We start from the raw sequence: 144,179 nt of genomic DNA, 5'->3' as shown, positions 1-144,179 counted from the left end.
CCTAGTGTGAGGAGAAGCAGCTTGGAGACACCGGTAACGTTATGGAGCGAGCTAACACCCGTGCAGCGTCCCCATATGAGGAGGAGTTTCTCTGGAGGTTGCAGCAACACTTGTTCCAACAGGATGGGCCTGTATCAGAAGAAGCCATACTGGACTGGAGAGATGCCACTAGAAAGGAAATGTGGTATGAGGCCTTAGAGGATGTGCAGTGGAGGCGGAGAGAGAACCTCCCCAGCGAAGAACAGCGGTTCCAGGTATACGTTGCCCTGCGGTTACCTTTCCTAGGAGAACAACCCCTGCATGAGTGGGTGACGGAGCTGTGGAACCTGATTTGGAAGGAGTTGTGGCTGGATGAAGCTTACCGGGCACTAAAGTGGTACGCCACCAGCTATGACCACTGGATGGCTGGCGACAATATGCCGGAAGGTGAGGACTATAGTGGCCCGGGCTTGCTGTGGAAGGCCTTTGAGGACAGGGACTTTGGATGTCCAGCCGAGTTTCGGCGCTGGGAAATCCAGGACACCAGGGAAGCCCTACTGGGTCTCCCCAAAGCGGATGACTTGGGGTCAGACCTGATTCATCTGGTCGGAATGGAGTGGGAACTGGAGCAGGACTACCAACGCCTGCTCTGCTCCTTTCCACCCCAATCTACCCTGCAAGCAGAGCCGGAGTCCTGGGTGGCAGATCAAGACCCACAACCCTTGAGTTGGAGAGACAATACAGACTGGTGGTACTGTGAAGACCCACCAATGGCAGGTGGAGATGGGACCGTGGTCTCTCTACCGGCCCTACAGGGAGGCTATGCAGCCGGCCCAGGTCCCCAGCTACAGCAGGAGTTACAGGGAGCTGAAGGTGTCGTCCTTCCTTCCAAGCAGCAGTGTACCTCCCAGGGAGAGGAGACAACTAATCCTTCTCCCCAACCACAGGGAGACAACAGCCCTGACCCCAATGGTACAGATGGGACCGCGCTCTCTGCACCAGACCTACAGGGATGCTGGACGGCCGGTCCAGATCCCCAACCTGCCCCGCAGGAATACCAGGAGGAGGAGGTAGGCGATCCCTCCTCTCTACAGCAGACCCCCAACCAGGTCCTGGGGGTAGTATTCGCCAACCCCAACCCAGCAGAAGAGCTGGCAACAGGGCAGAGTGTTACCGACCTCTGCCCAGCACCCGCAAAAGCTACAGTCTTCACTTGTACACCCCAGGGAGACAACAGACCTAATCCCAATGGTGCAGATGGGACCGCAGTCTCTGCACCAGACCTACAGGGATGCTGGACGGCCGGTCCAGATCCCCAACCTGCCACGCAGGAATACCAGGAGGAGGAGGTAGGCGATCCCTCCTCTCTACAGCAGACCCCCAAAGAGGTTCTGGGGGTAGAATTTGCCACCCCCAACCCAGCAGAAGAGCTGGCAACAGGGCAGAGTGCTACCAACCTCTGCCCAGCACCCGTAAAAAGGTACAGTCTTCATTTGTACACCCCAGGGATGCTGGACAGTCGGCCCAGATCCCCAACAGCCTGACAAAGTGAGCCCCACCACCCTGTCAGCGGCTGAAAGGACTCCCAGGAGAAGGGCCAGTCCACGCTTATCCCCAGCAGTGGGTATGTTCTGCGAGAGAGGCAGAGGTTGGCTGGGTGAGTAACACTGTTTTTCTGACAATTTGTTTGGGGTACTGGGTGGGTGCAGACATTGGGAAGGCCTATGGAACACAGCCTACCTTAGAGAGGTTGGAAAGTTCTTCTCTCAGCCTACTAGGCTCCTCTTATGTCTAAATCACCCTGTGTCCAGGGTGCCCAAGAAGCCCAGTCTGGCCTACCCAAACCAGACTTTCACAGGCTGATCGGCTATGAGAGCTCCATGCGCCTTGCCAAGACAAACTTACAAACTATGTGGAACTTTGTCAAGGAAGCTGCCATGATGGATGGACTCTTTGGGACTTGTTACCCTACTAACTCCGGCACAGACCGATTGGAGGTCTGGTACCTGGATTAGTCTACCTTTGGGGGGGAAGATATGTGACGGTATTCACCACCACTGGAATTTAAAGACAGATAAGTAATGGTTTGGATTGTTTCATATTTGCCAGCAATATCTCCATATAGGATTATTAAGATTTATTCCCATTTGCCATGAAATCTGTAATTCCTAAATGCTGTGTATATTACATATCTTTCAATGTCAGCAAGGTTTTCCTTTTGTTTGTGTATTGGGAATGTGGATTGCCTTGTCTCATTGTAAGTGCTAATGACCTCCCATTGTTCTGTGTCTGGCTATTGTGTACATTGATTGTCCCCTGGGGGCTTCTGTCTCCTTGCACATGGCAGTCCTTCTGGTCAAGCTATCTGACCAATCACTGCTGACTCATTTTCAATTCCTCATTTGCATGGCTAAGGAGGACCAGAAGGGGAACTGCAGGTACTTTACAATTGACCAAAAGGAAAGCGGTTGTTGGGGGCGGGATGTTCCAAATTCTGTATATATAAGTCTTGTTCAATAAAGTTGTTGAGAGTTCCTTCACCTCAATCTAGAGTCCTGTCTCCTATTGGGGGAATCTGCTGCAGGGATTGCTATGGTCTTCCATACTCCCTTAGAGAATCACTAAGCTCTTGTAAGAGCTTGTGTAGAGCTTGTTCTGCTGCACTCTCTGGGGAAAGAGGTTCACCCACAGGAACCTGGAGCCTTGTCGTAGGTCCAGGGTGGGTAGGAGATGCCAAGACCCTAACCAAGCTGCGGCGGTTCGTGGAGTCTGAAGTGCTTACGGTGTCTGGTGGAGTTCTTGGAGCCCTCGGGAAGCACTAGGAGCATTTGTCAATGGAGGTACCCGGTCAGGGGTGCCCTGTTCCGTTACATAAAGTATCCAGGAGGAAATGGCACAGTACAAGTAAACCCCAGGATGGTATATATACACCCGCAGGGTGTATACTGGGTAAAAACAAAGGAGCGCCAAGCGAACAAGTTCCACTTGCTACTTCCGCCCAATGGTCACGTGATCCACGTGCATTCCAAAAATGACGCGTTTCGTCATCATGTGATGTCTTCAGATATTGGAATGTTTACATTTCAATATCTGAAGACGTCTCACGTTGATGACGAAACGCGTCATTTTGGAACGCTCATAGATCACGTGACCATTGGGCGGAAGTAGCAAGTTGAACGCAGGCTGGCTGTTCGCTCGGCGCTCCCTTGTTTTTACCCAGTATACACCCTGGGGGTGTATATATCCCTTCCCGCGGTTTTCTTGTACTGTGCCATTTCCTCTGGATTCTTTTTTAATGGAATTTTTAAGGATTGTAATAAACCCTTTACAATGGAGTTCACTATGAGGATCTCGTATTCCTTTCCCTTGTACATTCATACCTGCTGAGTTCTCTGGAGCATAAGGAAGAAGGAGAGGAGTCACAAGCGGATCCAGGAATAACGGACATATTCCCTGGTGGAGGAAACCACCCAAGTCTGGTTGATCCCCTTTGTCGTAAGACAAGAGATGATCCACGGTATCTGGTGAGTTTTCCTATATCCGCTTCCGCTGAGCACTTGTGGTGAACCTGGCCTCCACTCCTTGCATGAGATAGCAGTTCAGCCTTCTTTCCTGGGACTCATACTATTTGATTATCCTTGCTGTAAATTCAAATTCTTTTGGACTTGATAAGAGTCATTCGACTACCTCACCGATAGGGAGCCGACAGCAGTCGCCACTACGGCATATATCAGTCCTCAGGCTGCTCAAGACATCTGGTGGTCCCCATTTTCCATCTTAGAGACCCACATTCATATCATTATCTATTTTCTAAATTGGGTCCCTATCCTTGTTAAACCGGTCCTGGTTCTGAGGAAGCCTGGTCCGATCTGCAATATCCCCATGGTTTAGGTGGACCCACACCAACCTTGGGGATTACTTGGAAGAGGTGCCTGTCTGGCGGGCTGACAGGGTCAACTGGACTAACATTTGCCAAAAGTAGACTGTGTTATAATGATATAAGTATACAACATCACTATGATGGTTCCTGAAGAAGCTATTTCTTATTCAATTGCGAAACGCGTTGAAATATATAGGATGTCCTTGTATTATGACGTCTAAAGTCTGTAACTTATGTTTAACAGTTAGTTTGATGTTTTTATCAAAGCTTTAATAAAAAATTTTTGAATTTTATTTTCTTGTGTGCCCATTCAAGTCAACCCATGCCCTTTAACCACTTGCCGACCGCCGCACGACTATCTACGGCGGCGGTCAGCCCCTCACAGGCAAAGTGACGTAGGTCTACGTCGCTCGCCTGTGAGGGTTTAGGGAGCGAGCGCGCGCCGCCGGAGGCGCGCTCCCGCTCCCGCGTGGTCACGGACCCCCCCGCGCGTGTGACCGGCGGACCCGATCGCCGCCGGCCACTCTGCGATCGGCGGGGGAGAGGGAGAAAGTCAGGCAGCTTGTGTAAACAAGCTGCCTGTCATTCTCCTCTCTGTATGAGAGCTGATCACATGGATCTACTATGTAGATCCATTGATCACTCTGCATACAGTTGAAGCCACAGCCAATCACAGTTAGAATCACGCCCCTAGGGACACACACAGCCCCTCCCTCTCAAATAAAGTTAACCCCTTCACTACCAGTGTATTTTTACAGTAACAGTGCATATATATAGCACTGATTACTGTAGAAATGTCACTGGTAACCCCAAAAGTGTCAAAAATGTCAGTCAAGGGTCCGATCTTTCCGCCGCAATGTCGCAGTACCGCAAAAAAAATCGCAGATCGCCGCCATTACGCGTTAAAAAAAAACAACAAAAATGAAAAAAATCTTTCCCTTTGTTAGTAAACGCAATAACTTTTGCGCAAACCAATCAAAATACGCTTTTTGCGATTTTTTTTACCAAACATAGGTAGCATAAAACAAATTGGCCGAAAATATTAAAAAATTTTGATTTTTACATTTTTTTTTTGGGGGAATTTCATATAAAAAAAAAGGGAAAAATATTGCTATTTTTGCAAAATTTACGCTCTTTTTTTGTTTATAGCGCGTGATCAAAAAATCGCACAGGTGATCAAATACCGCCAAAAGAAAGCTCTGTTTGTGGGAAAAAAAGGACGCCAAATTCGTTTAGGTACAGCGTCGCACGACCGCGCAATTGTCCGTTAAAGTCACGCAGTGCCGAATCGCAAAATACCCTCTGGTCGTTTAGCAGCCAAATCCTCCGGGGCTTAAGTGGTTAAAGTCCGATAATATCAGACCCACTGTGGTTATTTGGTCCATATCTACATTTACACAGTGAGGCCCGTTTCTTTTTTCTTTGTTCACATACCCATACACGGATGTGGGCAATAGGGTTTCCTTTAAGGTTACTTGCAGGCTTCTAAATGTCAATATTCTCATGGGTGATTGTGTAGGCAGGGCCCCAGTGCACTGTATTGCCAGGGGGCCTATAATGCTATCAAGATGGCACTGCTGTGATCGCACTGATGGCAGAAAGGATCTTGTCAGCTTGCGCTGCTGCAGTGTTTCTCTCTCCACTCCAATACAGCGTGTGAGTAGAGTAGAGGAGAGAGAGAGAGAGAGAGAGAGAGAGAGAGAGAGAGAGACCACAACAGCACGAGCTGATTTGGCAACACTCTGTATGTATGTTAAACTGTCTGACAGCACTGGTTATAAAAGCAGACCAAGCAACGTATTTGATAACACAGATTACAAAAGTAGACCAAGCAACATATTTGATAACACAGATCACAAGACTGCAGACACTAATAAATGAGCTCCTCCTGTATCAGAATTAAGCATAAACAATGTTTAACCTGGATTAGAAACAGAGCTTGCTTTTCCCTTATAGTTAATTTTTAATGAAGAGGACAGAGATGTGTAAAAGATTGATAAAAAAAAGTCCGAAATTTCGAAAGCTGTTGCATAAGTTAAAGGGAAAACAACACAAATTAATCTCTAAAAATGTAAAAACATAAAGTGGAACTTCACTCTTCCAATCAACTTTGATTATTTTTAATCCTCATACTGCTAGCATTAGTAAATAGATCGGAAAGTAGGTCATATTCACTTGTTTTAAACTTTTTTAAACCCCTGACATTTTTGACACTTTTGGGGGGACCAATGACATTACTACAGTAATCAGTGCTAAAAATATGCACGGTTACTGTAATAATCACATTGGCAGGGAAGGGGCTAACCTAGTTGGTGTTCAAAGGGTTAAATGTGAGCCATGGGGAGTGTTTATTAACTGTGGGGGGAGGGGGCTTGTGAAATGACCATAGAGACCGGTGATCCTTTATAGATCATTTCAGAGAGAAGAACAGTCAGCTGTGTTTACAACAACTGACAGTTCTTCCCTTTTAGCTGGGAGCGATGGCCGCTGGCCCTGTGCATCGGTATCCCCGCTGCCTAGTGGGGGCGGAAACGCACCGCCGCCGGCAAACGCTCGCCCCCCCAGCACCAAGCACGCGACCGATGTAGGGCTACGTCAGTTCGTGCAGGAGGGCCAGCCTGCCGTAGTAAATGTGCGGCGGGTGGACTGGAATGTGTTAACATTTGGAAGTCACTTGGACTCCATCGCCTGGGCCACTTGGTTACAAACTCCTGGTTATACACATTTGTATCGTTACAAGTACAATATCAGATTCCACAGTCAGTTTTATATATATATATATATATATATATATATATATAGTAAACCCCCCGCTCCATCGCGGTTCAGTTTTTGTGGTCCCGGTATATTGCGTTTTTTTTTTGTAATGTTATTTTACTATATAAATCATTAAAAATGAAATATTTTTGTGTTTTCCATAGCTCTTGCTATGACTCTCAGTAGCTTTTTGTGTTTAAATGAGTTTCTATTGTTTTAAAAGTGTGTTTAACCACCTCCCACCTGGGCCATTGTACATATACGGCCGGGTGGGAGTCTCGTCCTTCTGATCGGACGTTCCGGAACGTCCTTCAGAAGGAGATAGATTGCGCCGCCGCGGGCACGCGCAGCGGCGCAATCTCGATGTGCCTGTGTCCCTAGGACACAGAGCGACAAGATGCAGGCAGGAAGGCCCTGTGATTGGCCCTCCTGATCACATGACGGCTGTGTCCAATCACAGCCGTCATGTAATGTCAATACAGCCGTTGTAATGGCTTCGATCTCTTCTCCTCCTGACAGATCCTGTCAGTGAGGAGAAGAGCAGAGGATCGGTGCTGCAGTCGGGGGGATCAGTGAGTATTTCTAAGTACTCACTGATCACAGGGGGGGTCTGTGCTGGTAATCAGATGATTGATTACCAGTGCAGCCCTGGGGGGAGGGGGTGTCACTAGAGCCACCAGGGATGCCCACCCATGACCACCAGGGATGCCCACAATGGCCACCAGGGATGGCAAACAGGGCTCAGAGAGCCTGCCAGTGGTGCCCCCTATCAGTGCTGCCCACCAATGCCATCTATCAGTGCTGCCCACCAGTGCCCGTTATTGCCATCTATCAGTGCCGCCCACCAGTGCCCATTATTGCCCACCAGTGCTGCCTATCAGTGCCCATCAGTGCCCCCATCAGTGCTGATCAGTGTCCATCAGTGCCGCCAATCAGTCCCCATCAGTGCTGCCTATCAGTGCCCATCAGCACTGCCTATCAGTGCCCACCAATGCTGCATATCAGTGCTATCTATCAGTGCCACATATCAGTGCCCATCAGTGCTGCATATCAGTGCTACCTATCAGTGCCCATCAGTGCTGCATATCAGTGCCACCCCATCAGTGCCACCCCATCAGTGTCTCCTCATCAGTGCCTGTCAGTGTGGTTTCATCAGTGTTCATCAGTGCAGGAAAAAACGTATCTATTTACAAAATTTTATAACCTAAACAAAAAAACATTTTTTTTTTTTCAAACTTTTCGGTCTTTTTTACCAAAAAAGAAAAAACCTGGCGGTGATCAAATACCACCAAAAGAAAGCTCTATTTGTGGGGAAAAAATGACATAAATTTGGTTTTGGTACAGTGCTGCATGGCCGCGCAATTGTCATTCAAAATGCAACAGCGCTAAAAGCTGGAAATTGGTCTGGGAAGGAAGGGGGTTTAAGTGCCCAGTATTGAGGTGGTTAAAGACCTTAAAATGCTTTCACACGTACAGTGACAGTAAAATAAACATGCCTACAATGCATTTTAATAGGGTTTTTCTATTTCGCGGATTTTCACTTTTCGCGGCTGGGTCCGGAACGTAACCCCTGCAATGGAGGGGGGTTTACTGTACATACATATACACATATATACACACACACACACGCTGATACACACAAATAAAGCATTTATTTCGAACTGTACTAGGGGTCAAACAGACTTACAAACGCAAACATTTTTTAACATATTGTATATGTTCTTCAGACCCTCAGGCTCCTGGCCTGATCTTGAAGGCCTCATGTACACTGCTGCTGATAAACAGACGTTTAGGAGCAGTTGGGTGTTTTTGTCAGGAGCCCCTGAACTTTCCTCTGTTCTCCTATTGTCAAGGTCTTACCTTGCCCCCCTGTTGGCAGCCATCTTGGACATGTGCAGACTGCTGCCTCTCATAAACTCTGATTGCATCATCACTTGCCTGCTGCCTGGGTTTTGCACAGTGATGATGCTGCACACCTGACTATATCTATCAGGGCTGCCGCTAGAAATCCCAGGGCCCCATACAGCCTACTTGACAGGACCCCCCCCCCCACACTTCCGGCGAAAATCTTAAAATTATATTATCACCCCCCAATCTCTCTTCCTAGCACAAATCTCTCCCAATCACCCCTCCCAGCACAACCCCCCAAATCCCTGCACAAATTCACAACCCCATCCCCTCAGCACAAATTCCCCCCTCCTAGCACAAATCCCCCAGCTCCGCCCCTAGCACAAACTTTCCCCCAATCCCCCCCTTCTGGCTCAAATCCCCCAAACCCTCCTACAAGCACATACCCCCCCCCCAAATCCCCATTACACTTTCTAGCAAAGAGCTGCCAATCCCTCAAACATCCCAAGCATAAATTATTTTCCCATTATCATTTCTGTAAGCCCCCCAAACCGACAGGGAGAAACCAAGCCAGGAGGGGGTGCACTGTGTTGTGCTTTCCACTCCTGTCTGAACAACACACAGCATAAGAGACAGTATCGCTCTTACATTGCATCGGACTGTACACACACACACAGTTTGATTACTGCCCCTACCCACATTTCCTGCTGTCGGGAGATGAGCAGCCTCTGAAGGAGGTAGGGGGTGGTAATCAAACTGTGTGTGTACAGTGCGATGCAATGTAAGAGCAATCCTGTCTCTTATGCTGCATGGACGAGTGTTGTTCAGACAGGAGGGGAGAGCCCACAGAGCACCACCCAGCGCACCTCCTCCCAGGCCTTACCTCTCCACGACTCCACCACTTCTCTAGACTGCCGTCCCGTGTCCCAGCTCTGAGTGTGGGCGGGGACAAACAGCTGAAAACCGGTGAGAGGAAGAGGCAGACAGTGCATCGCTCTGTCATTGATCCCTCTCCACACCAATCCTCCTGCTCCCCAGGCCCCCCTGTGTGCCCGGGCCCCATACAGGAGTACTGCCTGTACCCCCCTGATGGCGGCCCTGATATCTATCACCTGATGGGTTGCAGTCCTTGCCCTTGTGTTTGTGCTCCAAGGTGCAACTCTGCTAGCAGTCTTCTGCTCTCTGTGTTCCTCCATGTATGACCTGGCTGGGCTGACGACTCTCCTGGCTCTCGACCCCGCTTCGGCAGACAAACCGGCATCAGCAGACTACCCGCTTCTGTACTCGACCCCAGCTTGGATGACTACCCGTTTCTGGACTTGACCCCGGCTTGTTCCTGCTCTCACTTCCTCACTCTTGCTGTGCGTTTATAGTTGTTTGCTCCAATAAACTGCTTTATTTTACCTGCATCCCCATGTGGTCTGGTTTCCTGGCACCCTGACACTTATTTGTCCATGTACAATAAAAAATTTTATAGTCGTTTCGAGGCAGTTGCGTTTAGAGACATTTTCTTAAAAGCAAAAAAGTGCATTCAGTACGGAAGTTTATAGCCATTTGAAATGTCAAAAGCTTCTACAGCTTGCAAACGTGTCTAAAGTGGGGAGGGAGGGGAGAGAGAGAGAGTGAGGGAGAGAATCTGTTATCTGGTTAGTGGTCAAACGGATGGTCGTTTACTAGCTATCAAGTTCCTGCATTCAGAAGAGGTTTGCAATCGTCCAGTGTACACGAGGCCTAAAATTTACGCCCATTTGACCTCTGCTCCAAGTTCTCTGCTCCCAACTTGCACTTCACTTGCTGGAACCTGAGGATTGGTTGGATATTTGGCAGTCCATTAAATCATCCTCTGTAGACATATTAGTGTTAGAAACCTATTACAAGGTATCTAGTCCCAGCTACAATTGTTTCAGAGGCTGTACATATTTGGGCACTCATATGCATATATGGTGGACGTGCTCTACAGTTTCTTCCTACTGGACTGAAGTATTTGGCATAGTTTCTGTTTTATTTTGGATCCCCCTCTCACCCGATCCCACCACGGCATTATTTAATAAACGCCCTCAAGACCTGATGTTCATACAATTTAAAATGCTTTTTTATGTGACTACAGCCTCCAAGCAGACTTGGAAAAAGCCCACATTATGTATCTTGAACTAAACCCAGAATTACCCAATTCATGATATACAGCAAAATCGAAGCTATACTGCTTGACCGTGTACCGAAGCACCTTAAAATCTGGCAACCTTGGCTTTACCATTATTTACCATCCAAGTTTGGCCATTTGCTGTTGGAACCCTAGTTACTTTCTGCGGCATGGTTAGGTTCACCCTTGGCCAATAGGGTAGTATGCATTGCCTTCCCAATGAGAGACTCCATTCCAATAACCTCATCCCTTCTTGCTCCCTTCTTTAACTTTCTTTTCTCCCTCTTTAATTTTCATCCTTACTTCTCTATCGTTGCTGTTATTCCTACTAAAGGCTTATTACTAATTGAATGGGCAGTTTAGGAGCTTTTAGGTGTATTGCTCTCCCCACATGCCTGGGATATTGCATATGTCTCATTGGTTATAATGAGGTCCATGCATTCATCTTGTTTTTTTCCATCAATGGATTCATTTTGTTTTGTTCCATCAATGGTTGTTTATATAATATAACTTGCAAAATGTGTCTTCTTATAGCAATGGAGTGTATTGTATTAATATTATGTACATGCTTCCATTTAGGCCAGTACACCGATGTGTTACCTTTAATAAAACTTTTGAATGAGAACAAATATAGGCTTATACCTGCTGATACGCTGTTATCTCTATTATTGACTCCCATTTTTCTACAATCTCTCCCACCTAACTTTCCTAAACAAATAGGCTTACTTTTTTTAAAATGTATTTTACATTTCTCACTCATTACTCAAAAAATATCATCTATTATCACTGTAAAATACTGATTACAGGAAAAGTCACAACCTCCATGATTCCTGTACATTCACTCTTTCCACAGCTACCTTACAGCACCACCATGTGGTAAAATACACATACTGCTCAACAGAAAAGCCAACCTGGAAGGATACCCAGAGTTTTACTAATGTATACCTGTCGTAATGAAAACTTAGAAGCTGCCATTGGTGACTATTTCAAAACTGAGCGAATGATTCTTAACAAGTATGAAGATCAGAAGTGTGTTAAATCTGAAGTCATTATTGACACTCTTGTTTTGAAGCAAGAAATGGAAACCCAGCATTTTCCGTGGAATAGGTCAGCAGTGGCCCTCTGTTTCGTGACATGACTATCAATCATGACAAATTTCCTTGAAAATAAAAAACAGTACAGTAAAATCAACATGCCTGGACCTCGCCAGACATATACAGGCTCATCTCAGAAAATTAGAATATCATAAAAAAGTTGATGTATTTCAGTAATTCAATTCAAAAAGTGAAACTCATATTTTACATAGATGCATTACACACAGAGTGATATATTTCAAGCATTTCTTACTGTAAATTTTGATGATTATTGCTTACAGCTAGTGATAACCCAAAGTTCAGTATCTGAGAAAATTAGAATATTACATAAGACCAATAAAAAAAAAAAATTTTTTAATACAGAAATGTTGACTTACTGTCCATGTACAGTATAGTATGCACTCAATACTTGGTCGGGGATCCTTTTGCAAGAATTACTGCATCAATGCAGAGTGGCATGGAGGCAATTAGCCTGTGGAATCCCAGGTTTGCTTTGATAGCGGCCCTTAGCTCCTCTGCATTGTTGGGTCTAGTGTCTCTCATTTTCCTCTTGACAATACCCCACAGATTCTCTATGGGGATTGGGTCAGGCGAGTTTGCTGGCCAATCAAGCACAGTGATACCATGATCATTAAACCAGGTATTGGGACTGTGACGAGACCAATCTCGCCACTGGGCATTGGAGAAGCCTGGTTGCTCGCCTCTTGCAATGTGACTATGGACCCTCTCATCAGCCCATGCTAAACGTAAACCCCATGGCGATTTGACTGTGTTTGTGGCATCTGAGCGCTGTTTGGATATGTTGAGCGCTCAGATCCAGGCTATCTGGGGATGGGTTGAATGTGGGGGTTCTGTTCAGTAGACTGGGAGTTATGCATTTTTGTGTCTTTTTGTGTTTCGTTAACCATGTGGCTAATGGAGTCTTGCCTCTATCCTGGAAGCTAAACCTTATTCCTGTAAACTGTAAGGCACAGGAAGTGCACTCCTAATATGGTCATTCCAGGAAGTTCAATGAGGAGACGGACTGTCTGAGGTGGCTCTCCATTCACCTATTGTCGGGTGTGCTAATGAACTTGCCTGCTGTCTGGCTATTGTGTACATTGATTACCGCTTGGGGGCTTCTGTCCCCTTGCACATGGCAGTCCTTCTGGTCAAGCTATCTGACCAATCACTGCTGACTCATTTTCAAGCCCTCATTTGCATGGCTGGAGAGGGCCTTATGGGGAACTGCAGGTACTGTGCAATTGACCAATGGGAAAGCGGTTGTTGGGGGAAGGATGTTCCAAATTCTGTATAAAAGTGTGCTGTGTTCTTCCAATAAATGTTGTTCCTGTTTTACCCTCAACTCTGAGCTTTGTCTCGTTATTGGGGGGATTTATTGTATGCTGTTCCAGTTTGACTGCTAGGAGTGTAAACCCTTCATATGGTTTTTCCTATTCAGCTGTATGCAGCATTCATAAGGTTCCAGCTACACTGTTTGCATCATTCCTTGGTTTCCAGTTCGGGAGTTTGGTGTCCTGCAAGTAGCTGTGCCTGTAGCTCTGGAAGGGGAAGATCTCCTAAATGGTTTTAACCCTTTTGTGTCTGGGGTGCCGTTACAGGGATTTTGATAGCATGGGCAGGGGCCAAGTCCTGCTGGAAAATAAAATCAGCATCTCCATAAAGCTGGTCAGCAGAGGGAAGCATGAAGTGCTATAGAATTTCCTGGTAGAGTGTAGGGTTGGGCGAATGGATCGGCCCAAGCATAAGTTCGGGCTGTTTGCGGAATACCCGAATTGACTACAATGCACTGCGCTGTCGAACAGTGCATTGGAAGACCTGATTGGCTGAAGCAATAAAAGCTTTGCCCAATCAGGGCACATAGCACTATCAGAGCCATAGATAGATAGTCAGAGATTGAACAGGGTTCTGTTCAGTGCTACTAGAGAGTTAGTGTGTTATAGTGTGCCATTGTGATTCTACTGTTCAGTGTGAATCTAGTGATAGTTCAGTGTGAGTGTAGTGTGACCATCCATTTTTAAATTAGTGTGAATCTAGTGATAGTTCAGTGTGAGTGTAGGGTGTCCATTCATTTTTACTTTAGCATCAGTTTATTTTGTAAGGGCGGGTTTACTGCAGTATATTTCAGTGCATTAGTGCACATTTAGCGCAGGATATTTCAGTGTATTACTGCACGTTTAACTCAGTATATTTCAGTGCACCAAACACCTCTTTCCATTGATTAAAGTGCATCCACGTACACATTTCCACATCTTTATTACATTTTGTTAATAAGCTTCCCCCCCCTCCCAATCACCTCTGTAAAGTCAACAAGGAGAGGCAGATGTTTCCATGGCACTGTGAGGGGTCCAGCAGCGTATGTGTCCACAGGCAAAGGCGGATACAGTCAGTCCTCGGCAGGGCATAATTTCCTCTGTTTAGTGATTTTGCCCGTGCTAGTTAGCTACAGCATGCAGGAGGTGGTGGACTGGCTTACTAAACTATCCTCAGTCACCCAAGCAGAGACTAGTGCCCAGTCCACTGCAGCTGCCAGAGTGGCTTATTCTGCCTCTTTGTCCACAGCTACTCCTCTCCTAGCCCCCAGCATCAGGCATGGAGGAGTCAGCTGAGTTATTTGAACACAGCATCAGCCACTTTCTCCTTGACGATGCACAGCCATTACTTGATTCATCAACAGTACCTCTATAGGGTTACGGTGTGAAGGCACCACCAACACCCAAAGCCTACTTTTAAAAACACCTTTTACTTCTATCCAAAGTCTGTGAAAGACACCAGAATTTATCCAAAAAATCTCAAATCTTTTTCCCCGTGAACTACATTGTGGCCTCATCGTACTGACTGGCTCCCCAAACCTTTTTTCCAAAATAAAGAAAGCTTGCAGGGAAAATTTCCATTTTTTTGGGCTTTATAACTGTCATTATTGCTGCAGCAGCTTCTATACACGGTACAGGTGTGCCACTTTACAGGCAGACTAAGGGGACCCCAGGCACTATATTGAAATAAATCTTTCATTTTTATTGTTATTTCTCATTTTTATGCTTTTACCACAAGCATCAGTAAATCACTGCTCATTTAAAAATTATGTTTTTACAAACTTTTTTTTTCATTAATACATGTCCCCCATGGCAGTACCCGGACCCCCATCCCTGTTGTATGCCCAGTTACTTGCATATAAGCCTTCAAAGTGGGAACTTTTGATTTTCCCTGGTCGGGTCCCATAGACTTCAATAGGGTTCATTATATGGTTCTGAATGTTTGCAATGTTTCGAAAGTTCTGCTGCGAACCGAACAGGGGGTCCTTAGGCCCATCCCTGGTAGTGGGCTGCACTGACTTTGGACTTGAAAAACCACAGTGGACCAACACCAGCAGATGACCTGGCTCCCCAAATCATCACTGACTGCGATAACTTCACATTGGACCTCATACAACTTGGATTCGGTGCCTCTCCACTCTTCCTCCAGATTCTGGGACCTTGATTTTCAAATGAAATGCAAAATGCTGGCACCTGTCCACTGACTCTCCACTGTAGTGGTCCCCTTCCTGGGCAGACCCCCGGCAAGCTTCTCGGTACTCATGGACACTTTTTTTCCCAAGGTTGCTCTTTCCGTTTTTGTTGAATAAAGCCATTTTAAGTTGATTAAACTGTTTCACAGCTGCCTTTTTACCCCTCGGATCCCAAATGTCCTGGATTAAAGCTACACAGGCTGTGAAGGTTTGACAAAGCAATGGAGGTGATTTAACAATTAGCAGTGGCTCATGCACAGGCAGTGGCTGCTCTGCAAGAGGCAAACTGCTTAATGATGGAACAGATAGCAGGTTTACAGAAGGCACTGACCCAGCAGGCTGAAATGGGGAAAGGTGACCTGGTTTGAAGAATGACCTGCGGAGGGCCTTGCAGTGGACTTTGCAAAAGATAACTGCCACAGATAACGTGGAAGCTTATATGGCAGTGTTTGAACGGATTGCAACAAGGGAAGGTCTGCCAAAAAAAGACTGGGTAGGTGTGCTGCTCCTTTTCTGACTGCAGATCCTCATCAGGCATATTGTGATTTAGACTCGGAGTCAGCATGGGATTATAAACTGCTAAAGGCAGAAATGCTAGCCAGGCTGGGAGTGACTGTTGCTTCAAGGGCAAGAAGAGTTCATGGCTGGCGCTTTGACAGAGCTAAGCCTGGCTGTGCACAGCTGTATCATCTGATGCATATGTTCCAGGATTGGCTGAATCCAAAGGAGAAGAGTGTCTGACACTCCAGCCAGGAGCACCCAAACATCAAATCCTCCTGAGGGTCAGCATGGGGAAAAGGAACCCCGTGAGGTTCGCTGTTGGTCCTGCCACCAACTTGATCATGTGGCAGCCCAGTGTCCAAGGCGGGAGGAGCCAAGGGAATGCGACATGGCTCTATGTATGCTTTTGCTGCTGGTCCTATAAACAATCTAAGTCCACTTGAGTATGTGGTGCAGGTTAATGGACAAGAGGTTGTAGCACTTCTTTACTCGGGGGTGGGCGTACCCTGCTCTGATCGGACAGGGTGCCGGGAAAGCCGATACCTGGGAAAAAGATTGCAGAGGTCTCTGTACATGGAGTTGTCAAAGAATATCCAAAGGCCCATGTAGCCCTGTCCACATCAGTAGGAACTGCTACCTTAAGAGTTGGAGTGATCCCAGGATTGACCCATGACTTGCTAATTGGGCGAGACTGCCCAATATTTTTGGACTTACTTATTCAAAAGTTCAAAGGTTCAGGGGCCTCCCCCCAAAAAGGAGAGTCCCCCATATGAAGTGAATAATACTGTGTAGCAGGATGTGAATAGGGATGAAATGTATCATAGGTGTGAACCTGTAGAAGCTGACCAAGGTCCCCTGGAGGTGTTTGCGGGATTAGAGATGGAGAGTTCTCCCTCTGAGCTAAACTTGTCATATCTTTGGGGCTCCCAAGAGCATTTCCTTGGTGCTCAGAGGAACGACTCCACTTTGATTCCCACCAGGGAACAGGTTACACTGTTGAGTGGTGAGCCACAGCATCCTGGGAAAGATGTGCGGTCCTCCCAGTTTTCTGCGAATCATTACGGTACAGAGTAACCAAGAAGGGTAAAGTGATTAAAAATTGGCACCAACCATTGGTAAGGGCCCAGAGTTGAGTGCACAACCGATCTACCAGGGCCTGAGAGTCTAAACATGGGAATTGGGTGCTTGTGGTGGCAGGGACCCTCTGAAATAGTCAAGAAGGTTGGTATTGTTTCTGTGCCAATGAAGGGGAGAACTGTGCTGGTGACTTTATCCATGTCTTTAGATGCAAACGGGACTTCTTATGGCTTTCTTTTAACAATGGATTTCTTCTTGCCACTTGTAACGGAACCGCAACCCACACTGTACTTGTGGACTTCCGTCAGTATACGGCTTCCTCCCAGTCGTGAACATAGATATCAGATTTTCCAGCCGGCCCTATACAAATCTAGCCGACAACTTAGATTGTATAAGTTTTGGAACCTTCTCAAATAAGAACTGTTTATTCAAACACAGGCACAAAGAGATATATACTGTGAGACAACCCCCCTTAGCAGCCAATCCACATACACATATACCTCCCATAATAGGTTGCTCTTACGGCAGACAAACAATAGAACAATGGGATACAGGCACTTACCAATAACAAACCCCACCCCACCTCACTATCTAGCAAGGGTCTATGAGAGACTCCAACACCAACAATATTCAGGCAAGCAATCTGAAAAGTAAAATTGTTTATCTTTATATATTTCTTAAAGGGTATTGTGCAGAAATATTATTGTCCCTAGTAAAAGAGGTCCTTCATTATTTCAACACAAACCACACATATAGAACCCAGGATAACTGGGGTAACAGGAAATGAGGTGTGGTTGTACAGCGAGCCTGATTAGTGCAGACCCGACTGGGGTTCTTGGTTACTCTGTGCCCCTAATAGACACAGGGTGACTTACACATAAGAGGGGCCGGGGAAGCTGGACAAGGAATTTCCCGACCTCTCTAAAGTAATCTGGGTTCCACGAGCCCCCCACCCAAAGGGACTCCTGTCATACCACTCTTCTATAAAGGCCAGATTTGGGGAGTGCACGTATAATAGTTGTCCTGTGGACAGATTCTCCCACCTGAGCTGTGAATCTCTATAGCTCCTCCAGAGTTACCATGGGCCCCTTGGCTGCTTCTCTTCTGTTAATGGTTTCCATGCTCGGCCTGTCAGTTTAGGAGGACAGCTATGTCTTGGTAGGTTTGCAGTTGTGCCATACCCTTTCCATATATATCGATAATGAATGGAACAGTGCTCTGTGAGATGTTCAAAGCTTGGGATATTGTTTTATAACCTAACCCTGCTTTAAACGTCTCCACAACTTTTTTCCTGACCTGTCTGGCATGTTCCATGGCCTTCATTATGCCGTTTGTTCACCAAGGTTCTCTAACAAACCTCGGAGGGCTTCACAGAACAGCTGTATTTATACACACAGGTAGACTCAATTTACTAATTAGGTGACTTCTGAGGGCAATTGTTTCCACTAGACTTTATTTAGGGGTATCAGAGGAAAGGGGGCTAAATACAAATGCACAAAACACTTTTCAGCTATTCATTTGTAAAAAGAATTTAAAAACCATTTATCATTTTCCTTCCACTTCACAATTATGTGCCACTTTGTGTTGGTCTATCACATACAAACCCAATAAAATACATTTACTTTTTGATTGTAACATGACATAATATGGAAAATTCAAAGGCGTATGGCCCAGGTGTATGATTACTTTTTTTTCAAGGCACTATATAGTGCTATAGAAGTAAGCATGTTGTGTTTTTTATCTGCTGCATTAGGTTTCCTTGGCAGATCACTGCGTCTATGATCCTCAAAGTTGCTTGGGTCTTTGTGCTTCTTCAAAAGAGCTTGAACGGTGCATCTTGAAACCCTAGTCTTGAAAACTTTGCCTGGGAGAGATCTTGCTGATGCATATAACCCTGTGGTGTATTTTGGTTTTGTGCTGCCCTAGGCAAGACTAAAATTGGGCGCCCCCCCCTCCATGTAAATTTGCCCCACTCCTTCCTTTTTCAATGGATGTGACTCCCTCCAAAATTTAAGGACTACAAGTCCCAGCATGAACCCCTGAGATCTCACGAGAGGGGGGGTGAGAGGGGATGGGAGAGAGAGGGGGGTGGGTGAGGGGGGATGAGAGAAAGAGGGGGGATGAGAGAAAGGGGGTGAGAGACAGAGAGAGAGAGAGAGGGGGGGGTGTGAGAGAGGAGGGATGAGAGAGAGGGGGATGATAGAGAGAGAGGTTGGGATGAGAGAGAGAGGGGAGATGAGAGAGAGCGGGTGAGAGAGAGAGGGGTGAGAGAGAGCGAGAGAGGGGGTGAGAAAGAGAGGAGGCGGTGTGAGAGAGGCAGCTCTAGCAACCAGTGGCCAATAGAGTCTCAGCTGGAGAGGGGGGGGGGCAGATTTTTTGCTGCCCCCCCCTGCAAAGTGCTGCCCTAGGCCTGGGCCTTGTCGGCCTAAGCCAAAATACAGCACTGATATAACCACCTTGTGTCTTGTTGCTGTGCTCATCTTGCCATGGTGTATGATCTTGTGACCTGAAACGGTCTTCAAGAATCTCACCTTAAAAAGAGTTTGGGCTCTTTCACACGGGCGGTCCGATCAGATCCGCCTGTCAGTTTTTTAGGCGGATCTGATCGGATCCTCCATGCAGCTCTATGGGGCGTGTCCGCTGACACCCGCTGCCATCCGCATCCGATCCTGTGCTGAAATCTGGACGGATGGAAACCCTATTTTTCCATCCGTTCAGTAATCGGAGCGGAGCGGATCTGATGAGAGCGGACAAGTGGTCCGCTCTCCTCCGATCCCCCATAGAGGGCAGCGGGTGCTGAGACACCTCCCTCTCCGCTCTGCAAGCGGAGACGGAGCTGTCATCCACCCGGCTCAGCGGGGATCGCGGATCGATCCCCGCTGAGCAACACGGATCCGCCTGCGGAGGCGGACCGTGTGAAAGTTTTAAGCTTCCTACACATCTGCTTTAGTTTTTGACTATCAAAAAGGACAGATCCTGCACATGCTGATATACAACAAGTACAAAGAGGAGTACTTCACCAGCCCATGGCGCTGTCCATGTGTTCACCTCCTTTGTTTGTATGTTTTATAGCTGAAATGTCCTGGTTGCTGCTGCTCCTCTCTCACTCCACTGGGGGGGGGGGGGGGGGGCGGATCAAAACAATTCAAATCTGTAAAGAAAAGCGCATGCAACCTCGGGCAATAACGCTTTAATAAAGGACAACAACACAGTACATTGGAATTGCACTCACACTTTTCCTTTAAGACAATCGCTTTACAGCATTCCAACAGGAGCTACTCGCTCCTCCCGTCCCTCCAGATGGTGACTCTGCGGTCTCCTCATTCGCGGCTGCCGCCGCTGTTTCCCCGCTCTCCTTCACTTCCTGTGTTGCCTGGTCACCGGATGCCGGTTCTAGCGCGCCTGCACACTATACCAACGTAATCTACGGCGCCTCAGGAGAGCCTCAGCCAAAGCCGGAGCCACAAGTTGTACGGAGCTGCGAGGTGGGAGATTCAAGACACGGGTGCACTGCCTCTGCTGTTACTACGGACAACGCGTTTCGGAGGCGGAGCCTCCTTCCTCAGGTCCCACCTTGCTTCCTGCTAACGCCCCTCCCTATATACCCGGGATACCATCGGCCCTAATTATTTAATTGTGTATTCTTAAAGGGGCCAGTAACCAATAATCCTTATCCACCTTGGCTGGGACGGGAGAAGCAAGGGGCTATCCACTTTTAAAAAACATATATTTAAAAAACATACATTAAAGATACAGTTTAAGATACAATTTAAAATACAATTTAAAATTAGTTTTTGACTGTGTTTCTACTTACTGGAATTGATGACCATTAGCACCTGCCTGGTATGTTTGGTTAATCATACACCTGACTCCTAATCTTACAAAATCCAAGCGTACAAGTTGATGCTGGTTTGAAGCCAAAGGGTGGTCACAACAAATTTTAATTTTACTTAGAATTTTCTTCTGTTCACTCACTTTGCATTTTATAAATTGATAAAAATAAATAATTAAAATCTATATTTTTGAAAGCATTCTTACTTTACAGCATTTCTTTAAACCTTCCTAAAACTTTAGCACAGTATTGTATGTAAATGTACACAAACCCCTAATAAAACAAATGATAAAAATCACCACTATACTTGCCCACTTGCCTACAGGGCACTTTCACCACCTTCCTGTCCAGGCCAATTTTCAGCTTTCAGTGCCATCGCATTTTGAATAACACGGTCATGCAACACTGTACCCTAATTAAATTTCTCAACTTTTTTTTGAGACAGATAGACCTTTTTTTTGGTGGTATTTAATCACCACTGGGTTTTTTTATTTTTTGCTAAAAGTTTGAAAAAAAAAAAATTTTGTAAGTAAGCAATTTTTCTTCTTCATTGACTTCTTCACTGATGGGCACTGATGAGGCTGCACGGATGGGGCTGCATGAATACAGGGCACTGATGATCAGTGTCCCAATTATCAGTGTAAATGTCCCCTGTCAAAGGAAAGCCGGTTATCGACTTTCCATTCCTTTCCTCACACACTGACAGTGCTGAGGAAAGGAAATGCCGATAACCAGCATTTGTTTACATGTGATGAGCTGTCTTGACACAGCTGATAACATAATAAAGGGTCACTGTGATTGGCCCTTTACCTTGATCTGTGAAGAGCTGTGTCCGAAGAACACATCAATCCCATAGCGTGCCGAATGCGTGCCGGGGGTTCTGGAATGATGTCAGTATATGCCCTCTTATAACTGGACAACCACGCTGTAGCCATCTTTCAGCTATAGTGTGGTCGGAAAGTGGTTAATAACCCCAAAGAATATAAAATAAAGCCTATAATACCTCATACAGTTTGTTTATTAAACATTTTGTATCACTATTGGATTTGTTTTTGTAGGTCAGCACAGGACACCATTGTAATTTTATCTTTATCTGTGCTTTGACACATTGGGATCGATTCACTAAGAGTAAGTGCCGGTTCACACTATTGCGATGCGGGAACACTGCGAATATACTGCGTGTGCCTGCATCGCATCCGCAGCACAGGCAGTTCACACTGCCATATGCGATACTCTGGGAGTGTCAATTCAATGTTAACGACACCCCCAGATCAGATCGCATATCGCAGTGCGATCTGAAAATTCGCACAGGAATCGGATCGCACTGGTGTGAACCACCATGCGATCCGATTTTGCTGCGGATCAAAAAAAGGGTCCTGTGCGTGTTCACTGCGATTGCGGTGCAAATTCAGCCATACATACTGTATGGCTGAACTCACCCCGCACAGACATCACATGTGATTTTAGGAACAGTGCGCTCCAAATCTTATGCGATGTCTGTGATCGCATTAGTGTGAACCGGCCCTAAGGCTTCATGTACATGGGACATTTGAAAACCTCTCCTGAACGCTGGAACTTGACAGCTGGTAACCGACGGTTAAAAACGTCGGTTTTCCCACATTTACATGCCGCGTTTATGCACGTTTAGCTGCGTTTGCGTTTAGAAGCGTTTTTACATTGTAAAATGGGCAGAAATGTATCCCCATTGAAAACACCTATAAATGAAACACCTTAAAAAAAAAGGGTTACCACGATTGGACACGTTTTCACTCTGTTACAAGCATTTAGCACTTCAAATTCCAATAAACTTCCATCTGAACGTATTTTTTTGCTTTAAAAAAAAAAAAAAAATGCCACTAAACTCAACTGCCTCTAAAGGACTATAAATGTCTCAGTGTACATGGACAGATAAGATAACAGAGGGTAATTCAGGGGCTGCTGAAAAAAATGCCCAACTGCTCCTAAACCTCCGTTTATCAGCAGCAGTTTACATGAGGCCTTAAATTACGGCAAATAAAATGCGGTAAAATATCACAAGCTGTAAATCAGATGTGAACGTTCAATTCACCAAGAATTACTGTTAAATACCAAATACAGTATTGGATTGATTTAGCGGTAATTACTGCATTATTTTTACATGACTGTTTTTTGACAATGCTGGTTGCTAAGGAGCGGCCGGGAAGCTGGCCGCCACGTCCTTAACAACCAATGACTCATCAGCTGTCAACTGGCTTCCCTGCTAACAGCTGATTGAAAAAAAAAAAGCAGACAATTAAAAAGTATGAAAAAAACATTGTGTCCATACCAGACCCTTATTTGGGCATGCAGCCTGGCAGGTCAGGAAAGGGAGAGGGGGGGAGCAAGCCCCCCTGGGCAGGTCAGGAAAGGGGGGGAGCAAGCCCCCAACCCCAGGCTGTTTTTCAACAAATACCGCATTTAATACTGCCAGCAAAACCCTGGTGGCAATTTTATCGCATGCTTTTTTACCCTCTGGTCCATTTGTGAATTGGACTTGAGAGCTTTTTATGCAATATTTACCGGCACAATTTCTTTTCGGTAAAACCACATAATCTTTTTTTTTTTTTTTTTGTGAATTGAACCCAATTTACCTTATGCGATAATTTATGCAAATTAATAACATGATACCCTTATCGCATGCGGTAAAGCTTAGTGAATGGCGCCTATGTTATTAGGATCACTATAAAAGGCCACATACACACTGTATTCTTTAGATGCCTTTTCTCAATACAGGAGATAAGCAAAAGAAAAAAGGTGGTAAAAGCCATGTTTTTGCATGCACATTTCTGTGTGTTTATGTGTTTGCCATTAATGCATTCTATTGTCCAAAATAATAATTTATTCTTGCTGTCAGAATGGGGAAGTTATGTTTTTTTTCTTTCTCAAAACTCTTGTAAACGCCTATGTGTATATGGATGCATAGGTTAATATGGAGGGCGTTTTTGAGCTCAAGTGTGCATGAGGCCTAAATGTTTTTTACTGTGAGGTATAAATATTACTGCGCTGTACTATATGACATATTAATTTATTTTATATTCAAAGTCAAAATAATATAAGAACATCCCTAGTCTAGGTTTTTGGTATCCAGCCTTCCAGCCATACTGTATACTAGATACAGAATGTGTACTATAAAACAGTTATGAGCTGTGCTGTCTCTTCTGGCCAGCAGATGGCCCTACAGTACACTTTTCCAGTGAGTTTCTGACATTACATGAGTTAATCCTATTCATGGATAATGTATGTTTGGCATTATTAACACAAATTTATGTAAGCAGTTCCCGAAAAACCTTTTATGTGCCCTAGACCTCATAATCTGATCGCTGTATATCTCTCATATATTTTTACTTAAATTCCCCATGTAAAACAGACAAATATATTAGACAGAATATATCTCCAGACATTTTATTTGACAACATAACACCTGAGAAGAGGGTGTTATATTAGATGTGACATGTAATATTGCACAAAATAAACAGAATCTTGTAGATTTTTATTCTGCCCTAAAATAAACTTTATATTGCCTGCCACATCTAATAAAATACAATTGTTAGGCCACAATTACTCTGATTGGCATGTTCAGCCACTACGTCCTCTATTTGCCTTTAAGTATTCCAGAAAACGCTAAGGTGAACCAACTGCTTTGAAAGGTTTAGTAAAATATATATAAAAAGTAATTTTGTCAAATTGTCAGGCATTATGATACCAGCCTAGCAAACGCAGCACCCTAGAATGCAAAGAACTACTTACAGGTTCATGAGTAGGAGACACCTTTGGTCATCACTGGATTAGCTGTCTTTATAGACCTAATGGAAACTCTGTTAAAGCAACCACATAGGCTGCCATTACTAAGCTCTCCCTTTAAAGATTGCACTTATGCCCAATGATCCCATGGTTTCATTACATTTGCATTACTGACACAGACCAATTAGGATCTGCAGATCAGATGTTCTGACATCACCTGCTGCATGCATGTTCCTGGTAAGTGATAAAAGTATTGAAAAATGGGGGGGGGGGGGGTGTTGGTGTGAACCACCAACAGACCTGCGCTAATGAATGTGATAATTATATTAATGAATTAAGAAGGATTCATGCGTTTTGTGAAATTGCTTTCAACCCTGTGAGCTGCAACATAAACGTGGTGCACGTGGATAAATGCAAAATATATAAAGGTACGGCGCTCAACAAGAAATGAATCAAATTATGTAAATTATATAAACCACAACGTGCTTAATAGTGAACAGTTTAGTAAAATTAAATATGTCAAACTCCAGTGCTCATTCAAAAGGGAGTGACAATAAATCAATTAAATATATCAAGTCTCTAGTGCTCAAAACATCAAACAGATAATCCAAATATCAGAAGCTGATAGGAAATCTTAAACTTGATAGGAGTGTGTATTCCTTTAAGCCTCCACCTTCACTCGTTCACCCAGTGCAAGCAAATCTTACTGCTTACCAGAAATATGGGACCCCTTGATTATAGGGGGTCACATAAGCGTAATCCTTTCAGCATATACTCAGACCAGATCGTATAAATCTCACACTGATATATATCCACATATAAATTGGCACTTGATGTAGAATACACTTTCTTAGCAGGAAGAGTGTGTGGCCAAACCTTGGTTTTAATCAGGACTGTGACATAAGTGGAGAAAGAAAGAGGCTCTCATGGTGCAGTACCTCATATTAAATCGTTTAATAGATTTAAAAAAGCACTTACTATATCCATATAAAAGAAAAGCCTTTAGCTGTAGGAATCGTGGTGACAAGGGATGGGAACGCCGCTTCCGCGTTCCACCTGCTTTCCACCTTGACTGGACGTTCCTCTGTGGTTACGATCTCACGTTCCCCACGTACGTTTCATCAGTCCATGCTGACGTCATCAGGGGGTCATGTCATGATAAAAGTATTGAAGCCACAGGCAGCCAGATAACTCACAATGACTTCTCTCTTAGAACAGGTGTATGTAAATTATATCTCAAGTAATAAAAGGTGAAAAAAGTACCATAGGATCAGGGTGTTGGTTAGTATTTTGGCCAGCACAGGTAAGGGGTACCAACTCACCAGTAATGGTGGAACCCTTCTGTTCAACTCCCGAACACAAAGACTAGAATACAAAATGGTTGGGAAGGAACCCACAGGAGTTCTGGAGGGGAGAAGAGGAATGAGGAAAACCGTGGTTTAACCTTAAAAAGGTAAGTTTTATTAAATATCAAAAATGAAAAAGGCAGAATAAAATAGAGCAAACTACATACAATGGGTTAAAAAACAGGGCAACGTTGCCGCTAAAAACACACACACCCGGGCTTACAGTCAAACCACATGTGCAATGTCTACAGCTTGAGTACAGTTTAGGTACAGTTAAATACAAGGTACCTGGGGATGAGGTTGCAGTAAGTGTCAGGGAACTTCAGTGATGTCAGCCGACCCACAGCTATACAATACACTGTTGACATCTGAAATGTGTCCTGAAACTGCATACAGGTTGCCCCACTAAACCTTGCATTTAAAAAAAAAAAATGAGTTATCACTCTCGCAGATTTGCCACAAAGCTGGGAGAGTAAGAGAATTTATTTTTGTCAATTATACAACATTGTCCACAAAGCAAATCATATGCTAGCTACAGTATGTGATCAGTACCCATTTAATGGAAGGAAGAGAAATCCCAATTGCCCCACACCAACACAACCCGACGGTCGGCATATTAAGAGCAGCCTCATCCTAGTTCTTTCCAGGCCATGCCTCAATGTGTTTTGCCCTGCCCATGGGGCTTAACAGGGGAGAACTGGGCCAGGGGGCAGGGGGGCAATTGCCCCCTGGGCCACTCTGATGCCCCGTAAAAAGGCTGCACCACTTCTGCCACAGACATGCCTAAAGGATTCCTGGTGAAGAGAAGTAAAAAACCCCTTCCACTGACCTACTGAGTGCGGGTTGAAGACAAGGACAGAGCGCAGCCCCCCCAGCTTGGATGGTGTAAACTGTGTCTGAGCAGAGGCCGGTTCCATACCCCACTGGAGACTCTTCTGCCCCGGCCAGCCCCAACCGAGCTGTCCCACATCCCCCTGTTGGACAGATCGTGAACACGGATTCAGCCGGTAAGTAGAGAGTATCTGGAGCAGAGCTTCCGCTTGGAATGGGGGTCAGGAGGAGGATTGGGAGAGTGGGAGGAGGGGTGAGGGAAAGTGGGAGGGGGGCCGAGTCGCTGCTCCATGGGCCTCTGGTTTCCACTTGCCCACCTGGGCCGAAAGTTGCCAGTCTGCCCCTGGGGCTTAAGTATGTTTGTGGATCTGTTGGAAGATCCAAATGTGGTCTCCAGAAGCAATAAGTATTTTTCACTTAGAGAGGGTTATTAAAATTGCAGTTGGGTTTTTTTCAGGGGTGAGATTGAATGCAAATACTACTTTTTGGAGGTCCTCCTTAAAGAAGAGCAATATATTCTTTATTTTACAGGTCTATCCCTTATGGAACAAACTACGTGTAGTACTTTGTCACGTTTCCAAGTCCTTTGTAGCCTTAGTTATGAGGTTCGACTTTCTTTTTTTTTAAAGAACAGGTCCCCCAGCCCTGCCACACCTGGATCCTCTATGAGCACAGGTATAATCATCAGCTGGGCTGCCCAGATGGGCTGGGAACTTCTCCTGGCTGCGAACTTCTCTTCCTGGACAAGAACAAGACTGCTCCAGACCCCAGACTATTTATGTGCTCTGCAATCATATACTGGGCACACCTCTCCGAGGATTGGCTGAGACCCATAAATATTCAGGCTACTCTTTTGAATGCTCCACTCCTATAGTGTGTAGTTTACTTCGAAAACTTGCTGCGCTTCCAATGTTTGGTTTAGCTGCTAGAAGCCTAGCCACTTTGCCTTACAAGAATTGATTTAAAATCTTTAATAGAAATTCTAGTACAATTAGAATTTTGTGCTGGAAGTTGGCACATCAGTTCATCTGTGTACTAGTACTGCCTAAGAAACATTGATACAGACTTAGGCAGGCCATAGATGACGGAAAGAAATTTGCATGATTTCCCCATCAATGGAGACGATATTGATGCAGGAATCCCTCCTGTCGGGGAAGCCACCCCCCACCGGGAAAAGAGTGATTATTGCTAGCGGCTATAGCAGCTGCTTGCGATAATCGCAAACAAATCTGGCAAGCTGGTTGTACCCAAGTTAATTAATCGATCAACTTGGTACATTCAGTCTGCCCACTAATGATTCGAACTGTGTATGGACAGCCGTAGCAATGGCTAATTCTCAGATTGTTATAACAATGACCACAGCAGCTCATGCAGCTGCTATGGGGCCCTAGGGTGGGAAGAGCCCTATTAGGGAGGAAGTTGAGATTGTATTCAACACAGCCGTAAATGTGGTATATATGCTGCAGATAGCGAGTGCCAAAGAGGTGGGCTGCTTAAAAGATAAGATTCATCTCTTTTATTACTGGTATGATGGTATCTAATTTTTAACTGAGGAATTCTTCACAGAAGGAATCTTCAGGACCGTGTCACTAGTCACAGATCTCCCTTTTGCAGGTCAAGCTTTGGACTACGGAGAATTTTTTTGTGGTCTTCGTAGCATAGATTTATTGTCCCCTGAACTTCTGGTCATCCCATCCAGGGGATACCTTCCAATCGAGACGTACTGTATGTTACATTGACAACTGTCTAAGATTTGTATTTCCCTCACTTGGCAGAGTTTTCTTAATTTGTTTCATCTCTAGAACAGGAAGTGCAGGGAAATCTCTCCAGCAGGACACAGATAGCAATGAATAACCTGACAGGTGTTGTACACCATCCAAAATAACAATTGGCTATACACAAACTTAAAGCAGTTGTAAACCTCAGACATTAAATATGATCAAAGCATATCCCTCTATAATGTGTACTTGCCTCAGTTAACAGCACTTTTTTCACTTTTGTCTGCTGCTTTGTTCCTCTGCTATCAGCATAAATCACTTCTACAAAAATGGTGACAGGGGAGGGGTTTCCAGCTAATTTACAGCCTCAGCTCTGTTCCTGTATGCTGTGTACAGGGGGGTGTCTCCCTTCCCTCCAATCCCCTCTCAGACCTCTCCTCACTGAGCTCTGCAGAGTGTAACTTCAGCTATCCGACCCCTTCTTTCTAAACCTATCAGACATTACAAACTGTATGGCTGAATTTGCACCGCACAGAGATCGCATGTAATTTTAGGAGCAGTGCACTCCGAATTACATGCAATCTCTGTGATCGCAGAAATGTGAACCGCCACTTAAATATTGTGTTTCTGCCTATTGGGTTGCATCTCCCACTGCCCATGTATGTAGCAGGTTTTCTGCCTGGATGCTAGAATAAAACCTACATAGAATGTCAGTACAAATCTACCTGAGCTTCGCTATGGAGACCTTTAAATTTTAATGGACTTCAAGGACTTCTAGGATGTCCATCTATGCAAGGACCTATATCAAAACTGCCATCAGGTTTCTGGTACAGGTTATAAACAGTCAAGCAACTCAGATGGCACAGGCAGTCTAACATCACACATTCATTTATTCTCCCATTTTAGGCCCCTTTCACACGGACGATCTGATCCGCCTGATCAGATGCTCCATGTATCCCTAAGGGGCAGCGGGTGTCAGTGGAGACCTCTCCGCTGACACCCGCTGCTATCCGATCCAATCCTGTCCGTGAAATACGGACGCATGGAAACCCTATTTTCTATCCGTCTGGAGGATCAGATGGGATGGGATCGGATGAGAATGGACAGGCGGTCTGTTCTCATCCAATCTCCCCATAGAGGACAGCGGGGATGTGACAGCTCCGTCTCTGCATACAGAGCGGAGACAGAGCTGTCATCTGCCTGCGCATCGAGGATCGGTGGATCGATCCCCTGCTGAGCAGAACGGACTCCGTCGGGCGGTGCGCCGGTGTGAAAGAGGCCTTAGAATTATTGTTTTGTTTGATGTTTGTTATTATTTTATTATTAATATGAGGAATGATTACATTAATAGCACCCATTTGTATATTAAAGAGTAAAGGAATTGCTGATATATCTAATTTATTGCCATTAGATGACAATTATAAATCCGACGTGTTGATGTCAGCAAGTCTATGATAAGAGTGCCAATTTTTTGTTTATCTATTTTTGCTGACTTCTCTTCTTACAATCATGGGACTCTGTATTGGTTTGACAAGCGTACAATAAACACAGGACATTCCCATGTTATAAAAAAAAATGCTAGTAATAAACAACCCATAATAATTAGACATTGTTGCATGCGGCTTGTGTGGTTGTCATTTCTCAGGATGCTAGTGTTCAAGAAAAGAAATCAAACCCCCAAATTTTAAAGAGAAAATTGTTCAATTTCAAAGAACAAAAGTCAAATACCAGAATATATTGTACAGTACACACACACACACACACACAATGAGCTAAAGCAACAAACACCAGTCAATGTGATGTAATACACAACTTTATAGAAAGATTGATAGGCAAATTATTTAGAACAGGAGCAGATGATTTTTCAAAAAAAAAAAAAAAAGAAAAGCACAAAACTGATAATTTAAAATGAGTGTAAAGGGTTACTGAAGAAAAAGCAGCTACAGCATAGCCGGGGTTTAGGCGAAGGTGCAACACAGCTCATGAGCGCGAAACACGTCACCTTTACTGTCCCCTGCACCGTATGTGATGTCTTTTGCATGACGGATCAATAAAGGTGAAGTGTTGCAGAGAATTCTGGATTCCTTTGTTTGTGATTGTAAACGATGACCTTGTAAAACAACCCATTCAGTTTAAAATAGAAATGAAAGGCAAAACATTTGTGTATAGATATAAAAAAAAAAAAAAAAATCATTATAAATACATTTTTTTCTGGGACTGGCAGGAACACCAGGGATTTCACACAAAGGAAGCAATACAAAGAGAACAGGATACTTTCATTCAAGTACATGGCACAGCAGACACATATCAGGATAATGAAAAGTTGGATTTACAAACCTCCCTAAGCTAGTACTCAAAGTGTACATCTATGTTTTAGACACCCGTGTACATGTAAAGCTGGCCATACACTGTGATCAACCTTTCCTGCTGATCTGGTTGAAATACATTTTTCCACCTGAAATCGTTCTTTTAGGAGACCAAGTGCTGATAACCAGCAAAAGCAGGGGTGGCCAGATCTGTGTAGCTTAACAAGGGAGACTGGACCCAAACTAAGCACAATAATGATGTGAATAACACAGAGAAACCATCCAACATGACAATTGGTAAACAAGTAATAGTGAAACCCTTGTGTAGCTTTACAAGGGAGACTGGACCCAAACTTAGCACACAAAACACACAAACACCTCCAGTGCATAGAGTTCTGCCTTAAAGTCTCATTGTGCAGTGGACCATCAATAGTATTGAAACATCCTTCAGGTAGGTTTCGTCAGCGCAGCCCACCTCGGATTGTGAAATCTACTAGACGGCTGAAAAAGACCACCCAGGAGGGCGCAAACATCTAGTGAATTGCCAAAGATTTATTGTATAAAAAAGACACAAATAATATACCAAGGTGCTAAACCTTATTGGCCAGTAGTGATAGAAGTAGTCCCAATAGTTCTGCTGCTGTACAAATCCACTTGAGGGTAGAAGATGTCATAAGATAACACACGACACAGCGCAAGGACCTCGAGAGTATATATGGCGTCCTAATAAGTAAACCAGTAATATCGCTCCTCCAAGGAGCTTGCGTTCTCAAGGTCCTTGACTGTATTTTGTGTGTTTTCTTATTGTATAAAAGACATAGAGCCAAATTAATGTTCAAAAGGTAAAATATGTACAGGCATTGTCTAACACCAATTCACAATACTTTACAGTACCATACATCAGCCTGTGTGCCCACATCACTGTGGTAGATCAGACTGATGGCAACCAGAGCCTGAGAGTGGTGACACAGGTGCGCACTGCATGGACTGCGGAAATCCGATCCATCTTACCCTTGCTGCAAAGAGACTAAAGTTTTTATTCACTCTCTCCTCCTTCACTTCTCATCACCAGAGCCATCTGTACAAAGGCAAGGGGCCCCTTTTCTGCAGCGAAAGTCTACAGCAGCACCACAGTGACTGGTGAGAGCTCACTGTCCACCATTTTTACACCAATAGCAGGGCCTATCCTGGAAGTAAGACCGTTAAGTGGACCAGAGCTACTTAGGGGCCCTAACTATAGCCTGCAGAACATAATAAAGCTCTGTCCACTACAAAGCCATTCTATTGGCCCCTATCCATTATTCATTTAAAGGGTGCCTCCAACCAGTTAGCCTAGGCCTAGCACAGTCACCATTTATGCACTTTGGTAGTATAGTCTCCTGAACACAGTCAGTATACAGTAAGTGTCTCAGTTTCAATAAAGAGTCATTCCTTTGGTTCTTATCCCAACATCTTGTCTGTGTACAATGCTTGGGGTAAAAAGGCCTGGTATTAGCTCTTGGTCTGCTGGAACGTTTGGAGGGCAGGAGGCACTGTTTGGCCAAAGGAAGCACACAAGCGGGGTGCCAAAGCGGTTCAGTCATAACATGCTTTCATGATAGTATGGCATGAGGATAAGTGTTTGCATGTATTTACCAGCATGACTAGGGATGGGCAAACAGTTTGGGCCGAACATTGGCTGTTCACCCATTTGACGAACACCTGAATTATCGGGGATGGTCAACCCCCCAATTTGTTTAGCCCACTAAATAACCACAATGCATTACGCCACAGCAAAGTGCATTGGAAGCCCTGATTGGCTGAAATAATGAAAGCTTTGCCCAATCAGGGCACAGAGCACGGTCAGAGCCATAATTGGAGAAAGTAAAGATGACCCTATCCAATCATGGCTCATTGCTCTTAGTCCTGCTCCACACTATAAAAGTATTCTTTCAATAGGGGAAATTTTTAGTGGGATATCGGTGTGGAGAGAGAGAACAGGCCTCTGTTCAGTGCTACTAGTGAGTTAGTGTGCTATAGTTTGCTTATTCTGATTCTGTGGTCAGTGCAGAATATTTAGTGTGAATCTAGTGATAATTTAGTCAGTGTAAGTGTAGTGACCATTCATTTTTACTTTAGTGTCACTTTAGTGTGAATCTAGTGATAGTTCAGTCAGTGTGAGTGTAGTTTTTACATTAGTGCCAGTTTATTTTGTCATGACAGGTTGACTGCAGTATAGTTAAATGCACGTTTAACACAGTATATTTCAGTGAATTACTGCACATTTAATGCAGTATATTTCAGTGCGTTACGTGCCATTTAACGCAGTATATTTCAGCGCATTATGTACCATTTAACGCAATACATTTCAGTGCATTAGTGCACGTTTAAGGTAGTACATTTCTGTGCATTAGTACACATTTAATGCAGTAGATTTCTGTGCATTAGTGCACGTTTAATGCAGCATATTTCAGTATGTTAGTGCACATTTAACACAGTATATTTCTGTGTGTTACTGCACATTTAAGCAGTGTGTCAGTGCAGTTTTACTGCAGTAAATTGTAGAGTGTCAGTGGAGTGTGTCTGTGTACTCAGTACTCAAGTTAAAGAGCACAAAATCCCACTTTCCATCGATTAAAGTGCATCCACACACACATTTCGACATCTTTAATAGATTTTGTTAATAACCCCCCCCCCCCCCCCAATCATGTCTGGGAGGCCAACAAGGAGAGGCAGACATTCCCATGACACTGTGAGGGGGCCAGTAGCGTATGTGTCCACAGGTAAAGGTGGACGTGGTCAATCCTCAGGCAGGGCATAATTTCCTCTGTTTAATGATGTTGCCAGTGCTATCCAGCCACAGCCAAGTAGTAGTGGTGGACTGGCTTACTAAACCCTCCTCATCCTCTGTCACCCAAGCAGGACTAGTGCGCAATCCACTGCAGCTACCAGAGTGGCTTATTCTGCCTCCTTGTCCACAGCTATTCCTGCCATAGCCCCAGCAGGAGTCAGCTGAGTTATTTAAACACTGCATCAGCCACTTGCTCCTTGACGATGCACAGCCATTACTTGATCTTGGTTCTGAGGTTGAGCCTACAGAGAGGGGGAGAACACTGGTGCACAAATTGGCAGTCATGTTATCCCAGCCACAGCCTATTGCCACGTTGTCTCCAGTGGTAATGAGGATAGAGCCTTTTTTAGCACATGTGCAACCAATCACACTGTTGCAGCTTGCAAACTTTGTCTCAAGCACATCAAGTGTGACAAAAACACCAGCCATTTGGGTACCACATGTTTGACAAGGCATTTAACCTCCCACCACTCAGCCCGTTGGCAAGAGCACCTGAAAGCCACACAAAAAGGGACACAATTCTCCTCCTTACCCACCTCAGTCTACCCCAGCTATGCCTCATGACCTCTCAGAACCACAAGTACCCCCTAAACGTTTAATTCAATGGGTCAGGCTAAAAGGTGCCATACAGTGCTTCAGTTGGTGTGTCTAGGGGACAGGGGTCACCCAGCAAGAGAGATTCTTGCAGCTCTGCAAGGGCAGGCCCAGAGGTGCTTCACGCCATGCCAGCTGGAGCCAGGAATAGTGGTGTGCAATAATGGCACAAGCCTCCTGTCCGCCCTTAGACAGGAAAAGTTCTCACATGTGCCATGCCTGGCACATGTCCTCAATTTGGTGGTGGAGCACAGGTACCCAGAGTTGGAAGATCTGCTGAAGCAGGCCAGAAGAGTCTGTAGCCATTTCAGGCAGTCATACACAGCCAGTGCTCGGTTGGCTGAAATTCAGCGGGAATTACACCTGCTCATAAACCGCGTAATTTGTGACATGCCCACCAGGTGGAACTCGACTTTGGCAATGCTGCAGCAGCTGCACATGCAGCAGAGGGCCATCAACGAGTGCCTGTGTGAGTATGGCTCAACTAAAGGCTCAGGTCGGCTCTGTTTTTTTTCCCCACACTAATGGCTGCTGATAAAGGATGCATGCACTGTACTGTCCCCATTTGAGGAGGCCACAAGGATGATGAGCCATGACAATGCATGCATCAGTGACACAATCCCTGCTGTGTTCCTGCTGAAGCAGACTCTGTGTGGCATTATGGACAGGGTACTCGAGGCAGAGCAGCGGGAGGAAGAGGAGGACTTCCTTTCCTCAAAAGGCCTGCTTTATGCAGACACCATTCTTCCTACACCACAGAACACACAAGAAGAGAGGGAGGAGGATTCTGGCAGTATTGGAGGCATTGAAGCAGAGGAAGACACACTTCAAACTTTAAGAGATGGTTTTCCATCCCCAAAACCCTTGGGAGTAGTACGTGGCTGGGAGGAGGCAGTTTCAAATACTGTAATCCTCAGTGACCCCGAGGCGTCTGCCTTTCATGCCTCCACAAACTTGCAGTGCATGGGCTCTCTACTGCTTCAAAACCATGCGAAAGGACCCAAGAATACGTGGCATCAAGGAGAAAGATCACAATTGGTTGGCAACCCTCCTTGACCACCGTTACAAGGGGAAAGTCTCAGAACTCCTCCTGTCCCCACAGAGGGTGCAAAAGATGAAATCTTGAGGACAATTTCAAGAGGAATTTATCTAATGCTTTTCCTGATTCTGGTAGGTTACAGTGTTGTGGAAAATATAGCTTTGAGGCTTCTGTTGGTCAAGAAAGGAGCGGTGGAGAAGGGGGCTGGCTAAGCTATGCATTTCACAATTTTTTTAGTTCTCGCTGCCCAGGGCTTTCAACTTCCACATCCTATCGGCAGTGTCTGCATCATATGGTGGATGATTATCTAGGGGCGAAAACAGAGATGGAGAGTTTTCCAGTTGACTTTGACTATCCACTGGCTTACTGGGTCATGAGAATAGACCACTGGTCAGAACTTGCCCAGTATGCAACTGAGCTGCTGGGCTGCCCTGCATTCAGCGTGCTTTCCAAACGGGCATACAGTGCTGCTGGAGGTTTTGTTACTGATAATAGAACGCGTCTATCCACAAACACCGTGGACCGCCTGACATTTATCAAAATGAATTAGTCCTGGATTACCAGCAGCTATGAAGCCCCTGATGCCGATATCACCGATTAAGTGTTTTTGACATGTGGAATCTTTGCAAGACTTATAAGCTGCCTAGTGTTGTGGGTGTTGATTTAATTTGTAAGAATGTTTCAGGTGTAGGTTTCATGGGCACCTCTGACACCCAAAGACCAATTTTTACGCACCTGTTACTTCTATCCAAAGTCTGCGGAAGAGACACTAGAATTTATCCAAAAAACTCTCTAATCTTGGTTTCTGGCTCCCCAAGCCATTGTTTACAAAATAAAAAAAGCTTGCAGGAAAAAACTGTATGCAAGTGTACCTAGTGTGCTGTTCTACTCATAGTTATTTTGTACATTGCATTATCAATCTTCCTTTCACCGTGTTGTTTCTATGCATTGTTGTACTGCTGCCATCTGCTGGCCAGAATTTGCATGCTGCACGCCTTGTTCTTGTTAAGTAAAGTTTTTTGACATCATGGGCGTGTTTTTTCAGACTGTGTGTCTCATCACATCCAGCAGCCATGTGCAGTTCCTTATGGCTGTGTGACTGAAAGCTCCACACTTTTGGACTTGTGAAAAGGCATCAGTTTTTGACCAGCAGTTAGCCTCAGGATAGACACCAACAGGACAGTATTGATACCACTACTACAGAACAGTATTGTTATCACCTTCTATTGCTGTATCTGGATTGAATAAACCCATGTTTGATTTCATCTTCATGCCTAAGTCTGGATTCATCTAACCTGAGCATCTGCCGGTCCGGTCTGCCCCACTGCTTGGATACTAAGGTAGAAAGTCACACAGCTATTATCAGTTATACCTTCATTCGCCTTCATGTGGGGACAGAACAGTCAGTCAAAAACTGCCTTAATGTCCACACCCCGGCCACAGATTCCCTCAGAGTCAAGTACCACACTCAGGAATCTCCCTTGCCACAGGTCCACATGCAGCAAATCTGCCCGGCTACAGTGCATGTTCCACAAGTCTCAGAAGAATTGTTAACGCATGCGGGGTCCCTCTCCAACCAAACCCCGCAAATCACTCAAAACACCTGAGGAACCTTGCCAGAGTGCCCCAGCGCAGTCGCACTGCAATTTTAAGCCCCCAATTCAAAAGTTAATTTTCTTAAAGAGACAGCGCACCTTAAATCAAAATGGCCGAAAGGACCTCGCACAGTTCCCCAGTGATGAAACAAAGCTAATGCCGCCTGATACTGATCATTATGAAGAACAGGAAGCAGAACCCACAATTCCAGCAGACCAAGTTGTGCGACCAGTCAGGGAAAACTATCAAACCACAAAAGACGAGCTATGCGATAACCTGGAAGAGCTATGGGAATGAGTTTCCTCCCTCATGTCAGGACTTAAATCCTCTGGTGATGTCACAAGCTTACAAGTCGCCATCAGGCGGCTGAACACAGCTCATGAAAGATACAAGAGACTGTCCATAAGGTATATAACCTTTCTAAAAGATGCTAATAATGATGAAGCCCTTTCAGAACTGAGCAAGGCAGAATCAATAGACAGACAAAGACACCATGGTGCGTGCTAAAGATAAAGCGGAACTCCGTATCTCCCATTTGCAAGAAAACTAGATCACACAGATCAAATTCATCTAAACATTCCTCTCGGTCATACAGATCATCGTGCTCAAGAAGCTCAACCCTAAGAAACAGATTACTAGAGGCCCGCATAAATGCAGAGCAATCCAAAGCGAGACGTTCCTTCACTGAAAAAGAAGCTCTTGCAAGAGCAGAAGCAGAGGCTAAAAGAGCAGAGGCAGATGCCAAGAGGGTAGAAGCAGAGGCGGAGGCCAAGAAGGCTGAAGCAGAGGCAGATGCCAAGAGGGTAGAAGCAGAAGCGGAGGCTCGAATAAAGATTCTTGAATCAGAGATGGAAGAGGAAATTGCATTAGCTAAAGTAAGACTACTTGAGCAAGCATTGAGCCAAGGTCTTGATCCAGTCTGCTCGCCACCACGGGGAGATAGAAGAACCAGCCGATCGCACCAGCGACTATGTACTGGAACAGTTATCTGCACCACCCCCAGTATGCAGTACCGTCCAAGCTGACAACACCGAAACCTCCAAACCAACTCTACCTACAGTGCCAGTGCCACTCACAGCTTCCGAGCAACCTGATGGCATTCACCCAGATATGCCCTCTCAAGGACAGCTATTACAGCAAAAGGGCTATCAGGTGTTTCCTGGCCTACCCCCACAGCTCAAGCAGCAGTCATCACAATCTACTGAGGCTAAATCACAGCTCAACCCTGCAGCAACATCATTCTACCCGGAAGCATCTCATCCTTTCACGATGCGCAGCCTACAAGCCACGGCGGCATCACAAGTTGTCATGGCAACAAGCAGTGAGAAATCCGATATGTCTGAGTTTGCCAGGTTTATGGTGAGCAGAGAGCTAATTAATACAAGTCTCTCAAAATTTGATGACCGTGCAGAGAGCTACAGAGCTTGGAAGGCAACCTTCAAGGCCGCCATTGCCAACCTCAACTTAACAGCAGAGCAGGAGCTCGACCTCCTAATCAAATGGCTGGGCCCAGGCTCCACAAATCTTTTCAAGAGCCTCAGAACTGTATGTGGGACAAGCAGATGCAGGTCTCACTGCCGCCTGGCAGAGACTCGATCATACGTTTGGCAGTGCAGAAGCAATAGAGAAAGCCCTATTCAAGAGACTGCAGAACGTCCCAAAGATCAATCTTAAGGATGTCCATAAGCTTCAGGATTTGAGCGACCTACTCATGGAACTAGAGCTTGCCAAAAAGAGCCCCTCGTCTGACCAGGCTGTGCTACCTGGATACAGCTCATGGAGTGAACCCAATTGTCGTGAAACTACCATACAGTCTGAAAGAAAAGTGGGCAGCATCAGTCTCAAGGTACAAAAGGGTGCATGACGTCACCTTTCCCCCATTTATTCATTTCTGCAGATTCATTGATGAACAGTCCCAGATGAGGAATGACCCCAGCCTAGATTTCCTGGAGTTCAACACTACAGCTTCAGTGACACCATCATCAAGGTATGAAAGTGTCAATATCATAAACACAGAGACTTTAAGAGCAGCGTGAGTGTTAGAAAGACTAACCTACCATCTTCTGCAGCACCCACGGGTAAACAGTACAATACCTCGTCAGGAGACAAGTCCTTCAATCGTGAATGTCCCATTCATAAAAAAACACACTCACTGAACAAATGCAGGGGTTTTAGATCCAAAACCATACAGGAGCACAGGAAAGTCCTCACCGAGCTTCGGGTATGTTTCAGATGCTGCGCTTCATTGGAGCACATGGCTAAGGACTGTAAATCCATCATCAAGTGTTAGGAGTGTCATAGTGAAAGACATGCCTCAGCTATGCACCCAGTTCCACTCCCCAGAGACTCCCCAGCCGCCGTCACCATCAGTCCTGCTCCAAGTCATGGCGAGTAGCCCCAGCACCATGCTAACACAGCCGCCGCGGTTTCCTGCTCATATTTGGAAGCATTTGGCGAGGGCAGGAGTGAGAAATGTTGTGTCCGAATATGCCTAATCAAGGTCTATCCAGAGGGACTACCAGAAAAGGCAGTAAAAAAGTATGCCATCATCTAGGACCAAAGCAACCGGTCCCTAGCAGGACCTAAATTCTTCGAAGCCTTTGGGATAAAGGGACCATCAGAACCCTACATCTTAAACACCTGCTCAGGCCGCATAGCGACTAGCGGCAGGAGGGCACAAGGATTCATTGCTTCTCCCATCAGTGGGAATACAGAAATACCCCTACCAACGCTGATTGAATGCAATCAAATACCCTACCTCAGAAGCTGCATTTCACCAACCGCAGCTAAGGCACCTAGCCAACGTTATCCCACCTATGGACAACAGTGCTGAGATTCTACTCCTGCTTGGCAGAGACAATCTAAGGGTGCACAAGGTGCGTCAACAATGTAATGGTCCTGACTACGTGCCATATGCCCAGAGGCCTGACTTGGGATGGGTAGTCATAGGAAATGTATGCTTGGATCAACCAAGAATTGACTCCTTCAAAACGTACGTGTGTGGAGATGGACGCACAACTTGCATTAAGCCGTGTCCTCATCACTATGAAGTGAAGGAGAAGTCTCCAGACCTCATACAACCACCTGACATTTCTTCCCTCTTTGCTGACAACTTGGGAAGATCAGTCTTTCACACAACCAAGGATGACGATAAAGTAGCCTTATCAGTAGAGGACAGAGAGTTCATCAAGATAATGGACAGTGAGTTCTTTAAAGATGAAACCGATCACTGGGGTTCTCCATTCCCCTTCCGAACCACCAGGGTAAGGCTCCCAGACAATCGGGAGCAAGCGCTATCCAGATTTAACTCTCTTCGGCGTACCATGAACAGCAAGCCTGAGACGAGAGAACACATTGTCGCCTTTATGGATAAAATATTCCTTATCAATCCAGCAGATCACGCCACCAGGCCTATGTCTATAGGTTCTTTTACTAACTCTGATTGGCTTACAGGTCCAGAGTTTCTGCTAGGACGGGCAGACAAATGTGTACAAGAAGTTTTCAGCATCCAGGATCCGGATAATGATCCAGAAATCCGCAATGAAGTTAGTGCATTAGTCACTGAAACAAGACAGACCTCCAGCCTTGACTGTCATCACTTTGAACATTTCTCCAGTTGCATGAGACTCGTCAGAACCATTGCAAGGTTAGTGCACATTGCTAGATGTTATCACAATACTCAGGTAGATAAAGATTGTCATGGTTGGCATGTCTGCCATAAACCCTTCTCTGCTGAGGACGTTTTTCATAGCGAGTCTCTCATAATACGTCATGTCCAGCAGGGAGAATTTAATGTAGAATGGAAGTGCTTGAACAATAGACAGCAGATTCCTATAAAAAGTCCTCTTGCTAACTTAAATCCAATTATGGACAGTTTCGGCCTGCTCAGAGTTGGTGGTCGTTTGAATCGAGCCCACCTAGGAGTTGTGGAACAAAATCCTGTCATTCTTCCCAGCAAATATCATATCACCACGTTGCTGATCCGACACTACCACAAAAAGGCTGAACACCAGGGCAGACAAATCACTGAGGACAAGTTAAGGTCTGCAGGTCTTTGGATTATAGGTATGAAGAAACGTGTAGCCCAACTACTGCATGACTGTGTGCACTGTCGTAAAGCGAGAGGAAAACAGCTACACCAACAAATGGCCGACTTGCCTGCGGATAGACTATGTACAGAACCGCCCTTCACCTACACTGGCCTGGACATCTTTGGACCATGGATGGTGTCCACACGTAGAATCCGTGGCGGTCATGCAAACAGTAAACGTTGGGCTGTGCTATTTACTTGCATGAGTGTGCGAGCCGTTCACATAGGAGGTGATAGAATCTATGGACACATCCAGCCTCATTAATGCCTTAAGACGGTTCTTCGCAATCAAAGGACCAGTGAAACAGTTGAGGTCAGACCAAGGAAGTAACTTCATTGGGGTCTGTAGAGAACTGAACATCGACATTGTAGCGGAGTAGCAGTACGATCCACGATATCTCCACTGGTAGTCAGGCACAGCATACAATAATCCTGGTAGCGTGTAATATTAACAACCCTATAATAACCAGCAGACACATGGCTTGAAGGTCAACACTAGACTGCCTTGTTTATTGAAAAACACAGGGATTTACACTCAGCCAAAACCCCTCCCTCTTCGAGACATTCCACACACAAAACTGAACATCCCATAATACCTTACTCTGCCAGACAAACAATAGGACAATATCCAGTGGCTGTGTTTGCCACACGGGGTCTACACAGAGGGGCAGCAGGGGTTTCCAATACACATTCATGAGCCAGCAGCTAACAAAAGTAAGATACTTATACGGGGTCTCCACAGAGGGGCAGCAGGGGTTTCCAATACACATTCATGAGCCAGCAGCTAACACAATACAAAATCCTACAGGTACTGCACGGGTTACGTTTACACATACAATACACACATAATACAGTTGGACAATCATTCCTGACAGAATACTCTGTAAGTGGCGATGCTTGCCACAGACGCTAAGCCTATTCAAGACCAGTTGGCGGAGAAAGGTTGCACCTGGATTTTTAATCCTCCTCATAGTTTCCATATGGGGGGTTCCTGGGAGAGAATGATCAGGATCTCACGCAACATCTTAAATTCTATGTTGATGGATGTAAACTCTTCAAGACTTACACGAGACTCTTATCACTCTTCTTGCTGAAGTTTCAGCTATTATCAATTCAAGACCCCTTGTGCCAGTGTCTATGGACCCTGAAACACCAGCCATACTGTCTCCGGCTATTCTACTTACCCAAAAAACGGACAATATGCTAATGCCTAGTGGAGAATTTACTCATGGGAATATCTACCGAAAACACCGGAAACGTGTACAACACCTGGCAGATTACTTCTGGAACATATGGCGAAAAGAGTATCTCAATATTCTTCAAGGAAGGAGAAAATGGCAACATCAAAAACCAAACTTGAAAGAAGGAGACCTCGTATTGATGAAGGAGCAACAAACCGAAAGGATTGCCTGGCCTATGGGACTAATTACAAAGGTTTTTCCTAGCAAGGATGGTAAGGTCCGAAAGGTGGAGTTGAAGATCTTCAGGAAGGGCGAGCTTAAAACGTTTGCAAGGCCAATTAACAAAGTAATTTTAATATTACCCATCGAGAACGTTCCTGAAGGATGAAAAGGACTGAACTTGAACTTCATGATCTATTCCACTATGAATCAGGGAACCTGATTATGTTATGTTTATTGCATTTTAACATGTTCTTTGTTGTCGGTTGTATCATATTTCTTGGACATTCGCCATTGTGATATCGCCAAAGGAAATTTCAGACGGGGAGTGTGCTGTCCTCCTCATAGTTATTTTGTACATTGCATTATCAATCTTCCTTTCACCATGTTGTTTCTATGCATTGTTGTACTGCTGCCATCTGCTGGCCAGAATTTGCATGCCGCATGCCTTGTTCTTGTTAAGTAAAGTTTTTTGACATCATGGGCGTGGTTTTTTCAGACTGTGTGTCTCATCACATCCAGCAGCCATGTGCAGTTCCTTATGGCTGTGTGACTGAAAACTCCACATTTTTGGACTTGTGAAAAAGCATCAGTTTTTGACCAGCAGTTAGCCTCAGGATAGACACCAACAAGACAGTATTGATACCACTACTACAGAACAGTATTGTATCACCGTCTATTGCTGTATCTGGATTGAATAAACCCACGTTTGATTTCATCTTCATGCCTAAGTCCGGATTCATCTAACCTGAGCATCTGCTGGTCCGGTCTGCCCCACTGCTACGAAGGTAGGAAGTCACACAGCTATTATCAGTTAGTTATAGCTTCATTCGCCTTCATGTGGGGACAGAACACCTAGAAGAATTGATGTGATTATTCTTTATCAATGATGTTTATTAAGATTTTCAAAGACAAGACAAGGGGCTTTTAAACTAGGGAATGGGGGGGGAGGGTACAGATGTAGAATTAGCCAGTGGAAAGCAAGTTTCAGAGGGCAGAAATGGGGGCATTAGCGGTAGGGTGTTCGGAGCTCCTAAACCCAGGGTGGGTACGGGGAAAAATCAAGAGAGCAGCCTAAAAACATCAAATGAGGATAAATGTAACCGATCAAAATTACGAGGTTTGTATACCAATGCCAGAAGCCTGGCCAACAAGATGGGAGAGCTGGAGCTGCTGATGTTTGAGGAGGACTTAGATTTTGTGGGGATAACTGAGACTTGGTTTGACAGCTCTCATGACTGGATGGCGACCATTCAGGGGTATTCCCTTTATCGCAGGGATAGAGAGGGTAAAAAAGGGGGAGGGGTATGTCTGTATATTAAGAACAGTATACAGGTAAATATGAGGGATGATATTAATAATGGAGCTAAGGACGAGGCAGAATCCCTATGGGTAGAGCTTCAAAGGGAAGGCACGGTGGGGAAGGTAATATTGAGCGTATGCTATAGGCCCCCCAACCAGAGGGAGGAGGGTGAGGCGGACCTCATGTTACAGATAGGATTGGCAGCAAGGATGGGAAATGTCATTATAATGGGGGACTTTAATTATCCGGATATAGACTGGGCAGAAGGAACCGCGCACTCAGCCAAGGCTCAGCAGTTCCTAAATGTTTTGCAGGACAATTTCATGGGTCAGATGGTGAATGCACCGACAAGAAACAATGCGGTACTTGACCTACTGATTACCAACAATACAGACCTGCTCACGGATATAGAAATACGGGAAAACTTAGGGAACAGTGACCATAGGTCAATTGGTTTCAGTATTAATTACAGTAATAGGAAACACAAGGGTAATATAAGGACACTGAATTTCAAAAGAGCCAATTTCCCTAAACTGCGCTCGCTGCTAGGAAATATCAAATGGGATAGAACCCTGGGAACAAAGAACACGGAGGAAAAATGGGAGTGCTTCAAGAGCATACTTAACAAGGGGGTGGGCCAGTGCATTCCACAGGGAAATAAATTTAAAAGAGCAAAACTAAACCCTGGGTGGCTAAACCCCAACATAAAAATGTATATTAGATAAAGAAAAGGCCTTCAAAAAATACAAGACTGAGGGGTCATTGGCAGCATTTAAGCACTACAAAGAGTGTAATAAGAAATGTAAAGACGAAATCAGGGCGGCTAAAATAGAACACGAGAGACATATAGCGGAGGAGAGTAAAAAGAACCCCAAGAAGTTCTTTAAGTATATAAACAGTAGGAAAGCGAGGCCAGAGCACATTGGCCCCATAAAAGATGATAAAGGAAAAATGGCCACTGAGGACAGAGAAAAGGCGGAAGTGTTAAATAATTTCTTTTCTTCAGTCTTCACAAAGGAATCGGGGGGCTACACGAACCTTGCTTGTAAGGCCGAACTAAATAATACACCTCAGGAAGTGCCGCCATGGCTAACAGAGGATAGACTTAGAGCTAAACTAGAGAAACTTAACATAAATAAATACCCGGGACCGGATGGCTTGCACCCGAGGGTTCTTAATGAGCTAAGCCAGGTGATTGCCAGACCATTATTCTTGATCTTTAAGGATAGTTTACAGACGGGTATGGTGCCAGCTGATTGGAAAAAAGCCAACGTGGTACCAATATTTAAAAAGGGGCCAAGATATATCCCGGGTAACTATAGGCCGGTAAGCCTAACATCAGTAGTCTGCAAAATTTTGGAGGGGATGTTAAGGGACCACATACAAGACTTTAGTAATGAAAACGGTATTATAAGTAGTAATCAGCATGGATTCATGAAAAATCGTTCGTGCCAAACCAATCTATTAACCTTCTACGATGAAGTGAGCTGCCACCTAGATAAAGGAAAGCCTGTGGATGTGGTGTATCTGGACTTTGCAAAGGCCTTTGACACCGTTCCCCACAAACGCTTACTGTACAAACTAAGGAAGGTAGGTATGGACCATAAGGTGAGTACCTGGATAGAGAACTGGCTCCAGGGGAGAGTACAGAGGGTGGTGATTAATGGGGAGTACTCGGATTGGGCGGGTGTGGAAAGTGGGGTCCCCCAGGGTTCTGTCCTGGGACCAATCCGGTTTAATTTATTCATAAATGATCTGGAGGAGGGGATATCGAGTACAATCTCAGTATTTGCAGATGATACTAAATTAGGCATGCCAATATCTTCTATGCAGGATGTGGAAACCTTGCAAGCGGACCTGAACAAAATAACGGGGTGGGCAACTACATGGCAGATGAGATTTAATGTTGAAAAATGTAAAGTAATGCACTTGGGGGCCAGAAACCAGAAAGCAAGCTACTCACTAGGGGGGGAACCTCTGGGTGAGTCTAGGATGGAAAAGGACTTGGGGGTACTGGTAGACAACAGGCTTGGCAGTGCCATGCAATGCCAAGCCGCCGCAAGCAAAGCCAACAGAATACTGGGTTGTATAAAAAAGGGGATTCACTCCAGAAATAAAGAGATTATTCTCCCGCTCTACAAGACTCTGGTCCGGCCACATCTGGAGTATGCTGTCCAGTTCTGGGCACCGGTCCTCAGGAAGGATGTGCTGGAACTGGAGAAAGTCCAGAGAAGGGCAACAAAAATAATTAGGGGAACGGAGGACATCAGCTATGAGGAAAGACTACAAGCACTGAACCTATTCTCTCTGGAGAAGAGACGATTGAGGGGGGATATGATATCAATGTACAAATACTGTACTGTCGACCCGAGCATAAGGAACAAACTATTCAGAGAAAGGAGATACAATAAGACACGTGGCCACTCACTAAAACTTGAGGAAAGGCGGTTTAACCTTAAAGTGCGTAAGGGGTTCTTCACTGTAAGAGCGGTAAGGATGTGGAATTCTCTTCCACAAGCAGTCATATCAGCAGGGAGCATTGATAGTTTCAAAAAACTATTAGATGGACACCTTAAAGACCACAACATACAGGGGTATACAATGTACGGTTAAAAGCAAACACACACACACATCATAGGTTGAACTGGATGGACTGATGTCTTTTTTCAACCTCACTAACTATGTAACTATGTAAGAAAGAAAACAATTAATATTGCATGCTAGCGACATGAATTCTATGCCACTGATCCGCTCTAACACAAAATACTTTATCATAACCAAATGGTTAGCAAGAGGTTACTACTGACATATTATTGCAATATATTGAAACCAGAAGATGAGGTAATTTTGTGAAGGGTGGTCACACCTAATTTTCATTTGATTTGGATTTTGGTAATTAATAAAAACAAACTATTAACACGTCTTTTTCTGAAAGAATTTTTAGCATCTTTTCACACCTGCCTTAGACATTTGCACAGTAATATTTATGAATATATACACATACATAAATACATACATACATTATGAGTGCACATGCTCAGCGTCATATCCAGAGGCTGTCTTTGGGAAATAGACGTATGAGTGCTGCCAGCATTGCTGCAGAAGTTGAAGGGGTGGGGGGGTCAGCCTGTCAGTGCTCAGACCATATGCCGCATACTGCATCAAATTGGTCTGCATGGCTGTTGTAAAAGAAGGAAGCCTCTTCTAAAGATAATGCACAAGAAAACCCGCAAACAGTTTGCTGAAGACAAGCAGAGTAAGGACACGGATTACTGGAACCATGTCCTGTGGTCTGATGAGACCAAGATAAACTTATTTGGTTCAGAAGGTGTCAAGGGTGTGTAGCAACAACCAGGTGAGGAGTACAAGGACAAGTGTGTCTTGCCTTTAGTAAAGCATGGTGGTGGAAGTGTCATAGTCTGGGGCTGCATGAGTGCTGCAGACACTGGGGAGCTACAGTTCATTGAGGAAACCATGAATGCCAACATATACTGTGACATACTGAAGCAGAGCATGATCCTCTTCCTTCAGAGACTGAGCCGCAGGGCAGTATTCCTACATGATAACAACCCCAAACACACCTCCAAGATGACCAATGCCTTGCTAAAGAAGCTGAGGGTATAGGTGATGGACTGGCCAAGCATGTCTCTAGACCTAAACCCTATTGAGCAACTGTGGGGCATCCTCAAACGGAAGGTGGAGGAGCGAAAGGTTTCTAACATCCACCAGCTCCGTGATGTTGTCATGGAGGAGTGGAAGAGGACTCCAGTGGCAACCTGTGAAGCTCTGGTGAACTCCACGCCCAAGAGGGTTAAGGCAGTACTGTAAAATAATGGTGGCCACGCAAAATATTGACACTTAAGGCCCAATTTGGACTTTTTCATTTAGGGAGTGTACTCACTTTTTTTTTTTTTTTTGCCAGCGGTTTAGACATTAATGGCTGTGTGTTGAGTTATTTTGGGGGGGCAGCAAATTTACACTGTTATACAAGCTGTACACTCACTACTTTACATTGTAGCAAAGTGTCATTTCTTCAGTGTTGTCACATGAAAAGATAGAATAAAATATTTACAAAAATGTGAGGGGTGTACTCACTTTTGTGATACACTGTGTGTGTATATATATATATATATATATATATATATATATATATATATATATATATATATATATATATATATATATATATACATACATATACATATACACACACACACACACACACACACTGTACATTTAACACCATCAGTGTTCGTGTGTGTGTGTGTTATATCAGCGTACTATTGTGTATGCGTAAGGTCCTCAGACATTCACTTTATTTGGCACTGACAGATACTTCTTTTGTAGCAGAGTAAAAATAGCCAATTTTAATGTCTCTCTGATCTTTAACACACATTGTAGCGTTTGTAAAGGGTGAACAAATAATTTTAACTTGAAATTCCAAGCATAAACTAAGATTTTATCAAGAGCCCACTTGGGAAAAATATTGGACTAAATGAAATCAACACTTTTTGTGTATAGCTCGAATATTCCTGGCAAGTACTAAAGTCTTATCTCTAATTTCCAGTAAAATATTTTTAGCAAACTTTCTATGAGGATTTGGTATTTTTGGATGTCACTTTTAAACAAACATCTTGTTATGTATGAACCAGTGCTAGATCAAGGAAACGGTCATGTGCAAAATATTTAGATAATTAATACCCCTTATACAACTTTCAACCTTTTTTTCTGTCCTATCTGAATAAGTAAACCAATTTCTTTACCTATTTTATTAAGAGTATTTTGATCTGAATGATTACTCTTACCTTTGCTATCTCTCTGTATTAAGAATTCTTTCCTCTGACAGATTGATTTTGTCAATCAGAAGGCATGATCAATCAATAATTTCCTGTCACTAGATAGATTTACTGACCAGAACACAGAAGTACAATAATGTGAATTGTGCCACTACTTAACTGCAAGATCTTTGTAAAACAGATCAGGCTGGCTGTAGTTTGTCCTGTATTTAAAGAGCTCACCTTCTTCCCAAATGAAGTCTGACATTGCTCAAACCTGGCTTTCCAGACGCTAACCTTCTAGTAATGGTGAACCACTGGCCACCCCCAGGCCCGGCCCCCGCTTCAGACATGGATTTATCTCACAGTTCAACTTGTCATCTGAAAGAAGCATGAATAGGTTGATCAATATTTTAAAGCTGTTGGGTGCTGCTTTAGGATCTCTCTCTGTAATTTCTGTGAGATCCTCATCTAGGGTTGCCACCTTTTCTTCAATCCAAACCCAAACTTTTTAGAGGTGCACAGGCCTCTCTGATGTATGAGGGTTTCTGATCACCAAAGCCCCCTTTTACATCAGAGTTCCCATCATTCCCTCTTAAAATCAGGGTTCCTAAAGCCCCCTTTACTTCAGAGTCCACAGAGCCCCTCTAACATCTGCGTCCCCCTTACTTTAGTGTACTCACCCACTCGGAAGAAAGAATTGCATTTATAAAGCCAAAAAAATAAAATTTTCCCTGCAAGCTTTCTTTATTTTGTAAACAATGGCTTGGGGAGCCAGTCTGTATGATGAGGCCACAATGTAGTGCACTGGGAGCAAGATTAGAGATTTTTTGGATCAATTCTGGTGTCTCATCCGCAGACTTTGGATTGAAGTTACAGGTGCGGAAAAAAACTGGTCTTTGGGTGTCGAAGGTGCCTTCACACTGTAACTCTATAGAGGTACCATTGATAAAAGCAAGAAATCTCTTGCTGTCAAAAATGTAAATGATATGCACCCGTCAAACAGGTGCAGAAAAATTGGTCTTTGGGTGTCTGTGGCGTCTTCTCTCTGTAACCCTATAGAGGTACTCTTGATGAAAGCAAGAATTGGCCTTGCTGTCAAAAACTAACGATATGCACCTGTCAAACAGGTGTGGAAAAAATGGTCTTTGGGTGTTAATTGTGCCCATGAAACCTACACCAAAAAAATTCTTCCAGATGCAATCAACACCACACCAACACTAGGCAGCCTAGAAGTCTTGAAGAGATTCCACATCCCAAAAACACTTAAATCAGTGACATCAGCATCAGGAGCTTCATATCGCTAATAATTCAGTACTAATTCATTTTGATAAATGTCAGATGGTCCATGGAGTCTGTGGACAGACACAATTCTATTATCAGTAACAAAACCTCCAGCAGCACTGAATGCCCTTTTGGAAAGTATGCTGGATGCAGGGCAGCCCAGCAGCTCAATTACAGTGCCTTGCGAAAGTATTCGGCCCCCTTGAACTTTGAGACCTTTTGCCACATTTCAGACTTCAAACATAAAGATATAAAATTTATGTAATTTTTTTGTGAAGAATCAACAAGTGGGACACAATCATGAAGTGGAACGAAATTTGTTGGATATTTCAAACTTTGTTAAAAAATAAAAAACTGAAAAATTGGGCGTGCAAAATTATTCAGCCCCTTTACTTTCAGTGAAGCAAACTCTCTCCAGAAGTTCAGTGAGGATCTCTGAATGATCCAATGTTGACCTAAATGACTAATGATGATAAATAGAATCCACCTGTGTGTAATCAAGTCTCCGTATAAATGCACCTGCACTGTGATAGTCTCAGAGGTCCGTTTAAAGCGCAGAGAGCATCATGAAGAACAAGGAACACACCAGGCAGGTCCAAGATACTGTTGTGGAGAAGTTTAAAGCTGGATTTGGATACAAAAAGATTTCCCAAGCTTTAAACATCCCAAGGAGCACTGTGCAAGCGATAATATTAAATTGGAATGAGTATCAGACCACTGCAAATCTAGGAAGCACCTTCTTCCACCTGGGAGACACACCAAACATGTGGAAGAAGGTGCTCTGGTCAGATGAAACCAAAATCAAACTTTTTGGCAACAATGCAAAATGTTATGTTTGGCGTAAAAGCAAAACAGCTCATCACCCTGAACACACCATCCCCACTGTCAAACATGGTGGTGGCAGCATCATGGTTTGGGCCTGCTTTTCTTCAGCAGGGACAGGGAAGATGGTTAAAATTGATGGGAAGATGGATGGAACCAAATACAGGACCATTCTGGAAAAAAACCTGATGGAGTCTGCAAAAGACCTGAGACTGGGACGGAGATTTGTCTTCCAACAAGACAATGATCCAAAACATAAAGCAAAATCTACAATGGAATGGTTCACAAATAAACATATCCAGGTGTTAGAATGGCCAAGTCAAAGTCCAGACCTGAATCCAATCGAGAATCCGTGGAAGAACTGAAAACTGCTGTTCACAAACGCTCTCCATCCAACCTCACTGAGCTCGAGCTGTTTTAAAAGGAGGAATGGGCAAAAATTTCAGTCTCTCGATGTGCAAAACTGATAGAGACATACCCCAAGGGACTTACAGGTGTAATCGCAGCAAAAGGTAGCGCTACAAAGTATTAACTTAAGGGGGCTGAATAATTTTGCACGCCCAATTTTTCAGTTTTTTATTTGTTAAAAAAGTTTGAAATATCCAATAAATTTCGTTCCACTTCATGATTGTGTCCCACTTGTTGATTCTTCACAAAAAAATTACAGTTTTATATCTTTATGTTTAAAGCCTGAAATGTGGCAAAAGGTTGCAAAGTTCAAGGGGGCCGAATACTTTTGCAAGGCACTGTACATACTGGGCAAGTTCTGGCCAGTGGTCTATTCTCATGACCCAGTAAGCCAGTGGATCGTCAACTGGAAAGTTCTCCATCTCGGTTTTCACCCCTAGATAATCGTTCACCATAGGATGCAGACATTACCGATGGGATATGAAAGCTGGGAGCCCTGGGCAGTGAGGACTAAAACAATTTGTGAAATGTATCAGTTAGGTGGCTCCCTTCTCCACAGCTCCTCTCTTGACCAACAGGAGCCTCAAAACTATGTTTGCCACGACACTGTAACCTACTAGAATCAGGAAAAGCATTAGATAAACTCCTCTTTAAGTGTCCAAGAGATTTCATCTTCTACACCCACTGTGGGGACGGGATGAGTTCTGAGACTTTCCCCTTGTAACGGTGGTCAAGGAGGGTTGCCAACCAGTAGTGATCCTTCTCCTTGATGCCACATATTCTTGGGTCCTTTTTCAGGCTTTGAAGCATTAGGAAGCATTAGGAAGCCCATGCACCCCAGGTTTCTGGATGCATGAGAAGCAGACTCCTCTGGGTCACTGAGGATTACAGTATCTGGAACTGCCTCCTTCCATCCATGTACTACTGACTAAAAGATTCTGGGGATGGAAAACCATCTGTTGAGGGTTTACGTATGTCTTCCTCTGCTTCAATGCCTCCAAAACTGTCAGAATCCTCCTCCTATTCCCTCTCCTCTACGCGTTCTGTTGTGTAGGAAGACTGGTGTCTGCATAAAACGGACCTTGAGAGGAAAGAAAGTCCTCCTCTTCCTCCGGCTGCTCTGCCTCGAGTGCCCTGTCAATAATGCCATGCAAAGTCTGCTCCAGCAAGAACACAACAGGGATGTTGCATGCATTGTCACGGCTCACCATCCTTCTGGCCTCCTCAAATGGTGACAGTACAGTGCATGAATCCTTTATTAGTAGCCATTGGCATGGGGAAAAAAAAGTTGAGCTGGGCTGAGGCTGTTGTTGTGACATACTCAAACAATTACTTGTTGACTGCCCTATGTTGCATGTGCAGCCACTGCAGCATTGTCAAAGTTGAGTTCCACCTGGTGGACATGTCACAAATCAGGCGGTGTACGGGCAGGTGCAATTCCTGCTGAATTTCAGCCAAACACTGGCTGTGTAGGACTGCCTGAAATGGCTACAGACTCTTCTGGCCTGCTTTAGCAGATCTTCCAATCCTGTGTACCGATTTAGGAAATGCTGCACCACCAAATTGAGGACATGTGCCAGGCATGGCACACGTGTCAACTTTTCCTGTCTAAGGGCAGACAAGAGGTTTGTACCATTATCACACACCACCATTCCTGGCGTGGCGTAAACCACCTCTGGGCCTTCCCCTGCAGAACTGCAAGAATCTCTACTCCGGTGTGTTTCCTAACCCCTAGACACACAGACTGAAGCACTGCATGGCATCTTGTAGCCTGACTCATTGAATAACGCTTAGGGGGTATTTGTGGCCCATAGGACAATTTAGCAGAGGAGGGCATGGAGGAGGAGAAGGGCGTAGATCTGACAAATCTCACATCATCACCACTAGCTGTATGGAGATGTGGCGGCACAACAAGCTGCAGCACTGAGCCCTGTCCTGCATCCTTCTGAATTGCAAGCAGGGTTACCCATTGTGCTGCGATTTAAATATAGTGGCCCTGACCATGCTTGCTGGACCATGTATCACCAATAACGTGGACTGACTGCCTTGCCCAACAATTCCACAACATTGCCTCCCACGTGATGGTACAGAGCTGGACTGGACTTGCATGAAAATAAAAAGCGACTGGGAACCTGCCGTTGTGGTACAGCATATTCTGAAAATTCATGGAAGGGGGCAGAATCCACCACACAGAAAGGAAGAAGTTGTAAAGCCAGAAGCCTTGATAAGCTTCCATTTAGATGCTGGAAATGTGGGTGCAGGGACTATTATTTTTTTTCGTTGCAGCAGATGGGGCAGAGAAATTTGCCAGCTATAGCCTACAGCTGGTGGCGTGCTACTGGCAGATGTGCTGCAAGGACATAGGATACCCTGCACTATACCTTCATCCCTGTCAATGGAGGCTGCTGAGAGGTCATGAGGTATATAGCAGGGGAAAGACAGATGAGGAGGAGAAACAGAATTGTGTCCCTTTTGTGTGGCTTAAAGGTGCTCTTGCCAATGGGCTGAGAGGTGGGAGGTTAAATGCCTTGTCAAGCATGGGGTATTCAAATGGCTGGCGTTTTTGACACGCTTGATGTGTTTGAGACAAAGTTTGCAAATTGTAACAGTGCGATCGGTTGCACATGTGCTAAAAAAGGGCCAGACAACTGAGCTGTGGGAAGGGTGCGGGGAGATAACTGCTCCATAATGTGATGGAATAGGATTGCTGCTCTCTACTCTTTCATGATGGCTGTCTTGTTGGGGTGGTGCCTCATCCTCACTTTCCTCCTCTGCTCTATCCAGCACCCAAGTCGCGTCAGTGACCTCATCATCATTATCATCTCCTCCATCCTCATTACCATTGGAGACAACTTGGATATGCGCTGCAATTGAGGAAACATGACTGCTAATTTGTGTACCAGTGTTCTCCCCTCTTTGTAGGCTGATGTTCCTACCTTCCTCAACCGCAGAACCAATATCTGAATCAAGTAATGGCTGTGCATCGTCAAGAAGCAAGTGGCTGATGCTGTGTTCAAATAACTCAGCTGACTCCTCCATGCCTAAAGCTGTAGCTATTGCAGGAATAGCTGTGGACAAGGAGGCAGATTTTGCCACTCTGGTAGCTGCAGTGGACAGTGCACTAGTCTGTGCTTGGGTGATGGGGGGATGAGGATGGTTTAGTAAGCCAGTCCATCACGTCCTTTGCATGCTGTGGATGAATAGCACGCGCAACATCACTAAACAGAGGAAATGATGCCCTGCTGGCCTCCCAAACATGATGGGAAGGTGCTTATTAACAAAACGTAATAAAGATGTGGAAATGTGTATATGGATGCACTTTAATCAATGGAATACTCACTAAACAGACACACTCCACAACACACTACAATATACTGCAGTAAAAACGCATTAACACACAGAAATATACTGCATTAAACGTACACCAACGCACTGAAATATACTGTGTTAAAGGTGCACTAAAGCACTAATATATACTGCGTTGAACGACACGTGACGCACTGAAATATACTGCATTAAACAGCACGTAATGCACTGAAATATACTCTGTTAAATGTGCACTAATGCACAGAAATATACTGCATTAAACGTGCACTAACGCACAGAAATATACTGCGTTAAATGTGCACTCACACACTAAAATATACTGCGTTAAATATGCACTCACACACTAAAATATACTGCGTTAAATGTGCAGTAAAACACAGAAATATACTGCGTTAAACATGCACTAACGCACAGAAATATACTGTGTTAAACATGCACTAACGCACAGAAATATACTTCATTAAATGTCCACTAACGCACTGAACTATAAATGCAGTAAACCTGCTCTGACAAAAACTGACAATAAAGTAAAAATGAATGATCACTTACTACACTCACTGAACTACAGTATCACTAGATTCACACTAGAGATCGACCGATTATCGGCAACACCGATATATCAAGGGCCGATATGCACTTTCTCCGAAATATCGGAATCGGCCCTGGCGGCTACCGATATTGCCGTGACGTCATTTCGTATGTTGCTCCACGTGCCTCCGCGCACTGGGAGTCTTGGACAGCTTCTGCCGCCTTCTTAGGCCACCTCCCTCAGCCTCATTTTGGAGTCTCACAGTGCGCACAGTGGGTTTTCCAGCCGCCGCGGCCACATACTGGAGTCTCTGCACACTGCACAGTCGAGACAGTGAGTGATTCTTCTCAATCATAAAGTACAGTGACCAGTCACAGTGCACTTTAACACAGCCACTGCGGCCACCCACCCACATCTGCCTGGAGCCAGCCAGCCACCTGCACACACCCACAGGCCTGTACCAGCCAGCCACCTACCACACAGGGTGCCAGCCAGCCAGCAAAGGGTGCCAGCCAGCCACCCACCAAAAGGGTGCCAGCCAGCCACCCACCACCGGGTGCCAGCCATCAAAGGGTGCCAGCCAGCCATCCACCAAAGGGTGCCAACCACTCATCACCACAGGGTGCCAGCCAGCCAGTTTTTTTTTTTAAGCCTATATTCAATTTCATCACATTTCAATGGAGATGGATGCAGATAGAAAAATTAAAAGTGTGGTCTGAGACTATTTCTCATCTTCATCTCAAGGAAAAGCAGCAGCAGTGTGCAACACATGCAAAAACAAAGTAAGCATGGGATCAATAACTGCAAAAACCAAAAATACGTCAAATATTTGGGCCCATCTAAGAGTTCATCATGTTGAATTGTATAATGCAGAACAGAAAAAACAAAATGAATCACAAGGTGAAACATTACTATCCCAGGCAACAATAACAGATATGTTTCAGAAAAAAAACAGGTGGCTAAAAGCGGATGGAAGATCCCAAATGCTGGACAGAGTAATCACAGAGATGATGGTGACTGATAACCAGCCATTTACAATAGTGTCGGACTCTAAATTTATGTGGTTGATGTCCATACTTGAGTCAAAGTACACACTGAAGAGTGACAAATTTGAATGAACTGAAATGCTGGAAACGATTCACCAAAAGATCGCTGAGAAAGTAAAGGCTATGCTGCAACCAGAGAATGCTGGAAACTCACTCACTCATTCACAACTGACTGCTGGTCAGGACAAACAGAATCACTAATGAGTCTTACATGCCACTTCATTGACAGCGGATGGACAAGAAGGCATTCGGTGTTGAATACAAAAGTGATGTAAGGATCCCACACTGGGGAGTACATTAACCACTTCAATACAGGGCAGTTACACTCCTTTTTGCCCAGGCCAATTTTCAGCTTTTAGCGCTGTTGCATTTTGAAGGACAATTGCACGGTCATGCAACACTGTACCTGAACCAAATATATGTTGTTTTTTTCCCCACAAATAGAGCTTTCTTTTGGTGGTATTTGATCAACGCAAGGTTTTTTCTTTTTTGCTACAAAAATAAAAGAGTCCAAAAAAGTTTGAAAAAAAAAGTTTTTAAAATTTTGTAAATAGATAAGTTTTTTCCTGCACTGATGAGGCCACACTGACAGGCACTGATGGGGTGGCACTAATATGCAGCACTGATGAGCACCGATAGGCAGCACTGGTGGGCAATAATGGGCACTGGTGGGCAGCACTGATAGATGGCAATGATGGCCACTGGTGGGCAGCACTGATAGATGGCAATGATGGGCACTGGTGGGCTGCATTGATAGATGGCAATGGTGGGCAGCACTGATGGGGAGGGCACCACTGGCAGGCTCCCTGAGCCCTGATTGCCATCCCTGGTGGCCATGGTGGGCATCCCTGGTGGTCATGGGTGGGCATCCCTGGTGGCCATGGGTAGGTATCCCTGGTGGCTCTAGTGGCACCCCCCCAAACGTCTGCACTGATAATCAATGCTCCGAATACCAGCACAGACCCCCCCCCCCCCCGTCAGGAGAGCCCTTCTCTACTCGTGCCTGTCAAGCACGAACTGAGGAAAGCCAATCAACGGCTCTTCCTATTTACTATGTGACCAGCTGTGATTGGACACAGCTGGTCACATGGTAAAGAGCCTACATAAGTAGGCTCTTTATCGAGATCAGAGATGCGGTGTGTCAGAGCACATTATCCTGCATGCCGTCATATGACGGCGGGTCAGGATAATGCAACCACCTTCCCGCGTCCATTGCCTATAGGGTGGGCGGGAAGTGGTTAAAGAAATGTTTCTAGGCATGCTAGATGAATGGGGAATCACCAAAGACCGAGTGATGCTTGTGCTTCGTGACAGCGGAGTGAACATGGTGAAAGGAATGAGACTTGCTGAAGTGTCAGACCTCAGTTGCATGGCACACACCCTCCAACTTGTGGTAAATGATGGTCTGTCAAACCAGAAAGCTTTGCTTGACATAATTAGCATGCTGAAGAAGTGCGCAGGCCATTTCCACCATTCTATCCTTGCCAAGCAGCGACTGTTCCAACAGGATGGAACTCAACGATTCACATGCTGCAAAAAATGCTGGAGCCAAAAGGGAGCTCTCACTATATATTCAGGCGAATATGGACTTGCTGATCAGTGGGACATAGTAGCCAATATCATTGAGACCCTCCTACCCATAGAGGAAGTGACACTAGAGGTGAGTCATTACGACTGATCTGTGTCATCTGTCCTCCCAGGTGTGAAAGTGCTGAAGATGCTTCTTCAACAGAATGAAGGACCCAACACACGTGGCATTAAAAAATGTAGGCAGGCCATGAGGGACAGCCTCGCCAAACGGCTTGAGAAGCTTAAGGAGAATAAAAATGTTGTGCTTGCATGTCTTTTGGATCCTCAATGCAAGAATCATCCTCTCTCTTCTGATGATGTATTGGCCAAGGCAAAACAATGGCTGACAGAAGATATTCAACAGAAGGTGCAGGAGGTTCCTGACGAAAAGAAAAGTCAAGAAGAGAAGGTTTCTGATGTGGAAGAGCAGGATGCAGGAGAAATATGTCCAAAAAGACAACGGACAGAAGAGAAAATTCATTGTGGTCAAATAGATGCCATGTTCAGTGTTTTATTGGGGCCTCATGCGGAGGATTCTTCTGAATCTGCAATAATGAGCCTGGATGATGAACTTCATCTCTATTTGAAGGAACCAGTAATTGACAGAAAAAGTGATCCTCTTCAGTGGTGGAAAGACAATGAGGCACGCTACAAAAGACTTGCTTCTCATGCTAGAAGATACCTTTCTGCTCCTCCTTCCTCTGTACCAAGTGAGCGTGTCTTTAGGCAGCAATTTATGAAAAGAAAAGAAGCCGCTTAACTGGTGAACATGCTGAAATGTTATGCTTTCTGCACTATAATATTGTTCTACTTAACTGGGAGTATTGAAAGAGTAGTAGTATAGTACTAGTGTCCACAATACATTCCACGGTCTAGCTTTTGTCTTGCTTTGTTTCTAGCTGTTTTGCACTAACTGCGCTGCAGTTAGTGCAAAACTGCTGGAAAAAAGCTAGACAGTGGATTGGAGTCAGTGCCAGTGGACTACTGCTGCAGTAGTGTGCCACTCACTGCTGCAATAATTTTAAATCACTACTGCAGTCACTGCAGTAGTGATTTCAAATTATTGCAGTGAGTGAGTGTACTGCTGCAACAGTAGTCCACTGACTCCCCACTGCCTAGCTTTTTTTCTAGCAGTTTTGCCCTGACTGCAGTTAGGGATTTAAAATCATTGTAGTGAGTGCACTACTGCAGCAGTAGTCCACTGACTCCTCCAATCCACTGTCTAGCTGTTTGTTGTTGTCTAGCTTTTTTCTAGCAGTTTAATCTGCACTGACTGCAGTAGTGAGTGATTTAAAAAATCATTGCAGTGAGTGAGTGCACTACTGCAGCAGTAGTCCACTGACTCCTCCCTCCAATCCACTGTCTAGCTGTTTGTTGTCGTCTAGCTTTTTTTCTAGCAGTTTAATTTGCACTGACTGCAGTGTTAAAAATGTTAATAAACATTAACATGTTCAGTAACAGATTTGTGTCGAAATTTGTGTTTATTTTGCAAAACTTTAAATGTTCAAAATATCGGCGCATATCAGCCTATACCAATATTCATTGGCAAAAATATCGGTATCGGCAACGAAAAAAAAACGATATCGCTCGATCACCAATTCACACTAAAGTGAAAATGAAGGTTTAATACACTCACCACTCACACTGACTCTATCACTATCACTAGATTCACACTAAACTGATATTCTACACTGGCAATAGAATCAGACTATAGCACACTAACTCTCTAGTAGCACTCTCTCCATGCTGATATCACACTACAAATGCCCGCTATTGAAAGAATACTTTTAAAGTGTGGGATGGTACACAGAGCAATGAGCCATGACTGGATAGAGTCATCATTACTTTCTCCAATCATGGCTCTGGCAATGCCCTGTGTCCTGATTGGGCAAAGCATTCATTGCTTCAGCCAATCAGGGCTTCCAATGCACTGTACAGCGGCACAGTGCATTGTGGTCATTTGGAGGGGGCGAACAAATGGTTAAATGCCCCGATAATTCGGGTGTTCATTGAATGGGCAAACAGCCAATGGTGAGCCCTAAGTCATTCTCGGGCCGAACCGTTCGCCCATCCCTAATAACTAGACATGGTATACCCCTTAAACAAATATAAAACACAAATTCATATAGGGAACCAACCTTATGTAATATGGTAAGCTAGCACCTTCTTGGGCCAAACATAGCAGCCTGTCTTTGGGAACCTCATGAGGGTATTTATCTATTCCCTCCACTGCTATACATGTGTGTGACGTTACTTCTGCAGCAAGGCAGAAATTAAGGCCGATCAAAGGGGTGTATAGGCTCCATCACTTACCTATGGGGTGAAAAGTGGGACCTGTTAACACCTCCCCACATGCCCTCACCTCCATTATATCCTTGTTTCCCACCTCCAATGGTCTGTCCCAGTCGCTCGAGAGGCAGCACGGCCCCTCCTACATGGCTGAAACTGCTTGGGAGGGAGGAAGTGCAACTGCTGCCATCTTGGCGACCGGTAGACCAATGAGAGCAGAAGCACAGCCACCACCATCTTGTTGACTGGCCAGCCTGGATCCAAGGAACCACACTCCTCCCCCAGAGCCATAGAACAGTGTCATGCCCTGGGGGCACCTATCTTTAAAGTAAAAGCAATGCATTTGTACTGCGTGCATAGCTTACACTTATTTACATTTGATTTCTATTTTCCGATTGACCTCACGTGGACTGGGGACAGCCAAGGGGCTGGATGTGGCTCAGGACCATAAGATGCCCAAGTCTGATCCATAGCCAAAAACATTTTTTGCTCTGAGTAAAGAGGGGTTAGAATCTCTTTCAGATATTTATTACAGCCTGTGTCTCCACTAAACGGAATCACCCTTTTTATGTACCTTAGTGGCCACTGTCTTTTTTTGCCAACAAATAGAGCTTTCTTTTGGTGGTATTTGATTGATTTTTTTTTTTTTTTTTACTTTTTGCGCTATAAACAAAAAAAGGCCGACAATTTTGAAAAACAAAATAAAAACAAAACAATTGTTTTTTTTACTTTCTACTATAGATTGGTTTTCGCAAAGGGTATAGCATCTACAAACTATGGTTTTCGCAAAGGCTATAGCATCCACAAACTATGGTTTTCGCAAAGGTTAAAGCATCTACAAACTATGGGATATTCTTGTTTGTTTATTAACTAGTAATCACTTACAGTGGGACTGCGCTATTGCGACAGACGATTCGGACAATGACACTTTTGAAACTTTTTGGGGACCAGTGACATTATTACAGTGATCAGTGCTAAAAAATATGCATGGTCACAGTACTAATGACACTGACTTGGAAGGGGTTAATATCAGGGGCGATAAAAGTGTTAAATGTGTGCCTAGCCTGTGTTTCTCTAAACTGTGGAAGGTGCTTTTACTAGGGGGAGGCATGGATCCTTGTCCCTGTTTTGCAGGAAAACATGATCTATGCATTCCCTACTGACAGAATGGCATGGTTTACATGTGGGTGCTGGCCGACATCAATTCCACAGTACCTGGCGCCGGGTTCCCGCTGTGATCACACACGCATGTGTGCACCCTACCTAGAAGAGCCGAACCACATATACAGGTGTGCTCATAAGCTTACATACCCTGGCAGAATTTATTATTATTTGGCCATTTTTCTGAGAATACGAATAACACAAACTTTTTTTTCACTCATGGTTAGTATTTGGATGAAGCCATTTACTATCAATCAATCAAATGTGTTTACTCTTTTTTAAATCATAATGACAACAGAAACTACCCAAATGACCCTGATCAAAGGTTTACATACCCTGGTGATTTTGGCCTGATAACATGCACACAAGTTCACACAAAGGGGTTTGAATAGCTATTAAAAGGTAACCATTCTCACCTGTGATCTGTTTGCTTGTAATTAGTTTGTGTATGAAACAGGGGCGTAACTACAGGGGTTGCAGGGGGTGCAATTGCAACCGGGCCCCATGCTCCAGGGGGCCTGCGCGTCTCCCCTGTACACCTGGATAGGAGGGGCAGTGGGGGCAGCATGTAGAGAAATCACTGTCCTACTTTTTCCTCCTGTAGCTGCAGGAGGAGAATGAAGGAGATTGGTTCTTCTGTATGCTGCCCCCACCACTCCTTCCATCCAGTTCACTTGTGTTTTGCTGTCTTTGCAGGACTTGTAAAAGGGTTCCACTGCGGGACCCTAATAAAGGGCCCCGCAACGAGAGTAAAGGGTCCAAAGATCAGTGGGAAGAGCCCCAGGCTTGAAGGGAAGGGCCCTGGCCAGGGGTCCGGGGGGCCCTTTATGGTTTCTTGCACCGGGGCCCTGAAGGTTCTAGTTACGCCTCTGGTATGAAAGGTCAATGAGTTTCTGGACTCCTGACAGACCCTTGCATCTTTCATCAAGTGCTGCACTGACATTTCTGGATTCTTAGTCTTGGGGAAAGCAAAATAATTGTCAAAGGATCTGCTGGAAAAGGTAGTTGAACTGTATAAAACAGGAAAGGGATATAAAAAAATATTCAAGGAATTGAGAATGCAGTGGTCAAACTCTAATCAAGAAATGGAAACTGAGGGGTTCTGTTGAAACCAAACCACGGTCAGGTAAACCAACTAAATTTTCAGCCACAACTGCCAGGAAAGTTGTTCGGGATGCAAAGAAAAACCCACAAATAACTTCAGGTGAAATACAGGACTCTCTGAAAACATGTGGTGTGCCTGTTTCAAAATGCACAAGGAGGCACTTGAAGAAAGATGGGCTGCATCATGGTCGAGTCGCCAGAAGAAAGCCATTACTACGCAAATGCCACAAAGTATTCCACTTGCAATACGCCAAACAGCCTGAGGACAAGCCTCAAACCTTCTGGCACAAAGTCATTTGGAGTGATGAGACCCTAATTCACCTTTTTGGCCTCAACCATAAACGCTACATTTGGAGAGGAGTCAACAAGGCCTATGATGAACGGTACACCATTCCCATTGTGAAACCCGGAGGTGGATCGCTGATGTTTTGGGGATGTGAGAGCTACAAAGGCAAAGGAAATTTGGTCAGAATTGATGGCAAGATGAATGCAGTATGTTATCAGAAAATACTGGAGGAATATTTGCAATCATCAGCCCGGAAACTGCGCATGGGACATAGTTGGACATTCCAACATGACAATGATCCTAAACAAAAGGCCAAGTCGACCTGTCATTGGCTACAGCAGAATAAAATGAAAGTTCTGGAGTGGCCATCTCAGTATCCTGACCTCAATATCATTGAGTCACTCTGGGGAGATCTCAAAACGTGCAGTTCATGCAAGACAGCCCAATAATTTACAGGAACTGGAGGCTTTTTGCCAGGAAGAATGGGCAGCTTTACCATCTGAGAAGATAAAGAGCCTCATCCACAAATACCACAAAAAACTTCAAGCTGTCATTGATGTTAAGGGGGCAGTACAAAGTATTAAGAACTTGGGTATGTAAACTTTTGATCAGGGTCAATTGGATAGTTTCTGTTGTCATTATGATTTAAAAAGAGTAAACACTGTTGATTGATAATAGATGGCTTCAGCCAAACACTAACCATGAGTGAAGAAAAGTTTGTGTGTTATCAGTCATATTCTCTGAAAAATGGCCAATAAATCATAAATTCTGCCAGGGTATGTAAACTTATGAGCACAACTGTATATATAGGTGATCCGGTGCACAGGTGCCGCTCTGTAGCAGTAAAACTGCTATGGGGCGGACCTGAAGCAGTTAAGATAGAACCTAAACTTCAATAAAAATAAGAAAAGCTGAACACAAAGCTACGTATTTTACTGACATTAAAACAGTATTGTAAAGCACCCAATTTCCCATCCACTTAGAAGTAATTATGAGATCCATCCACTCTTGTTAAGCCATTAGACAAGATACAGAGCAATATCCATCTTTTCCTCACTAGCCCCTGGCAAATGGGCCTCTCTGGAGAAAAATCTGCATTCTGTCCCTAAATAAACACATTGCGGAAGCCATCTGGACACCAGGTCCCCTGAGAAGTTATCTGCTTGGTTGGCAGCTATGCCTGCTCCATAAAGATAATGGGTGGACTTTATGGGCTTATTAGCACAACAGCCTTGCTTTCTTTAAATAGGTAGCATTTATTTGTCATTGGGGTGCAAGAATGCGGGGATAAGAAAGGCTAATATGAACTTTGTTTTACAATGCCAGAAGCTTGATAACATTCTGCAAATCACTATGCTGTAAACAGAGAGAAAAGAATGAGCTTACTTCAGGCCACCCAGTTAGCCTTTTGAAGGGAACCCGGGCAGATAGAAATATGATAGATGCCATAGTTGGTTTTAAAGGTTCCAGGGTTGTCATCCCAATTCAGGCTTCACTACCAGGATCACTAATGCAAAAAAACATGCAGCAACAAAGTTCAGACTTCTGGCTACAATAAGTCAGGATTAAAATAAGATAAGAACCTTAAATCAACATGTTCCTGCAGCTGATGCAAAATATACTTTTATAATTGACATAGGAGATGATCTAATGCAGAGGAATATTTATCTTAATTCAAAACTGCCTTATATCCTTCATCAACTGGGGAGGAGGTTGTTATGTATTTTAATAAGACGTTCAAAGAAAATATAAATGTTTGGCCACATTCACATTTGCACAAATGTACCATGATCAGCACAATAAAGCAATAGTGTATGCGCTACAGTACGTGTTGCTGCCAATTTTTGATGGCACCCCAATGTGCATAACAAACAAAAATTAATGGGTCCATTCAACACAACCACCAAATACAGAGGACAAGTGTAAATGGGCCTCAAAGATAAACTTAAAAAAAAAAATCACAAATCACTCTATTTGAAATTAATAGACTCCTAGTTTTGAAGAATCTATTTGTGCTTTTTGAATCAACATTGTTGTCTACTAATAGAATACTAATACAATTTATATTGCGCACAGTACCATTTCTGTATGTCTTGGGTGACTCCTTCATATACATTTTTTTTTATAAAAATAGTTAAATCTGGTGCTCACAAACATTCTTTATAGACTCGCTTTATCACATAAAATAGCATCCAAGAAGAGACCTGCTCAATCTATTACCACACAAAAGAAACCTGTTATAGAGTATGCAGCTACTGTCTCTAGCATTCATAACTACAGACCGGTTTCAAGGGCGGACAGTCTTCATCAGAGCTGAGATGAATAGGGCCTGGCCTTTAAACCGGTAAGCAGTTATGCATGCTAGAGACAGTGACTGCATGCTCTCTAAGGGCTCTTTCACACATATAGTCCGTCAAACTGACTCCGCTTTTCTCAGCGGGGGATCGATCCGCCGATCCCCCGCTGAGCAGGAGAACGACAGCTGTTCTCCGCACTGTGTGAATCGGATGGGGGGATCGGATGGGGGTCCGTTCTCATCTGATCTGATGGACGGAAAATAGGGTTTCCATCCGTCCAGATTTGACAGATCGGATGTCAGGGGACATGTCTCCGCTGACATCCGATGCCCCATAGGGATGCATGGGGGGACCGTTCAGATCCACCAAAAAAAACGAACAGGCGGATCTGAACGGTCTGCCTGTGTGAAAGGGGCCTAAAGCTTCTTTCACACGGCCGCTCAGTTTATTTAGTACGCTGCGGCACTTTTTTTTTTTTCACGGACATGGATGACATTTGTGTCATCCGGTCCGTATGTCCGCATATCATCCCATCCGTTTGCGGATGATATACGGACATAATGTATGTCTATGGGAGTGCGGATGTCAGCGGTCCGATCTTGCATCCGTTCCATTTTTTAAAACGGAAGAAAAATAGGGTTCTGTTCCAAAAAATCCGCTGACATCCGCAATCCCAGTGGAGAACATTATGCTGCCTGTAACATTGTTCAGCATGACCGGTTTTGGTGGTGGGTCAGTGATGGTCTGGGTAGGCATATCCATGGAGGGACACACAGACCTCTACAGGCTAGACAATGGCACCCAGACTGCCATTAGGTTTTGGAATGAAATTCTTGGATCCATTGTCAGACCCTACTCTGGTGCAGTAGGCCCTGGATTCCTCCTGATGCACGACGATCCCTGGCTTCATGTGGGAAGAGTATGCAGCCAGTTTGTGGAGGATGAAGGAATGGATACCATTGAATGGTCCCCGTGCTCGCTTGACCTAAATACAATAGAAAACCTCTGGGACATTATTTTTTGGTTGATCAGATGCCACCAGGTTGCTCCTCAGTCTGTTCAGGAGCTCAGTGATGCCCTGGTCCAGATCTGGGAGGAAATACCCCAGGACACCATCCGTCGTCTCATTAGGAGCATGCCCCGACGTTGTCATGCATGCATACAAGCACATGGGGGGCCATACAAACTACGGAGTACCATTTTGAGTTGCTGCAATGAAATTTCAGCAAAATGGACTAGCCTGCTGCATCATTTTTTCACTTTGATTTTCGGGGTCTCTTTGAATTCAGTCCTCTGTAGGTTGATAGTTTTTATTTCCATGAAACAATGTCGCATCCTTTCATTCCTAACACATTACCCAGTCCATATCAGTATAGATATCCAGCATGATATTTTTCCTAATTCTGATCTGATGTATTTTCAAAGTGTTCCTTTAATTTTTTTTGAGCAATTTCTGCCAATAGGGTTGAAGCACCGAGCAAAACCAAAAGATATAGGAGTGTGTTTCAGCTTTTTTTAATACATCACCAGCATATTTGAGGTACATGGAGTAAATCCAATGTAGGGAAGGCAAGGATAAGATGCTGCCAGGTTTAGCTTTACAGTAATTTTGTTGCTTTGCCCTGCATGGTCAAAGCCAACGGGTTTCATTTAGGGCACACTTTAGAAGCATTTGGCAAGGAACAGAATCCATGTAATCCATATCTATCTATAAATAAAAACGATTAAGTACTGTGATCATTTTTTTTTTATTTCTATAAACCTTAAAATTTTGTCCTGAAACTTTTGTTTGTACAAAAAAAAAAAAAAAAAAAAAAAAGGATCACAGAAACTACTCTTTTTTTTTTTTTTGCAAGTGCACTAATATGGCTACAATCACCTCTTTAAATAAACAAACCTTTAATCAATAGCCTTTAAACAAGAGACGAATACCTGGTACTAGAGTTATTACAAAGAGGCAAATAAACATTTAAGCAATCCCTATACAACCTTTCAGTCATAGACTGACCTGCAAATGTCCAGACAAGGCAAAAGAAGAAAATAAAATAAAATCAATAATTACTGCTAATCCCTTATACACTGCAGTGCTGTGTACAGGCTCATGAATGACTTATGATAAAAAACAGCACTGTATTACTCAACAGGGATAACGGGCATTATGGAGACAAACCCAGTATCCCAGCAGAATTTTGAAAGGGGATATAGGGGCCAAAACTGTAGACAGAGCAAACATTTCATTGATAGAATATTGCATTAAAACATTAAAAGTCATTACTCCGTGTTAATGTTCACAAAGGAGCTGAAAACATGCTTCTGACTTACGCATGACGCAGAAACTCGAGATTAGTTGTTGCAATAAAAGAGATGCCTGAGGTTGGTAATAAACAGCTATGTTGTTGGTTTTGAAGCAAATCCAGAGTGATACCTTTTTGTTAGTGTCAGCTTTTCTGTAGTCCGAAAGTGAACTATATCTAGAATCACTTTCCGACATATTGGACTTTGAATGCCTTTATGACACTGTAAATGAGAATTGCTCTTCAGATAATAAAATCATTAGAGATCTGACCTTATTGCTCTGTCTTTATTGAGTAACATTTTTAAGATTTTTGTACTCACTGTAAAATCCTTTTCTTTGTTGACCGAGGTACATAGTCATTTACCTTTGAACTATACGGTCACCTACAGGATGACTGGGCATTGGCAAAAATATGGGTCAGCCCAGGATAACCCCCTGTACTACCAGTGATGGTAGTACCAGTGTCCCTTGATGGATTTTACAGCAGATACAAAAATCCTATTTTCTTTCATTTTAGTTGACGGACACAGAAAGTCATTCACCTTTGGTGAATGACTTCAACTTCCATTTGTGTTGCTGTGCATGGGGATAATTTATCTAGGCTGGCCTACAGCTTTTTTTGTTCACCAGTGTCTAATCCTCCTGTAGGAGGAAAAGATGAAGGACTTCCTGTGGCCCTCAATGGATGAGAAAGAAAAATATTTATAAACAAGAGCTGAACAAAATGCAATCAGCTGCAGTACTGTTAATGGCAGAAGCAAGCCTACTCCAATTTTGGGTCAACATGTGAGATATAACGGTAGTTTTGCAACTTCTAGGGAAGGAGACATTTATGCAGCAGTTACACCAATAGGAACACTGACACAATAATACAAAAACACAAACAACTTGTAAAACCCTACAACACTACCAGCAGTGTGATTCAGGTGGGAGTACTTAATATCCAGGAACTTCCATTTGTGTTGCTGTGCATGGGAATGCCCCAAATCAAAGGATTACAATTTTTTTCACAAAATTTCAGCCAAAGCAACCCTTGATATAGCCATCTCTTGTAGCACAAATATTTATGCCACTAAATAAAGCCAAGCCCAGAAAATTAATCTGGCATTTCTAGCATATAAACAAAGAGCTTGGTGTGCCCAAGGAAATATGTTCCCTGTGTGAATTTATTCAGGCTGTTTTTCCTCCATGCCACATTTAATGAAATGGCAAAGCTCAATACAGCAATACAACTATCAAACCCTTTGCTGTATGACATGGCTTTGTTTGTAAAAATAATTTTGTCACTGATATGGCTTTGTTTATCAACAATGAGATAACTCTAAGACAGTAATTAGGATTACTGTAAGGATTATGGTTACAGTTGTGGATAGGGTGTTTGTTTCACACAACAACAAGTATAGGATAGTATTCAAGACCTTCATTAATTTAAATACATTTTGCCAGTTCAGATATTCTGGACTAAAATTTTGTTACTCCTTACTCCTAGGACAGACAACAGAAAATCCCTCAGACTCCCAAAATAGCCAGTGAAGCCACCAGGTCTATATAAATTGAAGCCACCAGGTCTATATGCAGCAAAACAAATGGCCACTAAGGCATGGAAATTTCCTACCATTCCTGAGACTGAAGTAAGGTCAAGAGGCATGCAGGCTAAACTTCATAAAAAAATAGAGGTGAGGATTACGGAGAAGATGGAAAAATACATATCTACCTGGTATCCTTGGTTTACACAACATCTTACTAGGCCTTTAAATAGGTATGTGACCACCAAAGCTCTTGTCGCATATCCCTTCCCACCTAGACCCCTCTTTTATATGTGCTTACCTACACATCACACCCTTCCTTTTTTCCCCTCCTTGTACCTTTTTAGGGACATATATATCAATGGCATACAAACGAAAAGTTAGCTGGCACCTCCAGAATCCAGTAAAATTAATAATGTAAGCATGCTGTGATCAAGGCTTTGTGCCAAAACATGCAAGCTTTTTTTATCCACCTAAATGTAGCAATAACGATTATTCATTTTATTGTATTCTGGAGTTGCCGGCTACCTTTTCTTTTGAATACTTGTTACAATAGATGGAGATCCCTTAAGCCTGGGCACCCAGTGGAAAGACTCCACTTCACATTTGTTGGGAGTCTCCTTTGTTGAGATCGCTGTTCTTGTATGGAACTGTTATCCTTATTTCTATTACAAGGGATGTATACATTTCTTGCAATAGTAAAAAAAAGTGATAAAAAAATATCAATATCAACCTATCATTGGCATAGGTATGCACAGGAGGTGTGCCTGGGCACACCCTAATCACCCAGGGCGGTGCAGATTCCTCCTGCTGATATTTCACCAAAGACCCCAACGGGGCTCCTAAAAAATATTGTAAAAAAAAAAAAAATCTATCTATCTATCCTAATAAAAAAAACTACTGACACTGTCCACTGCCCTAATGACACCAACCTCTGCCCTACTGAAAAGTCCACTGCTCTAAAAAACACCATCCGCTGCCCTAATAACACTGTCTATGTTTTAATACATTTGAGGTGCACACCCTAATGCAATAAGCTGTGCACACCTATGATCAATAGTGTATATATACAGTATGTTGTAACCTTTACATTTGGACAAAATATATTGCCAATTCTTCCTGCTTACATTTTTGGGCATAGGAAATGACATGTTCATCTCTATATTCTAAACAAAATGATAATCTGGAATATATCAGTTACTATGCATAACTTTTTGAAAAAAAGAAAAAATATTGGAACAATAAATAGATTTTGCCTTAAATGGTAACATTTCAGTGATGTGAAATCTTCCAATGGTACTAATCTCAAATTATTAATTTTTTGAGTGAAGTGTGGTCAAGTTCACATATGGTATATATGGATCTGGACAGACATTGATAAAGGAGCATTGACAGTGGATCCAGATGTATAGTCTGATAAAATTTTTTCAAGAATATTGGTTTATCACCCAAAGTCATCTTCATGACTGCCTGTAATATTTATTAAAAAAACAAGATGCACTGTAGAAGACCTACTGTGAAAAAAAATGCTTTTTATTATTCATCCTATAAAATATTTGCTATTCATAATGTTAAAGACCAAAGAACAAATTGGTCTGCTACTTTAGTGTGACTGGTATAGTCGTGTGCTTGTTAAATAGGGATTATGCAAATGTCCTTAATGAGAAAGAGATATATCACACACACATTGTGAATTGTAACTTATCCTTGATGCAATTGAGTGCCCATGGCTGCAGTATACAGACACACTGAGAGTAGTATATATTTGTTATTATAATTGGTAACGGTTGTTCTCTAGGTTAGGTTTTTCTGAGTAAAGCTTAGTACACACAGGCTGATGTACACATTTGGCCTGTGTGCATGGCAGCTGGTCGAAGGCTCATGACCGAAAATGGTCTGCTGACTGGTTCCCGTTCTGCGCTCTTAGCCACTGACCGGAGTGTTCTGGGCTGTCCCCCTGTCAGAACACATTAGCTCAGGAGGGGGAAGATCGCTGTGCTAAAATTGGATTGAACAAAAAAAGTGGTTTGTACTAGTCACTAGTGTACTAGGCTTTAATCTTTATGTGAGCCTTCAGGTTTTATTCCTGGTATTAAAACCGTGACACTCTCACCTGCTCACATCCCTGAACCAGGAACTCTCTGTCTCTTTAATACTTACTGATCCTTGCTTGAAAGTATCTATGCAGGATTTCAAATTTGGGCTAGATCACTATTGCTATTGCTATTTTTTACCTCAATCCTTTGCATTTTGATCATGCACACTGGGAGTTTTTACAGCTGCTGTTTTGGGCATCAGGCACTTTTTTTTTTTTTTACAGCCTGTAAACTCCCCAGCACGTATTCCTATATGTCCATGCACACACAGGCTTTTATCAGTGCTTTTTTGGCAGGGGCGTTTTAGGGCTGGACAAAAAAAAACCCAGAACCACTGAAGAGTTTTTCAGCTGAAAAAAACACTCTAATGCTAAAAAACACAAAAAAAAACAAAAAGCAGCAAAACATGGCTATCTGGTGTTTATGAGCGTTTTTTGAGCCTCAAGCTGTTGTAGGAGTATAGTTTTGCTTAAAAATGTTAAATGCAAACGTGGCAAAACGCTACTGCAAAAACACTTGGGTTGGGCATTCTACATCTAATGCTACTGCCATTTTTATAACGTCTGGTGTGCATGAAGCCTAAAAATGTTGGATTAAGATGGCACCAACTTGTTCTCATGAGCACTTCTTCCAATGCTCAGCATACTGAGAACTCCTTTCAGTGACTCCTTTTCTGATGGGCCTTTATAGAGACAGTTGATATCCAAGTGTAGCACCCTCCTAGTAAAGGATGCTAGGTAAAATGGGATTTTTGACTTACTGTAAAATCCATTTCACTGATATTCATTGATGGACAGCTCCTGATATTCATAACCATTGGATTATACTGCCCACTACAGGAGTAGGACACTAGGCAGAAATGAATTCTGACTACACCTATCGGCAGTCCCAGGGGGTATACTCCCTCTCTCTGCTATAGCCTCTCAGTTTTGTTACAAGCAGTGTCTGGAGAATTATAACTCCACAGAGGGGGTGGGTGCTGTGTCTGTCAATGAACATCAGAGAAATGGATTTTACAGTAAGTCAAAAAAACAAATTTTCCCTTTCGTTCACTGACGGACACGACTCCTGATATTTATAACCATTGGGACGGTAAACATGAGGGGTGGGAACAACAAAAAAATTCCCAAGGCTAAACATTAGCCAACCAGGGAACAGGAGCTCAACCAAATAACTGGAGCCCATCTGAAAAAAAAAAAAAAAAAAACACACCCTCAAAGACGATCAGGTCCTCTTAAACAGCAGCCTGCAAAACCTTGCGGCCAAAAGAAGCATCTGCAGATGCCAACACATCCACTTTATAAAACTTTGTAAAAAAAAGTGTGCACTGATGACCAGGTGGCCGCTTTGCAAACCTAAGTCAATGACGCCTGATGACGGAAAGCCCAGGAGGCACTAAACTAAGAGCCCTAGTAGAGCGCGTCTTGATGGGGAAAGGAGTGAACCACCGTCTGTCTGATCCATCTGAAAATGGTCGCAGAGGAAGCGAACAACCCTTTTCGAGGTCCATCCGTGAGCACAAAGAGTCTGACTTCCTGAAAGACTCCGTAGCTGCAGGGCCGGCCCTACCATGGGACCCGATGGGACCATGGGACCCAGGCGGCACTTAGAGAGGGGCGGCCCCCGGCTGCCTCTCCTCTTCTTCGGCTATTGCTAATAAAAAAAAAAAGGTCCGCGGCTGGCCTGACATGCACACTGTAAGAGGCCGTAAACGTTCGGCTATTTCCAGGAATAGCCGAACATGTATGGACTTTACGGAGCGGCGGCGCATGCGCAGTGTGCATGTCAGGCCAGCCACGGACCCTTTTTTTTGGTGCCGGGTGGCGCCATTTTTAAATCCTAAGGCGCCCTTTAGGAACAGGTAAGTGAGACTGCTGCACACACAGTCACACTACCTGGGGATGGAACCAGAGCAGACTTCCGAAAATTCAGAATCCAGCCGAACTCCTGCAGAGTTCGTATTGTGATCTCCAGGTTCTCCACCAGAGCAGAAGGAGACTCTGCTCGCAGAAGGAGATCATCGAAGTAGGCCAGTACTGTGATTCCCCGTTGGCGTAGCAAAGCTAGCACCGGGGATAACACTTTTGTGAGGCGAGACCAAAGGGTAATGTCATAAACTGATAATGCTCCTCTCCCACAGCAAAGCAGAGAAAACACTGATGACTGGCACATATTGAAATGTGAAGGAAGGCATCCTTGAAATTGATAGGAGGCAAGGAAACCCCCCTGACGCAAGGATGTCACAAGCGTTCGACTCCATTCTGAACTTCTGTAGCCGCACAAAGCAGTTTAGCGCCTTGAGGTCCAGGATTGGACGCACTTTGCCTTCCTTAATGGGAACTGTGAACAGGTTTGATTAAAGTGAAGTCTGATCCGCAGACCAGCACTTGAGCCAAAAAACATGCCGAAGGACCACTGCCAAAACAGAGTGGTGAGCTACATCCAAAGAGGCATCAGATAAAAACTGCAGCCCCTGGACCAAAAGGCAGGAGCTGTTCCCCCTCCAGGTCACGGTGTAGGAGCTTGGCCCACTCGGTCAGAGTTTGTGACACTAGGGCAATGGTGAATACCGGCTTCATTGCAGAACCAGAGTGTCAAGATAGGCAGGGAAAGGAAACACCTTTTCCGCTTTGGATGGCTTGCAAGAGCCAAATGGAACCTATGACTCCGTTGCAGCTTCAGCTCCGTCCTCCCATCTTCAGGGTCTCATGCACAGATACAATCAGTGCATTCACCAGTGCCTTTTCGTGCGCAGTCTCGGACATGGACACAGGAATCATCCTCACTATCAGAGGATTCCAGGCGCGTGGTTGCAGACCCAGCAGGGTGACCCACGTCTCCTGCAGCCGAATCAGATTCAGGATCTGATAAAACAGATGAGGCAGGGGAAGGTGGGGGGTGCTTTTTGCTAGTCCGTCGCCCACAAGCCACCTCCATCCTGGACATAAGGGACTCCAGGATCACCGACAGTGCATGGATGGTTGGGAGCCGGAGGACCCTGAAGCCTCAGAGAGGGGATCAGGTGGGGAAATGTGCTCCAAAGACTCCATGAGTCACCAGGGGGACCCCACAAGAAGTGTAAAACACTGGTAACGGACAACCCCACTGCGCTGGCAGCACCACCCAGTCGCCAGGCACAAAGCACCAAGCAATCCTCAGCAGAGAGGGAGAGGACCCCACCAGACTAACCACCCACAGAAACAGGCACCTGCAGCCACCAGGAGAATCTGCACTACACGTGCAGTGATCAAGAAGTAAAATGATCCATGAGTCGGCACCAAGGGATGAGGAGGGGCTCCCACCCCTGAAAATCGCCGCTCACACGGCTCCACTGTCATGGCCGCCGCTATTTCTAATAGCAAACCAAAAGACAATGGCCACTGGACTACACATACATGGCCGCCGTGTATAGAAACACACAGGCTACAATGAAATGGTGGCCCTGCGTGGCACCACGAAGCTTACAGGGACCCAGGAAGGAGACCAGGCCTCAAGGACACATACAGGCAGGATGGGGGGCTCTGGCAAGAGTCCGTACCAGGTACAACCCCCCCTCCTTACAATCGATTGTCCGGTTGCCGGCAACGCACCCCCTCGGCCCCCATTGCCAATTAGCACTCTGCCCCCATCCCAGGAAAGTGGCCAGACCACCCAAATAGCCCCAGCATGTGAGGGGGGGGGGGGAAGGATGAGGGACTTGGCAAGGGGGGGTGCCTGCAGGAAGGAGGGAAACCCTGGGGCCTGATCGTCCCAAGGAGGGGCCCACGTCCACCCCAAAACCCTCCAGGGGGACAGGGGGGGGGGACAGCTAATCACCATACTAGGAACTAGGCAGGCACCGCTCCAGACAGAACCCCTCTCCATCGAAATTGGGGGTGGGCTGTTGGCCAGGATAAATGCTGTGACTCGGGCCAAGACCCGGCCGTATGTGACCTTGCGAGGTGTTTAACTCACAGGCCAGCCCCTGTCCAGTGGGGCTATGTCGTGGCCAACCTAACACGGAGCTGAGGTCTGTGTGTGCTCGCTGGCCAGACCACTGGATCTAGATTATCCAGCCCAATGTCCAGTCCGGCAGTTAATTGTATATCTCACAGGAATAAATCCAGGACAAAAAAAAATGTTCCATCTAAAAATGTTTTGCCAGGACCAAAGATCCCAGCAAAGGAAATAGGTCCTTACTTCTGACTAGGCAGAAAAAAAACTGAGCGGGAGAGAGAGGGAGTATGCGCTGGCTAACCACTATACTCACCAAAAAAAGACGTGACATCCAGACTTTCAATATATGAGCATATTTGTCATCATAAACACCTCTCTCCTAGACTGACTTCCATTATCTATTTCAAGTTGAATAATCTCAAAATCCCCAACAATCATGCCTACTGTATGTTTCCAAATAGGAACAGGACCTCAAAAAGGCACCCGAGACAGGGAGAACTGGACACAAATCTGGTCCACGTTAGCTTCATGCTCCATCAATATACTCATGTTTGATTGAGCCTTTAAGATCATCTTAAGGGCCATATCGTCCTGTCTAATTTAGCACACCTCTGCCTATCTTCCTCCAGAACTTGCTTCCGAGCCTGCTTTGTCCCAGGGGATGTACTCACATGTGGTGGAGGTGCCCTATGCTCTCCAAGTTCTGGACGAAAGTCCTTAAACTCTTACAAACCCTGCTGACATGTCCCTTTCCTAGAGACTCCTGGCATGTCCTACTACACTTAAAGCTTCCAGGTCTCACAAAGCTTACTGGCGGCCAAACAAACTATTGCAATAGCTTAGAAACAGCAGTTTGTTCCCTTCACTGAGGTTTGTCACCACATAGACACTTTCTTCATCAATGAAACGCTTACCAGCATTCTTCTTGATACCCACAGGAAAAAAAAAAAAATCTTAAAAATATTGACCCAGTGGATACAACATGCCAACACCTCCATGTCTGCAGCAAGCTATGCATTGCTGTAGGCCACGAGGTCATAGGGCTCTGGATAGGTTGCCCTTGACGTCCTCTCTTTTTCTATTTTTTTTCCTTCCCTCAGCTTTCATTCTTCTACTTTCCCAGGCCCCCTCACTGGAGGCCTCCGTTCATATCTTTCTTGCCTTCTCTTTTTATAAAGTGGACATGACTACAGCCTTACACCTATGAGTGTCTTTTAAAGTTATCATTGATGTTCGTTTTATATTTTTCTGTACAATAACGACCTTTACTGTTTTGTTTGAATGCAAATTGGAATACTCCTAATCCCAGTTATCTTCTCCTTCCTTGATGTTTGCTGGATATCATCCTGGAATCTGATACATTGGATGTATTTATATACTTGTATTGGTTATGCTTTGTATTCTGGAAAAAACAAAAAATGATTGAAAGTGAAAATGGTGGTGTTGGAGGATCCTCCAACTCTGTTCACTGACTATAGAGACAGTTCGCTGACTACTTTGGGGAGAAATCCCCTTATTGCCAGTTCTGGTGACAGATAGTTCAAGAAGTGTTCATTCCTCTTCAATATAAGCAAAATTACAAAAAGTTTTGGTTGCAATTCAAATTTAATTACCAGGACTGACAAAACTAAAGCATTCCAAAATCAAATAACACAGTGCTTTTGTTATAATTAAGGCAGAGCAAGTGGCGAGCCAACACATAACAAACATTGGATTGTGGAGATTTACAAAGTGATCTGGAATATATCAGTTTTTCTTTTTATCCAGCTCACGCCCATGGATCTATTCTTCTTACAAAGTATAGATCTACTATGTGAGATGTCAGATGGGGCTTTTGTAATTTTCACACTGACAATTACAATAGTCCACTGTTCAGTAATGCGAGTATGAGTGTCAAGATCCTGCCACATAAGCATAGGAGACAGATGTAAAAGGATTAGGGATTTGAAATATAAGTATATATGCCAGCATTCATGTAAAAAATGATTTCCAAAGATACTTTGCAGCGCTTTTTCAATGAGTAATTAACCTGCACTTGAGTGCTTATTTAAAGTATATCTAAAGCCAAAACATTTTTCTCCCATTTTGGATAGAGTTGGGAATGGTTAAAACCCCCCTTAGGTTTACATTTACCATTTGTGTTGCAATTGATCATTTTCTCCTTCACTTTCACCCTGTAAATACACCACAAAGTAACAGAAATTCTCTCCAAAGTGGAGTGAATCCCTTTCTAGACAGTTGTCACTGAACGATGTCCTCTTTTGTAGATTTGCACTTTATTCGTATTCTTGGATTTTGGATTTTCCTCTTTCAACCACAGTGACGATGGCCACACAAAAGGTGTGAAGGTATCACACGATGCCTGAGCGTGTTTTGGGTTTGTACTATTTTATAAAGATGCAAATTTCACTTAAACAACAGCCTATAGAAGTTCCCATATACCAATATTTTCCAAAATGTAATGTGTAAAAAGGTACACCAGTCCAATTGCCTTTCATTTGGCAAAACAAATTGTAAAAACTTTAGTGCTTATTTGTGAGGTTTTTTCCATGAGAAAGAACCGGTTATAAATGTTAATTACTAACTTCCAGTAAATCCCATTTGTATAACCTTGTGTTCTCAGAACACTTATCTTAAGCTCCACCCATACCTTTTCCACCATCTAGTCACGTCTTGTCCGAATGATAATAGTCATACTATCTTGATCTGCACTGCAGTTCACAGAAAACAGTAAAATACAAGGTATCCTCTAATTTTCCTGGCCCCTTTTCCCTTAACAAATCATCTACTATTAGGTGTAAAAAAAAAAAAAAAAAGGAAGGAAGGAAGCAAGGAAGAAGGTTAGATTTATGCTTGCCTCATCTTATCTTTTACATCAATGGGCATGATATCACTATCCTTCTAGGAAGACTTTTCTCCTGCAAAAATCAACTCTGATGGAGCGCTCACTTAAAATCCCTGATCATACAAAACAAAGCTAATCTATACTTTCTATTTTATCATCAGTCCATTTATTCATTTGCAGATTATTACTTTTCCTTAGTAGCAAACTATAGTCATCTCCACAATGATAATCTCACCAATAAAAATTAATAAACTTTGTAGCAAACATACAAACCCCACTCATGACAATGTTCTCTTTCGCCAATCTCTTACTCTTACTTGCAGTCACCTCCTCAAAACTCAAAATACCAATCAAAAAGAAGTAAACAGTACCCAGTCCTATTTGAGTCCTTTAAGTAGCTTCTGCCTTGCCTTTCTAGTCCCAGTTCAGCAAGTGCTCCTGACATCCTCTGTAGCAGACATTGGTGGTGTTTTCCACTCCATCCCAGTGCTTCTGAATTGATGGGTTGGTATCATTGATACTGCACAGCAAGTTTAAGGTCCCTTGCACACTAGGTGTAGGTTTTCTGCATTCCGGGTCCTGTCCCTGAATGTGTAGAGCCAGAGGCGTAACTAGAACCTTCAGGGCCCTGGTGCAAGAAACCATTAAGGGCCCACCAAGCCCCTGGCTGGGGCCATCCCTTCAAGCCTGGGGCTCTTCCCACTGATCCTGGGGCCCTTTACTACCATCTTGGGGCTTCCCCACGGTGGTGGGGTGCCAGGGCCCGGTTGCAAGTGAGACCTTTGCAATCCTGGAAGTTCACCCACTGGTGTCAGTAGTTTTTATTTTTTGGTGCATGGGGCCCAGTTGCAATTGCAACCCCTATAGTTACGACCCTGCGTAGAGCCCCAAACACAAGTACCACTCAGTACAGTGTTTAGCCCTGTCCAGCCAGTGTGTATATCAGTATATCATAGATTTTGACAGGCTGCAGGCTGGATGCTGCACCTGTGCCTCCCAGGTGCACTAAAACCCTTGACTGGATGCACACGGGCTAATCTGCTAGTGTACAAGGCCTAACAATAACACTGAGAGCACGAAAAAACTTGTATACAGTAAAACCTTGGATTGGGAGTAACTTGGTTTGAAAGCAATTTGCAAGACCAGCAAAATTTTTTAATAAATTTTGACTTGATAAACAAGCAATGTCTTGATATACAAGTAGCGTCACGTCACAACGGAGTATAAAAGAGAAGAGAGGCGCCTCTAAGTGTAGCAATATGGTTATATTTAATAAAGGTACAACGTTTACCAACTCACATGGTTGAGGATTAAAACAGGCACATCTAAGTGTTCAGGCATCTGGGGTAAAGCTGTCCACATAGACCATCCTCTGCACCGCCATCAAAGTCATCCTTTCCACACTGCGCTCCACAAGCGCTTCAAGCCTCGCTTTCAGATCGCTCTACTGCAGGGTAGAGTAGTGCAAATCTGTAGACTGATGGCGATGAGAGATGGCTGTGAGGAGGACGGTCTATGTGGACAGCTTGCCTAGATGCCCACACACTTAGATGTGCCTCTTTTAATCATCAACCATGTGCGTTGCTGCATATTGAGCCTTCATTAAATGTAACCATATTGCTACACTTAAGAGGTGCCTCTCTTCTCTTTTATACTCTGCAACTCCTGATGGATTTTTATTCTAATCCCCTTGTGGAGGCTGCCATTTGTAGATGGACATCACACTGCTATAATCTTTTTATATGGAGTATAAATTGAAGAACTTTTGAATAAGTGGTTGTGAAACGAATCATCTGAGTTTCTATTATTTCTTATGGGGAAATTTTCTTTGATATACCAGTGCTTTGGATTACAAGCATGTTTCTGGAACTAATTGTGCTCGCAATCCAAAGTTTTACTGTATTTGTAAAGCACACACAGATTTATTAAACAATTTAAAATCCTGTTTCTTTGAATATCTCATAGATAAATCACCACAATGATCTTCCCAATGTTAAGTTCTTCCTTCACATACAGCACCACTAGTCCATCCTTTTACTCCAGATAGGCAATCATCCCTGATAAAGCATTTTACAATACTGCCTTTAATGGTCTGTTTTCTTCTACACAGCATATACATTTGAGTTAGTCAGGATGATATTTAAAATCTTGCCTCCCTTCAATAATTTTTTCGAATTTTTTAACCCGTTCAATCCCCAAAGTCAGACTGTAATAAAAGGAATGTTCTATCCTCTTGTACATCCTTTTCAGTCTTAAATACATTATCCTTGTCTTTATCTTTGGCCTATTTAAATACCTTTTTCCACACACTGTTTGAAGGTTTTGTAGAAGTTTCCTTTAGAAATAATGTTCATCTACCTTCTGTGGTGACAACTCTCCACTCTTAAAAGACTAATAAAAAAATCAGTAGGCTTCTGGAACGTTCTATTTACAAAGCTTTTATTTTGATCGCCAAAACAGTTATACCCCTCTGTCCTTTATGTATTACAACATTCAAAATATTTTTTAAGAGCAAAAGACATGCTGGCATTTTCTCAGCTTTTGGTTGAAATTAAACCAAGTAAAAGCCAGCAAAAGAGAGGGCAGAGCCAGCTCAAGAAAAATTGGAGCAGAGATCATTTTAACTGCAGGTTCTAGTGAACTTTAAAGTAGTTTGTTTGGACCAAGCTGGTCCAAACGATCCATTTCATTCACAAACACGTGTGCACTGTATAAATTGTATGTTGCATCAGCTACATACAGTATACAACCAGTGGTGTATCATGTGAAAAAATAATAAATAAATAGAAAGAACTATTGACACCGTCCACTGCCCTACTGACACAATCCTGCACATACTATCTACCGCTCTACACTCCGCACCTGAACATACTACCCACCGCCATATACCCCATACTCTTCTCCTGCACATACTACCCACGCTATACACTCCACACTCCTCCCCTGCACATACTACCCACCGCCATATACACCATACTCCTCTCCTGCACATACTACCCACCCCCATACACTCCATACTCCTCTTCTGCACTGTACATTCCCTATTTAACATTACTGCACTCTCACTATGCAAGTCATCTTAGACTCTATTAAGCCACACCCCCTTTAAGCAACACCCAATATTTAGCTCAATTTAAGCCACACCCACATTTCATTGTGGCGCACTATGCGCACCACATTTTTTTTTTATCAATGCCTGGGGCTCACTTTTTATCCTGTACGCAGGCCCAGTCATTTCATGATATGCCCCTGTATACAACACTGTAATCCGGCGGTGGGACATGAACTTCCTGTCCCACTCTCAAACAAAAGTTTACTAAATCATGTAATTTTAGTCTGAAGGGGCTTGCTAAATATGAATAAAATAGAATTTTTGTAAGAACTTACCATAAAATTATTTTCTCCGAGTCCTCTGACAGTCGCCGCCCACTCATACAATCTGCACGTCTGGGTATTGGCCTTCTACACAGGAGTAAGCTAGGCAGAAGATTTTGTTAGAATATTCACAAAAAACTTTGTATAGACACACCTACAGGGGGCTGTCCCTATGGTCAATACCCCCATTCCCAATTCAGTTTGGTAGCAAGCAGTATAGAGATCCACGAACCCCAAAAGAGGGGCGGGGGGCGGCGACTGTCAGAGGACTTCTATTTTCTCTTATGTCCTCTGACAGTCGCCGCCCACTCATACAATCTGCACGTCTTGGATGTCCCAAAGCAGTGTAGATGTGAGGGGTGGGAAAACGTAACCGTCAAGAAAGGCAACGCAGCACCCAGGTCAGAGAAAAGAACCTTTTCTGAACAAGAAATGTAAACACTGGGCAACAAGAAAGTTCCAACAGGAGCGAAAACCCAGGAAAACAAATAAAAATGGGAAACCCCAACAGGAGGAGGCAGGCCGAAACTACCCTGTCTCCCCTAAGGCACTGCCGCACTCAAAACTTTGCTGTCAAAAGAGGCATCCGCTGATGCCAAGTCATCAAGTTTGTAAAATTCAGAAAAAGGTATGCACGGACAACCAGGTCGCCACTTTGCACACCTGAGTCACCGACGCCTGATGGCGGAAGGCCCAAGACGCACTAATCGCTCTGAAAGAGTGCGCTGTGACAGGGAAAGGAGGAACCTGATCCCTAATTGAATAGTCCTGCACAATCGTCTGCCTGATTCATTTTGAAATGGTTGCTGCAGACGCAGCTGTACCCTTCCGAGGTCCCTCAGGAAGGACAAAAAGACAATCTGACTTTCTGAAGGATTCAGTAGATGACAGGTAAACCCTGATCGCCCGTACCACATCCAAGGAATGCAAGGCAAACTACGCTGAAAAAGAATGGCCAGCGCAGACAACTGGACCTTAATAGTGGTCAGCGCAAGACGCTGCTCCACACCAGTTTGCAGGAAAGCCAACACTGTCGCCACCGAAAAGGAGCGTGGATGGAACCCCTGCAACTCGCAGCAGGTGAAATAAGCCTTCCAGGTACGATAATAAATCTTACCTGAGGAGGCCTTCCTTGCCTTGAGCAAGGTAGGAATGACCGCCGATGAGAGACCTCTGTCTCTCAAGACCTGGCTTTCAACAGCCACGCCGTCAAAGCAATCGACTGTAAAGCAGGATGGCCCTTGAGACAGAAGATCTTCTCTTAGGGGGAGCCGCCAGGGAGGCTCGACGACCAGTTGCATGATGTCCGCGTACCAAGACCGACGCGGCCAGTCTGGGGCCACCAGAATCACCAACCTCGGTTCCGAGACCAACCTGTGGAGGAATCTGGACAACAACTGAATCGGGGAAAAGGCATAAATCAGCCGATACCGATTCCAAAGCACCACCAACGCGTCTGAGGCGTCCGCCAGAGGGTCGCACGTTCATGCCACGAACCTTCCCACCTTGTTGTTGAGACGCGAACAGATCCACATCCGGGGATCCCCACCGTGCACACAACATCTGAAACACCTCCGGGTGGAGGGACCATTCCCCTTGGTCCAGGGTCTGGCGACTCAGATAGTCCGCCTGCCAGTTCTCCACACCTGGAATGTGAACTGCCGAAATCGCCTGGACCTGCGTCTTGGCCCAGGACAGAATCTCAGCCACTTCCTTGGCCTCCAGGGCACTCCTGGTGCCCCCTTGGTGATTGATGTAAGCCACCGCAGTTGCGTTGTCCGTCTGCACCTGCACTGGGCAGCCCCGAAGACGATCCGACCAACGGAGCAAACAGAGCCTGATTGCCCACAGTTCCAAGACATTTATCGGCAGGGAGGATTCCCCCTCCGACCAAGTGCCCTGGGCAGACAACTTGCCCAGAACTCACTGGCACTGGAGCTCGACCTTAATAGGAGATCGTCCAGGTAACCGAGGATGGCAATCCCCTGCACCAGCAACAAAGCTAGAACAGGAGCCAAAACTTTGGTAAAAATCCTTGGAGCCGAAGCGAGGCCGAAAGGCAATGCCACAAACTGATAGTGCTCCTCCGCTATTGCGAATCGGAGGTACCTCTGATGACCCTCGTAAATAGGAATGTGTAGATACGCATCCTTGAGGTCGATGGAAGCCAGGAAATCCCCTGGACTCAGGGATGCCACCACCGACCGGAGGGACTCTATTCTGAACTTCTGAACCCGCACAAAGCGGTTTAGAAACTTCCAAGTCCAGAATCGGACACACCTTGCCCTCCTTTCTGGGCACTGTGAACAGATTCGAGTAAAAACCACAAAATCTGTCCCGCTGTGGAACCGGGACAACCACCCCTTGGGTGAGGAGATCCTGAACCGCCCGATGGAGATCTCCGAAGTGATCGGGGGTTAAATGAAGATTTGAGGGAAAGAATCTGTCTGCTGGGCGTAATCGAAACTCAATCTTGTACCCTGACCAAATGAGTTCTTGAACCCACCTGTCCTGAATCTTGGCCAGCCAAGGTTCGGGAAAATAGGGCAGACGTCCCCCCACCCCTGAAACGGGTGAGGGCGCCCCCTCAGGTCGAAGCGGACTGAGCCGCTGTGCCAGTATGGGTGGCTTTTGACTTGCCCGCCCAAGGCTTCTTCTGGCCACTAGAGGCCTTGAAGGACTTACCTTTGTCTTGTGCCTTGAAGGCACGAAAGGACCCCTGGTTAGGTATAAAGGAGGGACCCCACTTGCCGCGGAATGATTTTCCCCTGGACACCTGGGGCAACAGAGTGCTCTTGCCACCAGTGATCCCCTTGACCAGTTCATCCAGAGAGTCTCCAAAAAGACGACTCCTCGCATAAGGGATGTCAGACATTTCTTGGAAGATTGGTCGGCTGAGCAGCTTTTTAACAAAACGATGCGACGAATCGCAACTGCGACCGCTGAAAGTCGTGCGACTAAAAGAGGCCTCATCTAAGGCCGCGTCACACAGGTATAAAACAGCCTGACTAATTTGATCCACCATCCTCAAAGCAGCCAGAGAGGCGGAGTCAGCAATCAGAGTGCGCTTAAGCGCCATGGCCCACTCCACAACGGCCTGAGAGACCATTACCGAAGCGAAACACGGGTTTCAGCAAGGAACCCGCTAGCAGATAGATGTGGTGGGAAAGAATTTCCACTCGCCTATCCGCCGGGTCTTTAAACACCGGAGAATCCTCCGCGGGCATTAAAGTGGCCTTATTTAACCTGGACACAGTGTGGTCCACCTTAGGAGCCGCAGTCCAGCGAGAATCCACCGGATCTGCAAAGGGATAACTGTACTGAAATCTCTTTGGCACCACAAAATTACGTTTCAAATGACACCATTGTTCATTCACGGTATCGTGAAACTCAGCGGGACAAGGAAAAACCTGACCCGATTTTTGGGCTTTGCGGTTCCCAAAGGAAGACCGCTTACCCTACAGGTGGGGCTCATCATCCAAATTTAAAGTGTCTTTCACAACGCTAATAAGCGGACACCGCAGCGCGGTCCCGTGCTGATCCAGAGGAGGAATCCTCCTCATCCACATCCGACTGAGAGGACTGAGACCCCTCAGGGGGTACGCTGTCCGTGGCAACCAAATCTGGCTCTGAATCAGAAGACTGAGAGGGCATAGGCCTTTTCTTAGAAGCCCAGTCAGACATCAACAAATCCACTTTTGACGCTAAAGTCACAAGTGCAGCAGTAAGGGAGACTACAGCAGAGGATTCAGGAGTACCTGAACCCTCTACCAGATCTGGGGGAAATTTGCTATCCTGGGACTCCATAATAGCAATCTCAATTTAAATGACGCTGGCCCTTTAAATCGGCGAATCCCGCGGTCCCCACAGCAAATGGAGAGCAAGTCCTGTGCTAGTATGAATTCAGGCCAGGAAACACAATAAAAGCTCCCCACAGTGTGCTATACTTGCCACGCTGCTGAATCGATCTGAATGTGAAGAAAGAGGAAGTGACCTCACGCCTCTAGAGGCAGACACAGCCCTGAGCCACAAGAAAATGGTTGCCAATACAAGTCTATGGGAAAAGCTCTGGGAAAATGGCCGCTGTCCACATAAGGACATTTTGCCCACACTAAAGATGACGCCCGATCTGCGCCAACAGCATAGTAGAAAATGGCTGCCCACACCTAAAATGGCGGCCGCGCAGTTTTGCGCCGATTGCGGCCCCCACACCATGTACTGTTCCCCAAATAGTTGCACAAGCACCCCAGGGACATAGGAGACCCCCGCAACCCCACATACAGTGGTGGAACCGCCACAGCGCCCCCGCAGGGACCAGGAAGGGACACACAGGGACCGCACCTACAGACATGAGGGGGACATTACAGAACCCATACCGAACTGCCATCCCCATAAAACAGAGGGCCCACATACACACCCCGACAGACAATGCCAGAGACAGAGGGGTAGCATGTTACTCACTGGTCCAGCGAAAACGTGGGTACCGCTCTGTGACAAAAAGCCTCCCACTCTGAGTGGTGGTGCCGTCATCCGAAAGGGACGCTAGCAACATGCGGGCGTACCGCAGTTGAGACATCCTGGCGAAGATAGCAACTTCGCAGGCTCGACCCTGAGGTCAGGGACATAGTCGTTTGCAAGGCCTGGGTGTACCAATAACCTGCTAACGCTCGATGGCAGGCTGGGATACCGTAAGGCTCTAGAATAACCAGTGCGATTCCCAGCTCCGCAAACGCTGTAGTCTTTCGAAGTCCGACTAACTAAGCGCAGGAACAAATAAAAAGCTATCTTTTAAAGAAAAATACTTTTCTAGAGAGAAAAAATAAAGACGACAGCCCCAGCCAGGGAAAAGCCAGCCTACTCCTAAGCTAGGCAGCAGCAAACTGAATTGGGAATGAAGCTAGCTGGGAGTATTGACCATAGGGACAGCCCCCTGTAGGTGTGTCTATACAACGTTTTTTGTGAATATTCTAACAAAATCTTCTGCCTAGCTTACTCCTGTGGAGAAGGCAAATACCCAGACGTGCAGATTGTATGAGTGGGCGGCGACTGTCAGAGGACGTAAGAGAAAATATATTTACCAGCCATAGCATAATGCTTATTAAACACCAGTGTATTTTCAGCAGTAGGCTTACTTAATAGAGAAATTATTGCCCATTATCAGCTGATGGGGTCACGCCAAGTTCAGGAAGGATCCCAACATTATTATCTGGATCCACCTGACTGCCTGATAAACAACTGTCCCTGCCTTTTAGCACATGGCCAAGAGTTAGAGCCAGACGTTCACCCCCCCCCCCCCCCCACCCTACAACCTGCCACTCCAGAATGTGACGGAGGAACAGAGGTGGGTGTAATGACTGACAGTCACTACCCTAGGCTGTCAGCAGACTGAGAGCCGACTGATTAGCGGTTATGCGATAGGTCAGCTCTTGGTCCTGCTGACTTGGGACAGCTGCAGTATCATACAGATGATGCAGCATGGAGGTATGAATGTATATACAGTATCTCACAAAAGTGAGTACACCCCTCACATTTTTGTAAATATTTTATTATATCTTTTCATGTGACAACACTGAAGAAATGACACTTTGCTATGATGTAAAGTAGTGAGTGTACAGCTTGTATAACAGCGTAAATTTGCTGTCCCCTCAAAATAACTCAACACACAGCCATTAACGTCTAAACCTCTGGCAACACAAGTAAGTACACCCCTAAGAGGAAATGAAAAAATTGGGCCTCCAAAGTGTCACTATTTTGTGTGGCCACCATTATTTTCCATCACTGCTTTAACTCTCTTGGGCATGGAGTTCACCAGAGCTTCACAGGAGTTATCCTTCACTCCTCCAGGATGACATCACAGAGCTGGTGAATGTTAGAGACCTTGTGCGCCTCCATCTTCCGTTTGAGGATGCCCCACAATATTCTCAATAGGGTTTAGGTCTGGGGACATGCTCGGCCAGTCCATCACCTTTACCACCAGCTTCTTTAGCAAGGCAGTTTTCTTGGAAGTGCATTTGGGGTCGTTATGTTGGAATACTGCCCTGCGGCCCAGTCTCTGAAGGGAGGGGGATCATGCTCTGCTTCAGTATGTCCCAGTACATGTTGGCATTCATAATTCCCTCAATGAACTGTAGCTCCCCAGTGCTGGCAGCATTTATGCAGTCCCAGACAATGACACTCCCACCACCATGCTTGACTGTAGGCAAGACACACTTGTCTTTGTACTCCATTACTTGGTTGCCGCCACACACGCTTGACACCCTGTGAACAAAATAGGTTTATCTTGGTCTCATCAGACCACAGGACAAGGTTCCAGTAATCCTTAGTCTGCTTGTCTTCAGCAAACTGTTTGTGGGATTTCTTGTGCATCATCTTTAGAAGATGCTTCCTTCTGGGACAGCAGCCATGCAGACCAAATTGATGCAGTGTGTGGCGTATGGTCTGAGCACTGACAGGCTCACCTCCCACCCCTTCAACCTCTGCAGCAATGCTGGCAGCACTCAAAGATCTATTTCCCAGAGACAACCCCTGGACATGGCACTGAGCATGTGCACTCAGCTTCTTTGGTCGACCATGGTGAGGCCTGTTCTGAGTGGAACCTGTCCTGTTAAACCACTGTATGGTCTTGGCCACCGTGCTGCATGCTCAGTTTCAGGAACTTGGCAATCTTCTTAATGCCTAGGCCAGCTTTATGTAGAGCAACATATCTTTTTTTCAGATCCTCAGAGTTCTTTGCCATGAGGTGCCATGTTCAACTTCCAGTGACCAGTATGAGAGAGTGAGAACGATAACCACAAATTTGACACACCTGCTCCCCATTCGCACTTGAGACCTTGTAACAATAACGAGTCACATGGCATGACACAAAATGGCTAATTGGGCCCAATTTGTACATATTCACTTAGGGGTGTACTCACTTTTGTTGCCAGCGGTTAAGACATTAATGGCTGTGTGTTGAGTTATTTTGAGGGAACAGCAAATTTACACTGTTAAACAAGCTGTACACTCACTACTTTACATTGTAGCAAAGTGTAATTTCTTCAGCGTTGTCACATGAAATAAAATATTTACAAAAAATGTGAGGGGTGTACTCACTTTTGTGAGATGCTGTATGTAGGTCTGTCTTTTTTTTTTTTTTATAACCCATAATCCTTCTTGAATTATGGAAATAAAACACAGTAAAAAGAAAAGATCGGTATATACACTGTAATTGCCACATATGGATTGCACCCACTGAGATGTGTGTGCGCAGTAAGCACATACCTCATTTTACAGCTTAGGCAGGTAATCAGCAGATAATAAAATGTCCTTCAACACTGCATTATGCTGTTTATTAAACTTTGCTACATCACATGACTGATAAAATTATTGATTGATTTCTAAAACATGATCTTAGCACTCTTTGGTAACATTATGAAACCTGCAGGATACCAGCTTTCTGCATCATCCACTGCCTGAGCAAACTAGAACAGTTTTCTGCTAAGCAGGAAAATTTAGTCATAATCACGCTAGGTACAGATCTAACAGACAAGGACAATCCCAAATAAGATGTGTAGCCCAAATTTGAAACGCTACATCTACATTCAACATTTATGCTGTTTATCAGGTAAATAAAATAATACTGTGTGCCGCTGCTTCAAGTAAATGTACCGATGCAATTAGTCCCTGGTCAAGAAAGCTGAACAATTTCATGTCTCAAAAGCCCCTGCACACCTGATGGGATACTGGTACTGTATCTAGCCAGGTTTCTTCCAGACAGGACGCTTGTCATTAAGGCCAAAGAATTACATTTTTTTTTTCATCAGACCAGAGAATTTTGTTTCTCATGGTGCGAAAGCAGGGCCGGACTGACCTACCGGTATCCCGGGAAATTTCCCGGTAGGTCGGCAAGTCCCCCCTGCCCTGGGGCTGCTAACACCTGAAAAAAAATGGCTGCGGCCGGCCCGACATGCGCACTGTGTATGCGCCACCGCCGCTCGGGAAAGCCCGTACACGTTCGGCTATTCCCGTGCAGGCGGCGCCATTTTTAAATGTAAGGTGCCTTTTGTCCAAAAGGTAAGCAAGACTTCTCCTCAGGAGATGCAGTGCTGCGGGCATGGTACAGCCTGTACCATGCCCGCAGCACTGCATCTCCTGCACTATGTCCGCAGCCCTGTATCTCTTGTACCATGCTTACAGCCCTGCATCTCTTTTACCATGTCCACAGCCCCTGCACCATGCCAGCAACCCTGCATCTCCTGTACTATGTCCACAGCCCTGCATCTCCTGTACCATGTCTGCAGCCCCTGCATCTCTTGCACCATGCCCGCAGCCACTGCATCTCCTGAACCATGCCTGCAGCCCCTGCATATCCTGAACCATGCCTGCAGCCCCTGCATATCCTGAACCATGCCTGCAGCCCCTGCATATCCTGCACTATGCCCAGAGCCCCTGCATCCCCTGCACCATGCATGCAGCCCCTGCAGCTCCTGTACCATGTCCACAGCCCCTGCAGCTCCTGTACCATGCCCTCAGCCTCTGCATCTCCTGCACCATGTCCGCAGCCCCTGCATTTTCTGCACCATGTCCGCAGCCCCTGCATCTCCTGCACCGTGTCCGCAGCCCCTGCATCTCCTGCACCGTGTCCGCAGCCCCTGCATCTCCTGCACCGTGTCCGCAGCCCCTGCATCTCCTGCACCGTGTCCGCAGCCCCTGCATCTCCTGCACCGTGTCCGCAGCCCCTGCATCTCCTGCACCGTGTCCGCAGCCCCTGCATCTCCTGCACCGTGTCCGCAGCCCCTGCATCTCCTGCACCATGTCTGCAGCCCCTGCATCTCCTGCACCATGTCTGCAGCCCCTGCATCTCCTGCACCATGTCCGCAGCCCCTGCATCTCCTGCACCATGTCCGCAGCCCCTGCATCTCCTGCACCATGTCCGCAGCCCCTGCATCTCCCGTACCATGTCCACAGCCTCTGCATCTTCTGTACCATGCCAACACAGCCTCTGCATCTCCTGTACCATGCCCACACAGCCTCTGCATCTCCTGGACCATGTCTGCAGCCTCTGACATCTCCTGTACCATGTCCACACTTTTAACCGGAATTTGCTTATATATGTATGAAGCTCTATATGGTTTCATATCTGTCTTATCTATATATAATACACTTTTCAAATGTGCTTTAAAATGCATGGTTTTCCCTTCTATGAACAAGAAAATAATGGCGCTATGCTGTTGGGTCGGTATAATATTGCTATGGGGTTGGTATGAAATTATTTCCAGGGCTGAATTTTATTCCCAGTCCGGCCCTGTGTGAGAGTCCTTCAGGTGCCTTTTTGCAAACTCCAGGGGGGCCGTCATGTGCCTTTTACTGAGGAGTGGCTTCCATCTGACAACTCTACCATACAGGCCTGATTATTGGAGTGCTGTAGAGATGGTTGTTCTTCTGGAAGGTTCTCCTCTCTCCACAGAGAAATGCTGGAGCTCTGTCAGAGTGACCATCGGATTCCTGGTCACCTCCCTAAGGCCCTTTTCCTTAGATCGCTCAGTTTGGCCGTGCGGCCCGATCTAGGAAAAGTCCTGGTGGTTCCAAACATCTCTCATTTACTGATGATGGAGGCCACTGTGCTCATTGGGACCTTCAATGCTGCAGACATTTTTCTGTACCCTTCCCCAGATCTGTGCCTCTAAAGACAATTCCTTGGACTTCATTGCTTGGTTTGTGCCCCGACATGTACTGGTAACTGTGGGACCATATATACACAAGTGTGTGCCTTTCCAAATCATGTCTAATCAACTCAATTTACCACAGGTGGACTCCAGTAAAGTTGTAGAAACATCTCAAGGATGATCAGTGTAAACAGGATGCAATTTTGAGCATCACGACAAAGGCTGTGAATACTTATAGTATCTCACAAAAGTGAGTACATCGCTCACAGTTTTGTATATATTTTTATTATATCTTTTTATGTGACAACACTGAAGAAATGACACTTCGCTACAATGTAAAGTAGTGAGTGTACAGCTTGTATAACAGTGTAAATTTGCTGTTCCCCTCGTAATAACTCAACACACAGTCCTTAATGTCTAAACCGCTGGCAACAAAAGTGAGTACACCTCTAAGGTAAAATGTCCAAATTGGGCCCAAAGTCTCAATATTTGTGTGGCCACCATTATTTTCTAGCACTGCCTTAACCCTCTTGGGCATGGAATTCACCAAAGCTTCACAGGTTGCCACTGGAGTCCTCTTCCACTCCTCCATGATGACATCATGGAGCTGGTGGATGTTAGAGACCTTGCACTCCTCCACCTTCCGTTTGAGGATGCCGCACAGATGCTCAATAGGGTTTAGGTGTGGAGACATGCTTGGCCAGTCCATCACCTTTACCCTCAGCTTCTTTAGCAAGGCAATGGCCATCTTGGAGGTGTGTTTGGGGTCGTTATGTTGGAATACTGCCCTGCGGCCCAGTCTCCAAAGGGAGGGGATCATGCTCTGCTTCAGTATGTCACAGTACATGTTGGCATTCATGGTTTCCTCAATAAACTGTAGCTCCCCAGTGCCGGCAGCATTTACGCAGTCCCAGACCATGACACTCCCAGCACCATGCTTGACTGTAGGAAAGACACACTTGTCTTAGTACTCTCCACCTGGTTGCTGCAATACACACTTGACACCATGTGAACCAAATACGTTTAGCTTGGTCTCATCAAATGACAGGACATGGTTCCAGTAATCCATGTTCTTAGTCTGCTTGTCTTCAGCAAACTGTATGTGGGCTTTCTTGTACATCTGTAATGGATGTAATTGATGGTTTAGTAAAATGCCTATTTCTACAGTATTATATACAAGCTTATAAACCATTTATACCCATTTATGGTATTTTATGCTATAGTGCTGTTATGCTAATATGCTAATATGCTTTTATGCTATTTACTTATATGAAATACTTTCCTTGCTCAAACATAATTGCCAGATCACTTTTCTCCTATAAATCAAAGCAATAAGAAAACAAGAACAACAGATGATTTCCAAGATGGCGCCTCCAGTGAGGGACACACCTAGGACAGAAGATGGTCATATCCTGGAAGAAGTTATATGCGCATAGATACATCCAATCAAATAAGATTATAATTTAAATGTCTATACTTAATGCCATGCCTACAGGACATTTCCTGGAGATGTTCTGTACGGGCTTTATAAGCTTAAAAGAAGCAATAAAGCAGAACTGTTTCACTCTGACTGTGTCAGTGTCAGCATTTCTCTGTGTGCACACATGCATTACTCTTAAAAATTAGGCCAGGGACAGATATAACTCTATCGGCATTGTTCCGATCCAAAGCACATCATCTTTAGGAGAGGCTTCCTTCTTGGAGTACAGCCTTGCAGACCAATTTGATGCAGTGTGCGGCGTATGGTCTGAGCACTCACAGCCTGACCCCCCACCCCTTCAACCTCTGCAGCAATGCTGGCAGCACTCATTTGTCTATTTCCCAAAGACAACCTCTGGATATGACGCTGAGCACGTGCACTCAACTTCTTTGGTCGACCATGACGAAGCCTGTTCCTAAGTGGAACCTCTCCTATTAAACTGCTGTATGGTCTTGGCCACCGTGCTGCAGCTCAGTTTTAGGGTCTTGGCAATCTTCTTATAGTCTAGGCCATCTTTATGTAGAGCAACAATTCTTTTTTTCAGATCCTCAGAGAGTTCTTTGCTATGAGAGGTGCCATGTTGAACTTCCAGTGACCAGTATGAGAGAGTGAGAGAGCGATAACTCCAAATTCAACACACCTGCTCCCCATTCACACCTGAGACCTTGTAACACTAACGAGTCGCATGACACCGGGGAGGGAAAATGGCTAATTGGGTCCAATTTGGACATGGTCACTTAGGGGTTTAGTCACTTTTGTTGCCAGCAGTTTAGACATTAATGGCTGTGTGTTATTTTAAGGGGACAGCAAATTTACACTGTTATACAAACTGTACACTCACTACTTTACATTGTAGCAAAGTGTCATTTCTTCAGTGTTGTCACATGAAAAGATATAATAAAATATATACAAAAATGTGAGGGGTGTACTCACTTTTGTGAAATACTGTATGTACAGGGCTTTTTTTCTGCCAGAACGGCATTCCGCTACCTCTGGCAGCCCTGTCCTCTCCATGCTGTTGAACGCAGAAGGCGGTAAAGGAAGTTTTTGCACTACTCGCTTCTTCCACCGGCTTCTGTGTCCTATTGCCAGGCACTCGGGACATGTGTACAGCTGTGCACGTCACTGGGTGCCCAGAGTCCCTACATGGTGACCGCTGCATTTTTTTTTATTTTTATGGAGCTTCCAGTGGTGGCTCCTATCCAACCCAACCCCGCCTGTCAGACGTGTGTCGTTCAGAGCAGAGTGAAGGGTTCTAAAACTCCTCCTTGGCACCTGTGCTACACACGACAGGCGGTGCGGGATGGGGACCAAACAGGGCTGTACTGTAGTTGGAAAAAAAGTGCACAACTGCACCAAGAGGAGGTGATCGAAAGCTATGGAGTGAAAGGAAGAAGGGGAGGGGGGGGAGTGGTTGTGCATAGAGGCATCTATGACAGCTGTGAACCGCAGTGGGGGGGAATTTTCAAGAGGGGGGCAAAGTTGTGAGAAGAGGTGACAGCTGGAAAGGGGGAGAGGTGGGGGGAGAGGTGGGACAGGGGCAAGAGCTTGGAAGGGGGAGTTGACAGGTTGTTTAGAGGTGGCAGGAGGTGAAGAGGTGAAAGTTGAAGTTGAAGGGCTGAAGGAATGAGAGCTGTGGATTGGGGTAATCTGTAGATGGGGGAGCAGAAGTGAAATGTGGAAGGAAGGGTGAGACAAGGTGTAGTTGTGAACTGGGGGGGGGGGCAGAGTTGAATTGTTGACAGGGGGTACAAATGTGAGTTGTGAGGGGATGCCAAGGCGAACTGTAGGCAGAGGTACAGAGGTCAGTGGAAGACAGGAGAAGTGGCGAGCTGCGGCCGGGGGGAAGAAGTGGCAAGCTGCGACCGGGGGGAAGAAGTGGTGCGCTGCGGCCGGGGGGAAGAAGTGGCGAGCTGCGGCCGGGGGGGAAGAAGTGGTTATCTGCAGATGGGGAAAGAAGTGGTGAGTACAGGACTAGGGGAAAGAAGAGGCTAGCTGCGGACAATGGGGAGAAGTGGTGAGCTGCGGACAGGGGAAGAAGTGGTGAGCTGCGGACAGGGGAAGAAGTGGTGAGCTGTGGATGGGAGGGAAGAGAACATGAACTGTGGACTGGGGGCATAGGTGAGCTGTGGACAAGGGTTGCAGAGGTTAGGTGGAAATAGGGGGTACAGAGGGGAACAATAGTTACATTGGGGGAGATATGTACTGTCCCTTGCGATCATTTTTTTTTCTGTGCCCTCTGATACACACACCTTATCACTGCAGAGTACACTTTCCTGAGCTCTGTGTTTTGCGCTCCTAAGTGCAGTACTCTGTGCCTTTTGGGCCTTGAGCAATACGCAGATTAGCGCTGCTTTTCTTCTTCCCGGAGAATGATGAGGTTGGGTGGAGAGTTGGCTGGGGAGGGCGAGTTCCTGCAACTATTCTCTGAGAAGAAGAGGCCCGCACTTTTTTCATTTTTTATATTTTTAATAAATTTGCAAAGATCTCAAACAAACTTTTTTCTTGTTATTGTTATTATCATTATGGGGTATTGTTTGTATAATTTTGAGGAAAATAACTAATTTAATCCATCTTGGAATAAGGCTGTAACATAACAAAATGTGGAAAAAGTGAAACGCTGTGAATACTTTCTGGATGCACGGCAGGGATTTTTTTCAGCAGGAACTTGGTGGAACTCAGTTCCACCGCCTCTGGCTAAAGCCCTCTGCTCCCTGCTCACCACTATCACTTGTAAAGACAGAGGTTTGGCTTCTGTGTTAACCGGAGACAGCTTATCTCCCAGCGGCTTCCACAGATCTATCTATTGAGCGGCTCCCCCTGAGTGCAGGATGGGGACAAGAGAGATGCAGGTGCACAGGGTGCATTGCAGATGATGACACCCCCACTGGATGATCACCCTGCAAGTGAGAGAGGAGGAGCCACCTACAGTATGAGGGATGATACTAGAGCCGACTTTCAGCTTAACACAGCAACAAAAAGTAAGACCTGTGAGATGGAGCTTTTAAGGAGGGGAGGGGGAAGATGGAGGTAGGGGAAGGGGGGTTGCATGCAGAAGTCAGAACTGAAGAGGGATGAAAGTGACAAATAGATAGGTATGCAGAGCAGAGGTAAGCGACTGTGGAAGAAGACTGAACTCTGTGTGTAGCATACACCTGAACTCCCCCCCCCCCCCCATCTCAGCACTCTGTATGTAATGAACTCCTGTTATTTAATGCCCCTTTAAGACCTTCCCACTGTTTTACCACACCCACTATTTTATGAGGTTTGGGTGTGTGTGTGGGGGAGGGGGACATGGTTAAGTTCCTGCACCAATTTTCTGAGAAAAAAAAGCCCTGATGCACGGTATATATTTTTTTAGTTGGACTGTTTCACAGTTTTACCATTTGTTTTAAATTCTCCTGTATTTCACCTTTTAGTAAATAACCCTGAACCCTTTATTGTTCACTTGTTTATTACTGAATATTACTGATACATTTCTGGCCTCAGAAAATAATGGACATGTTTTTTTTCTACAATCTTTAATGTAATCTTTGCTAGTAATATTGTTTCCATCATCAACAAAAAGGGTGAATGAAAAACATCTTAAGGCCCCTTTCACACGGGGCGGATCTGCTCGGCGGACTCTGCTACCTCAGCGGGGATCGCTCCATTGATCCCCGCTAAGCAGGCGGATGAAAGGTCCGTCTCTGCTCACTGTGCAGAGATGGACCTATCAGAGTCCTGCTCTCCTCTATGGGGAGGTCGCATGAAAACGAACAGAATGTCCAACATATCGCCATCCGTCTGTTTTAAGCGGATCTTGTCGGATCATCCGCCTCTCCATAGAGGAGAATAGGTGGCACAATCAGGTCTGCCTGAAAAAACAGACAGGTGGACCTGATCGGTCTGATCATGTGAAAGGGGCCTAAAAGGGACAGCATATGTAAATATTTTTGTTAAATGAGTATAACTAGTAGAACTGCAATTGCCTACAAAATGAGAATCAAATACGTAACTTGTGTGTATCTGGCTCTGATACTAGCCAATGCCTCAACAGCCACTGACCTCACCGCACGTCCCTGTTCCAGACTCAGGAATCCACAGATTCTTTCCCGAGTCTCTGTTCCAGACTCAGGAATCCATGGATATTACAGGGTGTGCTAGTCACCTGTGTAAAAGAACATTAAAGGGTGGGCATTTCCAAAGTATAGACAATAAAAAGAGATAAAAAAAAACAAAGAAAGCACGCATAAAATACAAATCACCAAAGTGAATAAACAATAGTGAATAGGCAAATAAACACATCTTCATTTAAATTATAAAAAATACATAACATTTGTGAAGTACATATATAATCCCACACATGAAAAGCACCCTCAGTGAGTATAGGAAAGGTTTCTCTTCACTAGCAAGACTTAACCTCCCTAGCGGTATTCCCGAGTGTGGCTCGGGGTTAATACAGTGTACCAAAAGCGGTAACCCTGAGCCACACTCGGGATTAACCTAGAATCTTACTCACCTTCCCTGCGATCCCCCACCGTCCTCCCGCTGTCCTCTCGCTCTGTGCTCGGCAGATGCCGACACCTGTCTTCCGGTTCCCTTCCCTGCGAGCGTTGCGATGCAGGGGGGGGTCGAGCCGGCGGCAAATTCAAAAATGTAAATATACTAAATGACATGATACAAAGTTGTGATCCTAACGGATTACACTGTATCATGCCATTTCACCACAGGATTGCATCTGGTGACTTTTCCAGTGCCCTGCCTGTACTTTTACAGTTCTTTGTGCCTGGAAAATTGAGAACGACCATAGCGTCCAAAAAGCACTCTTTTTGCGCAAAAGCGTTTTTAGACGAACTGGAAAACAGCGACAGCGAAACGGAGTTACTTGAACTGAGCTATAGCGATTCGTGGGAAAATTCGTCATAAGGTACGGAAAGTGGAGACAGCAACGATTCTGATGTCTTTCTGGCACATAGCTTGTGGAATTTGGGACGTATATCAAATGATTCTTTAGAATTTCCAACGGAGCTTTGTGCCAGAAAGAGACATCAGAATCGTTGCGGTCGTCACTTTCCGTACCGGATGATTAATTTCCGTACCGGATGATTAATTTTTTCCACAAATTGTTTCGCTGTTGCTGTTTTTCAGTTCGTCTAAAAGCGTGTTTGTGCAAAAAGAACGCTTTTTGGACGCCATGGTCGTTTTCAATTTTCCAGGCACAAAGAACTGGAAAAGTACAGGCAGGGCACTGGAAAAGTCACCAGGTGAAATCCTGTGGTGAAATGGCATGATACAGTATATTCCCATTAGGATCACAACTTTGTATCATGTCATTTCGTTTATTTACATGTTTGAAATTTCCGCTGGTTCCTCCCCCCTGCGTTGCAACGCTCGCAGGGAAGGGAACCCGAAGACAGGTGCCGGCATCGACTGAGCATAGAGCGAGAGGACAGTGGGAGGATGGCTGGAGGACAGCAGGAGATCGCAGGGGAAGGTGAGTTTTAAAATATAAAACAACAGATTTCCATGCAAAACAATGTACCGCTTTTAGCACAGAAATTCTGACATAATCAGACTGCCAGGGAGGTTAATTGACCCCTATTACAGGGAATCATATTGTGCATATGGGAAAATCCTCATCATACATAAGGTCACAGGAATTATTTCAAACTGCTGCGGTCATCCATTCAATATGTATATAAATAGCATATTCATAGCTACAGTGTTGCCATAAAGAGAGGGAGAGGAAGAAAAACACTCATGATGCAGTATATCAAATCATTTATTTAAAAAAGAAGGTTGTATTAAACTTACATCAAAGGAGTCAGGGATCAGCATGTACTGTATAGGTACGCCAGTATGTGTTTCACCTGCGTTCCAGCTGACCGGAATGGACATACCTCAAACACCACCCAAGGCCGTTTCGTCAGTCTATGTCGGACATCCTCAGGGGTTAGGTCAGAGACTGATGAAACGACATTGGATGGTGTTTGAGATGCGTTCCAGCTGACCGCAAATTACGTATCTCAAACACCACCCAACTCCATTTCATCAGTCTGACGTAATCCCTGAGGATGTCAGACATAGACTGATCAAACGGTGTTGGGTGGTGTTTGTGATATGTAATTTCCGGTCAGCTGGAACACAGGTCGAGTGCAAACCGGCAATTTCCATACAATACATGCTGAACCTGGTCTTCTTTGATGTAAGTGCAACCTTCTTTTTTAAATAAATGTTTTGATATACAGTACTGCACAATGAGAGGGTTTCTTCCTCACCCTCTCTATATGGCAACAGTGGAGCTTTGAATATGCTATTTATATACATATTGAATGGATGACAGCAGCAGTTTGAAATCATTCCTGTGACCTCATGTATGATGAGATCTTGGATTTTCCCATATACACAATTTGACTCCCTGTAATAGGGGTCAATTAAGTCTGGTGAGTGTATAGTCAGTGCATCTGCATGATGGTGGAGAGGAACCTTTCCTATACTCAGTGAGGACGTTATTCACATGTGGGATTATATGCAAACTTCACGAATTTTACGTATTTTTTATAATTTAAATGAAGATATATTTATTTGTCTATACACTATTGTTTATTCACTATGGTGACATGTATTTCTGATGTAAGAGCGCGGTTTCTTTGTTTCTTTTCACGGTATAGGTGTTTTTTACACTTTACATCACGCTGCTCTTTATTGTAGTTTATTTGTTCTTTGGTTATTGATTAGTGTGGGTTTAGAACCTATTGGTTTCCTATATTTTCTTTTAATACAAAGGCATAGGTAGGTTTTGAGTTCAAAAGAGGTACAGGTGTGGGAGTTAGATGTAACTTACATAGTAGAGTGAATGGAAAATAAGGGGAGGAAGGTATTTTTTAGAAAGTGGAGTTAGAGCTATGACTTACAATTGTTTTGGTACAATCAGCAGGGATAAACAAGCATCAATCTTGTGCCAATGGAAAAAGTACTCTTGGAGTCTATTGCACCTCAATTTCTATATGAAAGCACTGAGAGTTCCCAAATATTGTATTTTTTATTAGGAAATTAACACAGGCAAAAACACTAATGGCTTTCTTCAGCAAAATAAAAAGCAAACTGTTCCTAGTCCTGGTATCAAGAAAACCATGCAACAGGCTCACCGCCAGACCCTTGGGCCCACACTGGGGTTTAGGGTTCCCCTTTGTTTCAGAATGCAGCAGGGGTTCAGCAACAAGTGTCTTAGTTGCAAGAGAGTTCACATTTTCTCACAGCTTGTGAGCCATTCCACTCACAGGCAAAGGTGCCGATTCCTTTCTGCAGCCTTCCAAGACTCCCCTGCTGGCGGCTTAACCTCTTCAGGACCAAAGCCCTTGTAATCAGGCTTTGGAGGTTCTTTTCCACCCCAAAATATCTCTCCAAACCCCCAGAATTTTGGGTCTGTAATAGTGATCAACCAATATCATTTTTTTATTGCCGATACCAACACCGATATTTTGGTCATCGCATATCGGTATCTGCCGATATTTTCGTACATTAACATTTTTTTTTTCTTTTGACAGGTACTCTTGTGGAGGGATCTGGGGGTCTAAAAGACCCCAAACCCCTCCTCTGCACCTAAAAGCATTCAAAACGCCAAGTTTGGCTGTTTAGAATGCTGTAATTTTTTTGAATTTGGCACTGAGTACCCAGAAGTGATGTCATGATCAGAGCCGAATCCGGTGGGATGGGAGACCTGGGCAGGCCGCAGAAGGCGCCGGGGGGTACGTACCCTCCCGTTTCTTGTAATGACAGTCGAGCGGCTTCTTAGCCGCATCGATTGTCATTACAAGACAGACGACCTTCGGCTATGGATGCCGGTACCAGGGTGATGCCTGTAGCTGCAGGCATCTCTCCAGTACAAGCACTTTCCTGAAATAATCGGCAATAATCGGTAACCTCAGGGGCTGATTCCGATATATCGGTTAAAGTGCATATCGGTTTTGAAGGTAAAAGCTTAGGGTTGCATCCATTTGGACATCTTCCCGATTAGGCATGAAATGGCCAGGTCGCATTCTGCCCCTCTCTACAAACACTGTTCTTTTGGCTGGAACCCCCTCTGTTCACGTTGCTGTAACTGCGAGTGCACCTGTGAGTGGCTTCCCACAGGAATTGTTGTGGACTGTTTTTTTGCTTAAATACAAGTTTATCACTGTACCTGACTGTGTGAATTATTGTCCTGTTCACAAACAACTGGATTACCCTAGAACCCCTCACCCTGCATGGGTGAGAACCCCCCAAGTACTCAACAAGGTCTTCTAACTGCCCCCGTTAAAAGGGATCACAAAATCTCAAATAATGGGGAAATATACCTGCCATCCAGGGTGCATTCCTGGTGTCCTGTACACTGGTTAGTTAATTTGGTGTACAACTATGCAACATAGTAAAGACCCAGCAATATTGATGTAGTACTAAAAGCCCCTGCTCTTTATTGTGCTTTGACAGTAACATGCTGTAAAACCTGCAATCTGTATATGTCATGTTCCTTTATTCAGCCTGAGAAATGGTGATAAAATGACAGACTCCTTTCTCTCAACCACTGTAACATTGCAGACAACAGAAAATTATAAGTGTGCGTAAAGCAAGCCTTCGCCACAGGCACAGGAGAGAAAGGCAGGGATGGGGGAGGTGAAGGCATGGCTTTATTTGGCCAAGGGACATTAAATAATTCTGACGACCTTTAGCAGAAGGAGCACTACAGCTGTCAGGGACATGGGGGGGGGGGGGGTGTAACTAAATGGAAGGGAAGAGGGCACAAAATCCCTGTTAATTTTTATCAGCGTGAAAATGATTCTAATGCATAGTGGAGCAAAGACCATAAGACCATTCCCCCCTTCCAGAGAACATCTAAATGATATTTTAATGAGCATGCAGCTTCTCTCTAATCATTTAGTCTGTGATTTTATTGTGGCAATCTTCCTTGGCATTTCAAACAAGCCCTATATTAAGTCTTAATGAGAAGTTAAAGAAAGGGATTTAAAAGGTTACATTGCCCGAATACAGAAACAAGGAACACAGAAAAAAAAGAAAAAAACACGATTTGTAGCCAACATTAACAATGGTGTAGACCCTGGCAATTTCTGTATAAACAAAACCTAAAATATTTTGGCAAGTTATTCCTGCCCATTTATCTCAGCTGCTGAACAATGCAAGTACTTTGTGTGAGCAAGGACAGCTTTACATTAGGACTACATGATTATGTTTTTATAATGAGAAAACCTTTCTAGTTTCACAGGCTCCACCAAAAGATTCACATTGTTCTGGGGAAGCTTACAATCTAATGTTCCTGGCAGCATTCACAGCAGTTGATACTTACAGACCTAAGTATGGAAAATTCAAAGTGGCACCTGCTACATTAGCAACTTCCACCAATGGGAGCTGAAAATAAGGAACACTCATTGCATATTGAATTGGTTGGTTGCAAATGTAACACATTAGAAAAATAGTGTTAAGACAGTAATGCTCCACAAGGATTGTTAAAGGACCCAGTTCTCTTCAGACTTTGTATTAATTACTTGGTGGATAAAATGGAATAGAAAATAATGTCAGTTGCTCATAACAAAAAAAAACATAGAACTAGCAAAAATGGGGCCGTTTGTTTAGGCTGAATGTTTTTGGCCTTCAGGTTTTTTATGCATTACTAGCCAATCAGACATCCTAAATCTGGTGGCGTGGCATGACGCCAATGTGAGCGGGCTTGCATAGCTCACCTGGGCTCCCTCACCCTGGAAAGATAGCCTGGAGTGTTGTGGGAAGGAGGCCGAGTGTGGAGCGATGAAGGCAGCAGGAGGCACTTGGAGAAGTGGCGCTCTATGTGCTGGTGACTGGCAGTGGTGGAGTGTATGGTGAAGGGAGCGCCCTCGGGTCCTCCTCTGTTACTGGCTGACTGGTGAAGCATCTCGGCAATCCCTCATAAACTGTTGTGACTGTTCGGGTGGAAGGAGGAGTGGTAGTACACTGTCCACTCACAAACAAGTAGGACCCAGGTCTCAGCGGCTCTCCTAGGTTCCCCTCAACTCTCCTTGGCTCTTCTCGTTTTTTTAAGCCCCTCTCTGCTTTTGGCAGGCTCTGGCAGCTCCTGAGGGTAATACAGAGAAATCCCTGACTGTCTGAGACCTACCCTGAATTTTACTTGAGAACTCCTCTGATCCTTGCTGACTTTAGGCTCATGATAACAGCTTTTTGATTGTGGCCATCAAGTGCTTCTCTGGAGTTAACGCGGTTGGTGTTCCTGGATTCCTGCAAGCTGATTTGGATGTTTGAACTCCTGATTTGACAGATATGTTAAATGAAAAAACTGGATTTTTGTCTTACCATAAAACCTTTTTCTCTGAGGTTCACTGACGGACACAGCTTCAAGTCTTCAGACCATTGGGATGTCAGTGTCAATATGAAGGGTGGGAAAAAACCAGAGATGTATAGTAACGAAGTAGAACTACTTAAGTACTGTACTTAAGTACCGAAATGCGGTATCTGTACTTTCCTAGAGTAGAATTTTTTTCTCCTACTTCTACTTTTACTTCACTACATTTTTTCGATGATTTCGATACTTCTACTCAAGTATTTTTTTTTTGTGCTGCATAGTTACTCGTTACTTTTAAAAAAATTACCACTGCCAGAACAGTAGATGGCAGGTTGCATAAAGCTCAAAAAAATTTGTATAATGTCATTTGTAAATCGGCGCATTCGAAAATAAAGGCTGTGTATAATAAAAGCTGCTATACCAAATCTTTCCAATAAAAAGAAAATATGAAACAAATAAATAAATGGTGCTACAGCGCTTAAAGTGCATCAAGAAACTACTAACAAACACAGGATAATCATTTGAATAAATCATTTGAAATAATAAAAAACAATATGATGTTCAAACTTTTGACTTCTTTCTTTAATAACTACATAACACAGTACTTGTACTTCTACTTTCAGTACTTGAGTAGAAATTTTTTTTCAAAACTACTGGTACTTTTTACTTTTAGTACTTAAGTAGCAAATTTTTTGAAAAAACTACTTGCAATACTTAAGTAAAAAAAATGTTGAATACTTTAGTACTTCTACTTAAGTAACTTTTTCTGCGAGCACTTCCACTTCTACTCAAGTCACTTTTGATCGAGCACTTGTACTTTTACTCAAGTAGAAATTTGGAGTACTTTATACAAGTCTGGAAAAAACACAGCAAACGCAGAATTCCGAACAAGGCTAAACAAAGCCAACCAGGTAACAACAGGAGCTCAACTAGGAATAACTGGAGCAGCACCAGGAAAATTACACCCTCAAGAAGCATGAGCCTCTGATACCACAGCCTGCAAAACTTTGTGGCCAAACGCCGCATCTAAAGATGCTAGTACATCCACCTTATAAAACTTGGTGAATGTGTGTACAGATGACCATGTAGCCGCCTTGCACACCTGAACCAGTAACACCTGATGACGGAAGGCCCAGGAAGCACTAAGCGCCCTGGTAAAATGTGCTTTAACAGGGAAAGGAGGAACCTGACTCTTAATGGAATAGGCCTGCCCCACCGTCTGCCTGATCCACTTTGAAATGGTCGTAGAAGATGCGGCCTGCCCCTTACGAAGTCCATCCGTAAGAACAAAGAATCGTATTTTTGAATCTGTTCAGTTACCGCCAGGTACACCGAAAAGCCCTTATCACATCCTGGAAATGTAAGGCAATTCCCTTAGGATGTTTTGGCTTAGGACATAGGGAAGGTTAACACAATATCTTAATTCAAATGAAACCCAGAGACAACCTTCGGAACAAACGCCCGACAGGGTCGCAACACCACTTTGTCCCTATGAATCACCAGGTAAGGTGACCGACAGGACAAGGCAGCCAACTCAACACCCTACGTGCGGAAGTAATAGCAACTAAGAAGGACACTTTCTGCGACAGAGTGAGCCGAGAAAGTTCTCAAATATTTTCAAAAGGAGACTTTTGAAGCACTGACAATACCAAATTGAGGCCCCACAACAACAGGGATCTCACCGCAAACTCCTTGCATAAAAGTATGAGCCAAGGATTTCGCTGCCAACAGCCTTTGGAAAAATATGGCCAAAGCGGAAATCTGGCCTTTGATGGTGCCCAGAGCCAATCATTGATCTACACCTAGTTGTACAAACTCCAACAGGTGAGACACAAAAAAGAAATAGGGGGAGACCCCCCCCCCCCGAGACTAACACCAAGTAATGTACACCTTCCAGACTCTAGGATACCTTCCTAGAGGTACTGTAGATCTCCTAGCTTTTAACAATGTAGAAATAACCGACTCCAACAGCCCTCTGTCCTTCAGCACCTAGCTTTCAATAGCCAGGCCATTAAAGCCAGTGACCGTAAAGCAGGATAGAAGATTGGCCCCTGAGACAGGAGAGGTTTCCAAGTGTCATCTGCTACCAACCTTACCAGGCCTGCGTACCAAGACTGAGGTCAGTCTGGTGCCACCAGAATGACTGGAATCCCTTCTACCTCGATCATGCCTAGCAGCCAGAGGAAAGGCATAAATCAGACACTACTGACCCCAAGGGGCCACCAGGGTGTCTGCGGCATCGGCCAGAGGATCCCGAGACCTTGACATGAACCTCTGGACCTTCCTGTTGAGACGGGAAGCCAGCAGGTCCACATCGGGGGTCCCCCACTGAAGACACAAATGGAAAACAGATGGAAAACCTCCGGGTGAAGAGACCATTCTCCTGGATCCAACGTCCGTCGACTGAGATAGTTCGCTTGCCAATTCTCTACCCCTGGAATGTGCACAGCACAGCGGGCCAGAACATATTGTTCTGCCCACCTCAAGATGCTGGCCACTTCCTGGGCCGCCAGGGCACTCTTTGTGCCCCCTTGATGATTGACATATGCCACAGCCGTAGCATTGTCCAATTGTATCCACACAGGGCGTCCCTCCAGATGATCCGTTAATTGAGACAGACAAAGTCTGATTGCCTGAATTTCCAGGATGTTGATTGGCAACCTGGACTCCTCCTGAGTCCAGACACCTTGGGCCGCACACTCACAAGACATCTCCCTATGCAGACAGACTGGCATCCGTGGTAATTACAGTCCAATACATGGGAAGAAAGGAATTTTCCCCAGACATAGGGCCTGGGGAGCAGAGCAATCATAGGAGAGACTCCCTCGCACCCTCGGACCCTGACTCAACAGGATCAGATTGTCCAACAATAGCGCATCCTTGTTCCATTTGCTCAGAATCTCCCCTTGCAAAGGTCTGGTGTGGAACTGTGCAAACAGAACCACCTCGAAGGTGGAGACCATGAGACCCAGCACTTGTATGCAAGTCCTGAGTGATGATCGATGGTTAGACAACAGGAGCCGAACTTCGTCCTTTAGCTTCAGAAGTTTTGTCTGAGGAAGAAACACCTGGGCTGGTGCTGAGTCCAGCGTCAGACCCAAGTAGTCCTGCTTTGTGGACAGAGACTGTGCCGATTTCTGAAAATTCAGTGTCCACCCAAACTCCTGCAGAGTTCGCACAGTAATATCCAAGTCGGCTTCTAGAGTCGAGGAAGACTCTGCATGCAGAAGCAGATCATCCAGGTAACCCAGTACAACAATGCCCTTCTGCTATAGCAAGGCCAACACTGGGGCAAAAACCTTTGTGAACAACCGAGGAGCTGAGGCGAGATCAAAGGGTAACGCCACCAATTGAAAGTGTTCCCCGCCCACGGCAAAACGAGAAAAAAACGCTGATGCCCGACATATATTGGAATAGGGAGGTAAGTGTCCTTTAGATCGATAACAGTCCAGCAGATCTCCTTGATGAAGGAAAGCTACTATGGTGCAGATGGACTCCATCCAAAATTTCTGAACCCGCACAAAGTGGTTCAGAGCCTTGAGATCCAAGATCGGACAAACCTTACCTTCCTTCCTTCCTGGGAACTGTAAATAGATTTGAATAAAAATCTTTGAAACGTTTAGACTCTGGAACAGAGATGTATAGTAACTAAGTAGAACTACTTCACTACTGTACTTGGTACCGAAAGGCGGTATCTGTACTTACCTAGAGTAGAATTTTTTTCTCCTACTTCCACTTTTACTTCACCACATTTTTTAGATGATTTCAATACTTCTACTCTGATATTTTTTTTTTGTGCTGCATAGTTACTCGTTACTATTATAAAAATTACCACTGCCAGAACAGTAGATGGCAGGTTTCATGAAGCTCAAAACATGTGAATTATCAGCGCATACGAAAATAAATGCTACTGTATGTATAAATAAAAGCTGCATTTGAAATAATAAAAAACAATATGATGTTCAAACTTTTGACTTCTTTCTTTAATAACTACATAACACAGTACTTGTACTTTTACTTTCAGTACTTGAGTAGCTGACTTTAGGCTCATGATAACAGCTTTTTGATTGTGGCCATCAAGTGCTTCTCTGGAGTTAACGCGGTTGGTGTTCCTGGATTCCTGCAAGCTGATTTGGATGTTTGAACTCCTGATTTGACAGATATGTTAAATGAAAAAACTGGATTTTTGTCTTACCGTAAAACCTTTTTCTCTGAGGTTCACTGACGGACACAGCTTCAAGTCTTCAGACCATTGGGATGTCAGTGTCAATATGAAGGGTGGGAAAAAACACAGCAAACGCAGAATTCCGAACAAGGCTAAACAAAGCCAACCAGGTAACAACAGGAGCTCAACTAGGAATAACTGGAGCAGCACCAGGAAAATTACACCCTCAAGAAGCATGAGCCTCTGATACCACAGCCTGCAAAACTTTGTGGCCAAACGCCGCATCTAAAGATGCTAGTACATCCACCTTATAAAACTTGGTGAATGTGTGTACAGATGACCATGTAGCCGCCTTGCACACCTGAACCAGTAACACCTGATGACGGAAGGCCCAGGAAGCACTAAGCGCCCTGGTAAAATGTGCTTTAACAGGGAAAGGAGGAACCTGACTCTTAATGGAATAGGCCTGCCCCACCGTCTGCCTGATCCACTTTGAAATGGTCGTAGAAGATGCGGCCTGCCCCTTACGAAGTCCATCCGTAAGAACAAAGAATCGTATTTTTGAATCTGTTCAGTTACCGCCAGGTACACCGAAAAGCCCTTATCACATCCTGGAAATGTAAGGCAATTCCCTTAGGATGTTTTGGCTTAGGACATAGGGAAGGTTAACACAATATCTTAATTCAAATGAAACCCAGAGACAACCTTCGGAACAAACGCCCGACAGGGTCGCAACACCACTTTTTCCCTATGAATCACCAGGTAAGGTGACCGACAGGACAAGGCAGCCAACTCAACACCCTACGTGCGGAAGTAATAGCAACTAAGAAGGACACTTTCTGCGACAGAGTGAGCCGAGAAAGTTCTCAAATATTTTCAAAAGGAGACTTTTGAAGCACTGACAATACCAAATTGAGGCCCCACAACAACAGGGATCTCACCGCAAACTCCTTGCATAAAAGTATGAGCCAAGGATTTCGCTGCCAACAGCCTTTGGAAAAATATGGCCAAAGCGGAAATCTGGCCTTTGATGGTGCCCAGAGCCAATCATTGATCTACACCTAGTTGTACAAACTCCAACAGGTGAGACACAAAAAAGAAATAGGGGGAGACCCCCCCCCCCCGAGACTAACACCAAGTAATGTACACCTTCCAGACTCTAGGATACCTTCCTAGAGGTACTGTAGATCTCCTAGCTTTTAACAATGTAGAAATAACCGACTCCGACAGCCCTCTGTCCTTCAGCACCTAGCTTTCAATAGCCAGGCCATTAAAGCCAGTGACCGTAAAGCAGGATAGAAGATTGGCCCCTGAGACAGGAGAGGTTTCCAAGTGTCATCTGCTACCAACCTTACCAGGCCTGCGTACCAAGACTGAGGTCAGTCTGGTGCCACCAGAATGACTGGAATCCCTTCTACCTCGATCATGCCTAGCAGCCAGAGGAAAGGCATAAATCAGACACTACTGACCCCAAGGGGCCACCAGGGTGTCTGCGGCATCGGCCAGAGGATCCCGAGACCTTGACATGAACCTCTGGACCTTCCTGTTGAGACGGGAAGCCAGCAGGTCCACATCGGGGGTCCCCCACTGAAGACACAAATGGAAAACAGATGGAAAACCTCCGGGTGAAGAGACCATTCTCCTGGATCCAACGTCCGTCGACTGAGATAGTTCGCTTGCCAATTCTCTACCCCTGGAATGTGCACAGCACAGCGGGCCAGAACATATTGTTCTGCCCACCTCAAGATGCTGGCCACTTCCTGGGCCGCCAGGGCACTCTTTGTGCCCCCTTGATGATTGACATATGCCACAGCCGTAGCATTGTCCAATTGTATCCACACAGGGCGTCCCTCCAGATGATCCGTTAATTGAGACAGACAAAGTCTGATTGCCTGAATTTCCAGGATGTTGATTGGCAACCTGGACTCCTCCTGAGTCCAGACACCTTGGGCCGCACACTCACAAGACATCTCCCTATGCAGACAGACTGGCATCCGTGGTAATTACAGTCCAATACATGGGAAGAAAGGAATTTTCCCCAGACATAGGGCCTGGGGAGCAGAGCAATCATAGGAGAGACTCCCTCGCACCCTCGGACCCTGACTCAACAGGATCAGATTGTCCAACAATAGCGCATCCTTGTTCCATTTGCTCAGAATCTCCCCTTGCAAAGGTCTGGTGTGGAACTGTGCAAACAGAACCACCTCGAAGGTGGAGACCATGAGACCCAGCACTTGTATGCAAGTCCTGAGTGATGATCGATGGTTAGACAACAGGAGCCGAACTTCGTCCTTTAGCTTCAGAAGTTTTGTCTGAGGAAGAAACACCTGGGCTGGTGCTGAGTCCAGCGTCAGACCCAAGTAGTCCTGCTTTGTGGACAGAGACTGTGCCGATTTCTGAAAATTCAGTGTCCACCCAAACTCCTGCAGAGTTCGCACAGTAATATCCAAGTCGGCTTCTAGAGTCGAGGAAGACTCTGCATGCAGAAGCAGATCATCCAGGTAACCCAGTACAACAATGCCCTTCGGCTATAGCAAGGCCAACACTGGGGCAAAAACCTTTGTGAACAACCGAGGAGCTGAGGCGAGATCAAAGGGTAACGCCACCAATTGAAAGTGTTCCCCGCCCACGGCAAAACGAGAAAAAAACGCTGATGCCCGACATATATTGGAATAGGGAGGTAAGTGTCCTTTAGATCGATAACAGTCCAGCAGATCTCCTTGATGAAGGAAAGCTACTATGGTGCAGATGGACTCCATCCAAAATTTCTGAACCCGCACAAAGTGGTTCAGAGCCTTGAGATCCAAGATCGGACAAACCTTACCTTCCTTCCTGGGAACTGTAAATAGATTTGAATAAAAATCTTTGAAACGTTTAGACTCTGGAACAGAGATGTATAGTAACTAAGTAGAACTACTTCACTACTGTACTTGGTACCGAAAGGCGGTATCTGTACTTACCTAGAGTAGAATTTTTTTCTCCTACTTCCACTTTTACTTCACCACATTTTTTAGATGATTTCAATACTTCTACTCTGATATTTTTTTTTTGTGCTGCATAGTTACTCGTTACTATTATAAAAATTACCACTGCCAGAACAGTAGATGGCAGGTTTCATGAAGCTCAAAACATGTGAATTATCAGCGCATACGAAAATAAATGCTACTGTATGTATAAATAAAAGCTGCATTTGAAATAATAAAAAACAATATGATGTTCAAACTTTTGACTTCTTTCTTTAATAACTACATAACACAGTACTTGTACTTTTACTTTCAGTACTTGAGTAGCAAAATTTTTTAAAAAACTACTTGCAATACTTAAGTACAAAAAATGTTGAATACTTTAGTACTTCTACTCAAGTCACTTTTTGATTGAGCACTTGTACTTTTAATCAAGTATGGGTTTCGAGTACTTAATACAACTCTGCTCTGGAACTGGCACACTAACTCCTTGTGCCAACAGGTCCTGCACTGTTCGGTAGAGGCCCTGTAGCCGCTCGGGAGACAGGCATAAGTTGGAAGGAAAGAACCTTGCCCAAGGCAAGGACCGAAACTCGATCTTGTAACTGAACAGAATCAGTCCTTGGACCCATTAGTCCTGAATGAGCAAGGTCCACGGATCCTGGAAAAAAGCGAAGATGTCCACCCACCCCAGACACAGGTGGGAGCACCCATTAAGGCTGAGGAAGGCTTTGGACTTACCATTTCACGGTCTCATGGAGCCTCCCGCAAAGTTACGAGTGGATCTTGAGCCCCTTTCCTGCGATCCAGATGTATGAAAGGGCCGCTTGTGAGCCGAAAAGAAATGACCACGCTTACTGGGAGGTTCCTTGCCCTTAGCAGCCTGCGGAAGCAATGTACTCTTGCCTTCTGTAAGGCCCTTAATAATCTCTTCCATAGGGCACCAAACAGACAGTCACCTACAAAAGGAAGATCGGTCAGCACCTTTTTAGAAGCCTGATCGGCCAATCAGTGCTTCAACCAGATCATGCAGCGAAGGATCACCCCGTCACAGAAACCCGGCCAGGCAAGGGGGCCGCATCCAGGAATGCATCACAAAAATACTGTAACTCTTGGATCAACTGATCCACCAGGCCCCACCAGCTCAGGAGGGTGTGGACTCCCCTTCAGATCCCAGCGTAAAATCTTAGTCCATTCCGTTAAAGTCTGGGATACCAAGGTGATAGCAAACACCAGTCTCAAAATTGAAACAGCCACGGTGAAGAGGTACCGGACCAGAGCCTCAGCTCTTTTGTCTACGGGGTCCTTAAAAGATTTTCAGAATCACCCATCGGCAAAAGTGTGGCCTTATTTAGCCTGGAAACCTGAGAGTCCACCAACGGTGGAGCCATTAGTTCTTTTAGAAGACACTCCTCAAAAGGGATATCTCCTAGCAAAACGCTTCAGTATTCCAACCATGAGTTTCAGGGAACCCCACTGACTAGTGACAATCTTGTCAAAATAGGCAGGAAAGGGAAGATTTGTGGGTGCCAAACAGTGGCGGCTGGTGAATAAAAATTTGGGGAGGACGGTGGCAAAACCAACACCCCCGCGCGGGACGGCCAGCCGGCCGGCAATCTGCTCTACCACCCCTTCCCTCCTTCCTCCCCCCTCCTGGGATAGATGGCTGGCTGCCCAGCTGGAAAACCAGTATCCTTACCTGCTCCTTCCCCGAGCGCCACTGCGAGTCTCCTCGGCCGTATGTCCCCTCCCTCTTCCTGGCCAATGTCCAGTAAAATCACGTCTCTTTTTTAGCAACGACCCGCTTCCTGATTGGGTGGGAGGAGATTCAGTGTGATAATAGCGAATATTCATTCATACAACTGGGTGGGCTCTGCGCCCCGAGCCCACCCTTTTCTGAAGCCTATTATAGCCTTTGGCTTTAATCACCCCATTGGAATCTATGCATCTGGCGCCCTGCATGCAGATTAGGGGGCCGGACACATGGATAGGGGGCGTCCCCCTGCACCCCCAATGGACGGGCCGCCCCTGGTGCCAAACTGCACTGGTGTCGCCGACTCAGCTTCAGCTGAGTACTCAAACTTTAGAGTTTCCCGCACTAACACAATCAGGGTCTCCACCAGCACTTTTTCATGTGCAGCTGCAGAGGAGGAGGACTCATCCTCACTATTAGAGCACTCAGCGTGCGTGGACGCAGACCCAATGGGCTGACTCTCGTCCGCAGCTTCAAATCCACCTCAGATTCTGAGGAAGCAGAGGATACAGGTGAAGGCGGGGGGAGCTTCTTGCCAGCCCTCTTTTGCAGGGCCATATCTACTTTGGCTACTAGTGACTGCAGGGCTGCCGTCATGGCCGCCAGGGCAGACAGACCCAGAGGGTCCTGCAGCTTCCAGGAGTGGATCGGGTGGTGAAACACGCTCCAGAGTCTCCATGACCATCTCATGGAGTTAATCAGAACTGCGCTGCTCAGAAATTTTTTATTTTTTTTGCAGAAAAAAAAAAACAGGAGACCCCTCCCCCCCATGCACCGCTGGGGCACCACAAGAATCAGCGCACCCGCGGCGCTGTATACAGCAGAAGAAGGATAGTGTACCCCCAGTGACTCACTACCCGAGCTGCAGCATGCCAAAACGGTCTGCCAAACTGCTAGATGGAGGAAGAGGAAGTGTCAACCTAACACTAGTGGCCCCAGCAGCCCACAAGAAAATGAGGGTGGGAGAGGGTGTTTTGTTTTATAGAGAGAATAGGAGGAAAGTAGGGACACTTATTTGGTATAGAAAAGAACACGCCTATGGTCAGGGCACACTGGAATTTGTATATTGGTGGATAAGGGTAAAATTGGTTCTTGATTTGCAGACACTGGATATAAAATATAAGAAATATGGCCCTTATTTATATAGAGGGGTCCACAATCTATATATTTACAACGTTCATTTTTCCTTTCCTTTTTTTTGTGGTTTTCTGAGTGAAATCAATGGTAAAGTAATGATTTGTTCATGGAATGTAAGGAGGTAAGAAGACCCATTAAAAACAAAAAAAACCTTTGTTTTAAGGCCGTCTCAATCCTTAAAGTATCTGTCCTTTGCCTACAGGAGACACACCTGACGAAAGAAACAGTTGAGCGTTTAAAATGTAAAGGATTTCCTCATCACTACCATTCAATGTATAATTCATATTAAGGGGAACACGTATCCTAATGAATAGGTTGGTGTCATTCTCCTGTAGGTAAATAAAAGTAGATGATGAGGGTAGATACACAGTCATATTGCACACTGGCAGAGATGCCATGCGTGCTTATGAATTTATATATTCCTCCCACTTTTAAAGTGAGGATAATTAAACATTTGTTGGAATTCATGATTGATAAATCAAGGGTGCCAATTTTGAATGTAGGAGATTTCAACATGGTAATGAATACTCAGATAGGTTCCCTCTGGGAAAGGGATCTGAACAAAGCTCATATACATTATTGTAAAGGATATTTATAAAAACAGGATTGAAGGATATTTAGCGGGAACACAATCCAACTACTCAAATTTTTTCATGTCAATCTGGCGTACACTCATCACTTTTAAGAACAGATATGGCAATAGGGAATGATATTCTCTCCCCACTAGTAACAGATTATATATGAGGCTAAAGGGTTGTCAGACCACTCTTCTATAACCCTGATACTGGGGATAGGGAAGAGGCAGGTTGAGGTAGAGTGGAGAGTGAACCCCTTTTGGTTACAACTGATTGCGCCTAAAGATTATGTGATAGACACAATTTGAGAGTTCTTGGCCCATAATAGAGCATCAGTATAGTGTGGGATACCCTTAAAGCTTATTCAAGAGGGTTTCTTATCCAGCAGATCTCTAGGAAGAAGAGACCTTCTAAGGAGTGGGAGACGAGTATGATTGGGAACTGGCTGAAATGGAAAAAGCATATATAGAAGATCCATCATTAGATAATTTAACTAAGTAGACAGAGGTACAACAACTATATATTTTTTCTAAAAACAAACCCATTATGAGAAAGGAGAAAACACCGCACACATGCTGGCCCTCCTGGCAAACTCCCAAAATATTTCTAGACAACAGGAGCCGAACTGCGGCCTGTAGCTTCAGAAGTTTTATCTGAGGAAGAAACACCCGGGCTGACGCTGAGTCCAGTGTCAGACCCAAGTAGTCCAGCTTTGTGGACAGAGATGATTTCTATAAATTCAGTGTCCACCCAAACTCCTGCAGAGTTCGCACATTAATGTCCAAGTCGGCTTCTAGAGCCGAGGAAGACTCTGCACGAAGAAGCAGATCGTCCAAGTAACCCAGTACCACAATGCCTTATATGTAGTTTATTTTTAAATCTACAAATCCCTTCAAAAGAGCGGGGTTCAAGTGTGGTGCTCTGTCTCGATGCTGTCAAAGCATTTGGAACCCCCAGAACTCTTCCTAGAGTGGGCCACCCGGTCAAACTGAGCAATCGAGGGAGAAGGGCCTTAGTCAGGAAGGTGACCAAGAACCCAATGGTCACTCTGAAAGAGCTCCAGCATTTCTCTGTGGAGAGAGGAGAACCTTCCAGAAGAACCACTATCTCTGCAGCACGCCACCTAGAGATGTGCCGGTTTTCGGTAATGCGATAAATGGCGGTAATGAATAAGCACGGTATTGTTATCGTGGGCAGTTTAAAATACTGTTTGTTTTTCATCAAATAAAAGTATCTAAGCCAGAAGTTCCCAAACGCGACCTGCATTTCAGTGGGTCACCGGCGGGCCTCCTGCATTATGCCTGGGGCTCACTTGACACCCGCAACCGCAAACTGATATCCCGGCTGCACTTGTCAGCCGTCAGTAAACCTGTTAGTGATCATCAGCCAAGAACTGAGCGGCGCTGCTGCTTCCATCCTGTAAAGTTTGGCTCCTCTTGTCGCAGGCGCAGCCAGTAATATTGCACTCTGACTAGGACAGGAGGAGCCATGATGACACTGCATTTTGACACCTGCAGCTATCCTGTCAGTTGGAGTCCCCTGCCTGGAATCAATCCTTCCACGTGCTGATGAGAGGTGGGGATGGATGGGACCAGCATATGAAGAACACACAGGTAACCTAAGATGGGTCATCCTGTACCCTTCAATACCTCTACCTAGGTAGCAAAGCCACCTCCTGTTCATGCCATGCCTCCATCATGCCTGGTCTCCTTCATGCCATTTCCTCCTTCTTCATGGCATGTGGCATGGCATGAAGAAGGAGACAAGGCATGAAGAAGGAGGCATGACATGAAGAAGGAGACAAGGCATGAAGAAGGAGACAAGGAATAAAAAAGGAGGCATGGCATGATGCCCCCTTAATGACCAGGCCATCGGATCGGAGCTGAGCACCAGGACCAGTCACCAGGTAGGCCAGACACTGTTGATGGCTTATTTTAGGCCTGGTTCACATGTATTACAGGTTGGCGACCCACATTTGCACAGGCATAGCAGCCCATTGATTCGAAAAAGGTGCATGCAGAATTAAAAAAAATGCAGTGGCCATGAATTTTATCCTGCTTTTGCACCATGTGACTTACCTGCAGTTCCTGTACAAGCAAACTGTCTTTTTGCTGGGCCCACGTATATAAAAATGCACAAAGCTTGCCAGTGCAGGAACTGCAGGTAAGTCACGTGGTGCAAAAGCAGGATGGATTTCAAGGCCACTGCATTTATTAAAATGCTGCATGCACCTTTTTTCTGTGGAAAACAAGGGCATAGCAGCCCATTCAAATCAATCAGCTGCTATGCCTGTGCAAATAAGGGCCACCAACCTCCATACATGTGAACCAGGCCTAAAGCAATAGTAAAGTAATTTATAAATAAAAACACTGGTCCTCCTGCAGGTTTAACCCCTTCTGGACCGTAAGGATTTGCCCCCTTAATGACCAGGCCATCAGATCAAGGCCACTTGAAATCATATAATTGAATACCGTGATAATACCGTGTACCGTGGCAAAACCTTAATCAATTAATTGCAGCATGGAAATCTGATACCATCACATGCCTATAGGACACAGGGGGATGGAATAAACCATATTATGGAAGAGGAGGAGGCAGGAGGGGCAGACCATGGGGGTCACCACCTCCAAGAGAAGAGATTTAGAGGAAGTAGGGGAGGTCGGGGCAAAAAGAAAGAGAATACTAGGACAGGGCATTTTCAATCTTAGCGGATTGGAATTTACAGAAAATGAACTTAAAGTGTTGGATCTAGGACTAAAATTTGCTCCAGATAGATCATTTGATATATTTAACACCTATATAGATATTCAAAAATGTATACGGAAATTAAATATTAAACATTTTTTTGAAAAATTACCAATAAGGAAGAAGGCGAGAGTTCTATATATCGACACAGTGGTCTAAGGAACAATTCGATCTTTAACCTGAAGGGTACCTCCCACCACTTTATGGATACTTTTAAAATATTGGTAGAACAAGATCTCAAGAAAATGAACATCAAACGTAAAAAGCCCAAGAGGGATATATGGGCAGGTATTCAGGCGATCGAGACTAGAAAGGATGTAGTGATCCGCCCAGCGAATAAAGGGGGTAGCATTGTAATCCTAAAGAAAGAGGATTATTACAAAGAACTTAATAAGCTAGTAGAGGATGAGAAACTAAAAGAATAATCCCCTAACTAAGCACAGAAATATGTGTAAGAAACTCCTCAAGAGAGCGCATAAGGTAGGAATTTTAAACAAAAAAAAGAATATCAATATCTGCTACCGGAGGCTCCTAAAGTTACCTCTTTTTTACCAGATACCCAAGGTCCATAAGAACCCTTTAGAACCACCAGGTAGGCCCATTATAAGTGGTATAGATTCTTTATATTCCAGAATTGGAGAATATCTGGATATATACTTGCAACCATTGGCACAATGTTACCCAGCTTATCTGCGGGACAGCAAACAATTGATTTAACTATTAGAAGGAATGCAGCTTGAGGGGATGTGGTCCTGGCCACGGTGGATGTGGAGTCCTTCTACACCAACATTGGTCAGGAGGATGCCCTAAAAGCTGTAGATTGGCCTTTAAAAGGAACAATCCCTATTGGGAAAAGACCAACAATCCTTTCTTGAGGATATGTTGGAACTTGCCATGGAAAGTAATTATTTTTGGCACAAAGGGGCGTACTATCGCCAACATAAGGGGGTTGTGATGGGGGCCAACTATATACCCAGTGTGGCAAACATATTCCTTAGCAAATGGGAACAAGAGGAAATATTTGGTAAACCTAGGAAGGAGCTGATGACGTACAAGAGGTATATAGACGACATATTCATAATTTGGAAAGGGACTGAAGAGGACCTAAAAATATTTTTGAAAGATATAAACACTAATGTTTATAATATAGGGTTTACAGGGGTTTGGAATTCGGAGCAGGTTAACTTTTTAGATCTTACTATACATAAGAAAGGAAATCAGCTGTATACCAAAACTTTTTTTTAAGTCCACTTATCGGAATGGATATATTCCAACTCACAGTTGCCACCATCCAGGATGGATCAGTGGTATACCAAAGGGGCAGTTAATGCAAATGCGCCATAATTGTAAGGAAGAAATAGATTTTAATTACCAAGCAGATACACTAATCGATAGATTTATAGACAAGGGGCATAAACACCAAATACTATTAGAGACCAAAAGGAATTTAGCAAAATTAGATAGGAACACTTTGTTAGGGGATAAGAACAGGGAAAAGAAGGACCATACAATGGTATTTTCTCACGGATTTTAATACCAATTCTAAAGAAATGGATTAGGTCATACGTAAATACTGGCCAATATTGTTAAGAGATGAGCAATTAAGTAAAGTTTTACCCATGCAGCCCAAATTTGTATATCATAGAGCCCCCAATTTGAGAGATAAACTTGTGAAAAATGTAACGGATCCACCTAAAAGATTAGCCACATTCTTGAATCAAAAGGGTTTCTACTCCTGTGGAAGATGCAAAACCATGTAAAATGATAAGGGACCGTAAAAGGAGAACTATATCTTTCCAGTCTCATGTTACCAACCAACAGTACCACATTAAAAAGTTGATCACATGCCAAATCTACCCATGTTACATACTTTCTTTCGTGTCCATGAGGCCTGTAATATGTAGGCCGCACCACACGGAAGCTGGCAGTAAGACTGGGGGAGCATATTAACAACATAAAGAAGAGATTTAGAAAACAGTGTCTCAAACCATTTTAGGATAAAACATAATAGAGACCCTAGTCTACTTATGTTTTGTGGCATTGACAAAATAGACCCACACTGGCGGGGTAAAAACATGCGTATAGCAGTATCACAGAATAAATGCCGTTGGATCTATGCGTTATGCGTTATGAGCCCACAGGGTACGAACATAGATATGGACATAAATTGTTTTATATCCAACACATGATAGAACATATTATTGACTAGTATTGTACTTATTGGATAGACTTGTATCATAATATACTGTATTTTCTGGCGTATAAGACTACTTTTGAACCTCAAAAAAATCCCCCAAAATGGTAGGTCGTCTTATACGCCGAGTATAATATCTCCAAGGTAACCTAAGTATTACCGGTAGATCATGTAATAGGGAGGTCGTCTTATACGCCGGAAAATACGGTAGGTCTATATATGTATGTATAGAGGAGATTATTTAGTATGTGGATGGCACTGATATTACACGTTTGTATAGGAATATATATAGCACACATATGCTGTATATATGCCTCTGTAAATTATATTGGTTATGTATGATACTTGCACTGGGGAGATATCACCATACCCTAAGGTAATATATATTTTTAAATCCATCTGAGTTGCCTATTCAGATTTTTATTTTTAACATGTCCTGATCTAGTAAAATTGGCTCATAAACCTTTCACATTATGTGTGAGAAATTCTTCTAGGTCCTACATTTCCCTTTACATTTATATATACACACACACATACATACATACATACAGTGGGGATCAAAAGTTTGGGCACCCCAGGTAAAAATTTGTATTAATGTGCATAAAGAAGCCAAGGAAAGATGAAAAAATCTCCAAAATGCATCAAATTACAGATTAGACATTCTTATAGTAGGTCAACAAAAGTTAGATTTTATTTCCATCATTGACACTTTCAAAATTACAGAAAACAAAAAAATGGCATCTGCAAAAGTTTGGGAACCCTGCAGAATTTATAGCATGCACTGCCCCCTTTGCAAGGCTGAGACCTGCCAGTGTCATGGATTGTTCTCAATCATCGTCTGGGAAGACCAGGTGATGTCAATCTCAAAGGTTTTAAATGCCCAGACTCATCTGACCTTGCCCCAACAATCAGCACCATGGGATCTTCTAAGCAGTTGTCTAGAAAACTGAAACTGAAAATAGTTGACGCTCACAAAGCTGGAGAAGGCTATAAGAAGATAGCACAGCTTTTTCAGATGTCAATATTCTCTGTTCGGAATGTAATTAAGAAATGGCAGTCATCAGGAACAGTGGAAGTTAAAGCAAGATCTGGAAGACCCAGAAACATATTAGACAGAACAGCTCGCAGGATTGTGAGAAAAACAATTCAAAACCCACGTTTGACTGCACGATCCCTCCAGAAAGATCTGGCAGACACTGGAGTTGTGGTATACTATTCCACTATAAAGAGATACTTGTACAAATATTGTCTTCATGGAAGAGTCATCAGAAGAAAACCTCTTCTACGTCCTCACCACAAAAATCAGCATTTGAACTTTGCAAATGAATATATAGACAAGCCTGATGCATTTTGGAAACACGTTCTGTGGACCGATGAGGTTAAAATTGAACTTTTTGGCTGGAATGAGCAAAGGTACATTTGGAGAAGAAGGGGCACAGAATTTAATGAAAAGAACCTCTGTCCAACTGTTAAGCATGGGGGTGGATCAATCATGTTTTGGGGTTGTATTGCAGCCAGTGGCACAGGGAACATCTCACGAGTAGAAGGAAAAATGGATTCAATAAAATTTCAGCAAATTTTGGATGGTAACTTGATGCCATCTGTGAAAAAGCTGAAGTTAAAGAGAGGATGGCTTCTACAAATGGATAATGATCCTAAACACACCTCGAAATCCACGGGGGATTACATCAAGAGGCGTAAACTGAAGGTTTTGCCATGGCCTTCACAATCTCCTGACCTCAACATAATTGAAAATCTATGGATAGACCTTAAAAGAGCAGTGCCTGACAGACAGCCCAGAAATCTCAAAGAACTGGAAGACTTTTGTAAGGAAGAATGGGCAAATATACCTCAAACAAGAATTGAAAGACTCTTGGCTGGCTACAAAAAGCGTTTACAAGCTGTGATACTTGCCAAAGGGGGCAGTACAAGATATTAACTCTGCAGGGTGCCAAAACTTTTGCAGACGCCATTTTCTTGTTTTCTGTTATTTTGAAAGTGTAAATGATGGAAATAAAATCTAAATTTTGTTGACATATTATAAGAATGTCTAATCTGTATTATGGTGTGAGTCTCGCGCTGTCTGGGGGAATTATAGTGTACATTTCCTAGATGCTGTGTGTACCAGTACTGAAAACCATACAGTGTGAAGTATATTATGAGGGGGGGGGGGGATACCACGCTTCAGGGAAGTACCGTACCTACTCTCATAAATAATAAGTGAACACAGACCAAACAAGTGTTCAATAAATGTGATGATGCTCAACCACATCAATTTGTTGGCTATAAATAAAAATAAATAGGTGTACTGCTGAAATAATTAAATAAATATTGAATATACAATAACCTTTCTTAATATGTGTTCAAAGATTTTTCTTTCAAATAAATATAAAGTGCACCAGTGTCTCAAGAGTTAATATAAGTAATGATATTAACACTCATACATCCAAATAACTTAATAAAAAACACAAAATTGATAAAAAAGTGACAATAAAGTGCTCAGTGCTTCAAATTTGCAGGTGGGTGAATTATTTTCCAATCTAAATATATAGTCCTTATAAGGTGCTTAAAGTGTCCAGAATAACAAAAATCCCAATGTGATATATATTCTTCTGCAGGGTGTTCGCCCTCCACCTAACACCGTGTAAAATTGTGGGGTGTTTCTTCTCGCTAGTTTCCCCTCAGGGTGTGCTACTTGCTCACCTCAATATATATGGTAATTCACCTTTTGGTCTACATGAACTACTCCTCTCCTCTCCTTTCTTGTACTACGATCAGGGATGGTGTTCAGATCGGGGTACAGCGTTCTCCAGGTATCCAACGGATCTCAAAATGAAAGGCTCACATAGTGCAATATTGCCATGATAAAACCGCTTTATTAAAATAATCAAATCAGGGGAAGAAGCCACGTGAGCGGAAGTGGCGTAACGCGTAGGGCCGTTTGACCGGAAGTGACGTTTGTATGCGGAAGTGAGGACAGCGATTACCTGTTTGTAGCTAAAGGCGCAGTTGTAGACGTCTGTATGTAAGTGCATTTAAATATTTTAATAAAGCGGTTTTATCATGGCAATATTGCACTATGTGAGCCTTTAAGTTTGAGATTTGTTGGATACCTGGAGAACGCTGTACCCCGATCTGAACACCATCCCTGATCGTAGTACAAGAAAGGAGAGGAGAGGAGTAGTTCATGTAGACCAAAAGGCGCATTACCATATATATTGAGGTGAGCAAGTAGCACACCCTGAGGGGAAACTAGCGAGAAGAAACACCCCACAATTTTACACGGTGTTAGGTGGAGGGCGAACACCCTGCAGAAGAATATATATCACATTGGGATTTTTGTTATTCTGGACACTTTAACCCCTTCCGTACCGCGTCATGTCAAATGACGTCGGCACAAATCCTTTCTCGATCCGGGCGGACGTCATATGACGGCGCCCGGATCTCCCCGCTACTGCGCGCCCCCGGGGGCGCGCAGCGCGGCGATCGGGGGTGAGGCTCGTCCCTCGGACTGAGCCCAACCCCGATCAAGGTAAACAGCCAATGAAATTGGCTGTTTACCACGTGATCGGCTGTGTCAATCACAGCCGATCACATGAGCGGCTCCAGCGCGAGCCGCTCGTTCCTTCCTTAATGCGCGCCCCCGGGGGCGCGCAGCGCGGCGATCGGGGACGAGGCTCGTCCCTCGGACAGAGTCGATCCCCGATCTAGGTAAAGAGCCAATGAAATTGGCTCTTTACCACGTGACCGGCTGTGTCCAATCACAGCCGGTCACAAATGTCATCAGAGAACACGGTAACTAGCTGTCACCGTGTTCTCCTCCTCACACACTGATCCTGTGTGAGGAAGAGAGTGTGGTAACAGCTAGTTACCAAATACAGTGCACCCTAAACACACTGATTGCCCCCCCCCCCCAATAAAGAGCACCTGTCACTAGCCCATCAAAGTACCCGAGTACCTGTCACCAGCCCATCAGGTACTCTGATGACAGGTACTCGGATACTCTGATGGGCTGATGACAGGTACTCGGGTACTCTGATGACGGGTACTCTGATGACAGGTACTCAGGTACTCTGATGACAGGTACTCGGGTACTCTGATGACAGGTACTCGGGTACTCTGATGACAGGTACTCTGATGGGCTGGTGACAGGTACTCGGGTACTCTGATGATGGGTACTCGGGTACTCTGATGACAGGTACTCGGGTACGCTGATGACGGGTACTCGGATACTCTGATGACGGGTACTCGGGTACTCTGATGACGGGTACTCGGATACTCTGATGACGGGTACTCTGGTACTCTGATGACAGGTACTCGGGTACTCTGACGACAGGTACTCTGGTACTTTGAGTACCCGTCATCGGAGTACCCGAGTACCTGTCACCTACCCATCAGAGTACCCAAGTACCTGTCACCTACCCAACAGAGTACCCGAGTACCTTCCACCTGCTCATCAGAGTACCTGACACCTGAAGTACCCGAGTACTTGCCACCTGCTCATCATTACCCATCACTACTCATCAGTACCCATCAGTACCTATCACCTATTAGTATCAGTACTGATCATCCGTACCCATCATCAGTACAGTATCAGTATCACCTATCAGTATCAGTACTACTCATCAGTACCTATCACCTGCCTGTCACCTGCCCATAAGAGTACCCGAGTACCTGTCACCTGCCTATCGGAGTACTCGAGTACCTGCCACTTGCTCATCAGTACCAGAGTACCTGTCACCTGCCCAGCAAAGTACCCGAGTACCTGTCACCCTTCATACAGCCACCATGTCCAAGTCCAAAAAGGTTTATATACGTCGTCCGTTTAAACCTAAATACCGGTGTTATGGCAGCAGATAGCTGCCATAACCCTGGTATTTTTTTAAACGGTGGACGGTTGGCTTTCCGATAAGGGTGGTCCCAGCGGCGGATTCGCCGCGGGATCACCCTTCCGGGGTGGCGGAAGAGGTGCCCCCCCCCTCCCGCTGCATTCTGGTCCTTTTCCCCGTTTACCGGACCCGCCGGCAGCGGGGAAAACGATCCGGTCCCAGATCCTCACAGACAGGATGTCGAGTGAGGGCAAGCTTGCCCTCACTTGACTCTATGGTCTTGGAGGACCGGAGCTACGGCAAACGTCATTGCCTAGCAACCAGTTTAAAGGTCCCTTTTTTTTTTCATTTTATTTAATTTTTTTTAATTTTTTTTTTTTTATTTTTTCTATCTTTTAGTGTACTTGTGAGATCTGAGGACTTTTTGACCCCAGATCTCACAAAAAAGAGGTCCTGTCGTACCTTTTTCTATTACAAGTAATGTTTACATTTCTTGTAATAGAAATAAAAATGATCAATTTTTTTTTTTTAAAAAAACAGTGTAAAAATAAAAAATAATAAATAAAATAAATAGTTAAAAAAAAAAAAAAAAAAAAATTAAAGCGCCCTGTCCCCGCGAGCTCGTGCGCAGAAGCGAACGCATACGGAAACCCCGCCCACATATGTAAACAGTGTTCAAACTACACATGTGAGGTATCGTCGCGATCGTTAGAGCAAGAGCAATAATTTGAGCCCTAGACCTCCTCTGTAACTCTAAGATAGCAACCTGTAGAAATTTTTAAAATGTCGCCTATGGGGATTTTTAAGTACCAAAGTTTGTCACCATTCTGTGAGCGTGCGCAATTTTGAAGCATGACATGTTGGGTATCTATTTACTCGGCGTAACATTATCTTTCACATTATGGAAAACAATTGGGCAAACTTTACTGTTTTCTTATTTTTTAATTAAAAAAAGTGATTTTTTTCCCAAAAAATTGCGTTTGGAAGACCTCTGCGCAAATACGGTGTGATAAAAAATATTGCAATAATCTCCATTTTATTCTCTAGGGTCTCTGCTAAAAAAAAATATATAATGTTTTGGGGTTCTAAGTAGTTTTCTAGCAAAAACAACTGATTTTAGCTTGTAAACACCAAATGTCAAAAATAGGCCTAGGCAAGTGGCTAGGATGCATGATGATGCTCCTTGGATGTTTAGGCCCCTCTATATGGCTAGGCTGTGAAAAAGTCTCACACATGTGGTATTGCCATACTCAGGAGGAGTGGCAGAATGTATTTTGGGGTGTCATTTTTGCTATGTACATGCTATGTGTTAGGAATATTCTATAAATTTACAACTTTGTGTAAAAAAAAAAAGTTTTTATTTTTTTCCCACATTTTCCAAAAACTTGTGGAAAAAAATGACATGTTCAAAGGACCCATAATGCCTCATAGAATATACGTTGGAGTGTTTGCTTTCCAAAATGGGGTCATTTTGTGGACTTTTCCATTGTATTGGTGCTCTAGGGCCTTGAAAAGTGTGATAGGTAGTAAGAAAGTTTTATGTGTATTTATGCTCCTAAAACGCCTTATGGTGCTACTTGGACGTGGAGTCTCTTTTTGTGGCCAGGCTGTGTAAAAGTCTCACACATGTGGTATCACCATACTCAGAAGGAGTAGCAGAATGAATTTTGGGGTGTCATTTTTGCTGTGTACATGCTATGTGTTAGAAATAGCTTATAAATTGACAACGTTTTGGGAAAAAAAAAGAAAAAAAAATGTTTTCTTAATTTTCCCAAGAATTGTGGGAAAAAATTATAACTTCAAAAAACTCACCATGCCTCTTACTAAATACCTTGGACTGTCTACTTTACAAAAAAGGGTCATTTGGGGGGTATTTGTACTGTCCTGACATTTCAGGGCCTCAAGAAAGGAGATAGGCCATCAGTACATCTGGTGTGATCAATTTTCAGTAATTGTTACCATAGCTTCTAGACTCAATAACTTTCACACAGACTAAATAATATACACTAATTTGGGTTAATTTTACCAGAGATATGTAGCAGTATAAATTTTGGCCCAAATGTATGAAGAAAAATTAATTTTTTGCAAAATTTTATAATAGAAACTAAAAAAAAGTGTTATTTTGCAAAATTTTTGCTCTTTTTTTGCTTATATCACGGAAAAAAAAAAACCCCAGTTGTGATCAAATACCACCAAAAGAAAGCTCTATCTGTGTGAAAAAAATGATAAAAATTTTGTTTGGTTACAGTGTAGCATGACTGAGCAATTGTCATTCAAAGTGTGAGAGTGCTGAAAGCTGAAAATTGGTCTGGGCAGGAAGGGTGTCTAACTGCTCTGTATGGAAGCGGTTAAGCACCTTATAAGGACTATATATTTAGATTGGAAAATAATTCACCCACCTGCAAATTTGAAGCACTGAGCACTTTATTGTCACTTTTTTATCAATTTTGTGTTTTTTATTAAGTTATTTGGATGTATGAGTGTTAATATCATTACTTATATTAACTCTTGAGACACTGGTGCACTTTATATTTATTTGAAAGAAAAATCTTTGAACACATATTAAGAAAGGTTATTGTATATTCAATATTTATTTAATTATTTCAGCAGTACACCTATTTATTTATAGCCAACATATTGATGTGGTTGAGCATCATCACATTTATTGAACACTTGTTGGGTCTGTGTTCACTTATTATTTATGAGAGTAGGTACGGTACTTCCCTGAAGCCCGGTACCCCCCCCCCCCCCCCTCACAATATAATGTCCAATCTGTAATTTGATGCCTTTTGGAGATTTTTCCATCTTTCCTTGGCTTCTTTATGCACATTAATACAAATTTTTACCTGGGGTGCCCAAACTTTCGATCCCCAATGTATATATAGGCCATTGACATATAACAAACATACATTTATATATATATATATATATATATAACATTATGATATCTACACACTTTTCATTATTTGTTGTAATGAATATGGGCTGGACAGGGAGGCCGGGTGATGGGCTATAATAGAGAGAGTGTACGGCATGACTTCAAATCTCTGAAGATATCATATCGGATGACGAAATGCGCAAGACTGGAACACACATGGTGACGTCACTCAACGAGGTTGGAGCTGAACGCCGATACTCGTTGCGTTCCAAACGCAACCTTTTCGCTTCCGGTACACTTGCGGGGAACCGCACGAGTGTGCAGTCACCTCTGCTTGTTTTTTTGTGCCTGTAAATTTAGCTACCAGCCCATGTTTTGGGCAATAACGTTTCTACGCTATTTCATTAACCAAAGAAGCAGTCGGATCATTTCTTGGAGAAACCCCCTGGGTCAAGGTGACCATAAAGTCTGGTTTGATCTTAATGCTATATAGCAAGTAAGATAAACTGTATCTGGTGAGATGGCAATTTACCTATTCCTCTGATAGCATGGGGTGCTGTATCCATCTTTCACCATTTACAGGGAAAGAATATCTGGCAGATAGCTTGTCTAATTTTCTACTCTTCTAAATCTCACGGATCACTATTTATTTTTTGGACTGTTGGGACTGGCACCTGTGCACTTTATAAATGTTTATAGCAATTGAATGTTAGGATATATTAATTGAATATGTGTTTTCCGAATTTAATTTGATCACATATGTAATTTAATTTCTGTAGCAAGCGCTGGTGGGAGCCTACCGTAGGCAGGCTCTTTTTTAACATGGTATTTGCGCAGCAATTTTTCAAACACATAAAAAAAAAAAAAAGTTAGCCTGATTTTTTTGTATAATGTGAAAGGTAAGTTTACGCAGAGTAAATAGAAACCATCATGTCGCACTTAAAATTTGCACACTTGTGGAATGGCGCCAAACTTCCGTACTTAAAAATCTCCATAGGTGATGCTTTAACATTTTTTACAGGTTACATGTTTAGAGTTACAGAGGAGGTTTTGTGCTAGAACTATTGCTCTCACTCTAATGTTCGCGGCGATACCTCCCATGTGTGGATTGAACACTGTTTACATTTGCTAAAAGAAGTCCTTATGCTGGTTGAATTAGTCAACTATGAGAACTAATGAAGGTGCTATACTGTATATAATCTATATAATCAGAGACTGGTTTAGGTTCTATTCTTTTATTATATAGATTATATATGGCACTTTCATTAGTTCTCATAGTTTACTACTTTAACCAACATAAGGACTTGTTTTAATAAAATTAGGACTGTTGATAGCTATATAGAACACAGTGTAATTTTTATTTCTTATTTCTGCATTCTGTAAAAGCCTTGTAGTTGACCTGTGAAATTTCAGCATTTTCAAGGCTGTTACAGAATGCAGAAATAAAAAATAAAAATCTGCTGTCCAATAGATTCCTTTCACCAGACGCTTATTTGTCTGGGGGAATCGGATTGACTGCCTGCATCCTGACATACGGGTACATTTTTCATCTCACAGCACTTGGCTGCACTATGGGGGTTTACTCACTAAATGGTGATGTGGGGGTTTACTCACTAATGGTGATGTGGGGGTTTACTCACTAAATGTTGATGTGGGGGTTTACTAACTAAATGTTGATGGGGGGTTAAGTCACTAAATGTTTATGGGGGGGTTTACTCACTAAATGTTGATGTGGGGGTTTACGCACTATAATGTTGATGTGGGGTTTACTCACTAAATGTTGATGTGGGGGTTTATTCATTAACCACTTTACCACTAGCAACTGTGCTGCTACTGCGGCACAGTGGCTCGTTATCGTCCAGCGACGTAGACCTACGTCGCTGAACTCCTCCCCCTGTAGGCGGCGCTCGCGCGCCGCCGGAGGCGCTCTCCCGCTGTTTTCATTCACAGCGGGAGTCGGGCCAGGGGAGGAGCAGCGGCGATCGCCGCTGCTCTTCCCCAATCGTCGGGGAATCTAGTTTGGAGATCTCCTAAGTGACAGGGAGTGACAGATCGGAGTGTTCAGCATAGCTGAACATCCGATCTGTCCCTGGCTCACTCAGTCACCCCCCCCCCCCACACGTTAGTAAGCACCAGGCATACATTAACCCCTCCCTCTCCAATAAAATTAACCCCTTCCCTGCCAGTGTCATCTTTACAGTAACAGTGCATATTTATAGCACTGATTACTGCAGTAATGTCACTGGTACCCCCAAAAGTGTCAAAAATGTCAGTCAAGGGTCCGATCTGTCCGCCGCAATGTCGCAGTCCCGCAAAAAAAAAAAAAAAAAAAAAAAAAAAAAAAAAATCGCAGATTGCCGCCATTACTCGTTAAAAAAAAAAAAACACCAAAAATGACAGAAATCTTTCCCTTAGTTAGTAAACGCAATAACTTTTGCGCAAACCAATCAAAATACGCTTATTGCGATTTTTTTTACCAAACATGGGTAGCAGAAAACAAATTGGCCAAAAATTTAAAAAAAAATTGGTTTTTACATCTTTTTTGGGGGGAATTTCATATAAAAAAAATGTTAAAAATATTGTTATTTTTTTCAAAATAAATGCTCTTTTTTTGTTTATAGTGCAAAAAGTAAAAATCGCACAGGTGATCAAATACCACCAAAATAAAGCTCTGTTTGTGGGAAAAAAAGGACGTAAATCTCGTTTGGGTACGGCGTCGCATGACCGCGCAATTGTCAGTTAAAGTTGCACAGCGCCGAATCGCAAAAAGTGGCCCAGACGTAAGACAGCAAAATGCTCTAGTGGTAAAGTGGTTAATAATGTGGGGGTTGTATCTGGCTCTGATACTAGCCAGTGCCTCACCAGCCACTGACCTCACCACACGTGTCTGATCTGTAGAGGGGAGATTTCATCACAAATTGTATCAGTTTTATTTTTGAAGTGATTGGCAATCTCCTGGGCAGTGAGTGAGTTAGTGGGCCCAGGCAGTGGAGGTCGAAGTAGAATTAAAAGATAGAGAAGAGTTGACAGGGACTAGATGAAAAGGGTTAAGAAGAGTGATAAAATAGGTCTGCTTGGAGGCAAGAATTGTATTTTTCGAGGGAAGATTTATATTGGTTGAAGTCTTTGTGAGACTTATTCTTCCGCCACACAGACGCTCAAGAGTGCAGCATATCATATCATTAACACTACACAACTTATGTTCAGATTATTTAATAAAAATCAAACTATCTGCAAATATGGCCACAATGGGACTAGCTAAATTTGGGAGGGGTTGACAAAGTGCTTCTGCTAGACCCATTGTTGCTCAAGTAGGTTTTATCTGCTCTAGTATCTAAATGAGAAAACGATTCCCGGAACAATATAATTTAGTATTTAAGCATATCTTTATATAACATACAATGTAGCAAGGCAGTTACATCAATAAATTATAGAACCTGCAGACAGGGTGACCGTTGCATTTCACTGAACACAAGACAAAAAGCAACTAATATTAATAAATAACGCTATTGATGTTCAGAGACAAAATGGGGATAGCAGGTAACAAACCCCACTCTCTGTTTCTAGGTTTGCATGACTAATCTGAATATACAGATTTATTTTGTTGTAGATGTACATAATAAAAAAAGTAACCCAAGGCAGAAACAGAAACATGCAATTATGAACCTCGGTTTCTTTTAAAAACCAGAAACACTGCAAACATTCCATCCACTCCAAAGCAACTCGCCTGCTGAGCTATGCTACATTGCCCCCCCCCCCCCCCACCCCCACCACAGACTCTACACCAGGTAGCCTGACAAATAGAGACAAGCCTTCACCCCACCAAAAGACCCCACCAATCTGCACACAGGACCATGGACAGATTTAATGGCAGTGAATTGGAAAGCAATCCAGCCAGATGTCTTTGAGAAGGTGTGCCTCAAACAAACATGAACATTTTGCAATTTACATTTATAGACAGGCAATTGGCAAATACTTAAGTCAGCATGCCAAAATAAATCATCCTGTATGTTAATGGTGCACAAAATTTTCTTTCATTTATCTTTTGATCCTTACTGTCCACTTTGTTCCTAAATAAAGGTTGACAATGCTCGAAGGCCTCCGCACTATGTCTGCCTATTGGGACTACAGGATGATGTGGAATGTGTTTGTTTTCTCAAGGCCCGTACACACGTACCGATCGTCGGCATACAAACGTCGGTGGACGAAGGATCTGCCGATTGTACGCGTGTTAGTATGGTGCCTCCGACAGATGTCTGCGCACAATCCGCGGACAAAAGTCTTTCTTGCAAACATGAAAATTTTTGTATGCCGACACCAGAACGGACGATTGTTCGCCTGTCAGTACACAATTCGGCCGACAGACCGCAGATTTGCAAGACTGGGCATGCTCAGAAAATAGAAAACACAGGGAAAGTTAACCATTACATGACATCACTTCTGCAGTCGGCGGACAAAATTCTTGTGCTGTCCTTGTGCTGTCTTTGCACTTTTCAGCAGACACCGACATCCCGGGGAGAAAAGAGGAACATTTGTATGCCGACCATCGGTACGTGTGTACGGGGCTTTAGACTTACAGGCATTGTGAATCTGGAGTAAGCATTGACAATGGCTCCTCTACTCTGGGAAATGTAGTTCTATGTGGCAGGAAGATGCATTCTACAATGGGAATGTGCCTCTAGCTCCCAGCGACAGAGGAAGGAGCTTGAACTTGCATCCACATTAGTGATGTCGTGAACATAAAATTTAATGTTCGCGAACATCGGCAAATGTTCGCGAACCGGCGAACATTGCGAACCGCCATAGACTTCAATAGGCAGGCGAATTTTAAAACCCACAGGGACTCTTTCTGGCCACAATAGTGATGGAAAAGTTGTTTCAAGGGGACTAACACCTGGACTGTGGCATGCCGGAGGGGGATCCATGGCAAAACTCCCATGGAAAATTACGTAGTTGACGCAGAGTCGTGTTTTAATCCATAAAGGGCATAAATCACCTAACATTCCTAAATTGTTTGGAATAACGTGCTTTAAAACATCCAGTGTGTGTATACGATCAGGTATGATGTTGTATCGATCAGGTAGTGTAAGGGTTATGCCCGCTTCACAGTGACAGACCAAACTCCCCGTTTAACGCACCGCAAACATCCGAAAACAGACCACAACCGACCAAAAATGGGACAGGAACTGGGCTTTAAGGGTTAGGGTTAGGTTTAGTGTTAGGGGATAGGGTTAGGGTTATGGTGAGATACTTAGGGTTAGAGTTCGTAACCCTACCCCTATGCCTCTAACCCTAACCCTCTAACCCCAAGCACTAAAAATAACCCTAACCCTAGCCCTAACCCTAATTCAATTTTTTTTTCTGGTTCTGGACATGCTACAGAGCTGAAACTTCACAGGTACACTTTTTAGACCCCCAGACACCAAATCACACAAAAAAGTTCTTAAAAATTGTCATTTTTGATAGAGAGCCAATTATTGGAAAAATTAAAAAAAAATAAAAATAAAAAAATTCTTTGGATTTAGTGTCTGGGGGGTCTAAAAAGTGTACCTGTGAAGTTTCAGCTCTGTAGCATGCCCAGAACCAGAAAAAAATTATGAATTAGGGTTAGGGCTAGGGTTAGGGTCAAGGCTAGGGTTAGGGGGTTAAGTTTAAGGTTAGAGGGTTAGGGTTAGGTTTAGTGCTAGGGGATAGGGTTAGGGTTACGGTGAGATACTTAGGGTTAGAGTTAGTAACCCTACCCCTCTAACCCTAAGCGCTAAAAATAACCCTAACCTTAGCCCTGACCCTAACCCTAGCCCTAACCCTAATTCTATTTTTTTTTCTGGTTCTGGACATGCTACAGAGCTGAAACTTCACAGGTACACTTTTTAGACCCCCAGACAATAAATCCAAAGAATTTTTTTTTATTTTTTTTTTTTAATTTTTCCAATAATTGGCTCTCTATCAAAAATGACAATTTTTAAGATACGGAAAGTATTCAGACCCCCTTAAATGTTTCACTCTTTGTTATATTGCAGCCATTTGCTAAAATCATTTAGGTTCATTCTTCTTCCTCATGAATGTACACATAGCACCCCATACTGACAGAAAAACACAGAATTGTTGACATTGTTGCAGATTTATTAAAAAAGAAAAACTGAAATATCACATGGTCCTAAGTAATCAGACCCTTTGCTGTGACACTCCTATATTTAACTCAGGTGCTTTCCATTTCTTCTGATCATCCTTGAGATGGTTCTACACCTTCATTTGAGTCCAGCTGTGTTTGATTATACTGATTGGACTTGATAAGGAAAGCCACACACCTGTCTATATAAGACCTTCCAGATCACAATGCATGTCAGAGCAAATGAGAATCATGAGGTCAAAAGGAACTGCCTGAAGAGCTCAGAGACAGAATTGTGGCAAGGCACAGATCTGGCCAAGGTTACAAAAAGATTTCTGCTGCACTTAAGGTTCCTAAGAGCACAGTGGCCTCCATAATCCTCAAATGGAAGACATTTGGGACGACCAGAACCCTTCCTAGAGCTGGCCGTCCGGCCAAACTGAGCTATCGGGGGGAGAAGAGCCTTGGTGAGAGAGGTAAAGAAGAACCCAAAGATCACTGTGGCTGAGCTCCAGAGATGCAGTCAGGAGATGGGAGAAAGTTGTAGAAAGTCAACCATCACTGCAGCCCTCCACCAGTCGGGGCTTTATGGCAGAGTGGCCCGACGGAAGCCTCTCCTCAGTGTAAGACACATGAAAGCCCGCATGGAGTTTGCTAAAAAACACCTGAAGGACTCCAAGATAGTGAGAAATAAGATTCTCTGGTCTGATGAGACCAAAATAGAACTTTTTGGCCTTAATTCTAAGCGGTATGTGTGGAGAAAACCAGGCACTGCTCATCACCTGTCCAATACAGTCCCAACAGTGAAGCATGGTGGTGGCAGCATCATGCTGTGGGGGTGTTTTTCAGCTGCAGGGTGAAAAAATGATGCCCTGTGTGCATGGGGCCTTAACTCTGCAGTCAGCATTTTTGCAGAAGAAATGCCTGATACACACTCAGGCACTGGGATTTTGTGTAATCTGACAAGAAGACTGCCACCTGCCAGATTAAAGCAGTCCGGTGCCTTCAGATTACTTTCACCCCCCCCCCCACCCTGGTAATGGGGCAAAACCTACACCACCCCCCCCCCCCATGTGCATCTCCGCAATATATCCTGATCCTTGGCTCCACTTGCCCATCTGCAGGCTTGGGGCCAGCGTAGCTGGTGCCGCCAGGTAGGGGGGAGGGAGCGGAGCAGGCACATGTCCACTCCTGTCACCAAAAAATCATCACATAGGGGACTTTTTGCCCCTATGTGAAATAAATAAAATGTTTTCTTTAAAATTGTAAATAAATAAAGTCACACTCAAGCACATAAACCCTTCCCCCCTCCCGCCCATCACCACATGTATGCATGTACGAATGTAAACACATGCGTCAGGGGCGCATATGCAGGAAAACGTTGATTGCGACACACGTTGCATATCGCCGCTCACGCCGGAGTGGGAGCAATGTTTTTAGCACCAGACCTCTGTAACGCTAAACTGATGACCTATAGGGGGCTTTTGCAGAAAATACAGGGTACTGAAGTTTGTCGCCATTTTGCGGGCACACGATAATTAAAGGTTTGACATGTTGAGTATCTATTTACTTCAGGCATAAATTATTTTTTATATGTGTGCAAAAAAACGCAAAACCGGCTGCGCCAGCAAAAGGGTTAAGCCTTCCCATCTAAAACAGATACAGGGTACAAGCTTAAAGTGGTTTTAAACTCAAAAACAAAAATGTGATGTATTTCAGTTTACCAATCTTCAAACAGGTGGTTGAGCTGCAGTTTTACCAACCTCCAACTGGCCCAGGGGATTTTTTCTGTTGCTTAATGAATGCTGTTAGGCTCTGTCAACTTCCATGATCCAGGCATTGGGCAAGCAACAATACAGTTTTTTTTTTCCCCTGCGTGTCATTAGGTGTTCTTTGCAAAGTGAATTTTTACCACTTTCACCAAGAGGAGGGAAATTTAAGGGAAAATTTCCTAGCAAAGTGATCAGCCTATTTAATGTTAATAAATCAACCCCAGGGTGTTTCCTGGTTCTAACATCAGCCTCTCTGAGCCCATGAGCCGATTCACACTACTCCGACTTGGGACGCGACTTGTGTGCCCTCAAGTCGCCCCAAGTCTCTTGTCATTACAAATTCAATGTAAATGAATGAGAGCCGTCTTATATCCACTACTGAAGTCGTTCCGACTTCAGAAAAGGTTCCTGTACTACTTCAAGGCGACCTATCCGACTTGTGCACATAAACTTCAATGGGAGTCGCCTCTAAGTCGGATCCTTATCTATTTTCAAGCGACTGTGATCACACTTTCCAGGAAGAAGAAAAAGATTACCCAGGCATTCCCCACAGACAAAGTCGCCTATCATTTAAGTCTCTTCAAAGTCTCTTCAAAGTCACGCTAAAGTCGGCGCTAAAAAGTCGCTCCTTCATGGGGCGACTTTGAGTCGGAGTAGTGTAAACCGGCTCTTACACTCACAAACCGCTGAGTGAGGTTGCAAAGTGCAGAATCCTGTGACAGCGTGGATACTTTGGAATATGGAAATCTATAAAACAGAATAAAATGTAAATGTTGTGCACTTTCCTAAATGAACATATTGGTAAGATTTCCTGCGTAGCATTAGCAGTTGTCTAGTTGTGTATGTAAAACCTCGCGCTTGTGGTATTAAAATGCATAATTTGTGTTTAAACGCTTAAATTAAATAATTTGTATAAAACAATTTATATAAAATCTGTGCAAGCTGCTTGCTGCAAGAAAAAGTGCTAGTGCTCTTTTGAAAAGGTGTCAAACAGTGATAGCAGCGCTGCTTATAAATAACTGTGCAAATATTTTAAATATAATAAATATAAATGAAGAAACCATTCATAAAAAAGTGCATATCAGAATATAAAGTGCATAAAAAATGTCCATATTGCCTTTTTTCTCCCCACCCTTAGCCGGAGCTGAAGCTCCCGTACACCGCTCCGGGACGCCGACTCCCTATCCATCGCCACCATGATTATCTACAAGTGTGTCATCAGCAATGACGAAATGTTCTCAGACATCTACCCAACAAAAGAAGTCTCTAATGGGCTGTGTATTGAAGTTGAAGGAAAGACCATAACCCGAAGAGAAGGTGACATTGATGAAGCTCTTATTGGTGGCAATGCATCTGCTGAGTGCGTAGAGGAAGGAGGTGACGGTGTAACAGTATCAGGAGTTGACATTGTGATGAACCACCATCTTCAGGAAACTGGATTCACTAAGGATACATTCAAACGATATATTAAAGACTATATGAAAGCAATTAAAAGTCATCTAGAAAAGAACAATCCTCAAAGAGTGCAGCCTTTCATGTCTGGAGCAGCAGAGAAAGTCAAAGAAATTCTTGGCAACTTCAAAAACCTGCAGTTTTTCACAGGCGAGTCAATGGACCCAGAGGGTACGGTGGGCTTTTTGGATTATCGCGAGGATGGTATAACCCCCTTCATGACCTTCTTCTTAGATGGCTTGGAAAGTGAAAAATGTTAACCATTTGGATCATTTGATGCAACCAATTGCTGCTGAATCATTCATACCACACCAGGATTAAAGTCTTATGACCAACTCAAACTGGACTGTTATCAAGCTTCATTTATTTCAACCTAAATTATTGGAGTGGAGACATCTATTTTAAAACTTTTTTGTCATTTAGTCCAAATAAAATAATCATACTCAAAAAAAAAAAAATGTCCATATTAGTCCTTCAAAGTAACAAAGTGCTCTGGTGCTTGATATGGGGTCGCCCCCTGTGATTAACTACTTACCACAATGGCAAATGGTATAGGTATAGACCCAATCCAATCGTCTGACTTTTATTACTGCCAACCACTAGAGGGCAGTTTGAAGGAGATTAGTAACATACCCCATTGATTATAACAACCGTCAATGTATTAGTAATTATAATTAAATTTCGAAATATACTGTCAAGCACCTCACTCTAATACATATCCAATATATATGAAGTATTTATGTAGCCAATCAACACTTTGTAACGATCGCAATGGGTCGCACTAGTACCGGAAGGAAGGAATAGTGAAGGTGTATTTATAGCACAGTGGCACGCTCAGCACGATAGCTACAGATGACGCTGTGATTGACAGCGAAACGCGTCTAGCGATTGGTCAAGCGTATTGCCACGTCACTTCTGGCCGGTGAAGCGCACGCTGCGGGAGCAGCTGTCCACCGTGCCGAGCTCTTGTTCATGCGTGTTTTTATACTAGGTTTGTGAGTATACCCCTGTTTGCCTCAATAAACGTATCTGTTAAAACGATCTTCACCATGATCAGTTTTTCTTTCTATGAGGAAACCCGGGATTACTAATCATTGCAAAGGAATCATATGCAGATGATGATCAGCATTATTTGCCTGTTTGTAACCACATTGTGGTAAGTAGTTAATCACAGAGGGCGACCCCATATCAAGCACGGATTAAGCACCAAAGCACTTTGTTACTTTGAAGGACTAATGTGGACATTTTTTATGCACTTTATATTCTGATATGCACTTTTTTAGGAATGGTTTCTTCATTTATATTTATTATATTTAAAATATTTGCACAGTTATTTATAAGCAGCGCTGCAATCACTATTTGACACAGTTGTCTAGTTGTGTTTAATATTTTTTGCATGCAACTGTTCTAGTAAATCGCCAAGCAGCGAGAAGTTGGTTAAAAGTGTAAACAAACCCTCATTAAGAGTCTTTAAAAACATCTGATAAAGATCTTCAAACCTCTTTCTGGGTGGAAAGAGATTATCTATGGAGAAGATTTGTTTATTGAGGTTCCTTTTACCCAGAATTATACAAGGAACACAGTACAGGATGGACTTTTTCCTTTTAGCTTCCTACTACTTTTGTTCTTTAGTGGTAAATTATGCTTTGTAGTTCTATATATGTACAAATGTGATTATGGAATTACCAGTTTTTTTTCAAAAAGTAAAAGCAAACATGTAATTAACATCTGTCTATAAATAGCTTCAGTTGGTATGTTTGATTTCATATGTCAACACCCATGGATGTGTCACAAGACTAGAATGTAATCAGTGGTATCTGATCACTCTCATTTGCCTAAAAGCGCCAACCACAAATTGTAGTGGACAAAAAAAAACATTTAAAAAAAAATGTTTAAAAAGCCCAACTACATGTAAAACTCTTTGTTCTCACTGGGGGAGTTTTCACCTCACATCTTACTGCTGTGACCGGGGATAAATGGAAGAGAAACTGGTGGGATATTTCTACAATGGCAATAGAGACAGCCGCAATTTCCAGGGGAGTGAGAAAGGGTGAATCTAGCCATAGACTATTCGAATCCTGGCAGGTTCAGCAAGAGCAGCCAAGATTCTAACCATGTATGGACAGACTGGTTTTACACAAGATGATCGCTCGATAAACTTGGGTACAATCAGCATGTCAGATTTTATATGCGATAGCCACTGGCATACATTTTGGTGTGTTCTCCCAGCCAGGGTGGCTCTCTCCTCCAACCAGGATAACACAATAGCTCCACGGGAGGGATTCCCTCATCACCGCTGACTAGGTTAATGGGGAGAATCGAGCAATTTTCTTACCTGCAACCCATGGATGCAGGAAAGAAAAATGCTCCATCTATGGCTGGCTAAAGAGTTTGAGGTTTTTCCATCTTGGTGTTCCCTGTTCCCTTTATTTATTGTCCTGCTGTCAGACAGAAAGGGAAATTAAATTCTCCCATATAGACTTGAAGGTGACAAAATTAAACATATTGCAGTTCTTAACCATCCATGCTTATGCAGCACTACCCCTGTAGGAGTTGCTGGTGTCTTGGGTCCCCACTGCTGCACAGCCAGTCACATAGCATTTCCTTCACACACTCCAACGCAGAAACCAGTCATTGGCTTGTTTTTGATGTTTTATTAAGGGGTTGATAACTTGGGTGGGGTAGGGAATTATAGGAAGCCCAACTTGAAAAATGTTGAACAACTATAAACTAAGGGACACTTCCTCCCTATATACAAAAGTCCAAATTCTCCTTCCTCCTGCACAAACTTGTTGGTTTCAGCAAAGCTCCGGTTGCTCACTTAGGTGGGAACTAACAGTCTTTATTGTCAGTCCAGCAAAGGCCTATTACAGACAGTTACTATCAGCCCCTTGACAATGTAGTGCAAAGTGAGAAAACAGCATGACATTCGTTCCTCTGCTTTCCTGTGACCACTGATTCCCAGCTACACTTGCTTGCAGGAAAATGCTAGCCCATCTGGCTGCGCTCTTTCTTCCAGTCCTCCTAACTGACATATACTCATGGAGATCTCCCAGGATAAGGTTGGATGAAGACTTGTACGCCATCTTCAAAAGAGGCCTGCTGCAGACTTGTCTGTCCCTGCACTTGTGCTGATCTACTCACAGTCTGTCCTTGCTCTTTCCTGTTGCCTCTCCAGCAAGAAACCTTCCACCGTCTCCTGTTTCAGAAGTCTTCCAGGCCAGCCTTCCTGAGCACCCAGCCCAAGGTTCCACCCCTCCCTGGCAGGGGTTTCCTCAGGGGCCATCGACAGCCTTTCCTCAGCATGCCATATTTCACCTGACTCCCCTGCTGGCATGGCCTGTGTCTATTTATGGGGTTGTCCCAGTCCCCTGCCAGCTCACCGCTAGGGATTAGTTGAGGCCCCACAAATTTTCATGGCAGCTTCCCCCAACATCCACCCTCTAATTCTAGAAGGTTCTTCAACCTTCAGACACCAGGGGGAGGCACCAGAGAGCTGCCAGAATGAATCACCCAGCACTGAACTCTAGTAAACCTGACCCAATTACAGACTCACAAATGTACAGCATGAATCAGGATATGGTTTGCCTACTCTACTTCTAGTAGCAGACACTAGAGGGCGCTACACTTTTATTCGAAGACTAAAAATAACAATAATAATAATAAAAAAAATGTGTTTGAGTTGTTAAATTAGAGTTAGAGCCCATTCAGACTAGCGCGACTTGTCAGGCGACTTGTCAGCCTGACAAGTCGCGGTCCATTGAGTAGTACAGTACCCGTTCATAATAGGAGCGACACAAGTCGCTCCGACTTAGAAAAAGGGTCCTGTACTACTTTGGGGCGACCTGGGAGCGACTTGCATAGACTTCCATTATGTGAAGTCTCTGCAAGTCGCGGTGCACAGCGGTGCACGCGACTTCACAGGTCGCCCCCCCCCAAAGTCGGATCGCCTCAGTGTGAACCAGCTCTTAAAGCCCATCTCTGGAAAAAAAAAAAAGCTCCCTTGTGAGAAGTGGGAAGGCTTGTTGTGGTCTAGGGGTCAGCAGAAAAGCCCTTTTTAACTTCCCCAATTTTCCTCTACTCCCCTACACTTCAGCATTGAACTGCCCCCCCCCCCCCCAGTATCCTCACTTCTAGTGCAGGGCTATGGTTTCTATTGGTCTCAGTGATGGCGGAAGGTATCAGATCACCAGAGCATTGGGGAGAAAAGGCTGAAGGGACTGTCTTACAGCCTTCAGGGCAGGGAAGGAGTCATTCCTCAACTTCCTAAAATTAAATGTTATTTTAACATGCAGTTTGGGGGGGTACAAAAAGGTGTTTGAGCCATGTTTTTACCACCCCCTTAAGCTGTAAGGGCAGCAGACAGGAAACGTTCTCAGGCCACACCTGCGGCAAAAACAATCCTCCCGGTCACATTAAGCAGGCAGTATTGCCGCTGAACACAATCCAATCAAGTAAGTAGGATTGCTCCACAACTACCCTGCAATGTTCATGGATGTGGCAAGATGGTATGGCATTTACGAGGTTAAAAAAAGGTAGTGAGGAGTCATCATATCACTTCCTCATTTCCTGTCAAATGCAGATCACTTTTCAGAGGTGCAACAATGTAGTCCTATGTCTAAACCTATCCTTAGTGAGGGGGAAACATGGAGAAAGTCAAAATTATCATGGGACATATAGATGTAGCAACGACCAGGAGAGGACACTAGGAGAAACAAGAACCAGCAGGGATCCAACACCGCAACCAAGCAGTGAAAGAAACCATACTCCCCACAACTAGCATTTATTTATTAAAATGCTATCATATCATGCACCACATTATAAAAAGGAGGTATTATTTATGAAGTTCCATAAAAGCAAATATACAATATGACACATTGATAATAATATTAACACTGCTGCTTACATTCACAAATATACATCTTAAAAAACAAAGAAAAAAAAAATCAATAAAAAACAAAATGGTTTCAGAATCCTTTAGCATCAACCTTTGGCCCAAATCAAAAAGTAAGCTGCCATTCACCAAAGTGCAGACAGCCTTTGCTTTGGGGCCACATTTTGCTTTAAGGCAAAACTTTCCAACTGGCAAAACTCCAATGCATTTCTGTCACACCAACTTAACTTCTACCCTCTGTAACCTTTATTTATTCTATGCCCTTTCTAAGCAGGTCTGCCCAGAAAATCTTGGAAAGGATCATAAGATATCGTGTTTACTCTAAAGTGCAATTGATTCAGACAATAAACGTGTAGCACCTGTAAAGTGGAGGCAACATATAAAAAAAAAAAAAAGGCATTTTGGTTTTACCTAAAGCACACATTGTTAATCAAGTGTATCTGATTAAGCAAAATGCGACTGAAGTATTTCCTACGCTCGACTACTCAAATACAATAAAACAAAGCAAAAAAAAAAAAAAAAAAAAGGCTCTCTGAATGAAGCAATCCCATTCTTTCACATTCTGTCCTTTAATGCAAATTACAATGAACCTGGCAATAGGAAATGAAGCAGCAAGCTGTGTGATTAAAGAGCACCAAAATCAACCATCGTTGGCAGCGGACTACAAAAAGCAATGCACCTCTGAAAGTAAGAAGAATTTCATTCAAATAAATACGTATTTATGGAGTTGATGCAATAAAATATTCTGAATGCAAAATTAAACTCCCCTGTATATACGGTATTTACATATAGCTTCCAATTAGTTAGCATCAGTTTATAACCTACATTTATACCACATCATTTTCTACAAAAAAAAAAACTAAAGCAAGTAAGGTGGCGATATAGAAATCCACTCCCCCTCCCCCCTGAGACATTGTATTCCGACAGCGGGATTCTCCACTGTCCGAATGCACTGATTGGTGGCTGCTGCTGCCGCTGATTGACAAAAGGTTTCCAACATTCCCCTTAGACAGAAGTAGATTTTAACAACTGAATTCTGTTGAACAGGGAACAGCCACACATGAACGTAAATTCGGACAGTTCCTGCTGAATTGGACACATTTTGATCTGTCTATGGCCAGCTTTAGAGAGCGGTCATAGTGTAGCAGCAAACAGTTGCTGGAAACCAGAAATGGAATTCGGACGCAAACTTCAGGAAAACAAACCTTTTTTATTTGCTAGCGAAAATGACTTAGCCCGGCTCATGCCCGTTTGCCAAGTGACTAAATAAGCGTGTACATCACATATATAAAACAACAGTTATGTCACAGACAGTGGCGGATGGTGAAGTTTTAAGATGGGGGGCGCAAGACCCCACCCTTCTATTTTGACCCCTCCCATTTCTCAGAAGCCCCATCCCTTATAGACTCCACCCATTTTGTCCCCTGTATTTTGCTTGCGTGAACAAATTCTTCCAATATATCACATATTAAGGGGTCTCTCAGTGCTAATATATCCCATAATAGGGAGCAGGGGCCCTATTATGGGATATACAGTGAGAGACACCCTATTATGGGATACACTGACTGAAAGTGGCACAAACCCCACAGTACAGACCCCCTAGCACAAACCCCACAGTACAGGCCCCCCTAGCACAAACCCCACAGTACAGGCCCCCTAGCACAAACCCCACAGTACAGACCCCCTAGCACAAATCCCACAGTACAGACCCCTAGCACAAACCCCACAGTACAGGCCCCCCTAGCACAAACCCCACAGTACAGGCCCCCTAGCACAAACCCCACAGTACAGGCCCCCTAGCACAAACCCCACAGTACAGGCCCCCTAGCACAAACCCTACAGTACAGATCCCCTAGCACTAATCCCACAGTACAGGCCCCCTTTCAATGCAGTGACCAGCGTCCATGCCCCCTTTCAATGTAGTGACCAGCGTACATGCCCCCTTTCAATGCAGTGACCAGCATACGTGCCCCCTTTCAATGTAGTGACCAGCGTACGTGCCCCCTTTCAATGTAGTGACCAGCATACATGCCCCCTTTCAATGTAGTGACCAGCGTACATGCCCCCTTTCAATGTAGTGACCAGCGTACGTGCCCCCTTTCAATGTAGTGACCACCAAACATGCCCCCTTTCAATGCAGTGACAAGCATACAGGCCCCCTTTCAATGCAGTGACAAGTGCACAGGCCCCCTTTCAATGCAGTGACCAGCGTACATGCCCCCTTTCAATGTAGTGACCAGCGTACATGCCCCCTTTCAATGTAGTGACCAGCGTACATGCCCCCTTTCAATGTAGTGACCAGCGTACATGCCCCCTTTCAATGCAGTGACCAGCGTACATGCCCCCTTTCAAAGCAGAGACCAGCGTACATGCCCCCTTTCAATGTAGTGACCAGCGTACATGCCCCCTGTCAAAGCAGAGACCAGCGTACATGCCCCCTTTCAATGTAGTGACCAGCGTACATGCCCCCTTTCAATGTAGTGACCAGCATAAAGGCCCCCTTTCAATGCAGTGACAAGCGTACAGGCCCCCTTTCAATGCAGTGACAAGCGTACAGGCCCCATTTCAATGCAGTGACAAGCGTACGGGCCCCCTTTCAATGTAGTGACCAGTATACATGTACCCTTTCAATGCAGTGACCAGTATACATGTACCCTTTCAATGCAGTGACCAGTATACATGTACCCTTTCAATGCAGTGACAGTATACATACCCCTCAACGTAGTGACCAGCATACATGCCCCCTTTCAATGCAGAGACCAGCGTGCGTGCCCCCTTCAAAGTAGACAGTACTGGGCTAGTGGACTGACAAGTTGCAATGGATGGAGGATGGTGCTGGATGGTAGAGTGCTGCGGGAGGTGTCCCTGGGAGAAGAGCACATGTCCCTTCAATATGTCTAGAAGAAACATGTGCCAGGGTATGGGTAGCCAATGTATTGCCCTCCTCTAGTTAAGCTGCTTAGCTAAATATAGTTTTTGACTTCACTGTAGTCAGTGGTGCAGCCATTGATTGATTGTGGTCAGGGTTTCCCAAGCTGGGTGTTTGCTTTCTCCCACCTGCGGGCAGGGAGAATCAAACGACCAGTATTATTATTTATCATGCTTCAGCCAATCTGTAGAAGGAGTCATCCAGAAGGTGGCTGGGGAGGTGATAAAGGTTTGGGAGGCCTATTCAGAGTGTTCTTGTTCTCCTGGGGCTGCTGCACCTGGGAGATAGCTAGTAAGACTAGAAATTGCAGTCTGGGCTTTAGCGGGTACTGTACTGAGGGCCTGGAGAAGATTGCTAAAGGATTACTTGCTGGAGGGCATCATCCTGGAGTCCTGGTCTGCATAAAGATCTTTTGTTTCCCTCATTGAGAAACTACCTGTGGATGCTAGTTGGCAGACAACTCCTGGGACATTGTGAGTAATGACTTTGCTGCAAGCTTTTGGGTGTGCGAGTGCTAAGGGCCAGATGAACTAAGGGCCAGATTATTTTATATGGACGGGAACTGCTCTTATAGAGTCCTAGATATGGTGGTCATACACTTTTACCTAAAAGAAAGGCTGCTTAGACAGGATTAGGGAGACTTCCTCCTGTTATTTCTGCTATTGTTTGAAATATCCTGAACCAGGGGTGTTGCTAGGTGGGAAAAAGACCAGGGGCTTCAGCCCGAAGGTAAATTTGATAACCCCTCCCACATTTTAAAATATGTCCAGCCCAAACCTGGTATCATGGGGGGGTTAGGCTCACTTGCTGCCTGGCTCACCAGTGCCCATCAATGCAGCCTGATCAGTGCCCATCGATGCAGCCTCAACAATACCCATGAATGCAGCCTCACCAGTGCTCATCAATGCAGCTTTACCAGTGCCCATCAGTGTAGCCTTACCTGTGCCCATGAATGCAGCCTGATCAGTGCCCATCAGCTCAGCCTCACCAGTGCTTATCAATGCAGCCATATAAGTGCCCATCAGCTCAGCCTTGCCAGAGCCCATCAGCTCAGCCTTGCCAGAGCCCAGAGGCAGCCCGTGCACCTGCCCAGGATTGGCCCTGCAAAGCAGACCCAGGGGCTCCTGGTAGGCCAGTCTGGCTCTGTATAGCCTCAAGTTGCCGGCCAACCCCAGGCCTTTTGACTCGGGGCTATTAATACTGAATAAGCAATACAAGACCAGGGGCTTTTTGGGGGCCCACTCAGGGCTATAGCCTGGATCAGCTCCCCCTCCCGACGCCACTGTCCTGAACCCCTAAACTCTTCTCTTGTTCCAAGTTATTGAGCATAAAATTCTAAAAATACATCACTGAGACTGAGTCTGTGCATGTTGAACTGTACTTCTTACTAGCAGCCTCTGTACTAACAAGGGCATATTCCCAGTGGCCCCTTTGGGGGTGAGCTGTACACTAATAGATAGTATAATTTTTAAAATTTCTGATTTTAAATGGTACAGCAACAAACCTGCTCATATTTCTTTCAAACACTTTCCATTAAAGGGTTATCTTGGTACAAATGTACCACATTGCAAGACTGACTCATCCCTCCCCTTGCCTCTTCTGCCTAGAGATCCATTAGGCTGAGCTTCCCTGAGCTACCTCTAAGACCCTCGGAGCATCTGCAGGTTTCTTTGGTAACCAAGTGCTTAATGACTCCCTTGCTTATTTCAGCTCTAATTGAAACATAATAATTTTAGTCCCTTCCTGCTTGTTTAACATCTAAGGTTGGGTTCACATATTTGCGGTTTGCAATCCGGTGTCCTGTATGTTACTGTTCACTGGTTCAGGTGCGATTCAGGTGCAGATTTTTCAGTGAATTCGCACCTGAACCAAAAAGGCACAGAACGCTTTTCAAAACCACACCGCAGCTGCCCCAGACATGTGTGAACCGGCTCGAATGAAAGCCAGACACACTC

General features: G+C 44.3%; 1 protein-coding gene across 1 annotated transcript; it reads left to right on the top strand.

Annotated features, from left to right (window-relative positions):
• Nucleotides 1–134,059: 134,059 nt before the first annotated feature.
• On the top strand, nt 134,060–134,775 carry LOC309567580 (translationally-controlled tumor protein homolog). Its single transcript, XM_082272974.1, has one exon. The coding sequence runs from the start codon at nt 134,146–134,148 to the stop codon at nt 134,659–134,661; it is 516 nt and encodes a 171-aa protein (XP_082129100.1). The 5' UTR covers nt 134,060–134,145; the 3' UTR covers nt 134,662–134,775.
• The last annotated feature ends 9,404 nt before the right edge of the window (nt 134,776–144,179 follow it).

This window comes from Pelophylax lessonae, assembly GCF_965119305.1.
Source record: "Pelophylax lessonae genome assembly, chromosome: 11".
Lineage (NCBI taxonomy): Eukaryota > Metazoa > Chordata > Amphibia > Anura > Ranidae > Pelophylax > Pelophylax lessonae.
The sequence above is the reverse complement of the archived record's forward strand: the minus strand, read 5'-3'. Positions and strand labels throughout refer to the sequence as shown.

Excerpts from the sequence above, each read along its gene's own strand:
- LOC309567580 (XM_082272974.1), top strand. The coding sequence starts at position 134,146 with ATGATTATCTACAAGTGTGTCATCAGCAATGACGAAATGTTCTCAGAC.